At 40.9% G+C, this 144,179-nt stretch overlaps 3 protein-coding genes across 5 annotated transcripts; 1 reads left to right on the forward strand and 2 right to left on the reverse strand.

Moving 5' to 3' along the window:
- Positions 1 to 29,955: 29,955 nt before the first annotated feature.
- Positions 29,956 to 64,112, reverse strand: TMEM67 (transmembrane protein 67; the record flags this gene model as incomplete). The annotated part of the gene is made up of 28 exons (XM_082304039.1): positions 29,956 to 30,036; positions 30,480 to 30,622; positions 33,206 to 33,308; positions 33,664 to 33,768; positions 33,851 to 33,967; positions 35,012 to 35,128; positions 36,291 to 36,371; positions 36,828 to 36,968; positions 40,067 to 40,206; positions 40,307 to 40,406; positions 41,153 to 41,239; positions 41,607 to 41,705; positions 42,180 to 42,278; positions 42,373 to 42,429; positions 45,012 to 45,117; positions 46,292 to 46,415; positions 46,810 to 46,966; positions 49,164 to 49,229; positions 51,190 to 51,276; positions 52,899 to 53,007; positions 53,127 to 53,281; positions 55,484 to 55,546; positions 57,998 to 58,072; positions 58,189 to 58,258; positions 58,713 to 58,812; positions 60,274 to 60,367; positions 61,828 to 61,916; positions 63,929 to 64,112. 28 exons carry the CDS (start codon positions 64,110 to 64,112, stop codon positions 29,956 to 29,958), a joined length of 2,949 nt encoding a protein of 982 aa, XP_082160165.1.
- A 1,232-nt stretch (positions 64,113 to 65,344) lies between these two features.
- Positions 65,345 to 71,751, forward strand: RBM12B (RNA binding motif protein 12B). Of its 3 annotated transcripts, none has more exons than XM_082328446.1 (3): positions 65,345 to 68,416; positions 68,543 to 68,588; positions 69,264 to 71,751. In XM_082328446.1, the coding sequence occupies exon 3, from the start codon at positions 69,292 to 69,294 to the stop codon at positions 71,389 to 71,391; it is 2,100 nt and encodes a 699-aa protein (XP_082184572.1). In that variant the 5' UTR covers positions 65,345 to 68,416; positions 68,543 to 68,588; positions 69,264 to 69,291; the 3' UTR covers positions 71,392 to 71,751. The 3 variants fall into 3 exon arrangements, with proteins under 3 accessions (XP_082184572.1, XP_082184571.1, XP_082184573.1); XM_082328445.1 differs by having other exon boundaries at positions 65,347 to 65,429; XM_082328447.1 differs by lacking the exon at positions 68,543 to 68,588 and having other exon boundaries at positions 65,347 to 65,429.
- Positions 71,752 to 71,773: 22 nt separating this feature from the next.
- Positions 71,774 to 99,777, reverse strand: CIBAR1 (CBY1 interacting BAR domain containing 1). The gene is made up of 9 exons (XM_082328473.1): positions 99,699 to 99,777; positions 97,416 to 97,650; positions 94,842 to 94,910; positions 89,051 to 89,152; positions 85,242 to 85,346; positions 83,968 to 84,081; positions 82,277 to 82,396; positions 76,714 to 76,812; positions 71,774 to 71,908 (listed from the first exon to the last, which is right to left on the reverse strand). Exons 1-9 carry the CDS (start codon positions 99,728 to 99,730, stop codon positions 71,789 to 71,791), a joined length of 996 nt encoding a protein of 331 aa, XP_082184599.1. The 5' UTR covers positions 99,731 to 99,777; the 3' UTR covers positions 71,774 to 71,788.
- Between the last annotated feature and the right edge of the window lie 44,402 nt (positions 99,778 to 144,179).

Below are 144,179 nucleotides of genomic sequence, written 5' to 3' on the forward strand. Positions count from 1 at the left end.
AAGGGGGGGCGCTGCGTGCGCGCGCATTGCGCAGGGGCGGGAAGGCGGGAAGGCGGTGGCGGGCGGGCGGGCGCTGCCGCCCCCCTCCGCCCCCCGCCGTCCCCGGGCTGCGTGAGGGGACCCCCGCCGCCGCGTCGCCGCGGGAGCGGGCCGCAGCTGCCCCTCCGTCAGGGAACCGCCGGCTGGGAGGGCGAGCCCCGCCGCGCTCCTGAGGGAGGGAGGGAGGGAGGGTGAGGCGCGGCGAGAGCGGCTGCTCTGCGGCACCATGCGCCGGGCCGCCCGCCCGGCCCTCGCCGCCGCCGCCGCCTCCTCACCCCGGGGACTGAGGCAGAGGTGAGGCTGCCGTGTCCGCGGCTGGCAGCTCCTCCCGGAACGCTGCGCCGATATTGCAGGTGATGACCCGTGATCTGCAGGTAAAACCGGAGAAGCGCTGTCCCCGGCCTCCTGCTGGCGCCTGGCACGAAGTCCAGGAACTGAGGGGGAAGCCTGGTGGCTCGTCCCGTTGTCCAGCGAGAGCAGCCGCGCTGCGTAGTCACGGTTGGAGCAACCTGATCCCCACGGTCCTTAGTTCAGGAGTCAGAGTCATTTAACTTCTGCCTGTTCAGGAAACTGAAAATGGGAAAATGTCTAAAAACTTCTGTAGGGCGTATTGACTTTTAGTCTGAATTAAAGAGTGGGAAATGTGGGGGTTTTTTCCCTTGAAATGCTCGTGAAGTGCCTTTAACAGTCACGAAGCACGTTAACTCTGCAACTCTGCAAGAGACCACTGAAGCCTATACTGCAACACTTGGTTTTTCTGTTTTTCATTTGCTCCCTGGTGTTTTGTCTTCACCAGAATCACTCTGGGCAAAGCAGGCTGCCACGGAGTGCAAACAACCAGGGACCTCTCTGCCCTGTGCTTCTGAGAAAGCCGCATTTGCTGCTGCCGCTGCCAGCAAAGGATGGTTTGAGGGCAATGGCTACCAAGAAGGAACAGTCCTTCCCCAGAAGAGCAGCACCTGTCGCTCCTACCAGTGCAGCAGGAGCGGCAGCCTCCCCTCCGTCCTTTCTCTCCCGTCTGTTAGATACGATCCTGTTCTGCATCTCTTGAGTGAGGGCGACACTCAATTTTGCGTACGCTTTGGAGATGCTTTAATCCAGCCTTATTCTTCATGTAAATTTTTGAATACGGAAAGTATATAAATTCAACAAGGTTTCGATTTCCATCTCTTTCTCTGTAGATGCACGTGCTCTCATGCCTTTCTGTTTTCAGGGTGGCCGGGATGCCCGCTTTGCTGCATATTGTTGGCAGCAGATGTTCGGCTAGCCTGTTTAGTGTTGCAGTTAGCATTCCTTTAGCAGCTGCGAGAAAACATAGATTTTGACTATATCTTTATCACCTTTATTGTTTTTACAGCTGTATACTGAAACCAGTAGAGGAAAAGGAAAATCTGCACTTAGTGCCCAGAAGACTCGGGAGGTCTGCTTGGGATATAAGGGAGTGGAAAGTACTGCCCTGTGACCCTCCATGTGAAAACCACCTAGAAAGATAAAATGGTGCCATCCTGAAAAATGCAAGTCTTCCACAGTAGTAGTTGAAAGCACGGAGTATTAAAATGTTCATTTATTGGTGTTCTGGGTGACTTTTGTGACATTTATTTGTTTATCCAGGATGGTACACCATCATCTTCTCTTTGAGGCTTATTTTAGAATAAAATAAAAGGCTTCAATAAGTGGCATGGAAGATAAATAATTTACATTCCTTTCTAACGGTAGCACATGGATAGAAGTAGCTTGGCAGAGTGTGCTGTAGCAACAACCATTTACATATTTTTCTACTTGCAGCAAGAGTGACTGTAAAGCACCCAAGTTTAGAATTCTTCTTGGAGACAACATAAGATGACACAATTGAGGCATCTTCTTACCCCATCAGAAGGGAAAAGGCTGTGGGAAGACAGAGCTGTGCCTGGGTGTATTTGAGTGGTAGTTGTATGAGTAGATATACAGAAATGGGTTGGGATGAAGTCACCGCTGTTCACCTCCTATTTCTGATTGGAAGTACGGGGTTTGTAGAGCGGATTCATGTTTGACTTCTGAAGAGAATGTTGCTGTCTAGGGTTGCCTACTGAGAAAAATAATCCGGAAAATAATTAGCATTTAGCACTTTTGGTCTTCAGAATATCTTGTGCCCACTAGTTCAATTCCCCATAACATGCTGTGAAATTGAAAGGTTAGTGTCATAGCTCCCTGCTTATTTATTTTATTCATCCCGTTTATTTCCTGATTTAAGGCCAGGAGAGGAGCTACTTTTGGAGCTGGTATTGGAAGCCGTGGCTCCCTGTATCACGGTATCTGTTGATACCACGTATCTCTTTGAACAAAAGACAGAATTTGAGTTTTAAAATACTGAGTGAGAAGAGAATTTGGCCGTAGCAGCCCTACGTAAATCCCACAAATGAAAGACAAAATACTAAGGCTTGGCTGACGTTTTGGTCCTCAAGCTGATGTGAGTTTGCTGGTGTGCCAGAAGTTGGACGTTGCAATCTGACTGGAAAGTTAGGTTTTCCTTTTCTTCGTCTTGCTGCTGCCCAGACCCTTTTGTGCACTTTGAGCAACAGTCCATTTTTGCTGATTTTAAAGAATAAAAATTACTTCAATGAATAAAAACGTGTTGTTCCATGTTTAACATTTTACATCAAGGATTGATGGAAAAGCAGTTACTTGTAACTGCTTCAAGGTATGCGTAGTCTCACTGTTTCCTGGGGTGGAAGAATTATCATCTGAGTGCAACAAAAGACATCAGTTCTTGTCTACTGTGCCTGTTGCCGACAGTGGGTAATTCTGCATTGCAGAACCGATAGGCAGCTATGCATTATCACTGCAGTTAAAGCACTGCAGTAGTTACCCTAAAGCTTTCTACACACATTTCCAGAGAAACTCCATTACAGGTCATCAAAATCCATTTTCATTTTAAATCAGGTGTTCGTAATAACCTTCTAGTTTAAGTAAGTTCTTGTGCTTAACATAGAAATATTTTATTGGTTCAGTTTTACCGAAAACCGGTTCAGGAATAGAGGGTAATACTTCAGTTGATTGTGTATCCCCTGACTGCTTAAAATTTTTACGATACCTTTGCACACAGTGTTTCAGAAATGCCGTTTTGCTCCTGTGCCTGCTGGAAAGAGCAGTCACTCATAAAACCCGTCTCAAAACTGTGTGCACAGATCAAACACTTCCACCTGGCGTGCTGCCATACCAACCTGGAGCAGGAAAAAAAAAAGATAGCAGAGTCGTACAAGTTCTGAAAGCGGAAAGAAAAGCCTAACAAAGGGGAAAATCAGGGAGAAAAACATGCCATGTGCTGAATAAACAGGAAGACTAGGACAAGACTAAACTATCTCCTGAAAGCGTAATAGAAGCAATGACGGCAAGGCAAGTGTGCTGATCCACAGAGCAGTGATTTATTTTTAGCAGAAATCAGGAGCATTACATGGCGAAAATAAATGTGTCAGTAGAGCTCAGAGCAGACGGAGTACCTGCAACCAGCGACGGCCTGTGATCTTCAGTCTGCTTCAAAGGAAGGTTCTGGTTGTCCGCTCACGTGTTCTGCTGCCCCCTCGGGGAGCGTTCGCGGTGGGTGGTGTATTCGTCCTCCTTTAACACAGATGGGTTCCTGGGTATGGTGAATACTTCTGGAGTTTTACAATGAGCCCTGCAGAAGGTCGTTTTTCAAAAACATCTCTTAACGCTGTCAACCTGAGAGTAAGCCAGCAGTGCTGAGCCACACGACTCGTCTTTCCCCGGGCCTTTTTAAAGGGGAGGCCGATGGGGGATTGCAGAGACAATTGCTTTCAGTGGGTATTTTGCCACCACTGTGGAACCCAGGGACAGTTTGATGTGCTTTGTCCCCCCTGGAGGCCCTTCCTATCTTCACTCTCGGTTCCTTTCTGAAATGAAGCACTGGGTCTGGCTTCATTCCGCAGCTGGGATCCAGCTTCCTAGAATCAAAGGGTAACGGAGGTCGGATGGGACCTCTGGAGGTCGTACAGCCCAACTCCCTGCCCAAAGCAGGGCCAACTTCACAGCTAGGTCAGGTTGTTCAGGGACTTGGCCGGCCCCGTTTTGGACATCTGTGAGGACTGAGGTGCCCTGGCCTGCCTGAGCCCCAGTTACAGTGCTTCACCACTTGCATTGTGAAGATTTTTTCCTTGTAGTTAATCAGAATTTTCCTTGCTCAGCTTGTATCTTGCTGCCTCTTGCCCCTCAGGACTTCTTTGCACCATCCTGTTATATTCCTCAAATCTCATTAGCAGAGAACTAAGTGCATTTTTTGCATTTGGTAGGAGTTGTGCACTAGCTTGCACCCTTCACCTGGGTTGGTCTTTCAGGGTTTGCTATCCAGTTTGAGGAACACAGCACTCTGACAACTCGATGAAGTAAAGGAAATTCTGTAGTAAAATGCTACTGGAAAAAGACATTTTGGCAAGCTTCAGGAATGATGCTTAGGACATTATCAGTGTCTGTGCTATGAAGAAGCAGTTTCAGGATATTGAGAGGCTGGCTCCAAAAATTATCTTGGCTCTGAAGGGGCTGATCCCTTTTCCAGCTGTAGTTCATCATGTGCATTTTTCAAATTTATTCATTACAGTCATTTTACAAAGTAACTCCATTTGCAGTTATGGTGGCTGCCACGCAAAAGATTCAGTAGGCTCCAGGGGAAGTGGTGGAGATTAAAGTTGGGAGGAGAGAGGAATCTGCCTGCATTTTTCCAGAAAGAGAATAGCTTCACAACAGACAAAATATTATTTACCTAATGCTCCTGGAACGATGATATCCCGGTTTCATTTTATCATATAAGATACTTCTGAAATTAAAGATTGTTCAGAGATCGGTAATTGGATACAGCCTTTTGTCTTTACTTGCGATCACTGGAGTCAAGCGTTGGAAAGCCAGCGGCTGGGCTGTAGAAACAGCTGGCTGATTTGAGATCGTGCTAGGCAAATGTGAGTGTTAAAGGATAATAATTTCTCCAGCAATGAGGAAGAGCAATGAGCGCTGATGACTAGAAGTACTGGTGTTATCTTCTTAGCATGAGGGTGTACTTTGAAGTGGAAGGTAGTTATGGAAGATAAAATTAGAAATTTAGATTTAGAACCAGGAGCAGACTCTGAACCAGTCTCTTAGCTGTCTCGGGGCCTGGGGTTAGATCAGGTCCCATTTGCACTTGTAACAAGGAAGTTTAGGAAGAATACTAGACAAAAGTGACCTCCTTCTCACTCCTGTTTACTTTCCTGCAGTTTACCCTTGCCTAAATGCTGGAAAAATAAGACCCAGCTGTATCCTTTGGGGTTTGAAATTTGTATTTGATGAAAAAATATAAGCATTTGGTTTTTTTTTCTGTAGAAGAAAGATGAGTTAGGTTACTGTTTTCCTTGGTTAATAAATAGAGTTATTCTCTCAAGCGAACCCACCTACATAAATATTTACTGTTTGCTTTATACTATATGTTTAGTTTATATTTTTAAACAACAAACCAAAAATGTATTTGTTCTGCCCTCTTAGAGGTTTGGTTTGTCTGCCCGTCCTTAGACAGTATGCTTCTCAAAACAAGGAAAATACTTTCCTGGTGGTTTGGAAAGGGGTTAGCTTGGGTCTAGCCACAGACAAATAACTGAGAATGTAGTCTAACTAATATATAACTAATATAATCATTTACAAAGATCTGAAGTCTCAGGGCTAGATCCAGTAAATTATTCTGTTCTGCCAGGTAGGTGCTCTAAGCAGAAGGCTGTGGAGTCCCAGTTGCTGCCTCCGAGTCAAGGAGCGGTGGATTCCTGTGTGAGTCGGGGGCCAGTCTTCACTGCAGGGTGAAGGATTGCCCTCACCTCAGCTGACCTACAGCCGGACAGTAACAGTACTCGCCTGGAAAAACAGGCAGCGTGGACTGAAGGTGAAAATTACACCAGTGTTTTCCAGTTACAGGGACTAAGCTTTAGCCACTAGGCTATTACATGGTAAGACAGGAACCATCAGAAGGAGCAACGCTATGTCTTGCAAGAGAAGCTGGAGCTTTGTTTATGGTGTGCAGGAACTGGGGGTAGACACCTCCCTCTGAGAGATTCTGTTGATCTCAGCAGAACAAAGCTGTGCTCCTGTGCCAAGCTTTTAATCCAAAGAGAAGGCTTGACTGTGGCCATTTCCAGCAGGCCTGCTTTAGGGGTGCCCTTCATGTCCTGGGGAGTTTTTTAGAAGGTCATTTAGGGATCTCAACTCTAGTTTTGCCCTGGATTGGCACCTGGGTGCCTTCCTTCCACCCCAGGGCTGGATCTAGCTTGCAAGCCTGAATAATCTGCGTATTCAGGTATTGCACAGATCAATGATGCCCCGGTGGCACAGGCCAGGGAGGTGGTACAAGATCACAGGTTTCCCCACAGATGGGCTGTGCCTCTGAGGAGCCTCCAGAAAGATCTGGGAGCATCAGGAACGCACTCAGTAAGTAGAAGGTGACTGCTACGCTGCTTGTCAGGAGCTCATGGCATATGTTTCTTGTCAATGATTTTGGGCTTGCAAGGTAGCAGTCCAGACACCTTACTCTTTCCCCAGAGTTAATGTACATTAACATGTAACATGTGTTAATCAATGTGTTTCAAATGTCCTGGATCACGTCCAGATTACAAGCTAAGTGTTTTAGAGTAGTATTTTGAAAGGAAGGATTATTTCTTCTACCAGCGTTGATACTGAACACTAGAGCTAAACACCGGCCACCTCAGGCTGTTTCTTTAAAACGTCTTTGAACTTGGGATGCCTCTCTGCAGCCCACAGCTTTGTATAACTGCAGAGGTTTGTTCAGTTTGGCTGGATGTTATATAATCAGTCTTTTCTTTTCCTTTTGCCTGTGATCATGTTATGTAGGCTGCCTTCTTAAATTTCAGCAACCCTAAGGCAGCCTGAGTCATGTGTATGAGGCTCCTTTTTGCAGTTGTGTAAGGTAGTGAGTTGCAAAGGTCATGGGAATGAGTTATTTAAAAACTGAAACATGCTGGGCTCTATCCAGCTTAGAATAGATGAGCTCAGAAAGGCATTTACGTTTTAAATTACAGCTTTGGTTATCAAGGACTGGTTGACTTCAAGTCAGTATTTCTGTTTCCCTAGCAAACTGCAGTAGCACACAGTATTCCTGTTTCTTTTATATGTTTTGCTGATATAATCATGCATTCAAACATGAGACAATGAATAAAATATTTACTTTCAATCCTCGGAAAACAAATGCATTCACAAATATTGCCATCATAGGCACAGTCTTCATACTCATTAGTTTTCAGCGCTCACAGCAATTAATGTCCCTTACTGTTTGTTCTCAATGGAAAACATTAGATTCGCGGTCGAAGTGCGTACTTGAGTGCTTTGTTCCACCCAGTGGACAACCGGGTTGCGATGTGTCACTATGCTCTTGTGTAATCTGGTTAGTCATACCAGTGCCATTCAGGTGAAAGGCACGAGAACAGATAACTGAAGGTCCCTAGGGCAGGTCCGTATGTTTCTATTCACTCTGTCGCGTGTCTGGTTTAAGCCATCCAGCTGCACCCTCATTTATAGGAAACTCTTTCTTCATGTCTCCTCCCAGGCCCTCCAAGCCACCACCCATGCAAGAGTGTGTCCAGCCATGCTTTAAAGTGGAAGTGCTCCGAACTATCCCAAAAGCGCTTTTAAAACTCGGATCTTTTCACAGAGCAGTTCAGGGCACGGCTCCGCAGACCGCTCAGCAGGCAGAGCAGGGCAGGCAGCCGTCTCCGGCAGAAGGGAAGGGCATTGCAATGGGGCTGGGAGAGCAGGAGGGAATAGTGTGTCACACCCTGGGGGTGATTTTTGTTCTCTCCATCAGCCTGTGCAGCTATCCCAACATCATTTTGGCCATTTGCAAAATCCCACACATGCAATGGTAATTTACTTCCATTTTCATGCAACAAAATGTAATCAGCCTGTGATCACATCAGCTCTTGTTGAAAATCGTAAGGGAAAGCTATGGGATGAGAAAAGCATACATTACATTGGTTTGGCATGAGGAAGCAGGTAAATGACTCTGATTACTGAAAACCAAAACAGTACAATCCACCTCCCAAAACATTGCACCAGTATCACAAAATTAAGTAATAGCATGTTCCCTACAGACTGATAATACACCATACTGGTAAATGATACAGACAGAAAGTGGTTCAGCCATGAGTTGTGGAGTCACACATGTGCATGTAAGAGAGGAAAAAAACCCATGAAAAATGAAGGGTAGAAATGCAAAGGGCACAGTAAAATGAGTTCAGGAAACTCAGACACTGAAAGGAAAGAGAACACTGGGGCAAAGGGCTTCCTGGAAAAGGCTTGCATGTGAGCATAGGTGGGCTCTTGCTGTTTGCCTGCCTGCTTTTTCCTGTGTTCAGAAAAACGAGAACTTTGTACATGTCCTTTTAAGTAAAGGAGTTGTATAGAGAATAATGCTTGAGTCTGTTGCGGTATTACCCAGTACTGGCATCGTGACTCGAGGTGATTGCTAGGATCAAACGGGAACGGCTATAAGAGGAGAGCTGGTATAATGGAGAGCAGGGGCTATGATGCTGTAAGGGTTTAAAGATGTTAGCAAAAAAAAATCCCAGTGATTTTCCTAGATTCAAGTCTTTCTGTTTTGTATTTGCATGTTAATAATGAAGGGATGCCTTACCCAGAGTCAAAAAGCAATGCCTTAGGTTAATCTGGAAACCACTGCTTGAATCTGCCATCACCTCGAAACTGGCAACAAGCTCGCTTTCCTCCAGAGGAGAGCTGTAAAACCAAGCAAGAGAAATCTGCAAAGAGGCAGTCTGTTCGCTTCTCTAACACTGCTCTTATCCTCTTGAACTATCTCAGGTCGAGCAACTGGAAGACGGCATGTTCTGTAGGCAGACGGCTCCTGGCAGGCAGTCAGTACAGCTGCGAATATGACACTCCGTGCCAAACATGAGTCTGTAATTTCTACTACTCCCCAATTGTCCGCTTTTTGAGGATACCATTTAGTCATTTCCTGGGAAGACAAAGGGAGCCCATCAGAGCTAATGATACTTTACTTGCACACGCGTTGCCATGTGGGAGGTTGTTATAACACGCACTTGGAAAATGAGCACGACTGATGCAAAATGACAGCAATAATATTGATGCAGGAATGTGCTGCCAGGCAGTTCTCAGAGTCCCTGCACCCTTTGTTGAACAAGGAGGTGTTTTCTTCTGACTTACTTTTCACAGCCATCTAAATAAGAGAGCAAATGTGCCTCAGGAGAAATGAGAAGTATGTTAGTTTTCATTAACTTTTAATTTGAAGTCTGCATAACTGAATGAAACCACTGTAGTAATCTGGAAAGGGTATCTGAAAGCCCTGTTGAATCAGAGATAATTCCTTCCCTCTCTCTGAAAAGTACATATAAAAAAGGTGCTTTGTTCAGAGGCACAGAATCCCCCCAGTGCTGGCAAAGCATCTTCTCCAACTTGAGCGGTGGGAGCAGCTCTAGAAGGTCATTTCAGGCTGCTGCAACATTCCCAGGGCTGTAGTAAAGGTCAGTGTGTTGTGTCCTTCAGCTGCGTGGAGTTTTGATTAGCAAATCTGCATCGTCGACAACTCTGAACCGCTTCCAGACAGCGATATATTAGGGCTCCCATGTGCAGAAGAAGTGCACTCCCCGTGCCCAGCTTGTGCTCAAAGGCATGGGACTTGCTGCACAGCATTTAGGCTGTAACGCTTACTGCAGCAAGGCTCACACCCAAACATTCCAGTCATGTCAGGAAAGAAAAGTTTAAAAATGTTGTTTTGCTGCCAGGTCTTCCTCAAAAAAAAAAGGAGGCTAGTTTCAGATACTTAAGGGTGACCTATGAGAATAGACAAACCTCTGGTTCTCAAATGCCTCCCTGCATGCTTGTAACCAGTAATGCCAGCCCCTTGTGAAAAGGGATTCGGCAGATGAAACAAGGAAAATTTGACTAAGGGAAAAGGGACTGAGTCTCTCCCCACACTGTGCCATTTTCCAGGGTCATTCCTTAAGGCCATCTTTACAGCACTCACAGTGCCAGACCCTCGTGTTTTCAGGATTTTAGGATGCCTGCAACAATCACAGTTCTGCCAGGCGCCTTGTCACCTCTACCTGGTGTTTTGTGACCGTGTCCAAGCCTGTTTGGCCTTGCTACCAAGGCCAAATCATCAGGTGTAGTGTGGTGTTGGGAAGCCACATGTCCCTGACCCCGTTAGAGCTTCAGTGATAAGAGTCCTGCCAGAAATCTGCCCATCCCTGTGAACTAGAAATTCCTTCTTTGTTGTGTCCAAGCGCCAGTAACCAATCTTGTGTGGCTAAGGATTAGGTTTGTCAAATATAGCTATGGTGCGGTTGCTTCCATATGGTGCATTGGTATAGTGAATGTCGAAGTAAATACAGGATCTGGAGCATTCTTCCACTTCTTTTGGTCACCAATAAATAGCAAGTGAAAGCTCATTCACTAGCTGCCTCAAACCAGGCATCTACATCAAATATATAAAGAGGAAGGGTTTGTTCTTGGTGTTCGAAAATCATTAATTTTTTTCCTTTTGCTTTATCCTCTGTCGGCTACAGCCACTTTCTGTGCCAGAAAAAAATAGAGAAAAATGCTGTTTGAAGCAGAGCTGAATGATAGGCCTGCGCCACGTGCCAGGGAGCAGCCGGTGGGTGAAGCACCTCCCTGGCAGCCCAGAACATCAGAGGAGCTGGATGCGGAGAGGGAATGTCACTATATTGATCCATTACTTCTGTTTTGTTTTGTTTTCTGTTAATACCACACTACTCCCTTATTCGAGCTCACGTATGGGGAGCACTGGGAACTGAGCAACACAGCAAGCCGAGACTGCTGACGCCGCCAATGAAGGTGGGAGGGAAAAACATACATTTAAGTGAGAGAAGAATTTGGCTCAGTGTCACCTTTTGCTTTTGTACAATCAAGGAAAACTAAAACAGTCTTGCTGACAGTGCCAGCTTTTAACACTAGCTGCACAATTACAGGACATTGTTTTAGAATTTATGCTTATACTTAATTTCGGATTTCACCTCTTTTTTTTTCCTTTGCCTGTCATCTTGAAATGTATGTATCTATCTCCCTTAATGCCTGGCCACTCTGGAAAGATGTGTCCCTGTAGTCAACATGACCAGGGAATGCAGAGGTAACATCAAATGATTTCTGCAAATATGAACTTCTTAGAAAGTTTAATTTTTGTAAAACTTCATGTCTTTGAAACATTCGTAAGCCAATGAGGTAGATAATTTATTCAGGCTTCCTGAGTGCACTATTTTTCTATACTCTCAGTTAAATACTGTGAATGAAGGTTGCCATAGTTACAGCTGAGTTCAGAAATTAGCTCTCTTGTATTGTAATTCTGATTTCTTATCTCACTCCTCTTGCTCTGATACAATGAAAGGCACATTTCCAACTCTGTAATTAACCATGATGCAAAAGATCTTGCTCATTCATTTAAAAATGCTTGAGCAAATGCGTGAGGAGAGACATTTTCCATTCTCTTGTTTTCACCAAAACCCGTGAGCGACATGGTACATCCTGCACCAGTCTGCACACAACTTCAACTTAGTCCTTGAAATTTAGTTTGGCATTTTAATTAGTTGCAAAAATATACACCATAAAGTAAACAGGTACGCCCACGACTTCCTTTTATAAAGGATATATTGCATGTGAAGACCTGCATCACATTGGCATTTATTTTGACAAAAAAAAAAGATCCCAGCAGGATCTGGACTCGGCAGGTCTCAACATCATTGACTTCTGTGTGGTTTGGATCGGGTCTTCAGATGGTGGCTGGTAAGCAGGAATCATCAAGGACTTCGTGTAATATCTACTGAAAAGCAAATGCCTTCTCTAGATGAGGAACGACAAGGTGTCTGTCTTACTGTCAGAACAACTTGTCTCATGAGCTGCTTGCTAGCACGTCAAAAATGAGACATGAATTATTGGTAGTGATGCGGGAGTTTTTTCGGGCTCCTGGACCATTACAAAGCAGACTGGGAGCCGAGTCGCACCGCCCTGCAGGCCAGGACTCGGCACACCTGGGTCTGCCCCGTGCTCACCACCGAGAGCGACGCCTGCTCCGGGCTGCCGCTGCTCATGCGTCTGAGCGGGACAGGGGCAGCGGCTCAGCGATGCAGCGGCAAAAATACATCCTCGCCGCGCTCCTCCCTTCTGCCACCCGCGTTTCTCACCCACAGCCCAGCCCCCTTCCCTGCGCTGGCCATTACGCTCTGCGGACCTTTTGCCAGGACAACGCAACTTCCAGAGCTGGGAATAGAGAACTATTCAATTTTTTCTCATTGCGTTAGATACTGCTGGTTCGGTGAGTTGAATCCTGCCCAGAGAGGAGCAGAGGGCTGCCGGGCTGGGGCGAGGGGAGCCGCTGGCTCCTGGGGAGAAGCAAGGGGGAATGAGGGAAGCAGGGCTGCCTCTTCTCTTGGCTCCGCTCTATCATCAAGCTGTGCCTTTTGAGCTTAAAGGTGTGTGTTGCCACTCAATTTGTTAAAGAATCAGCATCTCTTCCTTCATACAGTAGTGAGAATAAATATGCTTTATTCTCCTGAGATGGTGGGAGGGCACATCTGCAGTGCAAGAGGGGGCAGGGCCAACCTTCGTCCAGTGAACATCTTCCTGGGATTTTTTTTCCCAGACAGGAATGAGGCATGTGTGTACCTTACAGAAGGGATCCGCTGGCCATTTGGGACAAACCACCATAAACTGACATGAACAGGGCTTTGTTTTGAACATGATATTCAATGCAACACTGGTAGAACATTAAGGAAAACCAGCATTTACGATGCTTTAATATTAAAATGGAGCTCTTGGAGATTGTATGCATATCACATCTACATAGTGGACGTAATGAAATATGCATTTCGTACCTGTATTGAAATGAATCTTCAGTTTGCTTGCAGCCTGCGACCTGTGATGGCACATGCTTGACTGAGCATTGCTGCTGATGGATCGCTGTGCAAGGATGCCTTACGCTGGGGGCTGAGCCGCTTGGTGAGTCACTGGAGTAGAATGCATGGTGGAAAAGCTCATTTCCCCAGTTACTCAGAGGTAAAATATTTTTGGATCCCTGCCTGGTTTGTGCTAGGAATATTAAGGACATTTCTGTTTTTCTGATAAAGTTCAGTTAAGAGAGAGAGAGAAAGAGATCATTGCTGCAGTTAGCACTGAATTCTCCCAGCCTACAGCTGAGTTTTCCTTTCTAAATCAGTTTGCACAGCTCTGTCTGAAACACGCCTTGAAACAGTACGGTCGGCTTCTGTATTGAACACAGAGGACTGCATTTACTCTTTCATCTTTGCTTTATTTTTAATCCTCTGTAGCAAAGTAGCATTGAGCCCTCATCTGAAACATGGACCGTAGGAAATCTGTAATTTTTCAAGCCTTGATGGAGTAATTAGAAGATGAAAAGTCATATGATAAAAAAAAGATTTTAAAGGAATAAATGCATGTTTAGCTCAGTTAAAGCTATCCAAGTTCTTCAAAATAATGAGTGGAATTAAGACCATGTTTTTAATTAAAACCAAAGCAGTGGAAGGGGTGCCCAAGTTTTCCCATAGTGAAAATCTGAGGAGGCTAAGAGTGAAATAGCGCTGGAGCTGGAGGCCGGCTGGTAAAGTGGGGCACGTTCTGCGCTCAGGCATCTGTGCACGGCGCTGATCGGCTCCTGTGACATCTGGATGTGAGCAGCTGAGTGCAGAACTTGCTCTGCCAGCAGCAAACACAGCAAAAGCAGGTGACCAAAGAGGCAGAGGTGAAGGACTGATCAGTTGTGTGTCTCCGAGTTCAGTAAGTCCATGTCCACCAGGGTGGGAAAAGGATGGGTCATTCCCCAAACCAAAGTGTTTGTCTCTCCATTTATTGAATCCTAACCTCTTCTAAACATGTTGTTTCTTGTGCCCATTCTGTTTCTGAGGGGGTGGCCACCTGGTTACAGAGGGCAGCAGGGACATCTGAGCTGCGTACGGTTCTGAGGGACCAAAAAAAGGCACCACACTGAACTCGATAAGGGTTTCTGCTGTTTCTGCCGGAGGCACAATACTACAACCTTGTTGACAGATGCTTTTAATGCACTAAAGCAACAAGGTCTGGTAATCAAGTAATGGTAGGGAAAATAGGGTGATACATCAAGCCTGGGTATATTTGACATCAGAAGGCATCTCATAACCCCTGCTGTAGGCACCAGGCCTTAGCGGTGGCAAGGAGAAACCTTTTCTCCCCCTCAAGACCCTCATCTTTCCTCATGTTCTCTTGTCCGTTGTTCCCCGTGTCACTTTCTCCGTGTGCTTTCCACAAGCAAAAGAAATGAGATGTATTTGGTGCCTTTCCTCAGATCCTGCCGGAGCTATGGGGCACCTTCTCTGCTCTCAGCTCGGGGTCTGCCACCCTTTGCAGCTGGTGCTCCTTTGCTCACACCTGCATCAGACGATGCTAAACCAGACCTTTGGAGGAACGCGTGGGTACCTGATATGGTTGCTAATGAGGAATTCGAGCTGGTGCTTATAACTAAGCGGACTCTTAACCACAGGTAATCAACCAGGAACAGCAGCAGAAGCACTTTAGAGGGAGGTTATAAGTGTGCGCCTTGTCCCTTTGGGGGCTGGGAAGTGTGTTTGTCAGAGCTAGGTATCTGCAGTTCTGCAAAATGTCCCCGAATGTCACGTTTAGTGTGAGTCCTGCCGACTGGGTTTCTCTGAGCTGCGGGTGCTCTGTGCTGGTAAGGCATCTGAACAGCTCGGTGTGGGTAAGCAAATGAGGGATGTGGGCTCCTCACCTGGTACGAAAAGCCCTTGGACTGTGCAGAGTAGCCTTTGCTCCCTCCAGCAGTTTTAAAAGACCTGCCCAACTGGACATCTAATCTTACCCAGGGTGGTGGAAGGAAAGGTCTACCCAGAAGAGACTATCGTAGCTGCAGCTAAAGCAGTACATCTCTTATTCCGCCCTATCTCTGGATCTCATACAAGCAATTTCACTCTGGCATACATAAGAGAAGCAACACCTGTTATTATGCCACCTTGGAAATCATCGGCAAATAGCTCTTATAAGCATCAAACACAGGAGAGAGAAGCACCTGGGTAAAAAGACAAATTGTGTGCCCTCAATACAGTGAAGCCAGCACTGAGGGAAATATATTTTCCCATGAGAAATCCCATAAGAAAGGGATGGAGAACTACAAACCCCAAGCACTCTCCTTTCCCAGCGGCGGGAGGACAAGTGGTGGGTTTGTTCCTCACAGACCACAAAGCATATGTCCAATTTCAAAATGAAGTTTGGATAACTGTATGAGATTCAACAAGGCTGAGTGCCGGGTCCTGCACTTGGGTCACAACAACCCCATGCAACGCTACAGGCTGGGGGAGGAGTGGCTGGAGAGCTGCCTGGCTGAAAAGGACCTGGGGGTGTTGGTTGACAGCCACCTGAACATGAGCCAGCAGTGTGCTCAGGTGGCCAAGAGGGCCAATGGCATCCTGGCTTGTATCAGGAATAGTGTGGCCAGCAGGACCAGGGAGGTGATCATGCCCCTGTACTCGGCACTGGTGAGGCCGCACCTCGAGTGCTGTGTTCAGTTTTGGGCCCCTCACTACAAGAAGGACATCGAGGTGCTGGAGCGTGTCCACAGAAGGGCAACGAAGTTGGTGAAGGGTCTGGAGCACAAGTCTTATGAGGAGCGGCTGAGGGAGCTGGGGTTGTTTAGTCTGGAGAAGAGGAGGCTGAGGGGAGACCTTATTGCTCTCTACAGCTACCTGAAAGGAGGTTGTAGCAAGGTGGGGGTCGGTCTCTTCTCCCAAGTAACAAGCGATAGGACGAGACGGAATGGCCTCAAGCTGCACCAGGGGAGGTTTAGGTTGGATATTAGGAGAAACTTCTTCACCGAAAGGCCAGTCAGGCATTGGAACAGGCTGCCCAGGGAAGTGGTTGAGTCTCCATCCCTGGAGGTATTTAAAAGATGGGTAGGTTGTGGTGCTTGAGGACATGGTTTAGTGGTGGACTTGGCAGTGATAGGTTAACGGTTGGGCTCGATGATCTTAAGGGTCTTTTCCAACCTTAACAATTCTATGATTCTATGATAAACATGTGGAGATGTGTGAGACCTGAATGGAAATCCTGGGGTTTAGGCTGATTGTTTAAGGTTTGGTGTTCCTGTAAACCTCCTTTTTTTCCAGGAATTTCCTTTTGTGTTATCCAATGTGCCCAGACTCCTTGTTCCCTGAGCGTGGGCATGGGAACCCTAATGTTCTTGGTGTGAGATGGTATCCTCCAGGATGCCAGGCCCTGTCCTGTGCTGCGGGGAGCTAAGCCCTGTTTCTGCTAGGTGTTTCCAGGATTCCCAGCCTTGGAAAATAAAAAGTCTGAAATATTAGGAGCCCCCTGGAGCTGCAGATGCAGGAGTCCTGGAGGCTGTGCAGCTCAAGAAACCAGCAAGGAATGAGGCAGGTCCTGAAAAAATCTGTTTCTTTTTTTCTCAGAAGTTCATTAAAAGCTGCTCTGCTGGTTCAAAGCGTGCTGATTTTGATCAACTGGCATTTTCTGATGAAAACCTGTTGTTTTGATTGTAAAACTCCCGCCAGCTGTCAGATGTACATTACAGCCTGGTGGAGCCTCAATGGCCAGCGTCAGCCGGGCAAGCGAGCCCTGAGCCCCCGTGCCCGGGCGGCGCGGCCAGGGTCCATGAGCTGCCTTCAGACGAGGCCAGGGCCGGAGCGGAGCAGGGTTACAGGCAGGCGGCTCCTTCACATCTCCCACTGCCAGCTGCTGGAAGGGCCTGGCCCTCCCCTTCTTTGCCTGTTGACGCAATGGAGCTACCGGGGCTCGTGTATCTCCAGAGCAGTTTCTAATTTGTTTATTGACAATGACAAAAGCCCATTTTTACTTCTGTCAGCAGAGATGACGTGGCTGTAAATGAGCAGGCTGCTCTGCCTCCTGCGTTATCAGCAAAATTGCCAGCTAAGCACTCACTCCCGGACCCTTTTGTGGCTGGTGCTCGGCACTGATGTATGGGGCAGAGCAGCAAAACAAGTTGCCTATTTACATTTTGCTGTGCCGGGGGTGAGAAAAATGTGATTTTAACCACTGAATTGACTGAGTACATAAACAGGGAATGTATGTGTTTGCAGGTGGGTATATGGCCCCAGCATGCACTTTCATGGAAGTATATTTCTTATCATAATTAATCTAAAATAACTGGGGTTTTGGTAATGTCTAGCTAGTTTGCCTCAATTCATACTTTCTGAGTAAATCTCATAAGATGTAGATGGCAGTGATAAGAAGCTGATAGGCCTGGAGTGATCTGCATGTTGTTCCAATTGTTATACAATACGTATATATAACATATACATATAACAATACAATATAATGGCTTTAACTCAGACTATTGTAGGCATAACATTACAAAACCAACATTAATGTGAGATGATTATAGGGAGATTGTTTTTAATTAGCTCCAGACCATACTTTCTCCATTGGAAACACCAGTTTTGCTGTTTTGTCCCTTTAACCTCCTCAGTTGGCATGGAAAGCAGGGACAGGACGGGGTGGAGTTACAGGCGGCACAGGAGGACAGAGGAATAAGACGCGCCAAAGACACAGCATGGAGCGGGCTGAAGCAAATATACATAAACAAATTCATGATAACAAATAAAATACCAATTATTTAAGGTCACTTCCTGGCAGGGGGAAGTTTTTATAGCCAAGTATTTTGCAACGTTTAATATATTTTTTCACCTGCCATCTCTGGCCACACAGATAAATATCTGTGTAATCTTTCACATTTACCTCTCTCCCTCTGAGCGCCTATTCCATGCTTGTTGTTTTGAAGACCCTTTAAGACACATTTTCTGCTTTTGTAGGACACTTTAAAAACCCAACTTGAGTTCAACGCAGAGGCTGTCACAAGCAGAAGTAGAAGGCTCTTCCTTTGGCTTCTGCCTCGAAATCAGCAGCCAGCAGTGGCAGAGTCTGATACGCAGTCGATGGATGGGTGAGCGGAGGAGATCACGCTTTTGTTGGCTTTGAAGAAGGCTCAGCACTGAAACCCAGCCGGCAGCGCTGGGGTCGCCGCTGGAAAGGCAGCGTTTGGGCCAGAGCTTGTCCCTGTGCAAGAGCAGGCTGCACAGAGCGGGCTTGGACCAGGGGTCTCCGAGTCCTCGGCGGAGATTTGGCGGCAAAGAGGCGATATAATATTTTGCAAAGTATTTGGGGAGCTCGAGGTGTTTCAGCCGCCATTCTCAGCGGGCATCCCCAACTCTCTCTGCTGCGGTGGCATCAAGCGGGTTAAATTGCCACACCAGTGCTTTCAGCCTTCAGCCCAGGTATTTTTGCAAAACAACAGCAAACTTCATCAAGAGGCATTTCTCCTGTGTTCCCAGATGTTTTTACCCTCCTCCCCCCAGCCCCCTCTGTCCCAGGAAAGCGAACGAAATCCTGTATCAGTCCTGGATGCAGAATTTCCCCAGGCCAAAGGTGGTCCTGGAGTCGCTTTCTGTCCGAGACAGAGCCTGGCTTTGTCCGACCCGACTTCTGTCAGCAGCCGAGCGTTGGAGTAACCACACAGGCCGGTGGCAGCCAGAGCTGCCTGGCAGCACCCATGCCCGCTGGCAGCCCTGTCCCTGTGGAGAGACTGCAGGGCTGGCGTCTGTCCTGCTGTGGGACGTGCGGACAGGGGGCACTCGGTGTTTTGCGGCAGGGATGTAATGTTTGGGATAGGCAGGTGCATAAGGTGGGGAAATGAAGGAACGGACTCGTGGGCTTAGGAGGGAAGAGGGGTTTGGGGCCACAGCCAAGCAACCCCCAGCGACATGTCCAAAAGCGGTGTGACAACTCCCTATCCCTGGGGCGCTGGGCCGGCGTGGCAGAGTCTCTCCGGCTCCTCTTCCTGCGGCGGTGAGGAGGAGTTGCTGAGCTCGGCCTGGCAGCAGAGCTGCTGCTGCGCCGTGGGTTTGATCCTAACGCGCCGCCCCGATGCCCAAAGGGCCGTGTCGGAGGCGGGTGAGCGGCACAGGGCTGTGGGAGCGCTGCTGCGGCTGCGCTGGGAGCGGCAGCCGGAGAGAGGATGGGGTGCCAGAAAGCAGCCTTCCTCCCTCAGCCCCCACAGCTCATAGAAGCGTCTTTTGTTCCGCTTTTTTACACTCTTCCGAGGATGTGGGCTGCGGTGAAATCCCCCCTGCCAGCTCTCTGCTGTGTTTTGGGAGTGCAGCCCTCTGACCCAGGAGCCGGCCCAACCCCAGCAGGGCTCGGGCGCTGGCTCAGCCCAGGCACGGGCCTTCCAAAATCACTTCTCTGAAGCTGTATCTCGTTTAAACTTGCATGCTCAGGCATAGGCATAAGGGGAATCATCAGCTGTGTTGCTTCATGCTTTTCTAGAGCCCTCCTGTTTCGCCTGCGATGGGCTGGTGCAGCCTTGCAGGAGAATTACTGGGCACAGCTGCTGCCCGGGAGCGGGGCTGCGGCGAGCCCAGCACAAACTCCTGCGACTGCCAGGAAAGGGCTTCACTGAGACACCCGCCTTTTCTCTCCAGGTTATGAAAGAAATTTAAACTTTTCTAACAGGTCACCGGCAAGACAATATTCTTAAGTCAATACTGCTCCGGGACTGAGCAAACAAGGGGGAGGTTGTTTAAAACATTTCTGTTCCAGGTTTGGCTCGAGTACAGCCTTCATTACGTGTGTGCTACCCCAGAGGAAAATTACGTTTGATTAACAGCATAGTTCGTGGGGAGCATGCATACCTTCCTCTGCTCTGAAATTAACCCTGAAAATAAATATTTTGGGAGCAAACCATGCAAGAGGCTGTGCTGTGAGGCAGCGGGGGGGAATGGGCCACTGGTGGGGTTTCAGCATGTGCTTGATTGCTTTTTTTGAGAAAAGCATTTCCAGGCACCAGCGTCACTGGCCAAAGCAAACAGGGCGATTTCCCCTTTCCTTTAGCTAAAATCAGCCTTTGGCAACAGGGGAGAGAGGTGCAGCATCACCAGACTTTGCCCGGAGATGTGAGCTTTGGGGCATTTTTATGATTGTTTACAACCTTCCTTGACACTCTTAAGCAATGCCTTGGGGCCAGGAGGGTAACTGGACCCTGCTGGCTCTTGGGCTAATGGTTACAAGCACACTGGGGCCCAGGGTAGATGACTTTTATGCTTCCAGCATGGCCACCCCGCTGGGAGCCATCAGGTTTGTTTGCAGAGGTGGTTCAGGGGAGGAAAGTGCACTTTGGGGACAGCCAGACCCGCTGTCCTGAGCCCTGCAGGAAAGTGCTCTCTACTCCCCGCCTTGCTGACGGCGTAGGTGCCCCTGCAGAGGGTTTAATTTGCACATGCCAGCGACTCCCAGTGCCCTTACTGGTCCCAGCTGCCTCCCAGGAGTGACTGGCAGGGAAGCAGGGGAGGGGGCAGCTCCCAGGGAGTCTCCGGGAGGGAAAAAGAGCTTTTCTCTTGCAGCAGACAGCCTGTCTTGAGAGATCAGGCTTTGTCCCCGGCCATCCCCAGAGTTTCTGACACTTCTGGGAAAATCCCGCAAGAGCTGGCCATGTGGAGCGAGGACTTGGCCTGGCCTGAGGCTCTGAGGGCACATGTTGGGGGGCTGCCTCCGGTCCCGAGGGGGGACCTGGGCTGAAGCCATGAGCCTGGGGTGGAAGAGGCAAGTCCTTGGGATGTCTCAGGATTGGGTTTTAGGCTTGTTAGTGACAAACCTACCCAGCAGGCTGGGCAGCGTTGTGTTATTTAGATGCACGTATCCTCTGCTGGCTTCTGTTTTTAAATAAAAATGACATCTTCTCCCAATAAATACGTGTTTCCTTAAACTCTGCTCCAGCGTGCATGTAACTAAGGAAATTTGGCCTGCTAAGATGTCCCATGGAGGGGCAGCTGAGTTTCCCTGTTTCTTAGCAGGCGCTCCAGATGGTTTCGCTGTTTATCAGGAGAGACCACAGATACACCGTCTTCCCCTCAACCCGACACATGCACACGCTTTCTCTTGCTGCTTACCACATCACGGGAGGCTTTTCAATCTGTGCAATTCCTGCTGGTTTCACCCCGAGTGAAAAATTCAGCCTAAATTGTTCTGGAAGCAGATGCTCTCCAGTGTAACCAGCGTTCAGCAGAGAGCAGCTTGACAGGAGCAACTTGTTCAGAAGTGTTGTTTCTCATGCAGGGATAAAACCAGGTGCAGAGTCACGAGCCAGAATGTGAGGCACTGGAACAGGTTGCCCAGAGAAGTTGTGGATCCCCCATCATTGGAAGTGCTCAAGGCCAGGTTGGACGGGGCTTTGAGCAACCTGGTCTAGTGGAAGGTGTCCCTGCCCATGGCAGGGGGTTGGACATGATGATCTTTGAAGGTCCCTTCCAACCCAAACCATTCTATGGTTCTATTGCTTAAAAAATAGGAGGGTTGGTGGTTCACCGTGGGTCCCTCGTTCACTCTGGGGGTGGCTGCAGAGGCCCCGGGGCTCCCTGCCGGAGCACATCAGGCTGCCTTGGCTGGGCACACACAGGTAGCCAAGCACATGGCCGCACACCCAGGAGGGAGCCCAGGGATCAAACAGGAGTATCAATGGTTCTGGTCTCCAGAAACCAGACCTGCAGGTCCCAGTCACGTATGCACTGTGGGCCTCTTGAGCCTTTGTCACACAGGGAAAAGCTTGAAGGTGGCAACGTCCAGGACTATAGGCACCTGTCTCGAGAAATGCCATATTTGCTGGGACAAGGGACTCTGTCTGGTGATTCTTGGGTAAAGTCTGAATACAACACCGTGTGAGAAGGTGTCCTCACGTGGTGAGTGTCCCTGCTGCATCGGCTTTGGGTCCCTCACTCTCGTCCCAGCTCAGTGCACGTCAGGCGGGCAGACTGCAGACAGCCAGGGATCGCAGCGGGACCGTGCATTCAGCATTCACACTCGCTGCACGCTCTTCTCGCAGCAAAGGGGCTGCAGAGAAGGAGCACATGAGAACGGCCTGCCTTGTATTTCCTGCGCCGTGCAAAAAACCAGCCAAAAGCGCTGGTGGGCCTGCGCCGCTGCCGCGCTTCGCTCCCGTGCCTCCGCGCCAGGCTGGGCCCTGCTGCCGCCACTGCCCCGGGCGCCTCTTCCCAGGCCGGGCTCCTCCGCGTGTTCCTCTCCTCACCTGGTGCCACCAGCATCGTCCTGGCCCTGCAGGGCAGCAAACACTGCCAGGGCTCCTTGCTTACCAACAACCCCCCGAGCCGCTTGCCCATTTAGATCCATTTCAGTGCCGTTGCACAGACGGTGTTAGCGGCCAGGGCTCGTTCCCAGCCGTGAGCTGATTTCTAGGGATGTTCATTACGGAGCACGTGCACCCGCAGAGCTGGCTCGCTCTCCTTTGCAGACTCCTATTATACCATCCATGAACTGAGAGACTGAGAAGGGGTGTGAAAAGCAGCTAGGATTTTGCACTCCAGCATATACACAGGCACAGAATGTGAAAACATCCACCTCCTCTAATTATACACTGTTGTTTCCAGTACAGCTTTTATAACTACCGGTAGCATGACAATGACTGGGGGGGTTTACGCTTCCCGAATTCTCTAACTGCTGCTTTCACCTGCTGCACCCATTTCAAGCTCTTCCAGTTAAAGCAGCTGCAACTGAGCGGTGCTGGAGAGAAAGGGGAAGCTGAGAAAGCCAAAAACCTCAGGAAACAAAAGCCATTCCTCAGAGGGGATCAGCTCCTTTCTGTTCATCCATCTAGATACGTTTAAATGCATCTGCTGCTTAATTGCATCTTTAAGAGTCCCAGCCCTTCCCCGGTAATGGTTGCTGAGGCTGCAGCGTTGCCCTTGATGACAAATGATGGGGAATCGGGACGGATGGGTTGGAGGAGCCAAGAGCACCGGGTGGCACCAGCAAGAGAGGCTCCATTGCCTCAAGGTCTCTTCTGGCTTGACATCTGGTGAGTACAGGCAATGAATATTAGTATTTCCAAGAAGCGTGTCATCGAAACATCGTTCTGCATTTATTCACGCTGTCAGAAATAAGCCTCTAGAGAGCGGTGCCAGCTCTAGACAGCAAAAGAGATATAGGAAATTGGGGTTTCCTGGCAGTATTTGGGGTGAGGAAGCAAAACTTCCCTGCTGACAGCAGGCGACCCTCCGTTACACCAACCTGTGTAGCAGGGGTGTCGCAGCTGCACATCTGCGCCTGCAACCCAGCCAGCACGGCTGTAGGGTCCTCCGGTTTCTGTTGCCAGACCAGACGGTCCTGATCCACAGCTCTCTTCCTCTTCACCATGCTCACAAATCCCTGGGACCCATCACAGCATCTCCAGCCTTCAAAGGAATTCAGTATTTTGCCTTCCAAACAGCATATTGCTGGGCGCTCTGCAAATGCAAAGGCAGGATGTCATCTAAAAGAAACAACATGCAGTTGTCAGGAATGAGAGCTGCAGCTGTCTGTGCAAATCATGCAGCCATATCCTCTCTCTTTCCTTTTTTTTTTTTTTTTGAGAACTGTAATCATGTCCACGGGGAGGAATTTGCAGGCTTTGTCTCCATCCCTATGGAGAGGGATGTCTCCCTGTCCCTGCGGGTTTGGGATGCTGCGGGGGGAACCTGGAGTCTCAGCAAGTTCTGCACGGCGTTTGGGTGTCCCATGACACAACTCACCTCTGCACAGCAATCTCGACAGAAAATACTGTCTGCATGTCCTATCATGTGTCTGACCACGCGGTAATATTTTCCAGTGTTTGTAAAGAGAACTACTGCATACAAGGCACAGATGAGCGACTCTGCCATTCCCAATGGTGAGGCTCAGATCTTTACATCCACCAAAAAAAAAAAAAAAGAAAAAAGAAAAAAGCAAAAGTTGAAAATGAGAAATGCAGCCTTTTCCTTTCCAGGAAAAAGTGCACTTTTTCTCAGACTGTGAAACAAACAGAAACGGATTTCTGGCCGCACGCTTTTAGGAGTAATGAACACCTGAAAAGTCCCTCTCCTGGCATCATCCCTGCTCCGACCTTCCAGTATAATGCAATAAATACTGAGCTTTCAGCACAGCTGTTATTAAATGTAAAGATATCAGCATTAACTCCTGCACCCCCTTGCCAGGATTTCGGGGGGCTGGCTGTCTGCAGGCCCAGGCGAACCTGGACATGGAGAGGTGAGGGACGGGCCGGTGCCGGTGGGGCAGCAGCCGGGGGCTCTGCCCCAAAGCCAGCTCTTGGATCCGTCCTCCGAGAGGCCAAGGAGGGAGGTGCTGGCCCCCACGGTGCCCCAGCAGCTCCACGGTGTGTGGGAAGGATTCAGGGGAAACGACGGGCACGTGAAGGAGCGAAATCCGTTTGTCCCAGCTGGGCTGCCTCCGGCGGGGCACGGATGGGAAGGGATTAGGTCGGGCTCCGGGAGACACCGAGCTGTTTGCTCAGGAGGGAGGTTGGTGCAGCCCTTCTTGCGCCAGGGATCAGGCAAAGCCAAAAGCAAATATCTGTTCAGCATTTGCAGGAAGAACTGGAGACTTATGTTTTTGCATGATTTGAAGGGGATTATTTTCCTGCAGTTGTAAACCAGGGTGAAAAGGTCACGGAGACCGTGGGGTTACAGGTCAGTTTTTTCATTTCAGTTTTTTCCATACTGTGTGAGTCCTTTCCGACACCGTGACGTACAGAGCTGTAAAATGGAAATTCAATAACTGCTGTAACAGCAGGCATTTATGCAAAGAAAAAAAAAAAAAAGAAACCATCTAGATCTCTCTCTTAACTGTTGCATGTTTTCTAGGCATAACTGCTTTTGTGCTATGACAAATGTTTCCTTCTCTGTGCTTAGATATAGCCACTGCTTTTCATACCATAACCACCACAGGTTGTGAGGAGATTGTCTGGTGTGGGCTCAGCTTTCACAGATTAAAAAAGGAACAATTCTGAACATTTAAAGGGAAATCCTCAATGTCAGCTAACGCAGTGCTGCCTCCTGATGTCTGCAGAGTCTCCGAGCCTCAGAGCTATTCCACAGGCGAGTTTTGAACATTGATTATTTCCTAATTAATCCCAAGGGCTGCCTCACCTCTCCCCAGCTGCCAGGCTTACAGCTGCTCCTGCTGGGATGGAGGTCACCCGGGAAAACTAAGGGGGTGACAAGTCTCGAGTAGCACCAGTAGGTTGGTAAAGCCACCTGGATCAGGGTGGCATACAGATAGTCAGGGCTCCGCGCCATCAAGGCTTACTGAAGCTCTACCAGGATAAGATGGAAGCGTTCATCTTACAGAGAGACAAATCCATCTCCCGTGGGGTTTCCAGGGGAACGTCCCTCAGGCTCCACGATCCCCAGCCCGAGCTGTGGATCCACGTCCTCCCCACAGGCACCGGGGTGCCGAAGGGCCCGCGGGGGCTGGCAGCGGCTCGGCCCTCCTGCCCGCGGGGTGGCATCCGCAGCCCCGCTCCCTTTGGCAGCCAGTGGTGGGCCAGCGAGGGCGGTGGTTTTTCCAAGCCACCTGTGGCAGGTGGCATCTGTCTGCCGTGGCGTGGCAAGAGTCACCCGAGGAAGCTGGGAGTGCTGGGGTGGAGATGGTATGTAGCCAACAAAGGAGGCAAAGCTGAAGGAAGGCAGTGCTCAAAGAGCAGTTTGTTTGGAGGTGTCTTGGTTTCGTTTATTCTTCCTTTTAGACATACACGGAAGTCGGGACTCCACGCGTTTAAACTGATTTCTAATACTATGTTTGGATTTTCATTCCCGTCACCAAAGAACCTGCGCTGCTACCCCGAAGCACACCTTGGCACGCAATTCCTGGCTACCCAGCTCGGCAGTGCTCTCCTGCAAAGGCCACCTGCTCTCAGCTCTGGCCAGCCAGACTGCGCGTCCCTCACTGGCCCAGGGCATCGGGGACAGGCAGCAACGCCTGGGCGCACGGCCCTGCTGCTGCCCGACCCGCGGGCAGGGGCAGGACCTGCAGGTGCTGGGGCGAAGCGGGAGTCTGGGGCAGGCACCACCTGGAGGCACTGGCGTCAGGCACAGGAGCGAGGGACAGGGCATTAGTGCTTGTGGGAAAAGGTACAGAAGAAAAGGGTGTGATACCGGGATCCCGGCTAGAGAAAAGAAGAGATGTAGGGGAAAGCAGTTGTTGTTGAGGGAGACCGGTTTTGAGATGTTTGATAGCTACCTCCTTCCACCATGCCAGTTTACTCGTGATTTTCATAGGAGTGTACCACAATGCCACGCTCCCCGAGTCACCCGCTGCTCACACGCTCCCTTTCGGACTGACAACAAACAGAAAGCCCCATGAGCTTGGCTTGGATGGCATCGCCGTGCCGCTTACGCCGCAGCAATCCGATGGGTGGGATGAAATTTTGAGCCTTGTGTCAGTCGTGCTTCTCACCTCTGGTACAATTTACCTCAATCACACACCTGCCCCTACCATTAAAAAGAATGCTGTAGTAAAATACTAATCAATCAAGTGCTCAATAGCAAATTAAACCTGTGAATTTTAACCATAGTCTTGAAATTACTGTGCCTTGTCTGCATATATGAGTGATAATTTTTTACAGAATTGACTATTTTGGCATCTAGCCCCTAAGATACTCGGCAATAAGCAACCACCTCATTTCACTAATTGTGATTATCCAAAACCGTATCCCTCCATTGCCACACTGACTGCAAAATCCCTTTCTTATGCTTGTCCTGACAGAGCTTCAGTGGGCTGCAGAGCCAGCAGCAGCCTCCTGCCCTTATCTGAAACCTCTCACGTTCATGGAAGGAGTAGCGTGTTGCAGGCTTGGGTCAACTGATTTAACAAGTGCAAAAAAAAATTCTCCAGTCCTTAAAAAATTTTTTATTGCTCAGAGAGACAGATAGGAGAGTTTGAAATGCCATGTAATTAAATAAAACATTTAGAAACTTGAGAGACACTCATCACATGAAAGACACATTGTAGCTGCATGTTAATTTTAAAAAAGGAAAAACATTAAGTTGGAAATACAATCACAAGAGCTATTTCTTGAACAAATATCAAGTAATAGAGGAACAAAGAGCAGTCAACCTGTTTCAAGTGTTCACTGGACAGCGAGAACGAAGAAAAGCTTCTATGAATTCCTGGAGCTTTTGACTCCTGTAATTATTTCCTAAATCATGTAGAGTGCCTATGTTAGCTATATTAACATTTTAGATAAATGACCTGGAAAAATAAACCACAACAGAGTAGTGTGTGCACTGAGGAGAAAGAGGGGACCAAGCAACTGAACTGTTCTGACAGAACATTTTTAGATTAATTTATCATTTATCTGTAACAAGAGTTGCCGTTAGCAGTAGTTCTTGCAAATTGCAAGGTCATTAAAGCTTTCACATGCCCTTCTGAGCAGCAGATAATTAAAGGCATATCTAAAGCAAACTCAAAGCATGATTTTTGCATGGAAAGGTGTACCTGGTCAGCAAAAGCATTGAGAATAGGGTACAGAGTGAGAGTCCACATGCTGAAACGTCTCCATTTCTGCTGGTACCAGTCTAACTAAATTAAAACTACACACAGCTGTGTCTACAGATGGCACAATCATTTCGCTTGCAGATATTCTCTGGTTTAGCCAGGTCTGGTTACTACTTTTTGAGTTATTCTGACTGAAGTTGGTCATAAGCCAGACCATTCTGGAGGAGGTATGTTTGAAGTGTGGTTCTGTTCCCTAGAATAACTTCGTGACTATGGACACATCATCAGAATCTGCACAGAGAAAAAGCCTATTACCATTGACAATGATGCACACTTACATTGCTGGAAAGTGACAGTAAGAAAAGACGTGTATTAGGGCAATTCATTAGGGCCTTACTTGCTCACTGGTGGATCACAGCAACTTTCTACGCCCCTTTAGTCACATCAGTCCTCTTGAATAAATACGGTCACATGAGAGAGATTGTATTTCCTCTTGTACATTGATATTTCAGTAGGACTTGCAAGATCTGGAAAGTTCAGTTGTTTAGTTAAGCTATACTTGCATCATGCAAGCCTAACTTTGCCTTGCAAGAGTCCTACTGCAGACCATTTCTCAGAGGGCTCCTTAGCTTAGTTTGAAGGTTTGGCACTTGGTACATCACTGGCAGGCAATATGACAGAAACCTCACAACTAGTGAAGTCATACAGTCATGGTACTCAGCGGCAATAAGATTTTTGGCTGTTTTAACAGATACAGAACCTAATGGACACTTTAATTACTACATTCACTGTAAAGGTAACAACCTTAGTTTTATTTACACTGGACGCTTCACTCTGTTGGAAGTTTTGTATTCACACCTTCTTTGAGGCATAGTGTGCACCAACAAACTAAGAATTGTGCACAGAAGTAGACTGAAGTAAGGAAAGCACGACATGGAAATATCCATGCTAAACTGCATGTTAGTAAATGGATGTCCTGCTGAAAATCAACTCTTCAGTTATCTACCTTGTTATAGCCTTAGTGGCAGGCACACATTCTATCAGTTAATAGCAACTATATTGGATGAGCAAGCTACAGAGGTTTTACAACACCAAAAGCAAATGCGTTAGAACAATAGTGACCCTGAGATTTATGTCCATGTTACCGTAAGTTTAATATCATTATATGATATGATATGATATGATATGATATGATATCAACACGAGAACATGTTCCTCTTTATGAAGCCAAGAAACACCTGAAATACAATGCTGCTTCAACCCAGGTAAGCATGTCTGCATTGAAAATCTGCTAGGTCCAACTAATCACGTCCTCAGTCTCTGTTTTGGAATAAGCACGCTAACCTCGACTTATATTTTTATGGTGGTTTTGCTGGTGAAAATCCCTTGTTGAATCATCTAAAGACAAGTAACAGCTATAAAACCAGAAAACAATATTCATGTTTAATCATTTACTGAAAAATGTAGTTTTAAAAAAGTAGGGAGACTTTTCAGGGATACAAATGGGAGGTAGACACCTCACTTTAAGGTGTTTTGAAGGCCATTCATAATATCCCTTAACACTTAATAAGTGGCACTTGATTAATTATTAACTTGTCTAAATTCCAAAAATATGATGACAGTAAAATGATTATGGTCTCTGTGTTATATCTAAAGATAATAAAGCCAGAAAATTAGAGAGACAGAGGTACATGAGCATATATAGGCACCTGTAAAAACACTTCTAAAAAGATAAGAACAAGTACTTCTATTTCACTTGTGTGGAAACAGCACAGAAGAATTACTGTATTTCCCTGTGCATCTTGCATCAGATGACAGAAAATCAGGAACGAACACCAAATACCTATAACCTCTCCTCTGCCTGTTTTTCTGCATCACTGTAACACTACTGTATCTCAAACACAAGGAAACTCTGTCATGTATAGTCCACACCCAAGAAAAACAATGACAAACTTCAGGAGAAGAGACAAAAGCATACAATACTGACACAATAAAGAAAAGTTAAAATTTCAAGTTGGAGTTGCTGTAAATAAGTGATCTTTAAATAGTCCTCTTGAAATATTAATTTAATTCAGAACAAGTCCTGTGCTGCGTGAAACTGGAAATATGTTTGTTAAACATTATACCTCAAAACAAATTGCCAAAAAAAAGAGAAAAAGATTTAAGGGATTTTCAGAAAACTTAAGAGTTGACAACCTCTCCTGCCAACTGGAATGCTGAAATTTTTGCCTCAAAGCGAGTAGTCCATATCTTAGCAAAAGCTACTAAACGATTTTTATCTTTTTCTAATAATAATAACAGCAAGTTTACTTCTGTCTTATTTTCATGTACGTTTCCTTTTAAAGGCCTATGGCTTAGTGTTCACAAATTAAAAAATACTTGTAAATACACAAAAATAAAGCTTAATAGCACACAATATAGAAAATTATAAATTTCAAAACCATTACATTATTATTATTGAAAAGTGCACTACAATTAATCTGTAGGTCAGAGATGCTTTGATCACGGACATCATTTCCATGATTAACTACTCAACAAAGTTTTTCATCTTCTTAATTAAATGAGAAATCTTTCATCCACCAAGGTTTTAGATGCCAAATTCTTCTGCCCAAGTGTATTGCGAATAAACCTAAATATCTAAGAACATTTTAGAAAAAATGTGTTAACAAACAAATACTTAAAACAGTATGTTTCAGTACCTAACATAAAATAATAACTTCATATTATCTTTAAATCATAAATAACATGAGTGAATTAGGTGCTTAACTCCCTTTAGCATTTTTGAAATCTTTTCTGATATCTTTCCACCCTGAAATATGTGTGATTCATTTTAACTGATATTTGCATTTTCTATTGAAAGTTATTTGTAGCCTCTTTATTCATGACAAGCATGTGAATAAAATTAATTTCTCACAAGCCTATATGACAAAAAAATCAAAGAACTATTTTATAAGCTCTCAATATAATCTTCTACCACCACAAACTGCTAACTTACTGCTTTAATTATCTAGTTAACTATATAAACTTCCATACTGACCCACTTTTTTTAAATATTACTTTGTTCTTAAATTAAAATTTACCTCTTGTTGCAAATATGTTAGAATAGCAGCTAAAACAAAACTTTGGGAAGCCAGATCCACAATGGAGAAAAACAGGATATCAAAGATAAGCAGTGTTGTCTCATTGCCGTAATACAAAACATCACTGAAAGAGTGTCCTTCATCTACAGAAAGAAAATAATTTTTGAAAAATGATTATTTCTGTGAAGTGCAAGTTTGTGGAGTTCATCAGTCCACGCTGAGAAAGCTGATAAGAAAAAGGAAAGTCAGAGCAACAGCTAGTTACGGCATTCTATGGCATCATAAGAGCTAGTTATGTCATTCTATTTAAGCAAAATAATACAAAACTTTTCACTTATAAAATGGCTTAATACCAATGGAACACAATAGGAAAAGCCCACGTGCCACACACAACGTTATTCACTCCTGAAATCTCAACCGGATCGTTTAAAAAAGGCTGCTTTGAACAAGAAGCAGATGTAATGCCCTTGTCACTGAAATTTTTAGCAAGTGTTAACTCTGGGCCCAACTCAACAAAACAATAAAAACATATGCTTAAAGCCTTACTTAGGAGGAGGTTCAGGGCTTAACATTATCTTTGTTCATTGGTTAACAGTTTCTCAGAAAATGCGTCCTTTAAGCTTAAAATACCTTTTTCATAGCCAAAGTAGTCTAGACCACTTATCCACTTCTTTATTTTATCAAAAAGCACCACTTTCAAAAGAGAAAAGAACATTTAAAATAAACAATTACAGAAAATAGATTCTTTTCCCTCTTTCTACTTTTTCAGAAAAATGTCTAATGCAAGTTTTATTAGAAACAGCATATTTTCATTACAAATTGTATAGGTCCTACTGCCATGAAATCCTGATTTGTATCTAAACTTCTGGGAACCATGGCAGTCTAAACCATCAAACAATGTATTTATATCAATGCTTACGATTATAAACTTTGAAACAATGGCAGCCAAAAGACCAAATCTTTGTTGAATACTGAACAATTTGGAGACATCACACCATGCTTATACACTTAATTCTAACTCAGACATTCCATGCCTGACAATATTTATGGCTGACTAGACCTGGGGTTTAGAATAGGGTTTTGGAATGACTGATATTGCAAGGTGTGGAATCACAGACTGAGGCTGAAGAAAGTCCTAGTTATAGTTTTAAGGAAGATACTGGCTATCTGGCAACATTTATTACTAAAGATAGAGCTTCACCATGACAAGGGAGGAGAGCCCAAGCCTTTAATGAACTAGGTGTAGCTCAGACATCTAGACTGAGCAAAAATATCAGACTACAACCATGGCTCGTTTGAAAGCATGTGCTGCATTCCTGATTATATAGCAAGGTTTGAGATTCAAATTAGGCTTCAGCTTTTGCAGTCCTGGTGTCATAGAGCAGGAAAACTCTGCACAGCTCAGTGATGTAATCTGTGGATTGCTATTATAGAAGAATAATGACATGTTTAGAATGTGTTATGGTCATCTGGTAATATCTATGGATTGGATTATGGTTCTGATAAGGTTTAGAGTTTCTGAACAGTGAGGCTGGAGAGCCAAGTACTTGAGGGACTCAAAATGAGGGCTCGCGTCATCTTGGATCACTAGTTAATTTTTAGTTTTCAGGCAGGTGATGGCCGTATTTATGGTAAGGGGTAGAATAAGGGTCTGAACTAAGGTTTTTCATAGATAATTTTTGATGGATTCTGTACAGCTCAGGGAGTGAGGAAGCAGACTGGTATCAGGCCTAAGTTCACAGCTCATATTTCATTGCAGTGTGGATACTGGTCCCCAGACTGCATCTGATAATAGGAGGAGACCAGGACTCAGGGTTTCAGAACCTTGGAAGTGGAGGCAATGGAGGGCGTAACACTGGGTGAGGATTCCAGTGATGCAGGTACTGGTCACCTGGCAGTAATTATGAATAGGTTAAGGTTTTTAGAGCATTGGTGTTTGACAGCATCAAGCTTCCAGGGATTCCGTTTTAGGAACCTAGGCCGAAGGTTGAGATATGGTCAAGAACTTTCACTAAATCTATTTTTAACACATGTACTGGTCACTTGGAAATACTTATGGCTAGGTTTAGCATGGGCTTGGGATTCAGGATGATGCATTGGAGAACCCAAGTCTGACCAATTTTGCATAGCTCCAGGGAACAGAATCAGAACTGGTGTCATCCCTGTTTCTGCTGGAAAACTCATTTTTGCTGTAGGTATTGGCAACGCTTAAAAAGCTTCAAAATAAAATATTCAAGAACCCAAATTACTTAGTGGAGCCTGCAAAGATGAGTGGTGGATTAACATCAAGTATTCCACTAAAACGTCCTCACTGTGATCAATATCCTCTTTAAAGAAATTGTCTCTGTACTTTTAGTTGTTTCATAAGAAGTTTGGTTCTATATTGAAAAAAAAAAAAGGATGGAGCTATTTAAATATTGTGGGTCGTCTTTGCATTTACAAAGATCTATATAGCAAGTCAAAGGAGCACTTCGTAAACACATGCACGTCTCTACACAGTATCCTTTCAGTTGCCTAAAAGAAAAAAACATTGCAGTTGAGTGACAAATTATAAATAGGATTTCTGTAATCTGAAGAACATCCTTTAAATACCTCCCTCACAATCGGTCATTTAATGACCTCTCCTGCTGTAAAGTCCAGTTTAGATTGTAAATCCTGGGAAAGAAATCTACACAGAAACCTACATACTTAGAATAGTACAAGTACCAAGTCACAAATCTTTTTACCATTGTAAAAAATACTTTTCTCTATTGGTTCCATGAACTCCATGCCAAGAATCCGTTCAAGCAGCAACTTATCTTTAACAATATAATCCATTTCTTTATGAACCTATAAGAAAAGGAAAAACAATACTTCCTGTTTTATGATTTCAAAGAAGTACTTGTTACAAAGTGAAGTACAGCTACTTAGACCTTTATGAACGAAAAAAAGCACTGGTCTATTCCAAGACAAAAATAAGTACATAACAAAAAAGGATTTGTCATTTTTAAGACCAGGCTGCACTGTTGGACAGTACTCCAATTTTTTTTTTAATGAAGCACTATTCCAGTTGCCATAAAGTCTTTAACAACAAGTCTTTAAGCACATATGCTTAAAGAGAAATTACAGTCTTTCAGATTTACAATTTTAGTTTTTACTTACTATAATTATATTTTCCTTAATATAGTAATGTCAATATACATACGTGATCAATGAAAGAACTGAGAAATTTGTTCATGGCGTTGTATGCCCTTGTGCTTTGTTCAAAAGTATTTGCAGATGAGTCCAAAAGCCTAGCAGGACCACGTTTCTGAAAGATAACATGACCATGACTTCAGCAGAAAAATTACATATTTTAAATAACATTTACAGAACACAAATATCTCACTTACTCTTGTTAGAGTTTCATGAATCCTGTCATAGTGCCGTCGCATTGTTCTTGAAATGGAAATCTGAAATGTCTGGCCATCAGTGTTCGGTAACAAACCTCTCTGACTACACAGATTTTCCTATACAATTAAAGCAATTGTAAATTAACATTATTAATGCCATTCATAGACCCAAAAAAGTCAAAAGCTTTTCATTTACTCTCTTTCATGTACACATAGTACTTAATATCTGTAAATAGTTGAATCCACTGCACTCTTGGTTCTATTATAGCAAGATTTTCTTAGGACATGAAATCCTGACCCCTGCTGTCACAAAGACATACTCCTCTTTTCACCTGTGTTCAGTTCATTACCTTCTAATACATCTTTTGACATTCATTCTGAAGCCCTTTCTTTTATGTTTATCATTTATTCTATACGTGTCCTGCTTTTTCCGTGCTTTAGATTCCTGACTTTTTCCATATGTTTTTCAGGTCACATTTAATAAACCTTAAAAACCCCAAGAAAATGGAAAATTCGACATCTCCATAGGGAAAAAAAACCTGCTTTTTCCAAAATTATATTAAAATAAGCCATTAGAAAAAATTATAGGAACACACAAGTCAAAAATATTACTAAAAAGAATCCTCTACATTTCAACGTTTGAGATTTGATTTTCACATGGTTATGTTTTTTTCTGTCCACTTATCATTGAAATAGCGATATCCTTTCTCTAAGGTACTGTCTTCCTGCTTGTCCCTACAAAGGTGCAAGATGTCATGAAATTTAGTGCAAAGTGCTCCAATCTTGTATTAGAGATTTTACATTTGCCTGATCTTACAGCCAAGATACAACATACGACAAACTAGAAAAAATACTTACTCAAATTCATTTCTGTAAATAATAGGTTACATCACCAGAGAAGAAGAGATGGAATAAAAGAATTTATTGGAAGACCAGATGTCTCTTTATTAGGAGTTTTTCAGATTTGTCTCTTTATGAAAGCTTCTTGGTATGCATCTTTTTGAATGTGGCCATGAGCTTACCAACAGCTGGTATCTTTTCAGTATCATAACTTGGTGCAATGATGTAATGCACAAGTGCAGATCCATAATGCAAAGGTGTGGGGTTTTTTTAATAAAAGAAATATTTAGAGCAGGTGTAAACTTTACTGCTTTTACTTACTGCTTCTCTCTTTAGGTTCATATTCATTTCTTCCATATTGGTGTCTGCATGTCCATGCACAGAGCGACCATGGATATAATAACCAAAGCAGCTGTGCGACAAGAGAAACACTGAAATCTAAAAGAGATGGGGGAAGAGAAGAATGCTTTAATTAAACATTATAATTTTATTTTTGAACTTTTGAATTCACAGTGGAGATCAGCAAGACCAGCCCTACAAATACAAAGTAGGCAGGTACCAAAATAGATATTGCAGAAAAATATTTAATAACTCAATTACTGATTAGTTTTATTTATGTTTAACTAAATACACACACCAGCTTCAAGTTTAGTTTATCAACAGCAAGGATCACTACTTAATTCCACAGAGCCAAAAAATTAAAGGAAAGTTATTAGCTTTCATTTTGATTCAAAAGTTATTTCTGTGATATATAACATGTATGCATGATTCCAGTTGAGCTCCTAGGAGACTGTATTTAATAGAATTTCATTCAGTATGATACAATGCTTATATATCACATAAGAATCAAAATTAACTCTCTCTACAACCCAGGCACTACATGGGTTTTTCACAGAAGAGGAATAACCAAGGCTGGAAAGGCTGATAAAAGGGGTTAATCTCTATATTTTTAAAAAGTTCTGGCCAAATGAGCTAATCCAACCTGTTCTGACTGCACTCTTCTTTGGTTAAAAAGGAATTCCTGCAGTACAAAGCTTCAAGACCCATATTTAAACTAGAGAAAGGGAAGTAGTTCAGATGTAAGTGAAAAAGCATAAAAAAGGTGATGATTGTCCAGGAGGGACAACCATGAAGTTCAGCGGTTGAGGGACAACCACAAGACAGGAGCAGAAACTGAACATAAACATATTGAATAAAACCAAGACACCTGTGTCTCTAAGACAAAGGTACTAAAATGCAAACCAGTAGAAAGAATGGCAGCAAATGGTTCCACACCTAATTTCTGTCACAATTTTTTACTTTTTAATTCTGTATGAGCATGTGTAACCAATTTAACTTTAAAAAAACAACGTAAAAATCACACATCTAGAAGAACATATTGATACCTATGATTCCAGAATCTTTTTCCAATTAAAGTTTAACTGAAATCTTCTTGTAGATTGCACCAATAAAATGAGCTGAAAGAAACATTGACTTTGGCTGTTAGCTAGTAATCTCTGATTAAATTAAATGAATAAATGTAATTCAATATTCTTAAAACTATCGTATATATTATTCTATTAAAAATGCCACTGTACAAATGAGACAAAGAAATACTTACATTGCTCATGCAACACAAATCAACAAATTGGCTTATCTTATCTTCAACAAATCTTTCATAAAACACAGAAAAAAATATAATCTGAAATAAATCAACCAAATTTTCTTTATTAGTTCATCAGATTTAACTTTATTAACCAATTTACTTCACAGTCTAACACCCACAAATTACAGACTTCTGTGGTGGCCACCATTGCATTGGACTCTATGAAATGGGACTGACATCCTTCCTCTAAGAAGCAAATTGTAGCAATGACCTGCTTTTCATTTTCAACTTGGAGATGCTTCAAAGTTGTGTAAAACAAAACAAAGTAGTTGCACAAATTCACATCTTTGAGAGGATTAAAATTCTGACTACAGAGTAAGATGTCTCATAGCTCAGAAGTTTCATTTTGAGTTCTAAAGGTGTACCATCAAGCAAAACAGTTAAGAATATACCCAATGCTACGATACATAGTATGGATGGCCTAGTGATATATTCTAGCTTCCAAGAACCAGCCTGAAAATGATAATTCAGTATGTCATGTGTTTCACACACCTGTAAGAAGGCAATGGCTAGCCAGAGTGCAGCAGACACACCAAATCTTAAAATGCGGCTCCAAGGAGCTATGTAACTCTCACTGCTTCTTGTAAGACTGGAAGAAGAATCCATTAAAGCCAGGTTTGAAAATCCCACCACCTGAAGAGGTAAGAAGGTCAATATAACAACATGAGGCAATGAATAATATCAATTATGACCCTGTTTTTTCCATCATAACAGGAAGTAAGAAGAAAAAATTAGGAGAAATGGACCTGGGAATAGTAGCATGTTCACTATGATAGAGCCCAAGTGTGTGATTCAGTGTTATTACTGAGAAACATAATTAAAACCATAAACTGTACATATGTGTTGATACATAAATTCAAACACCTAAATCTCACAAGTCAACATTGATTTTTACTGAAAAACTCCAAAAGATTGTGCTGTTAGACTGCATAGGGATATTATTTCTGCCAAATTCCAGCTTTTTGGTCCTATATATTCCAGTGTTAAAACAAATTTTTTATCTGTTTTGCAACTGCAAGAAACTGTTTTTTTTTTTGTTTTTATTGAACAGAAATGTATTTCCCTCCACTGTCTTCAAGGCTGAATCTATTTTAAACAAACAACCTCGAAAAACTTCCCAAATAAAAAAGATGAGAGAAACACTATGTCTTGAAACACTTAAGACGTGAAAATTTTGTGAACATCATTCAGAACTGAAGCTGCACCAGAAACATATTTGGGGTGGGTTGATGCCCACCACAGCGGGATGGGGAACAAGAAAAACAAAAGGAAAACGACTTGTGGGTTAAGATAAAGAGAGTTTAATAAGCAAAGAAAAGGGAAAAAGAAGGTGAAAAAACCCTATGAGAAGTGATGCAGAGGCAATCACTGCCTCCCTCCCACAAGCAGACCAATGCCCAGTGTCCTGGTTTCAGCTGGGATAGAGTTAATTTTCTTCTTAGTAGCTGGTAGAGTGCTGTGTTTTGGATTTAGGATGAGAATAATGTTGATAACACACTGATGTTTTGGTTGTTGCTGAGCAGAGTTTACACTAGTCAAGGACTTTTCAGGTTCCCATGCTCTGCGAGGTGCACAAGAAGCTGGGAGGGGGCACAGTCAAGACAGCTGACCCAGACTGGCCAAAGGGCTATTCCATACCATATGACATAACGCTCAGTATATGAGCTGGGGGAAGAAGAACGAAAGGGGGGACATTCAGAGTGATGGCGTTTGTCTTCCCAAGTAACCGTTACGCGTGATGGAGCCCTGCTTTCCTGGGGATGGCTGAACACCTGCCTGCCGATGGGAAGTAGTGAATGAATTCCTAGTTTTGCTCGTGCGCACAGCTTTTGCTTTACCTATTAAACTGTCTTTATCTCAACCCATGAGTTTTCTCACTTTTACCCAGCCGATTCTCTCCCCCATCCCACTGGTGGGCAGTGAGCGAGCGGCTGTGTAGGGCTTAGTTGCTGGCTGGGGTTAAACCACGACACCCAGCCAGTCCCCAGAAAATCCCTCCCCTCCATTTTTATTGCTGAGCATGATGGTATATGGTATGGAATATCCCTTTGGTCAGCTGGGGTCAGCTGGCCTGGTTGTGTTCTCCTCCCAGCTTCTTGCTCAGCCCCAGCCTACTCGCTGGGGGCCTTGATGCTGTGCAAGCACTGTTCAGCAATGGCCAAAACATTGGTGTGTTATCATCAGCCCTGTTTTAGCCACAAATCCAAAACACAGCACCCTATGGGCTGAAGAAAATTAACTCCATCCCAGCCAGACCCAGTACAATATTGAAAAGCTCACGTTTGCTGCCAGAGCGCTATCTGCACTAGCCATGTAGTGAACACTGCCACGGCGACCAGTGCCAACCAAGCGGCTGCTTTGGTGCCATACATGAGGCCTGAGGGGAGCGAGACGCTTTCCAACTTCCTCCAACTATTACTTTTCCTGGCTTGTTTTCTACTACTGTACAGCCTCTCATCATGATTAATGAGAACTGAACAGTCACTTTATCAACATTGGTAACCCAAGAAGACAGGTTCTGAGCAATACAGAAGTTCCCCCTTGTAGTGAGCAGCTGATTGCCATATCTACCCCATGCGTTATACTTCTGGGGAAACGACATTCCAAACTCCAGCATGAGAATGAAAGTTATACAGATTATCTGAGGTTTTCACAAATACCAATTTCGGCCTATTTAGGTATCTTTCATGAGTTCCTCCACCATCAGCGGCAAGAAAGGGATTCTACAGAGGAAAATTCATAGCAGGAATTATAGAGCAAGATGTTAATCACTCTCTACTAAGAGTAGCCTCTCTCTTCTAGTAATACCTGGAGCCTATGAAGAGGAACCCAAGGAAACTAGTTAGTTTGGGGAATACATGCTCTCTTTTCTCCCACTCCTTCCTCATAACATGGCGCAGAAGTTGTTCCTGGCCAGTATTTACCAACAGCAAAAAAATGGATGAAGTGAATGAGGAAAGTTAGGGGGGTTTTACTGTATATAATTTAAAAGAAAAATATGAAATTTAAAAACAGAAATATAAAAATGAATAAAAGTATTGAAAATATGTAAAAGAACCTCATGTAAACAACTGTATGCCACACGCTTTAAGAATACTTCCCAAAATAAAAGTACTTCCCAAACTACAGAAGAAACAAACCAAAATGTTTCTGAAAAGCTAAAGCACAATTTCTCACATATCCTTAAGCTGTAACTGAAGGCATACTGCCTTGTCTTATGCCATCAGGAACAGAACCGGCACATTCCATTTCCTGCTTTCTAAAAGGTCACTGTAGCAAATTAGGAGGAAGGAAGCTCAGTTCAGACAAATATGAAATCAGAAATAAAGCTGTAGGCTATGGCAGGAGGGAGCCAGTAGGTAAATAAAGAATTGAGTGTGTACACAGATTTATCAGTCTCTTAAGCCATTTAGGGTAACTCATTACCTTAAAAAAACCAAGCAAAACTAACAAAGGTCTCTAAGGTAATTAAAGTTTGCTTTTTTTTTTTTTTTTTTTTTTTAAGTCTTCCTTAATGAAATATTGCAATGACCTATACATACATACATATAAATTAAAAAACGCATTAAAATAATTATTTTACTAAGTTACATGTTTTCAAGTGAACTCAAAGGTCATCCACTATTACCACAGAGAATGCAAGAATTAAAAACCAGACCCTTATGTTACACTCTGGATGTGAATCATAAAAAAATTAATAACAATAACAAAAATAATTGTAGTAATAATACCTCCAGAAAAAAAAGAACTGCAAGCACTTGAAAGAGGGGATTTATCTTCCTCACTGTCTGAATTTCATTCCATTCATTTGCTATAAAATATGTCCTCCATATGCTCACAGGTGCAGCAGCACTTTTAATAACACCTTCACCTAAAAAGAATACATACAATAAAGCTCTGAAATTTATACTTCAGAGTAATATCTGAATTTAACCAAAGCTCTTTATACAAACAAGCATAGTTTGTGTTACCTTCAACTGCTTTAAGAACTTTGCCCTTAGGTCTTTCCCAGTCAATAAAGAAAATATCTATAGTAAGTTGTGAAACCAGCAATTGTAAGAATTGCAAAGCCTAAGAAAGAAAAAGGAGAAATATAACAAGTAAGGACAGCAACAGCATATAGACAAAAACGAAGAAACAGTCATTGCACATGCCATTCATTAAACATAAAGTAATATACTTGACTATACTTGACAGTGCAACTTTGTTACCAACTTTCGATACATTTTTTTTTTTAAATTTAAAAGCTTGGAGTAATGGTAAGTCATGTGACGATGTCCAAAATAATGAAGAAAATACAGCAAAGTAACAAATTCCAAAAAAATTGACTAAGTATTTTCCCATAACATATTAACCTGTATTATGAATACCAATTCAATATAATACCCATAATTAATAAAATACTTGCATTTCCCATGAAGACAGAATACCGATCTCTGAATTCTACAAGTATGCTTGAACATAATTATTATTTTAATCTGTCTTCTTTTTAATCAGGAACTGACAGCACTTAGATTCTGCTTTAAAAGAAAGCACTTGCTTTCTTGATATGGTGTTATTTTATTTGGGTTTCTTTACACCTTTATTCTTGAAAGACTAATTTTCCATAGATTATCTTCCTTAGACATTTGTTTCCATATAAAGACTACAAAAAATAAATGTCTATGGAAAAATGACTTAATTCTTCGAATAAAATAATTGTGTACATGTATACACTAATAAAATGAACTGTACAAGATGTTTAAAATCAAGCCTACTGAAAATATACAGAAGCATATCTTGAAATGTCTTTAATGCCTGAGGAAAAAAACATTTACCTTTAAACTAAACGCACATGCTATGTATGTAATAAAATCTTCTTCTTGAGATGGAAGTGGTAAAAGGACAGAGACAAACTGCTGAGCCTGTAATTGAGAAGTTACATTGAAACAGCGTGGGCAGCATATGTAACAACATACTAAGTGCTTAAGAGTGAATAAGGCTTTGCAGAAAAGGTCAATATTTAATGCTCAATCATTTTGAATTTGTAAAATATTTTAAGAGACTATTAAGCAGACTGCAAGTACAATGAATCCTAAGGAAAAGAAACAGGTGAACACAAAAATTTAAGCACACAGACCAGAGTATGATATAGAACTTGCCTCAATAGTCTGACCAGAAAGGCAAAAAAAAAAAAGAAATAAAAAAGAAAGAATGAAAATGAATTTTTGTGTAAAAATATATGCAATATTAATAGGTTTTCATAACACCCAAATCTGGAAAAAAACTTACTTTGAAGAACACAAGCCAATAAATCCCTGTGCCCACTGTGATGACAAAGAAAACGTTGGCAAGGTCTCCAGCATAAAACAGTAAAAACTTCAAAACAGTCTGCAATTATAAAAACACACTGTAGAGATCTGTAAAACTAATTAAGTAATGCATATGTACACTCATACAAAATGTTATGCAGCTCACACTACAGGAAACTCTAGTACCAAAAAGTAGCCTATACTATGGTCGTATATTCATGGTATATTCAATACCTGAAACTTCTACATGCTGGTCTTTGTTCAAAGAAGAATTGATCTGAAAACTAAGACCACTCAATTGCTCAGAATAGCTCTGTAAATACCTTTATTTTTAGCAAAAATATTTCCTAAATGACAACATCAGAATCCAAAAAAAGGCAAAACCCCTACTTCCTCAAGTGAGCCTAACTCCAGGTCACAGTTCTATGCAGCTAGGCTAGAAATTATTTCAGCTACCTTAAGAAACATAATAGTTGTATCACAGGGAAAGACGGCAAAGGTCTCCTTAAAGAGAGAAAGACGTGTCCCTTTTTAGGTTACCAGCTGTTCATACCTGCAAGTCAATTATAGAGCTTCCTGTACGCCTCTTCCAGCCTGCAGTCTTGAGAAGGGACCACAACACTGCAAGCCCACCCAACACACCCAACGTGATCTGAAGAGAATGAAAAATTATTTGCAGATATTTTTAAAAACCACAAAATAGAAGTAAATCATTATATTGACAAATTAAGGGCAATACAACTTACATCAGTCTGAATCTGAGCTTCTGACTGATTCATCTCATAATTGACTGAGAAGGAAACCTGAATATTAAGATACAGAAAGTAAATTTGCATAGAAATTCTGAAATGCTACAACCATTATAGACAGTGGTAGTTTTCACACTTCTGGTTGGTGGGAATTCCCATCTAAGGCTATTATACAACATATACCTTCTTTTACTGCATACATTTGACCTGGTGTGCCACAGTGCTAGGCTTAGTGCTAGCATGTGCTCTGCTACACTTACTTACTGCAGATTTTACCAATAGTAATGCTGGGGATGGATGCCTGCTATCTGCACGTTACTGCCTGTACCTAATTATAATCCCTTCAAATGTGCATAATTTTTTTTCCTTCTGAAAGGAGACATCAAAGGTTTGATACTTGCCATTTTGATTAAAAAGTGTTGATTAAAAGTAACTAATGTAATTACACCAATAGCAAAATCATAAAGTGAGCTCTCACATAGCTCAGACATCAATTTCTTTTTTCAGCTTGAATGAAATAAAAATTGTCATGAAGCATCAAAATTGCTCCCTCAAGCTTAAATATCTATCTAACCTAAGACCTATTTGACTTTGGTCTAAAAGATTTGTACAAGGAAGAGAAAACATTTGTCTTGGTTTTATAGCATTCTGGCCTGAATCTTTGTCACTGCAAGACTAAAGTTAACGCAAGTATGATAATGAATAGTATTTTAATTCAGTTTAAAAAAAAAGGACAAAACTGCCCCAAACCAATCCCTCCCCCTCCTCTGCCCTTGGCTTCCCAAAACATTTGTTCCTGTCAGAGCTCATTCTATCACCTCACTTGGATTTAAGTCTAAATATGCTCAGTTACTAGAAGCTCAGTGTTTATAGAACTTGGAATGAAATTCATTGCATCTTTTTAGTTGCATAAAATTTGTCAAATGCAACAAGACATCCAAAATTGACAAAACCTAAGTAGAACAAGTATAGATGTGAATAAGTGAAATAGAAATCATAGAATCATAGAATGCTTTGGGATGGAAGGGACCTCTAAAGGTCATCTAGTCCAACCCCCCTGCAATAGGCAGGGACATCTTCAACTAGATCAGGTTGCTCAGAGCCCCGTCCAGCCTGGCCTTGAATGTTTCCAAGGATGGGGCATCTACCACCTCTCTGGGCAACCTGTTCCGGTGTTTCACCACCCTCATCATGAAAAATTTTTTCCTTATATCTAGTCTAAATCTACCCTCCTTTAATTTAAACCCATTACCCCTTTTCCTGTCGCAGCAGACCTTGCTAAAAAGCCTGTCCCCATCTTTCTTGTAGGCCCCCTTTAAGTATTGAAAGGCTGCAATAAGGTCTCCCCGCAGCCTTCTCTTCTCCAGGCTGAACAACCCCAGCTCTTTCTGCCTTTCCTCATAGCAGAGGTGTTCCAGCCCTCTGATCATCTGGACCCTCTCCAACAGGTCCATGTCCTTCCTGAGCTGAGGACCCCAGAGCTGGATGCAGTGCTCCAGGTGGGGTCTCACCAGAGCAGAGTAGAGGGGCAGAATCACCTCCCTCGACCTGCTGGCCACGCTTCTTTTGATGCAGCCCAGGATACGTATAGTATACAGTATAACATAAACTAGAGAAACTGAAAACAATTGCTCCCACCACTGCCATTTGAATGAATTATTTTCTAAAAACAGTGCTGTTTCTGTGGTTAAATAAAGACATCATTTAGGCAGGGAAGAAGTGTCTGACTAATTTTTCTATCTTTCTAATTCCCTGTCTCTTCTTTCCTTTCATGCAGCTAATATGGAATGCAAGGAATGGCTCTAGCACCCGAAATTTCTAGCTAGACGTCTATCCGTACTGGAAGCCTGAACTGTTGAAGGCTGACAAGCAGAAACTGTTAATACTATAATTTTTTTAATAGCAGAATGATTATTCCACTATATTAAGCTCAACATTTCCACTTTTTAAAGCAGTGTGATCTAACAAGCAAACAAGGCACAGGAATAGGACATCTGAGCTGCTGCCCGTCGTGGCAGGCAAAAGGGCAAGCAGGAAACGCCCCTTCTGCATCTGCTGCAGCAGAACGTGGTGTCTTTCACTTGAGGAAGATCCCCCACACTGGTCTCCAGCCCCTTTGGCTACAGATTTTTGGATTATTTTACTTTAATTCTTAGAGACGTGCTGTAAAATAATACACAGCAGACAAAACACTAAAGGGTGTTTTAGATATATTACCAATATTTTAACTTAAACTACAGGTGACCTGAAATGTCTGTGTCATAACAACCTCCTCTTAATTTCCTGCATAAGTTGCTGCTTTCAGTGCATTGCGTAGAGTACTTTTCCTGTTATTTTCTGTGCATATAATTTTATTTGAACTGTAGCCTAATTTAGGATTATACAACCAATTGTAAAATTCTAAGTATTTTAAGTTAAAAAAGACTCAAGATAAATTAGAAAGAAAATACTTGTAACTGCTTTGTTTTAAAAGCTTTACGTTTTAGCGAAAACATGCAACTTCAAAACTGAGCAGAACTAGAAACTGCTTATTAGATTTTTACAACCCCCTCAAAATGTTCACTCAGCTGGAATCCCAACAGAACTAAAAGTATGATTAACAAATCAGTTCAATTAAGACAGCACAAAGATCTCACCATCACACTCTGGGTTTCAGGGTTTTGGATAAGCACATCTGTGTAAGCAATAGTAAGTAGAGGAGGGTAGATAGTTCCTCTCTGAGTATGGGATACCAGACGAATACTGCAGAAATACAAACAGAGTATTATTTTTAATACAGAAAATGGATGAGTTGCTTGGAAAGTATTGATTGAAACTTGTACTAATAAGAAAATACTAAATGAACAGAACAACCTGATCAATAAAATGTGAGTTTCAAACCCAATGACACGGCAATTCACATTTTAAAAGTGACCAATGTGCAAAGGCATGTACACAAATATATAAAAAGAAAAAGCTGGGAAGGATTGCTTATTTGTAAGAAAATGCCTGAATCAATCTTTACCTACTGCTCACATTATGATAGCTGCAATTGAAGTCAATTCCAAAAGGTAACTTTTCTCAAAACATTACAGAATGACCTTTTCTATATTTATTTTGAATTTCTGGCATTATCCTGATTTCCAAGGGGGGTGGGGGGGAGTTCTTCTAACATACATAAGGTAATCCTTATTGTTTGAAATAATCTAATATGTAATTCTCAGCAAATGGAGTTAGTACATTAACTTAATCTTCAAGAAGACTTGTATGGATCAGTACTCAGTGCTACTCAGCGATCTTTTTAACTAGTAAGTTGTGAAGAAGAGCTGAAGGAAAAGGGAGATGTCAAATTTTAGACAGTCATTTCAGAGGAAGAATTTACATAAAGAAGGAGAAAAAAAAGGCATTTCCAAAACATATTCCAGTTGAGATGAACTATCAGTAACGACCCTAACAGGTAGTCTCACAATTTCAGTCAAATTACTACAAGCCTATTCTGGATTGTAAAACAGAATAGGCAACAGTCTGTAAAGATACTGCAAAAAAGAATATGGAGTATGAAATAGCATCCTTGTATAGTCAGTAACATACACATTGAAAAAGAATTAACAGAGGAGTTTTTAGGTCTTTCCAGATGACACCTTTTTCTAAGAGGTGGCTGAATGCCTGCTAACTTGCATTATGCATACATAGTCTGATCCATCTTACCTGGAAAGTAATCACAGTAATTTTAACCCCCACAAGTCAATGTTATGTTTTCTTGCTCACTGATCAGAACAACCTATGGAAACTCTTGCTATTTCCAAGTCTGCTATGGAAAAAGCAGCACAGGACATAACAGCATAATAAAACAACTTTCTTTTAAGACAACAAAATGCAGACTGCACAAAACTGGCTTTATTTTCTATGGACTGATATATTATATGCAATTAATCACCTTATTGTTATTTTGCTAGCAATTCGAATTACTCTTGGTAGTTTTCCCAAGTCATTCTCTTTTCCACTTAGCGTATCCACCAAAAAGAATCGGCGAGTCAAAAGCCAGTTGTTCATATTACTGCCTTTGAAAAAACATGAGAATCACATAATATTTAAAAAACTAATTCAATACACAAAAAGAATGAAATCTAGTAGAAAGGATACATGTAACTATGTGATACATATAACTGTATTCAGAATGTAAAATTGTTTATTTTCAACTTAAACAAATACATAATTAAATTAGAGTACTGTACTTGTGCATATTATTGATTGGGCCGGTGTATGCAACCAAAGCTTGCATTTAACACTATCAGAACTTGCCCACAAAATATTAAATTCTTAAAACAGAAACAAGTTACGGTGGGTTGTGGCATCTTTAAAAACAACTCAGTAACAGTATTTAATACAAATTCTTTCGATTTGAAGTTATTCAGGTTATTTAAATTCACAGAAATGTTACTACGACAGTCTTACCTTGATTAACAAACATTTCACTGTATTGAAGATTCAAGTTTAAAACTGGCACAGCCCAAAGATATTGTTGTCCATTGTCACCATTATACTCAAGGAACAGGTCATAAAAGATTGGATTAGCAAAATCCAATAAAAGCTTGGAAACTGAAATTTTGCACTACAAGAAAAACATGTTAAAATAAAGAGATCACTTTAGCCATTCAATGATTTTATCAAGTTGTGGATTCTTCCCCTACAAAATTATTGTGGAATCTATCCCATTTCTTCGCAAAAGACAAGGCATTCCAGCTATTTGCAAGCAATTACAAAGTACTAATGATTTTATACAAACCTCTTGGAAATTACTGCAATTGACTAGAATGACTAATGTGGAGAATGAAGCTCTGGTAACATTTTTCAACAGATTAGGAAAAAAAAATCTCAGCAAATTTCACAGACATATAATTTAAGAAAGCATAAACACTAAAGTCAAGAAACATAAACGCTGAAGTTGTGGAGTACTGCGTCTGGTTCTGGGCTCGCCATACAAGAGAGCTACTTGATATGGTCCAGCGCAGGCCACTGAGATGATGAAGGTACTAGAGCATCTCTCCTATGAGGAAAGTCTGAGAGAGCTAGGACTGTTCAGCCTGGCAATGAGAAGGCTCAGGGGCGATCTTATAAATGTGTAGAAATATCTGAAGGGAAAGTGTACAAGACAGAGCCAGGCTCTTTTCAGTGGTGCCCAGTGACAGGACCAGAGGCAATGAGCACAAACCGAAATAGGAGGTTCCCTCTGAGCATCAGGAAACACTTTTTCACTGTGAGGGTGACCAAGCACTGGCACAGGTTGCCCAGAGAGGTTGTGGAGTCTCATTTCTTGGAGATATTCAAAAGCTGTCTGGACACGGTCCTGGGCAACCTGCTCTAGGTGGCCCTGCTTGAGTAGGGGATTGGACAAGATGACCTCCAGAGGAACCTGCCTACCTCAATCACTCTGTGATTGTGTGAAGAAATTAAATGTGAAAGTAGGTAGTTTTTTGCATATGTGAACAACCATGAGGTCTTTAAATACTCATATAACATGTCCACCATGTTTTCTCCAAAGCTGTAGGAAAAAAAGAAGTGATGCATACAATCCATGAAAATAATTACATTAAAAAATACTTGGTAAGTTAATATTTATTGGTATTTGTATTTAAACCCAGTAATATTAACTGTTGTTAATACTTAACAACAGGTTCTACAGACTCAATATATCAAATACATAAGATTTTTAAAAGTACAAAAAAAAAGAATAACCATACTCGACCACTTCAATGATCCTAAATAGGAATTAAGTTTCCGTTCTACTGACATATGGATTAAACAACATTAAACAATATGGAAGAGTAAAAATATTTAACAAAGATTTTTCAAAATTCTTTGGGAAACTCTTTAGTTTTCAAGGACTAAAGCTTTGACAGCTATTACACTACAAGACTTTCATATCACCCAAACAGCAGCCAGAGTTTATATATTTTTACACTGCAACACATAATGTGGGGAATGGTTTTGAATGTACACGAGTTAATAAATAATATTAATGGATATATAGGTATTAGATGCTGCGCACACATATGGAGTTCTATAAAAATAAAGATGTTACATCTCCACCTCCTCACCAAAGAGACTACCACCTCCCCATTTAACACATAAGTGACAAAAAATAATGAAGCTTTTTTGCTGGCAGAACCATGTCTGTGGCTGGCTGAATTTAGCATCTAAGTATACACAAGCTCAAGTGCTCTATCCCCTCTCCCTTTCCTGATGTTGAGTAAGGTGTGAAAAGTCCAATATTTTTTCCCATAGTTAAGAGAGCTAAAGAATCTCTTCCTCTGATGAGTCATCTGTTTGATTAAAACTTGCCTTCAATCTCTGTATTGAATTCACTGAAATCAGGGAATACATTAAAGAGTTAATGGGGACAACATACAGGCATGGCATGATTGCATATGCCTTCTTTCCGTATGAAACCTGTCCAAAAATGGAGGCAGGAAAATTAGAAGTTACAATGCAAAGTATATGACTGTCAGAATCCAGGCATTATGTTCTCCCACTGATAAGTCAGCAGCCTCACTAATACAAATGCCAGTTCAATTTATTTTGATTATCCTATGTAGTAAACAAGTTTTGTGATGTATAGTTAAATAATTTTAAAAAATACATTTATTTAGCTCAATAATAAATTAAAATAAGCAACAGTTTCACAAAAGAGAAGTCCGTGTTGCAGCTTATGGCTAAACTCCAGAGGTCCTTCAATATGCGCTGAATTATTGATGACGTATAAAGCAACGTAATTCAAAATTCAGAATAACACTTTTTCTTTTACTTACACTTTGTTGGTAAGTTGTTCCAAATATATAGGCTGCATTCAATTTAGTTTGGGTATCAGGACAAAGCTGAACAAAACATAATTATAATTAGGTTAATTCAAAGGTATCATTTTCTCACATGAAATATTCACAGGTACTCCAAGCAGTTTATGTATTCAGTTCTCACAAAAGATATTTTGTTCTATTTTTTAAGAAGAGAGGGATTGATTTTGAAGAGTAAACAGGATTATTTATTGTATTAATATTGGTGTTCTTAAAACGCTGTTTTAGCTTATTCATACTTGCATAGTATTTTTCAGTTCCATCACTGAAGTTGAAATCTGTGGACAGCAGCATCCAAACAGGTAAGAATAATCTTTCTCAGGATTCAATGCACTGTGCTGCCTCAAGCTTTATTAGTGGCTTCTGCTAATTCCGAGAATCCCATGAGAACAGAACTCCACATTCATATTGCTCCCTTTCTCTTAAGCTAGCATTCTCAGAGGATCAAAGTTATCATGGCAAGTAACAGATTTTTTTTTTCCTTTTTCAATGTAACTTTTACATTTAAGAACAAGTCATTCAAAGCAGAACCCAGAAAAATGGGCCAAATTCTAACTAAATGAGCATGGCACTTAGTGGAGGGCACAGCCATTTTCCCAAAATGAAAATCAAGTCTAAATTTACATAAAACACAATTCTATTAGTGTGCAACTGAAATTCTGGGAATTGCTAAAATTACGCATTGAGGTTGCTTTAGCACTGCGATGTATTATCATCATACACAATCTATGACATTAAAAGAGGCTTTGAATGGAAAAACTATTCCTTTCCCATTGATTTTTAATAGCTACTAAAAGCTCTGCATTTAGGAAATTAATGTGTCCCAATAAACCTCAAAATCTATGTCAGAATATCTCATTTTCTATGCACAGTAATTGGCTTGGTAACCTGTTTTCTCAGACACTAGTTTTCCTTAAAATTTGAGAGGCAGATGCAAGACAGTTTATCCTGAGACAATAACAAAAGAAATAGCCGTCACTATTTAAATTCTGAATGTCAGCTGCTCTTCTGTAGATACTGGAGCATTTGAAGTGATGTGCTCCAAGAGTGACATGAAAAGCCTAGAAAAGGGGACAGACAATTCCCAATTGTTCTTGCTATTGTTGCCAGCCTAGGGAATTGCTGAGAGTGCCTAGATCACCACCGGACTGCTAAACAAATTCTACTCAGTTTCGCAGCTGCCAGTTTCTGCTGTTAGGCTAATTACTCAATTATGCTTTCCATTGCTTCTTCCTTGCGTTTTTCACACCCTATACAGCATGGTACTGCTGAAGTAGAATGTGCACATGCCACTGAAATCTGAGGGTCCCAGGGTACTCTAGCCAGTGTTCCCCAATTCTGTGTAAAGTCTCCCAGCAAGTTTTTATAACTTTCTGTTACGAAAAAGCCAGGCAGTTGCTGGCCAGAGTGTATATTTTATATTAAAACCAGAAGAAATAAACAAAAAATCCCAAGAAAACTGAAAGAAAATGCAGTGGTAGATCAGTTTTCCTACCTCTCTTGATAGTGACATAATCACCGATTTGCTTGGCATCCCCATAATGTGTGAAAACAGGTGACAACATCCAATAGGGACATACTCCCAGAATTTTCTATAAATGTATGTGGACTGAGAGCTAAAGAATATACTTTTCTCACCAAGAAAAAGAGGGCTAATTGATTATGTACATGGGTAACTGTATGCTGAATGGAAAAAAGAGATAGTTGGTTCTAAAAGACTAGTGCTGTTTTTCAGAGCTTTCCAATATTCCAAATCTATATTGGTCCAATGGATGAGGGCAATGTTGCTGAATTTATACTTTTGATTTTGTAGAGATCGTCGTGACCAAGAATCAAGGGCTATTTGCCCTAATCTAGCTCTATGGTTATCTATCTTATGAACTGTCACTACCGTAGTAACCAAACTCTTGGCTTTTGTCTTAATTTGGCTAAAGGCAATCAGAACGTTATGGTATCAACAAAAGATAATTAAAATTGAATGTACCTGTAAGATGCCTCCTTCCAAATTTTGCCACTTAAGAAAGTTTCCTGCTGCATCAAATGAGGCTGCAATAAATTGCAGCTTTACATCCTGATGATGAAAAAAGATAAAGAAACAATGAAACTGCCATAAAGTGGACATACACATTTCAGGGACTGCTGTCTCATCGTATGATGCTTCCCTAAAACTTTCAGCTAAATGCTTCATTTTTTCCCTTTGATTTTATGTTTTCAATCTTGGTTTTGGTAGTTTACTTTTTTTAAAAAACATACTTTACAATTCTACAGCTTCATTGGTGACATAGAAAAAGTTCCAAAGGAACTTCTATACAGGTAGACATGCCCTAAATTAATCAGAAATCTATGCAGATTTCTACTGTATTCCAGGTTGGGATCTTGAGGCCTTCCAGGACCTTCAGTGTTGGGAAGAATAACGAGTATTTTAGTTGTTAAAACAGAAGCTGCATTGCAACATTGTTTAATTTAAAACACAACCTTTTAGAATATGGCTGAAAAAAACTATTATTTCAGAGTCAATAAGAAAACTTAAGATAAGTTTGGCAGTATAACTGACAAACAGGTAATCACTAGCATTACTTACTTCCTGTGATAAGCTTAACCTGAATAAACTAGTCCAGTTATTCTAATTTTACAATGAATCCGTAAAATTAAATGCTTTACTCTTTGATTTACTGTTTGATTCCTTCTTAGAACTGTGGCAGTTAACAAGCTACTTAAGGAGTCTATCCCTCCCAGGGATGGATCCCTGGCTTTGTTAACATTGAAATGATTGTTTTTCCTCACCTCTTTTTTTTTTTTTCTAATTCACTGTAGGAACAGGAAAAGGCTGGAGTAATAGACTGAATCCATTGCTGATTGATACAACTCAACTTGAAGAGATTTGTAACAGAGATATTAAGGTTGGTATAAATGAAGTATGGATAGAAATGTGTGTGTAAGCACCAGAAGCAACAGAAGGAAAGGGTTAAACACTGCATAGCAATAATGAAGAACACTGTTCCCAGCAATAAAGCTGAGAAATGGGTTCTGATAAAACCACTGCACAGACAACTTGTCAGCAAAGGATCCTGCATCTTGGCACCAGGAGAATGGCAACAAAGTTACAATACATGACATATACTCCTCTTTTCCAATTAGCTCACCAGGAAAACTGACAAAAGGATGTATGTATTTCAAACAAGGGAAAAAGCTAAAGACCAGCTTTGCTTCAGATTTATGGAGACTGAAAGAAAAAAGACTCTGAAGCAAAGGACAATGCCAAAACACCTATTAACTCATATGGGGTATAAAAGATTTGTCTAATTACTAGTTCATCACTGCCAATCCAGAATAACCTTGGGGACATAATGAGAATTTAATAGCTGGCATCCGTTGTTCCTTGTGTCACACACAATTGATCCTGGTCAAACCACTCAGGCAAGCAATCTTGGCCTTATGAGAATGTGGGTGTGAGAGCGTGAGCAAATTAAATGTGTAAGCAAGTGAGTGTAAGTCAGTAAAATCATCTTACCTAGAGATTTTTTACATAAATATCACCTTCCTCTTCCGTAAGATCTCACACCGAGTTTTGTTACACTAACTGCCCAAAAATTATCTTTAGGGGAGCCACATCTGCAATGAATCTAAACCTCTTTATGTGATTATGTCCTCTTCCAAATGCCTGTTTCCCCATGTCTACTACCCAACACCTACCTTATCTGTTCCTTTAAAACTGAAGATTGCAGGGAAATGATTTGCCTCAAGCACTTGGGATGCTAATCCTGGTTGATCACCGTAATATAGCCATGGAAGATTATGCCTCCTGAAAACAATTACAATGTTTTCTCTAAAGAAACATAACGTTTTGCATCAAAGAACATTTAGAATAATAATTTCCATAAAACACTATTAAAGACTGAAGTTATAGAACAGGCAACTTACCAGAAGGCTACTGAATGAACAATGCCTAGCCTTGCTGTATTGACATAAATATACTGAAATAAACCACAGGCATCAGTACTTGAAGAACTCAATGAATTCATGTTCATTACACACATATTTCCAAGAGCTTGGCATGCTGTTAGATTGGAGTACAACTGCAGTGGAGAAACACAAGAACACAGAAAAGTATTTCTTTACCCTTCCTTTTGGTGAGGCAGTCATAAAATTAATGTTATCTTTAATAAGACAGTCCTAAACCCTCATTTTTATTTCAAAGTGATTTCACTTTGTCAACACCTAATATTTTCTTCCAGCTCTTCAGGTACCAGATTTTTATAGGTCTGCAGATGGCAGCACGAAATCAATGCTCTCGCTTTTTCAGTTGTGACAGAAATGTCAAAATCTGCATTTAGAAAACCAAGTAAGAATCAAAATGTTTAACATCACTTAGGCTGTATGACAAAGATGACTCCATCAAAGACCTAAGACTGACAGCTATAGTTGCATGTATCGTAAATATCTTCTTTTCAGTTTTAGTACTTTTTTTATTCTGCTGTTCCTCAACTATGTTATATTTATACCATTGTTCAATTTTGGTAAACAAACCACTGCCATGCGATAGACAGAAGCGATGCCTGGCATCTGTGTGCAGTGATCACTGCACTAGTATTAACTTGCCAACACCTATTGCCTTTGTGTGGGTCAGATCAGGAGTTGCAGGTTACACTCAGGCAGCACCTCCGAAGAGCTGAGCAGGCTGAGGCAGACAAACAGGATAAACTTAGGTAAGTGATGAGGATAGTCTCAGTTTGTGAAAAAGAATGGGATAAGTAGGAGAATACATCTCAGAGCTGTGTGTATGAGATGGTGATGGGAGCAGCCAAAAGGTGATCTGGGAAAATACTGAACAGAAGTCTGCTGAAATACTGACAGAGAGAATGCCTGCCAGCGTGGGAACTAGGCCTGGGAATCAGAAACATCCTTGAGAAGGGCAGCTGGGTACCTAAACACCAGAGACATCCTGAGATACCATTGATAAGCACAAAACCAAGGAGCTGTGGTGCTGTCCTACACCCCCTTATGTCTCTGCGATATAAAAATGACTTTTTTTTTTACCCAAAATGGAGAATGAATCTGTCCCTGTCTGTCTGTCACTCAGTCTGTCTCTCTCTCTCTCTCTCTCACACACACAGAGAACTCCCCCTGCACAAACTTGTCTATGAGCTCTCCTAGGCAAGTTATCAGACCATTGCTGGGGACGTCTGGCTGACTCCAGACTCCGCAACATGGATCATCTTCGAAGCGGGACTTTGTTTGTTGTCAATTTCGAGGCCCCACTTCTGGAAGCGGTTTGGTGAGCACTGTATTGGTACTGTTTTGAATAATATATCTACATAGGCATGCATATAGGTAATTGATCATAAGTGTACTTGCTGCTTTATTAGTGACAATTTTGTAGTAACTTGTAATATTGAAATATATGCTTGCTGCTACTATTTATTGCTGCTACCATTGTAATACATATATACGTGCTTTATTAATTGTAAGTATACTCACTTTCCTAGTAGTAATTTGTAGTAATCGGTAATAAAGAAATGTAGGAAATAAAGACTCCATGTGCCTGTGTATTACAGAATTCTGCAAACCCACTGTTGTGATCTTTCTATACCTGTTAAGCCAGGTAACCCTTTGGGTCGTGACAGATTGGGAGACAAGGTAGGGCCTGAGAAGTTAAAATCTGATTTTGAGGAGAGGAATACGGAAGGCAAATGAGGATGTGTGATAACAGAGTTGGGAAAAAGGAGGCAGAGGCACATCCCCTTCACAAGTGTGTATGATTCTGTTGCCGCAGCCACTCTTCCACCCATGGCTGCTGCCACCCAGACCAATACAATGGTAAATAGCACTTGCATACATAAATCAAAGAAAAGCTAAAAAGGATGGTTCTATGGTTACCCTTCTCCATCACAAAACAGAATGATTACCTGAAAGCCAAATAAGAGGTAAAGACCAGCTGCCAATCAATACCGAGGATGTAAGAAGTTAATTTTCTGAGTGATCACTTGCTGGATATACTCAATAACAGTTCACATACCTACCGACTATTGCAGGATTTTTTGTTTACCACCATTCACCTTGTGAAGATTCCAACCCTGGACACTTGCATTAACATTGACTAGCACTCAATATTCTTTCTAAACATTCTGTACATATATTTCTTTCTTAATTACTGTAATCTCAAAATAAGATTCTTTAAAAATAAGCAAGCTAACTTCCAAAAACTAAAGTCCCATGCTTTTATACAGAGTATCGCTTCTGTATAAAAAAAGCAAACCGCAAGCATTAGTGAAACTCACCCAGCAGGCAGAGGCTGAGGATTGCAGGTTTTTCAGAAACCATGCCGATGTCAGTGTTATACCCTGTAAATAAGAAACTGCTTCACTATCTTTGTTCAGAACAATTTAACCACAATGTAACCATCTGGAAAACTTTGTCAGCTAAAAGATGCTACTTATTTTGTTTCAAGAGCTTTCTGTCCTTTGTAAATGTCTAAATCAAACCAGCTCAGTTGAAAACACAACCATAATGCAATAATTTGTTTCACTTCACTAAATTAGACAAAATGTACAGAACAAGAGCAGAAGTATTTAACTTTTGAATATGGATTCTGTGACAAAGGAGTTTACCGCACAAGGGAAGTACTAATGATTTCAAGGGTAAGGTGTTGACTGCGTGGTAAATTTAGCTCAGGATCATATTTGCCAAATTAATTATTTCACAACCTGCTTTCTATAACTACTCATATTTGGACTAAACATAGCTTTCGTACATACTGTAAGCAACTGAAAAGACATGTTTTCAATAAAATACTATTTAGTAGGCTGCATTTTCAGAAATCAAGACCAATATTTGCTGTCAGGAAAACTGAATACTGCTTTTTGCTTGCTTTCAAGCAATAGCCTTTAACTTTAATTCATGGGACAAGGTGAGCCGCCTAGTGGATGAGGGAAAGGCTGTGGATGTTGTCTACCTGGACTTTAGTAAAGCCTTTGACACGGTTTCCCTCAGCATTTTCCTGGAGAAACTGACTGCTCGTGGCTTGGACGAGTATACTCTTCACTGGGTAAAAAACTGGCTGGATGGCCGGGCCCAAAGAGTGGTGGTGAATGGAGTCAAATCCAGTTGGCGGCCGGTCATAAGTGGTGTTCCCCAGGGCTCAGTATTGGGGCCAGTTCTGTTTAATATCGTTATCAACGATCTGGATGAGGGGATCGAGTGCACCCTCAGTCAGTTTGCAGATGACACCAAGTTGGGTGGAAGTGTCGATCTGCTGGAGGGTAGGAAGGCCCTACAGAGGGACCTGGACAGGCTGGATCGATGGGCTGGGGCCAGCTATATGAGATTCAACAAGGCTCAGTGCCAGGTCCTGCACTTGGGTCACAACAACCCCAGGCAACGCTACAGGCTGGGGGAGGAGTGGCTGGAGAGCTGCCTGCTGGAAAAGGACCTGGGGGTGTTGTTTGACAGCCACCTGAACATGAGCCAGCAGTGTGCTCAGGTGGCCAACAAGGCCAATGGCATCCTGGCTTGTATCAGGAATAGTGTGGCCAGCAGGACCGGGGAGGTGATCGTGCCCCTGTACTTGGCACTGGTGAGGCCGCACCTCGAGTACTGTGTTCAGTTTTGGGCCCCTCACTCCAAGAAGGACATCGAGGTGCTGGAGCGTGTCCAGAGAAGGGCAAAGAAGCTGGTGAAGGGTCTAGAGAACAGGTCACACAAGGAGCAGCTGAGGGAGCTGAGGTTGTTTAGTCTGGAGAAGAGGAGGCTGAGGGGAGACATTATCACTCTCTACAACTACCTGAAAGGAGGTTGTAGTGAGGTGGGGGTCAGTCTCTTCTCCCAAGTAACAAGTGATAGGACAAGAGGAAACAGCCTCAAGTTGCGCCAGGGCAGGTTTAGGTTGGATATTAGGAGAAATTTCTTCACTGAAAGGGTAGTCAGGCACTGGAACAGGCTGCCCAGGGAAGTGGTTGAGTCCCCATCCTTGGAGGTATTTAAAAGACGTGTGGATGTGTTGCTTAGGGACATGGTTTAGTGGTGGACTTGGCAGTGCTAGGTTAACAGTTGGACTTGATCTTAAAGGTCTTTTCCAACCTAAATGATTCTATGATTCTATGATTTAAGAACAAGCTACATTTATTGGCCACACAGCATTTCCTGAATTCAGAACTACATGGGAAATGGTCCTAACTTCAAGCAGATTTCACAACTAATACAAGTTCATTAGCTAAAACAATGAAAAGACCTTCATTCTTCTCAATAGAACACATTTTCAGTCATTAGCCAATTCAAGGAGTTCAATAATTTCATACACAATCTCAAATTGTATAGGTGTCCGTTTTCTTCTATCAGCTCTAAGCATGTGACAACTAGAAGTGTCCTTTCAATCTTTACATCTTCTTTCAAATATTTTATATGAATACCAGTTTTACACAGTAAAAAGAAAACTAAATTTTCAAAGCCCAGAGTCTCTCATAAACCCTTCAGCATGTTTTTGTGATACACGAGTGTGTTTTAAATACATACAATTAATACAACAGACCACATACTACTTGTTTTGATACTAAATTCATGTAAATTACTTTCCTTTTTTCAGTTTCCAAGAGGGCATGAATTTTCTTAAACATATTCCATTAGAACAATGCTTGCCTGGTCTACATGTCTACACTCTATCTTGATGCCAATTACCTTGCAATCACCGTGATCACACAACAAACCAGCACCTTTGTTTCTCAGGAATGGAATTTAAAAGACTTACTGAAAGTAAATAATGAGATAGCTTGAAAATGTTTTAGAATAAACACACTTACTAGCTGTCCAAAACGAACAGTTGCAACTCCCTTTGGGGGTAAGTTGTCACTAGCACTGAAACACAATCCCCCAGTCTGAAAACAAAAAACAACAAAAAAACCCCATGAAATAAAAAAATGGAAATTTATACATTTGTCAACATAACTTTTCTTCTGCTGAGCTTCAATACAATAAGCATTCTTCTACTTACTAAAACGTTCGGGCTGTTGCAGTCACAAGACTTGCTTACATTGATGAATGTTTGCTCACATCTCACACACCTGGATCACAAACATGAAGAATGCACTTAAAATGTAGTTAAGTATGAGATTTAGTACTTATTCAAAGCTGATTACAAAGTATGCCTGATAACACTGTCAGCATCTTCACCAGTTTGAACTGAAATCCAATCCATTCCTGGTTTGTTTCTATTGTCAGTGAAGTAGAAAAGAAATTAAATAGTTAATTATCAAAATAAGAATTCCATTTCTGCTTCCAATCCAAAGCCCACTTGTAGTCACAGTAAAGCAAAACAAACAATCAAACCAAGCTGCTGGTCATATAGGGACTTCAGTGAACACAAAACATATTGAGCTGGATATGGGGTTGAGGATTTCCAGTTCACTGCTTTTAGAACTGTCATCCCAAAGATACAGACTGTTCCCCAAGAATATTCCATTTAAACAGAACATGACACGTTCAAATTTATCATCACAAAAGGAAAAGAATACTCACCTATTTCCTGACGCATCTGAAGCAGAGAATGATTGCTCACTTCCATTACAATGTATGCACAATGCTTCATTAAGCAAAATGCCATTCATACTTCTTTCCACTAAGTGGAAAAGAAAAGCAACTGTTATAAAACTGCATGATGCACAGTATGTCACACAGGTTAAGAAAAGTGTGAAAAAATAAAGTGACTACGCAGATCTAAAAAAAATGCAAAGATTTTATTAAAAAAAAAATCAAGACCACAACTTGCAAATAACATCCGCTATAAATGCACATTCATATATGTATATGTGCATTGTTTATAGGTATGCACGAGTCTCGTTTTAATGAGAAATGCAATATTTCATGGCCAGTTTTGCTGTTCCTTTGTTATTTCTTCTGAACCAAATTTCAAACGAAGACTTCACTGCAAAGCTAAAACTCAAAATATCAAGTTTACAAACTACTAGAAAATTATTTTTCATTTTCATCTGAAATGATACATGTGAATGTTACAAATTCACATTTTCAAAACTACACCTTCCAGCAATGAAATAATTTGGCAAGAGATTTCAAGTCTAATTGTAAAAAAAAAAAAGAGATACAAAGAGAATCAAAAGAATTACAACACTAATGTTCTTTCTGCATGTTAAATTACAGAATCAGCTTTGCTCTCAATATTTTACAATAAAGGCTCGCAGTGTGTTTTGTAACTCTCATAAAGTTTAAAGGAGATGATTTGGTATTCACCTTTTTACAGATTCCTTTTTAAATTAATGATCTGGAAAACAGTGATTCTCCAGTATACTCTGTTAGAAATGTAACCAAAGTGGACATTAGTAATACTAATTCAAAGAATTACAGGCACACGGAAAGTCTTTTACATCTTGTGTCTTTGAAAATAAGGAAAACTAGAGCTCCCAAGAGCTTTTTTGTTTTACACCCTTGATGAAATTTATACTTTGCTCTTAGTTTTTTACTGTGCAAGATAAGCAAAAATATAGTTAACACAGACACTAAAGTTAATATTAAAATTAATTTTCTGTGTCTACTGAAATTCATCTGCAACTATTAGAGAGCATCAAGTAAGAGGCACAGATATAGGGAAGCATGTCACAAGAAATCACAGATATAGGCGTGTGTCTCAGGGAGGTATGAAATCCACTGATATTAACACATAGTAGTTTCCTTGGCTTGCTCAGGCTATTCTGTTCCACCTACTTATAGAAGTATAATGCCTGTACTGTGAAGTACCTACACATTATATCCTTCAAAACATTTTAATGTTTTTTCTTAGTCTATATTGACATTGGTTTTATCCCAATTTTAATGCCTTCACTCAGTGTCAACCAGCTTAAAGGAAGTGATACACCAGTATTCATTTTCTGAATGCTTGCATAATAGTTCTTATTGCAATGAACAATGGTACAGACTTATCTGCTGTCTTTCAGGAACGAGGTTTAAGATCAAGAGGAATGTTGAATTTTTACATTAGATATGTAAACATATGTTAAATTTAATTTCTCAAACTCAAATATCTCAAATAAGCACTAATATCTCATAACTTGCATATATTTCTTACCTAATATTTCATTATTGAGGCATTTACATTTTCCTTCTGAAGTTAGGCCTTTAGGACAAGTAATACAATTCCACCCATCCTGAGTAACTCCGCTCTAAAATAAAATGTAAAACTATTATAATTTTCAAAAATATAGACATCACCAGATATTTGTGAAGAATGCCTGATCCAGATGTTATTTACTAGAAAATGTGTTCAGATACAACAACGATAACATTCATGAAGCTTTTAAAGATAAAAAAAGTCTAAACAATCTGGCAAAAGTAATTTCTATGCAGACATAGACTGAAAAAAGTGTTCTTAAGTTTTTCTGAACCCATTAGCTAACACACTTTAGTGAAGATAAGAGCTCATTAAAAATGGAAGGTGTAAAAAAAGATATAGAGGTTCTACACAGAAAAAAAATGGATAAACATAACTGCATAAATAGACATATGTGCATATAAATATGTAGAAGTTATGGAAATGGAAGAGTCTTAAGTCAAGCAGCTTATATAACCACATGGAATTTTGCACGTACCCAAACAGTTCACATCCACACTTATGTTATGCCCCAAAGTAGCTGTGCTACTAATCAAAACCAATGAGGAAAATGAAGATAACTGCTCATCCTCAGGTGATACAGATGTTATTCCCTTCTCCACTATCATCGTTTTATCTTTGCATAATCCTTGCCATAGGATCAAAGATGTATACCACCATTACAGGAAAGAGAAAGAAACAGCAGAAGGATCAAAACGCCAATGGATATTTGTCAATGTCTTTGTCTAACGCAGCAAGAAGATGGAAAGAAGAGAGAAATTACTTATATTACCCATTAGCCATTAAACACCTAACTCATGCAACTAAGCTGGTCTCCTGAGAGTTCTTCTACAGTTATTGGAGAGAAAGAAGTATTCAGGAAGGCTCTCACCCGGAAAAGTTGTTTTTGCTGGAGAAAAATTATTTCTCTATTTACTATAGTGGGAAAAAGCTGGTTAAGCTTGGTGCCTCTGGCTCAATGGTGCGAATATGACACAAATTTATAGCTTACTTTGTCAAGAAAGGTAGAAAGAACTGACCAAACTACAAAGATATATATAATTAAAGTAACATAACAGCAGCAGCTCATTTTGAAGTAAAAAGGTAAAGTACCAGGGACTACGAAGATACAGCCTAAATATTATAATAATAGGATTTATATAAATAATCAAATAAGATACCTCTGAGCTGAAACACATCTTTGGCATTCTATAAAACAGTGGTCTCCAGGCAAGGATAACATAACATGAAGCAGAAAAGAAAAGCAGTGGAAGGAAATGAAACATTTAAAATACTCTTACTTTGTCTGTGAGGTGAAATTTGTAATGAAAAAAATGCTTGCAAAACAACAGTAATAAACACTTCTAAAGAGAAAAAAATTACTACCTATAAGTATGGTCTTAAAAATTCCCAAGCAAAGACTATTATGCAAAATAATTTTAAATTAATGAAAAATAACTTGCAGTCAGCAGAAAATTTAAAATTTAAAAAAGCATTATTATTATGGCAAAGTATGAAAAGTTCAACACTTACCATATTTTCTGGGCATTTTTCACAAATAATGGAGGACCCACCATTACTAGAAACCATCCTGTATCCTGACTGACATACACATGAAGTACCTGAAAAAAAAAATGCACTTTTAGTCTATATAAAACTGTTTTGCTTTTTTTCACAGAATACTAAGAACAACTGCTATTGTTCTTAAGAGATCAATTTTTTTAGACAGACAAATAAAACATCTGAGTAAGATGTGCATGAAAACCACCTTGCTTTCTGAAAAAAAAAGTTCAGGTTACAGTTTGTACAAAGATGTTTTAGGGAAATGTTACTAGGCTGACTAATATACCAGGGGTGAACAGGAACCCAGACCTTGTGGGTTTTTTTAAACTATATCAGTTGGTCTAATAACAAATATAATCTCTCCCTCTAAACCTTGCCACACTGCCATTCTTAGCCCATCCTCTCTACACCACCAGCATTATATGTTTGTATACAGTTTTTGTCCTTTGAATAGGAAGTCAGTCCTAAAAACAAAATATGTTTATATGCAAAGGTTTTTCAAACTACAACTGTAGTTTGCAAAGCTATCTTAAACTTACAAGCTTTTAAAATTGTGCATGGGGATCAAGATTTATATTGAATGGTTTCCAGTGAATAACAGAACATACTTAACATTTAGTATGAAATTAAAGTAAACACTACTTTCATGGCACATCATAGTGCACATCTGCTAGGGCTCGACAACTGTTTTTTCAGAAACTTTTTCAGTCTCACTATCATGGACCTCTCTCTGTATTTTTAATCACATACTACAAACCAGAATTGATTCTATGTACTAATAAACTGTATTTATTATTATTTAAGCTTATTGAACTGTGCATGCAAAAATCATATAAAATTCTGTGAAAAGTTTTATAACCTTAAAGTACATCCTCATGAGACCAGTTTGACAGAAACAACATTAGTCAAAATGATCAACCGTTCATAAAGAAGAAAAAGCCCAATAGGATTAGATCAATGAAGAGATTTGAGTCGTGACATTCACTGTGACGATACCTAAATTCTTGGACGTGTTGCCTGAAAGCAGAATCCACAGTGATGAGCTAGCCATGGAGTGCATGGGCAGACTTGTGCAATCCCAAGCGGAATTCAGACAAGATGCAAACAGCAGACTGAGTGGCAGCTACCTACGCTGCTCCAGTCAGATGCTGCAGAAAAAATTAAATCCTTGACCTCCCCCTGGAATTTATCTCTCCTTGAAGCCCTTGAGTTAGAGGAAGATTGAAGCCTAAAAGGGAGTTATGGATCTAGACACCCACATTATCAGCGGGTCTGAAAACTATTACAGTGCATTTTGTCTGCAAGTAAACTTTTACTCTTCTAAGATACCGTGATGGTGGAGGAAGAGGCGACCAGCTTTTACACAGCAGCTGTGAACACAGACATCCGGATCACTGCATCTGACTGAGGTACCAGCTCTGAAGAGAGATGCTGTTGGGTCTTAGTCTCAAATTTGTTTCTGTACACACAATACTGAACTCCCACTTCTCTTGGACTGTGTATTTATAAAAGATGGACACTATCACACCATCTTATCTCCTAAAAAAAGTGAACTACCATCTGTATTTTTCATTTAGTGCTGCCAAGGCGTGTTGTGTATGCTCCAAGTTCCCGCCTGGGCCTTGGATTAGCATGCGCACAGCCTGAAGATCTCAAGTACTGAACGTCTCAGGCATCCAAGTTTTGACGAGGAGTTTCAAGTTACGGAAGTGTTTGAGAAGAGGAATTCAGGGCCCTACGGAACTTGACTGATGAAAATGTGAATACCGATAACCATCCACATGCCCGAGAAAAGAACGATTGTAAGAAAAGGCCCACAGACGTGTCCCTGGGATGCACCTCTGAACACAGGCATCGAAGCGGTGCTGGGGCCACTTATGTCTTGGCGGGATCCCGGCCCTTTTTGCTGCCTTTCCAGCCGTTTTACCGCCAAAACCCGAGCCCAGCTTTTGCGTCTCCCGATGCTGGGGACGGAATTCAGCGCGGAGCTGCCTGAACTCCGCCGGCCCCGCGCGGCCCCCGGGCCCGGGCATCCCCGCCTCCCCCCGCGCCGCAGGGCCGGGTGGCTCACCGCCGGCGCTCCGTCGCTGGTGGGCCCCGCAGGGCCCGCAGGCCAGCCGGGAGATGTCGAAGTGGCGGCCGTCGCCGCAGTCGGCGGGCCGCTGCAGCGGGAGGGAGAAGCCGCGGGCGGGCGGCAGCACCGCCACCACCGCCAGGAGCAGCGCGGCGGCGGCCCGGCGCCGCGCCGTCGCCATGGCTACCCGCGGCCCCCGACGGCGCGCCCTGATTGGCCAATCGCCTCTCCTACGGCAAGCGCCGGGGGCCGCCCCGGGAGGCGAAGCGTTCGCGCGGCGGCGGCTGCGGAGCGGCGGGGAGCCGGGCGGGGCGGGCGGGAGCCGAGGCGCGAAGCGGGGGGGGTTTGGTCTGGCGTGTTTGAGAACGGGGAGCTGGGCGAGGTCAGCGGGAAGAACAGTCAAGAGAAGGCAGAGGCCTGGTCTGCGCTGTCTGCCACCTCCTCTCCCAAACTGTTACGCAAGGCGCAATACAAACGTAATACGCGTGTGTTATTTCACCCCGGGGGGGGAGCGGCAACAGGGCAAACACAATGCCTAGAGGAATGGATGGATGCCCAGCCGAACTCACCGCTCTTGCCTTCTCACCTGCCGGGATGCTCTTGTTCGCGTTCCCTCAAACGTTACCGAAGCTTTGCAGGGCACTTATGCTCTGGATATTAATTATTCCTTACTGCCTCTTTCCTGCGTGCCAACTGCTTAACTAGTACGATTCTCTGAATTAGCATTGCTTGGGAGCCTATATGCTTATCGCACCAAATGCTTCATTACGCTTCGGATTTCTTCTGGGTTCGACAAGTTTTTAAAGGCCGAGTTACTAGGTGAATCTACCATAAATAACCCAGATTTTTGTCTATCAAAACCGGAGCAGGCAAGTACAGAATAAGCCTAGAAATACAGGGGAGAACACGTAAAAGACAGGGAAGGGCAGGCGGGATGAACGCTAGGCTAAAACCACCACCTGCCCCCCTGCCTGCACAGCGCCTTACACCTCCCCTCCTCCTCCGCTCCCCGCTCCGTCCCTGCCCGCCTCTGCTCCCACAACCCGGGCTTGCGCCCGCAGCCGCGGGCAGAGCAGCGGCGGGTGCCGGCCCCTCCCGGCCGCCGGGCAGCCACAGGCGCCGGGCCCCCCGGCGCCGCCTTCCTCCCTGCCCCTCCGCCCGGCTGGGCAAGCACGGCCACGAACGGAAACGAGGGTGACGACAAGGCTGAACGCGCCGCAGTGACGCTGCCCCCCACGCAAACCCCGGTTGCGCGCGGACGGCGAGGATCCCCGCGGGGCGCACGCGCAGCGCGGGCGCCCCTCACCCCGCGCGCGCCCGTCAGGCGCGGGGGGGCCGGAAGGGCTCGTGCGGGCTCGGCCCCGGGGTCGCGCAGGCGCGGTTCAGCCTCGCCTCGCAGCGTGGGGGGGGGGGCGGCGGGGGACGCCATCTTGGTGGTGCCGTGCCGGAGCTGCGGGGAGCGGGGCTCGGCGCCGAGCCTGTCCTAGTGGCGTGTCCGGTGGGTGGATGGCGTGAGGGAGGGCGCCCGGCTTCCCGGGGCGCTGCGTGTGACCAAGGGCGCGGGGCTGGCGCCGTGGAGCCGGTTCTCGGCAGCCCAGCCCTGGCGGAACCGCTGCGCGGCCGTTCCCCGGGCCGCGGCCTCCTCATGCCGCCTGGCTCCCCGTCACCCTTCCCTCCCCGGTGCTTCCCTTCAGCCCTGTCCCGGTACCGCGGGGAGGCCGGGCTTCTCCGCGGGGCCGGATCACAAGCGGCCTCTGGCGGGCCGGAGCGCGTTCGGCGCGGGGCGGCCTCCCCCTCACCCCGCTCCCCGCTCCCCGTCCCGCCGCCGCTGGCGGCCCTGGGCTTCGGCCCGCTCGCCCCTGCCGGGCTTTTGTGCTGCGCCGTCTGCGGCCGGAGCGGTGCAGGGGCCGGAGCGGTGCAGGGCCGAGGCGGTGCAGGGGCCGGCTCTCCGGCGGCGCTGCTGGCGGCGGGCCGCCTCGCTGCCTTCTCCAGCCCGCGGCGCTGGGAAGCGGCCCCGTGCTCAAGCCGGCCGCGCAGCGGGCCCAGCGGCAGAGCTCGCTGGCATCTTCCTGCAGCGGTGTGAAACCTGTCATTAGCAACAGCTTCCTTCGACTGTTAAGGCTTATTTTGAAGATTAGAGTAAGAAATCGTTCTCTGATCCACCAGTTACTCTCATATTGGTCCAGTTTTATAGTTGGGGTATTTCCCTGGGTGTTCTTTCCAGCTTACATGCTCACTGCATGCAGACTATGTAATCTCTCAACCGTGTGGTAAAAATACTAGTCTAGTGCAGGCTTAGTTTCCTACAATGTTTGCAAGGTTTGTTTTTTTTTTTTTTAAGTGAAGTTTTAATGGTATTTGGAATTTTTTGAGGCTGTGGAAATACAGGTGTAGTACCGTTTTCTAGTTAACTCAGTTCAAATATGAAATTTCTTAAAACGGTATGCACGCCTCTCTGCTTTTGAATTGGTGGCATGAAGTTGTCAATCTATATTTATTATCTAAATCCTTGTTCTCTGAAGTCCTTGCTCAGTTAATGAATTGCTCTTAGTTTTGTGTGGCACTTTCATCCCAAAGTCAGTCTTTTGGTCATTCACTTTAAATTGTTGGATGGCTTGTCTGCACTTTCTGCCAATGCTCAATTGTCAGTAAAAGTTTATGATTTGAACTTGAATTTCTGTTTGTGGACTTCTTAAATATCACATTATGATCTGGAATCATTGTGTCTAGTTTTCACCACTGAAAGTTGTATGTTGTATCCATGATACATCGTGGAGAACTTGCCGTTTATCACCGAAGAAATACTGAGGAGATGTGTTCTGAATGCTGTTTAAAAATTGGGATAAGAATGCAGTTGTGAAATTCAGAAATACTACTGATTAAATACATCATGAAGTAGCAGGGCAGCGGATTTGATTTTTCAAGACACGAAGGTCCTATAAGAAAATTCTGCCCTTGAATTCTCCTTGCTTTTTGGCATTGCCGTCACATCTGTTGAGAAGATACATTAAAGTGTACTGGGTCTGGCTGGGATGGAGCTGGATGGTTCTTCATAGCAGCCCATACGGTTCTGTGTTTTGGATTTGTGGCTAAGAGGGTTGACAACACATCAGTGTTTTGGCTATGGCTGAACAGCGCTTGCACGGTGTCAAGGCTTTCTCTTTTCCCCCCACTCTGCCACCTCAGCGAATACACTGGGAGTAGGCAAGAAGCTGGGAGGGGACACAGCCGGGACAGCTGACCCAAACTGACCAAAGGGATATTCCATGCCATGTAACATCATGCTCAGCAACAAAACCTGAGGCAGAGGAAGAAGAAGGTCTTTGTTTGATCATTTTGGTCTTGGGGGGGGGGGGGGATTTTTTTTTTATTGGCTTCCAAGGTGGTGGTTGTTCGGAGGCAGGCTGGGCATCAGTCAGCCTGTGGGAGGTGGTGAGTGATTTCCTTTTTTCACTTTTTTCTCTTTCCTTCACTGATTACATTGTCTTTATCTTGACCCACAAGTTTTCTTGACTTTGCTCTTCCTGTTTTCTTCCCCATCCTGCTGGAGGGGATGTGGAGTGAACAATCAGCTGTGTGGGTGCTTGGCTGCTGGCCAGGGTCAACCCACCACAGAGAGCAGATGGTCTTCAGTGCAGTTAGTAAATAGGCAGTTGTTTTCGGTTTGTTGTGTTTACAAAGTGCTGATGTAGAAGTGATGTAGAATCTGTTACAAGAATTTGGGCTTTGTTCTTGTTTGGCTGTGCTCAGGTGGAGTGATAGTTATCGTGATCAATAGGTAACTTGGCATCAGGATCTATGCTTTATATTTGTTATTGAGCAAGAGGTTTGCACAAGGGATATTCTCAAACACTTGTCATTGGAGCAATGGGCTCTTGGTTTTTTTTAAAGGGATGTAGTCATTTGCTACGGAAGCTTGTGTTTGTTCTGAGAGTACTGTGTAATGTATTGTGTGATGTTAGATAATGTTGAAAATCAGGATACATTCAGGTCAGTGTATTAAAGTGATTCTTGTTATGTTTGAAAGGCATTAAGCATATAGGGAAAATACTGAAGTTTGGTTTGTAAATTGAAGTACTCGGTGAAGTTTCTCCTTGTTGGATATTTTTGCTCTTTCATTTGATTGTCTTCACTGTGTACACTAAGCGCAGTGCTGGACTGGTGAGTAGCATACTCTTGTTGTGAACTTTGAAAGCAGGTGGATTTCAGAAGAATGGACACATACTGTAATCTTGAGATGGACTTACACATCTTTCAAGGACTCAAAGAATTGAATTGAGAGTTTTTCCTTCGATTTACTGTCAGTCTGTTTCATTTCAACAGTTCAGTGTGGCACAACTGATGACCAAGTAATCTCATCGTGTTTTCATCATTTGCAGAAGTCAACTTAAATTCTGAATTTCTTTTGCTTCTAAAATGGAAACACAAAGATGCAGTGCATAGCGTCGTGGAACATGGAAGGAGTTCTTCGTAGTATCCCGAATTGTGGGTTCATTTTATGCTTGGCTCTAGTATTAGCCACTGCTATGGATGAGCTGCAGCAGTGTAGCACAGTATGTAAAGCAAAGTACAGGTATCAGCCATTAATTATGTTTCATTTTCTTTCCACAGTTAAGTTGATTTTACAGAATTTATCAGGTCTTCAAAGCAGAAACAGGTAAGCTGCCAAAAGCTTAACACTTCTCACTGAGTATTGTCACAAGTGGCTGCTGCTGTTAATACTCTGACTACGTGAAAGAGACAACGTTTTTGAATGCTGAGAAAACATACGTTATTGATCAGAGCTGATCACTGGGTAGAGCAACTTGTCAAAGCAGTGAAGTCATCACTGTTGGTGAATTACTTCATTTTCCAGTGACATAGTTATCCTTTTTCTTTTCTCCTTTTATCATCTAGTATTTTCTGTGTTACGATCACAAGTGTCCTGTTCAAAAGTAAACAGGATTTTTTTTTGTTTGGTTTTTTTTTTTTTTGTTCCTTAGGACTGGGCAGAGATCTCTGGCATACAGTAACTATGCCGTGAAAGACTTTAGGTGTTCTTTAGGTATCATGGATGGTGAGGAGTGACTTAGGTGGATTTTGTTGCCCTTAGGATAGGGAGTACTGATAGACTTGTGCACATGTGCCGGTGGAGTAGCTAACTGTTCTGACTAATCAACTTTCAGGGAATCTTGTTTTAATCTTGTTCTTGTGAACTTGTGGGTTTTTTGATACCTTCTCTCTTGATTGAGACAAGGACATTCATTAAAAAGGCTCTAGCTTCTTAAGTGTTAAGATACTGTAATAGCTGAGTACTAAAGACGTGCTATCATGTGTACCTTTTTGTCTGCAGGTGATTTTTGCTGTGGGTTGAGCTCAGCATGGCTGTAGTCATCCGTTTACAGGGGCTTCCTGTTGTTGCGGGTCCTGCAGATATTCGTCGTTTCTTCTTGGGATTGAATATTCCTGATGGAGGTGTGCATATTATTGGAGGAGAGATTGGGGAGGCTTTTATTATATTTGCAACAGATGAAGATGCACGGCGTGCCATGAGCTGTTCAGGAGGGTTTATCAAGGACTCGCGCATAGAGCTCTTTCTCAGCAGCAAGGCAGAAATGCAGAATACCATAGAAATGAGCCGGAAACGATTTGATCGTGGGGGACGAGAAACTATGTCTGGCTCTAGAAGAACAGGTACTAATGGTTCTGGTGCATCAGGTGTTGGAGACATTCCACATTTAGTCACGGCTTTTCCAAAAGGAATAAGTAAACCTGGTTATGGTCCACCAAATCATCCGGAGCCTGGTTTCCATACCAATGGCACAAGACGTGGTGATATAGGTATGCCTAAATCAAGCTATCAGTCAAGAAAGGATTCTCATCCATTTAACCCAGATGATCTTTACTTATTTCTACGTGGTATACCTTACTCTGCAACAGAAGATGAAGTACGTGCTTTCCTTTCTGGGATACATGTGGATGGAGTGATTCTGATAAAGCATCGCAATGGTTTAAACAATGGTGATTGCTTGGTAAAATTTGCTACGCCTGGTGATGCCTTAGAAGGACTTAAACGTCATAGACAATACATGGGTCAGAGGTTTATAGAAATAAGCCCATCTACAGAGGAGCGGTGGATTGAATATGGTGGGAGGGTAGACATGCCAAATGAAATGGATCGCTTTTTGTGCGAAGACCGTTCTCCAAGAAGTTCAGGCTACATGCATTCAAGGAAACATTCTCATTCAAGATCACCAAGGAGGCAAAGAACACGTTCTCGTTCACCTCCCAGCCAGGAATATTACATACACTTAAGAAATCTATCTACTAATCTGGAGAAGAGAGATTTGAGAGCTTTTTTCCCTGATCTGGATATATGCAGCAAACAAATCAAGCTTCTAACGGATAAGCATCAGAGGAGGACTAGAGATGCCTTTGTAATGTTAAGGAGTGAGAGAGATTATCAGGCTGCTTTGGAATGTCATAGAAAGGTTCTTCTCAATCGTCCCGTTTACATTTTTCCAATTTCAAGGAAGTCAATGTTGAAAATAATTGATTCTTGTGAGAGGAAAAGATCACAGGACAGAGATCATCCTGGACAGGCCATACCAGAAAAAAGTTATCGGGAAGGTCATTCTGGCCCTAAGATGTGTGTTTACGTAAGGAATTTTCCATTTGATGTGTCAAAAATTGAAGTGCAAAAGTTCTTTGCGAGATTTGATATTGATGAAGATGATATTTACTTGCTCTATGATGAGAAAGGAGTTGGGCTGGGAGAAGCATTAGTGAAGTTTAAATCTGAAGAACAAGCCATGAAAGCAGAAAACTTAAATCGTCGAAGATTCTTGGGAACGGAGGTATTAATAAGACTTATATCTGAAGAGCAGATGCAGAAGTTTGGTGTAACTGTACCATTGTCTGCACCAAATGAAATGCAGAGTCATTCACATCCATATGACAGAGGTGAGCTTTCCCGTCCAGTTGGTTCACCATCTGGGCCACTGCAAGGGCCACCCATGCATTCATTTGGTCCCCCTGGGAACTTTAGGCATCCTTCTGAATTTAGGCACCCCCCTGAGGACTTCATGTGCCCTCCTAAGGATTTTAGAGGTCCGCCGCCCCTCATGGATTTTGGTGGTGACAGTGAACCTTTTGGCAGAATGGAGTTTGGGAATAATAAAATGGGAAGTTTTCCTGAAGGAAGATTTATGCCGGATCCAAATTTCAGTGGTGGTTCTGAACGTGTTGTTCCTATTCGATTGAAAAATTTACCTTTTAAAGCTACTCCTAATGAGATTCTGGATTTTTTCTATGGTTACAGAGTCATACCAGAGTCAGTTTCTGTACAGTATAACGAACAAGGATTACCTTCGGGTGATGCCATCGTTGCTATGACAAACTATGAGGAAGCTATGGCTGCTATTAATGAACTGAATGATAGGCCAATTGGTCCACGGAAAGTTAAGTTGAGCTTGCTGTAAAGGAGGAAAAGATGCTCTAGAATAAAACATTCTAGGTTTGACAGTATTGACAGTTATTTTCACTTTTTTAATTACTGGAAGATGCAGAAGAAACTGTTTCTATCAACGGTTGTAAATAATATCTAGTTCAGTTGTTTAGCTCTTGGTTGAAATACCTGTATGGTTAAGATATGAGAACTGTATTGTGCCTACTTCTTGTGGCAGAGAAGAGCCCAGAAATTCTGGAGGACTTTGAATGTCTTACATCAAGGTATAAAGGCATGGAGTTGTAATGCTTTGGGGTTTTTTTTAGTTTGCTTTAATTCCATGTCTCATGACTTTGCATCAAATAAAAATATAAGTGCTGACGGATTGACCACACAAACGGTTCAAATAGAAGAACTTCGGTGCTACTGCATTAGTAGATAATGCTTCTTACTGAGGTTAGCTTAATAAAATTAAGAAATGACTGATTTTTTTTTTTTTTTTTGTGTAAACTGTTCAGGTTTTGTTCGGTTTCATGTGGTTGCAGGCATTCCTATTAAAAGAAGAAAAAAGAGCTTCCTGTTCACATTAGCTGGCTTTGCAACTTTTTTTTTAAATAAAAAAGAAATTGCCATTAAATGTCTGTCTTATATTTAAAACTTCTATAGTTAATGATCTCAACTATTATGTTCAGCATACATGGGTCTTGGTGAGAATGATGCTGGCTGCTTCCTCTGGAAAGAGTGAACTTATTACAGTTTGTCAACACAGCAATGAATACATAGTTTACAAGGACTGCAAAATCTGTATTAATCAGTTGGATAGGCTTTCTTGTTCTCCTCCCTCACTGTAGTACCTTGAGGCAGAAAACGAACCTCGGAATTAGATCAAGAATTCTAACTTCAGCGTGAGCTTTCGGAGTGGTCTTTGTTTTATCTCCACATGCTTGTACTATGAATATTAACTTGCTAATGATGTCTGGATGCGTTCCAGGTCAATCTCTGATTAGTTTTAACTAACATCTGTCACTGGCAACCAAGCTGACAACCAACTACGTTATTTTCTTCTGTAAGAAAATAAATGCTTATGTCAGTATTTAGAATGCCTTGATTGGTTTGGTACCAGCATATTTAAATTTTAGGAAGAAATAAAAGCTAGACTGTTTGAGGAAAAACTGCATCTTCAACATTCAGGCTTAGTAGGAAACTTCGGTTGTGTGGATAAGGACTTTGTACCATTGTTGACATTGCAACTGTACAAGATAGGACTTGGAGTACTAAAGAATTTTATGAAGTTTTAGACCCCTCTCAAACTAAGACAACAAAGTTGCAACTTGATGATGAAAACTTGTTTTAACCTTTCCTTGGGCCATACCAAAAAAATCATAGATTCATAGAGTAGTTGAGGTTGGAAGGGACCCGAAGCTCTCTAGTCCAACCCCCTTCTCAAACCAGCGTCAACTAGAACAGGTTATTCAAGGCCTTGTCTGTTGGATTTTGAGTATCTCTAAGGATAGCGACTTGACAGCCTTTCTGGACAGCCTGCTCCAGTGACTCATCACCCTCACTGGTGGTCAAACCTTAATTACTTTGTTTATGTAAAGTCATTACCATTACTAAACTTCCACGTAAACTCTTTTTAAGTAGAAGCAAACAAAATCAAGAGAATTTTTTTTTTGTTCTGTAATTTTTACAAGGCCAGTGTAGCTTCATTTCTTCTGCATATTATTTGTCCTCTCTTTTAAGTGCTAAGAAAAAAGCATTTTGAATGAGAATGATAATGCCAAGTCTGTATATGTAGATTCCTCTGAGCAAAGAAACTTAAGTGTGGACAAATTTTCAAATTCTGAACACTTACATACATTTTTTTGCTGTCTGATAGGAATTAGTTTCAGAAGCGTACTGTTCTGAATCCTCTGAATTTAAATGGAATTAAAATTAAAAAAATCCACAACAAATTGGTGCTTTTATTTCATAGTTACTATAAAAGAGATCAAGGAGCCAGAAGACTTGCAGGGAAAATAAAGATGTATTATAAGAATCCCCAAAATAAACTTGTCTGACCTAATCATGCTGTTGAAAACTTCACTGTGATTATTTTTGTAAGCTAACATAATCTTTACTACTAAATCTTGCCTCTCTATTATCAGCTGTTTTGTAAATGTGAATGCAAGTAACTTTTCTAGTTAATCAGCTTTATATGATTTGCTAAAGTTCTTCTAGCTACTACACAACAGGAGATTTCAGACACTGAAAATAAATTGGTAAATTTTTTACCATGCTTCTTGAGTAGTAGTGGTACACACACGTGAATTCTTGTAATTAAAAAAAGGATTTGGAGGCAGGGAGGATAGGGGAATTTAGTAGGTATTTTGCTGGTTAAGTGTGAGATTATCTTTCAGAAAAAGCATTATCTGTTCTCAAGAAAGTCTGAGTAATTGCTGATAAGGTACCATTCATTTTTGGGATGGTATACTTCCCCCCCCCCCCCCCAGTAAATGCATAAAAAGAGTCACAAAGCTTATAATGGCAGAGGTCATAATTAAGGCATTTCAAAATGTGGTGTTTTTTTTTTTTTTTTTTTTTTTGCCCTGTAGCTACTTTGTCTTTAATTTAAAGCCAGATTAGAGTTTATGACTACTCTAGGTTACTCTATGAAATGTTTGATTGATAGGCCAAAAAAGTGGTTTTTTTAAAGGTCTATAAAGACAAAAGCTGTACTTCAAAGTATGCATAGATGATCTGAAGCAGAGGAAAATTAGGAAAGGATGCCAGTACATCAGTTAAATAATGAGAAGGTTAACGGGACAGTTTTCTCAGTTTATAGCTGTTATCTTGCTAGTACATTTTGGTTGGTGTTTTGGGTTCCTCCCCCCCCCAACTGGGATGTGTATGTGTATATATAGGCATGATATTCGGATTCTGCCTGAAGAGGTGGTACAGGTGCGTGGCGTGGTGACAGGGTTTTATAACTTTAGATATTTAATGGTTTGGTGGCATTGTACTTCCAGTCTAAAGGATGCATCAGAGACAGTCTGTAATTACATGGCTTGAATTACTGCTCTACCTTTTTAAGTACCATCCATATAGTAAAAGAATAACAAAGGAAATGCGCAGTTTGTGGTGTTGACATAGAATATAGCTAGTGTCCTTAGTTATGCTTCCTCTGAGGTAGCTTTTGCTACCATTGTCCAAAAATTATGATTTAAAGGAGAACAGTCTCTGTTATCAAAATCGAGTAATAGTCACCACGTACAGAAGCAGCTTGAGGCATTCAGGAAAGCCATAACATATGACAATATCTGATGAGTACAAGAAGATAATCCTTAGTCCCAAAGGGGTGGGCCAGCATGTTCAATAGAGTGGCAAAATACTCTTAGCAGGAATGGATACAAGCCTGTATCATCTACATGTCAGTAGTCCAAAACAGATATGAACAAGTGGAGTACTGTCAGTCTTGCAGTCAGCATTTAATGCCATGAGAAAAATCTGCAAAAGTATCTCTAGGTAATATTTAATTCTGTAATTACATTTTAAATTCTTCTTCTGGCTTTAAAATACATTAATCGGTGACTTTGTAATCTACAGTTTCCATGTCACACAATTTCTGTCCAATATGCAAACTTAAGACATCATATATGCAGGACAAACTTGCCCAACACCGTATTTCTCCCTTTCTATATGTTTTTCAGTAATTTCTAAAGGCGACTTTTTTGTGAACTAGGGGAAGAGAAGGAATTTGAAGCTGCTGAGGATAAAAAAATTCTCTTTCTGTACCCTAGCTACTAATTTTTTAGTGGGAATTAAGCACTGATTGCTTTTTTATTCAGAATTTCTTTTTCAAGGCATAGTACGGAAATAATTGCAATTTGCATATCTTTATTATATGAAAACCTGGTATAGTCATGAGGTTAACCATCTGGTTTGGATTACATGACTTCACTGAATATGAAATGGTAAAGTGGTGATCATCATAATTCTGATGTTGTGATACAAATATTGAAGTGCCCTACTCGCTGAAATAGATGGGAATTAGTTACCTAGGTACTTTTTAAGTTTTGGTTATTAGTATTCTACTCCTTGTCAACAGTAGTTCGATGTCAATAGTATGTAATTCTGGTGTAAAACTATTTTCTAGGTTTAAAACAGAACCCTATATTGTGACATTTTCACTGATATTTTCATCACATTAATTTCTGGCAAAACCTGTTTTTTCACCTGTCAAAACAAGTACGCGTTGCATACTTTGCATCCGTGGACAAAGGAGGCATCAATATTAAAAATACACTTCCTGGTTTATTTCCTTAACTGAAAGACTATTTGGTTGTAACTTAAGATTGTTTTCCCAGTTACAAGTTTAAATTCTAGATCTATACATGTGTTCTTTCTACATTTAGCAGATACTAAAGCTGGAGATAAACAGTATATGATAGCAGCTTTCTGGCAGACGGTTGTATGCTATTCAAGAATGAACATGCATAACCATCTCCAAACAGGATAAGAAATTACACTCAAAATGTGTAATTTCTTGTACGTTTGATGGAATTGGTAACTGAATCAACCAGTTAAACACATGAAACTTGAACTATATATATCATGTCAACTAATATAATAAATATCAACTATATAAAATTATCAACTAGTTTTATTATGAAGGCACTTTTATTTAAAAGCAAAGCAGCATTAAAAGTAGATACTGGGCTAGGTCCTTATTTGTTAATGTTCGTTCTGCATGTGCAAAGGAATCGAGTCATCTTAGTCAAGCCTGAGGAAAATGAGAATGAGAAAACAACACACCTCACCCTGCCTCCTGCCATCCAAGGTGGGTAACAAAATGAAATATAACAGGATTGTTGCTGTCATCAGTTTCTTGAGTACTGCAGTTAATTTAGGATGTATAAAACCAATTATGACAGGTACAGCTAGAGGACTTACTAAATCCAAGAGGTGTGTAGCTAGAGAATAAGGTAACGTATTGGCAAAGTAACAAGCAAACCTGTATGTTCATAACGGTTTGTCAGCTTAGTGCAGTTTTTGGACACTGTTCATCATGTAAGTTTAAGCAAATGTGACTGCACGATAACATCTATGCAAATATAATACAGGATTCTATTTAAATATTTCATTTTCTAGCTACTGAAATTGTCCATTTTCAGCAGATTGTGTTCCATTCTTTGAAACTGATCATTTGTTTCTGGCCCTCTGCTATTAGTGCCAATTCTTGCTCCTGTTGGAATTTTAAAAATACAGCCTCGGTGAAGTTTTTGATTAACACACAAAAACCTTTATGTAAAGGGCAATCTTTCTTCCCTCAGTCAAAAAAAAAAAAAAGACTCTTAGAACAGTTTTGTTATCTCACTTCCTTAGTAGCATCAAATTCCTCCTCCTCCTCCTCTTCCTCATCTTCATCTTCCTCCTCCTCTTCTTCTTCATCTTTTCTTAGCATAGTGCTGGAAATCTGCTAAAACAAAAACCCAACAAAAGTAAGTCAAGTGTTTGCACTCCTGAAAGAAAAAGAACTCTCTGTTGGCATTTCCAGTCTAAGTACTTGTAGCTTTTTCGTTCAGGGGGAGGGGAGTTGTTGTTTATCCCTTAACCCTTCAACTTCTAGTAGCATGCACAATGCCAACAGAAAGATACATGGCACAGAATATAAATGCAGTAATGATTTTTGAAAGCTAAAAAAGTCCTCGTAGTCCTGAGAACTATTACAGGGTAGGGAAAACTATGCATCGATCGAATTAATGTTAAAAATCAACAGGATGCAAGTAATTTTTTTTCTGGGTTGGCTGTTGAGACAGCAGGCTGAAGATGAGTATTAAGGCATAATCTTATCTTGACGACATCAAACCTCTTCAGTTAAATGAAAAACTCGACACTATTCTGCTGTAAGCTGTGTTTGAGAATAAATTAGACAAACTTTACTAGATGAGTCTTCATTCATATATGATCTTCTTTCCCTACCCATCAGCGCTTGCCCTTCAGAATGATACTGTAGTCCTTTCTTGGTTCATCAAATGTTAAAAACAAGTGCCGGCTGCCAAGCTTTCATCTGATCTGACAGATTCTGCCATCTATACTTTTTTCTAATGAGGGCTCAATCTAATTCCTATTGAAGATAGATTCTTCACAGAAGATGCAACATTTACAATTTAAAGTAGAATATGTTTTTTTTCTTTCCCCATGAGAAAAGGAACATTAAACTCAAAGATAGTTATCCAAGTCATCTGGAATGCTTTTGAAAAATGGTTTTATGTGCAGCAGTTCTCTAGGGGCATCTGCAGCTCTAATTTTGGTTTTATTTTCTGAGTTTTCTCACATACAGTGATATAATAGAAGCCCAGTATTGAAGACAAAACTTGCTTTTTTTTAAAAAAAAAAACCAACAAACCTATTTTAAAAACCCTTAAATGCTGGTTATTAAATTGACTTCTGAGATTTCATAATTCATACAGCTATGTATGTAACAGAAGTTTTTTGTGTGTGCATAAAGCAAAGTGCAGTCATTGAACTAATGAAAGCACGTGCTGGTTTTGGCTGGGATAGAGTTGATTTTCTTCATAGAAGCTAGTATGAGGCTATGTTTTAGATTTGTGCTGAAAACAGTGATGATAACACAGGGATGTTTTTCTTACTGCTGAGCAGCGCTTACACAGAGTCAAGGCCTTTTCTGCTTCTCACACCGCCCCACCAGCGAGTAGGCTGGGGGTGCACAAGAAGGTGGGAGGGGACACAGCTGGGACAGCTGACCCCCACTGACCAAAGGGATATCCCATAGCATATGGCGTCATGCTCAGCATATAAAGCTGGGGGAAGAAGAAGGAAGGGGGGCGCGTTTGGAGCAATGGCGTTTGTCTTCCCAAGTAACTGTTACGCATGATGGAGCCCTGCTTTCCTGGAGATGCCTGAACACCTGCTTGCGATGGGAACCAGGGATTGAATTCCTTGTTTTGCTTTGCTTGCGTGCGCAGCTTTTGCTTTACCTATTAAACTGTCTTTATCTCAACCCATGAGTTTTCTCACTTTTATCCTTCTGATTCTCTCCCCCATCCCACTGGGCGGGAGGAGTGAGTGAGTGGCTGTATGGGGCTTACTTGCTGGTTGGGGTTAAACCATGACAATGCAGAAAAATCCTTTCTCTTGTTGATATTCACAAAGTACATAATTTAGCTTGAAGCAAATGCTTGCTTACTGATCTCTGAACATAACAGAAAATGGAGTTAATCATTGGATGAAACTAGGTTAACTTGAGTCTAAATGCCTAAAACAGCAATCTTTCATTCTGTGAAAAAAGAAAAAGACAATGAATGACACTGATTCGTAATTGGAGATTAAGGAGTGCTGCAGATTGAGCCTGTTAAGGTAGCTTCATTTCAATGGATAGACTAATTTTCCAAGTTTTTTTCTAGTTAAGAGCATCTGAAATTCTTAAGCAGAACTGCAATCATAGTACTGAATAAAAGCTCCTCCTTCCCCTTTCCTGAAATAAGAGCCGCTATTTTGGCTTTAAGGCTTTTTTCTGGTCACTACTCAAGTACCTCTGACCATGCTGTAATTAACTAAATAGTAAATTAAATATCACTGGTGGCAGTGGGGTGGTGGTAAGATGGCTAACCTAAGAACCAAACTGCATCAGAGTAAGGAAAGTGAGAAAGGAAATTAGGCAGTTTAAATCTGTGTTATTTTGCCATAAAGCTAGAACATGCCAGTACTTGAAAATTTAATTTTTGATTCTATAATGCTGAAGAAATAATTTAATTTAAAAATTTAATGGAATCTGATAAATTGTTGTTCATCATAAACAATTTTATGTGAAAATGAATTCTCCAAGTTTGCACATAGGTGATGAGTGTCCATGCTTAAGCTGTTATGCTGCATGTTCACTGCATGTGCTACTATAGAAAGCATGGCAGTTGTCTCCTTGTGTCTTACACAGCTGGCAGCGATGGAACACCTGGATGCAGACATTTTCAGCCATAGTTAAAATGATACTTTGCTGTCTTAGAGGGCAGGTGCAAAACAGTTGGCTACATTAAATGCACATGGATAAAACCTGTGTAAAGTTGGATTTAAAATATCTGGAAAAGGTCTCTTCTGCTATAGTTCTGTCTAAAATATAGCATACCAACCTGAATCAGTAAAGCGAAATGCTGAAGATAAATTGCCAAGTAAAGTGCAAAATGAAGGGATTTACAAAGGATTGTCATGAAAACTTCAACAGCCTTTTCAGAACTTGTATAAAACTAAGTATCTACAATAGTCATGTTTAAAAGAAGCCCTGAACCCCTGAAGGGGTTTTCTCATAATCAGGAGCCATCCTATGAAAAACAGCTTTCCTGGTGCATAGAAATTTTCTCTCCTGATCATATTAATTGCATAGAAATGAAAAAATGCAAGTCATCTTGTACTGTCAGTGCAGCTTTGGACATTAATTCTTTCTAACAAGACTGCCCATTGCTCCTTTCCTTGTGGTTTTATAGTACTGTCTGCTAAATGAAGTCTGGCAGGTAGGATGGAGAAACTAGCCTCTCAATTGCTTCAGCTAGTCCGAGCGCAAGTTGAAAACAACTACGAAAGTCAAGGGGGGAAAGAGTTGAGGGACAAAAGCATTCAGATGGACACAAAAACATCAGTGGTCTTTGCAAGTTCCTGCTTTTGATAATTTATCATACAGTACTCCTTCCAGAATACTCACTCCAGGAGTAAGTGACAGGACACGCTTAGATTCTCATGAGACATCACATTAAGGCACCAGAACTTTAAAAGGAGGTAGCTCTTTGTGAAAAAATGAATCAAGCTCAAGGAGTACTTTAGATTTTTAATATGGAAATAATACAGAAAGGTAGTCCACAGAACCAGAAATAAATTCAAGGATGATATGTGCTAAATCCTCTGAAAGACAAGTATTGTGTCACTGGTAGTTTATCCCATCTGGAATGCAGTGACTTCCCGCCCCCCCCGCCTACAGGTGTGTGGGGGTGTGTGGGGGTGTGTGTCCCCGATAGCGTTAGTCTGTGTGATTCTGCGAACTGCTTACCATATTATTTATACTGCTTTAAACTGAAAATGCCAAAGTACTGCATTATGGTCACTGAATGATTATTATGTAGCATGGAACCAGACTTGTGAAACCTTTGGGAGTGAGAGATCCACAGAAAGGTAAATCAAGTCACCTGAAGGTTTTTCTGAACACAGCATTTTTTGCTAGTGAGATGTTCGGTGGGTTCCAGAGATGGGAGCCCTTAGTGTAATTCAAGGTCCTGATCCTGATGCAACATACTATTTGCAGAATCAGAAAGGGCAGCGTGGGGGGTGTACGGAACAGGATGCCAGCCTCTTCTTTACTGCCCTATAGTAGCTGCATTAGTAGCGTGTTCCACCCCTTTTTTCTGCCATGTGATCCTCCTCTGCAGATACCCTGCATAGCCCAGTAAGATGACATTATTTTGAAATGTACTGCAGTTTCCCTCTAGGTCTAGATGACTTCCCATTCTTTTCAGACATTCCAGTGAGAGGTTATGAGAACATTAACATCTGAAGTTACAGCTAAAAGAGAGGTCTAGAAGAGTAAGGTAAACCTGCAAGTTAGTAAAAATGGAGTTCCACTCCGTCTGAGAGAAATCACAGTGTACATACATTCAGTTTTCTGTTGGTTTGCGTTTTTCTGTTTGGTGGGGTTTTTTTTGTTTTGTTTTTGTTTTTTGTTTGTTCGGGTGTTTTGTTTTTTTTTTTTTTGTTTGTTTGTTTTGTTTTGTTTGTTTGTTTTTTAAAGAGAGTCCAAAACATAGCTAGCTGTGGCACCTCAAAGTAATTACAGATACTTCTACCCTTGGTACAGTTTCACAGCACTGCAGGAAGTTCTCAAGGAAGATGGCAAAAAATTTTTGACAGCTTCCCCTGGTCTTCAAGAAATGAATGGGTGAACATTTTCTGAAGTAGCTTGAACATGAAATTTGCTCGTTTGATTGAGGACAGGCAACTTATTCAAAGTCAAGGTTGGTCTTCATGCAGTGAATCACTGGGTTCTTTTATCTTTTCAGATGGCACGACTCATACATTCAACAACAGAATAACTCAACTGTAATAATTGATCCTTTCTGTGTTGACAGCAGAGAAGGGGTAATGGTGTGTATGAAGTCAAGAAAACTTTTAGTATTACAATATCAATGCATGATTCTATCCAAAGAAGAAAAGTAGGATGCATACATTTTAAATTTGGCCATCTTTGTCTTTAACTGAAACATGGGTAAGAATCATCTTAGTTACATAATTAAGGCTTCAATAAAGAAAAAATAATTTAGCCATTTTGCAATGTCTGCAAGTTTACTGCTGCAAACAAGTGTCACAGATTTTTGCAAGGCAGCTCGCCCAAAAGCAGTGGCACTTTCTCCATCTGTTTCACTTATTTTTATCACCCTCTTTTTCCTCACCTGCTCTGAATTTTCAGAGTATAAAAGGAAAGGTCTGTTGGTCCTGGGTTTGCTCTGCTGCTAGGAGGCATCACTAGTCTGAGTTAGGATCAGGTAGAGAATCTACACTCTAGGATCTGGATACTGAGACTAAGAATATGCAAGTATTATTTGAAGAATGTCACTTCTGTTTCCTTTCTGCTCCTAGATCTTTTCTCTGCAAGATGCCCCAGTTTGTTGATGAAAGAAATAGTATTGCTGGAAATGGCATTTTTCAAAAGTAAACAGTGCAGCTTGAAAAGCTGATTTTGTTTTTTCCTCAAATAAAAATGATAGTTAGAAGCTGCATTATTGAAAGCTTAATATGATCTTTATGCCCTTGGAAGTCTCTTTACCTTTGTAACTGTCCTGAACTGGGTAGATAGTGGATCCGTGTACATGTACATTAGCTAAGGCTCTTCTTAAGGCATTCTTGTAGTACAGTGATCTTAGCATTTCATTTTTCTTTCTTACCTGTACTGTCCTCAATGAAGATTTTAAGGAGCCAGTTCTTTGCAGGGGAGACTTTGAATTTGCACGAACTATGTCTAAGCGAGATTGATAGTCTGGTGGATAAAGTGAGCTCCGAAAAACCTGTTCAAATGAAGAAAGCTGTGATTTGGGTGCCATGATACAGCTCGCAAGCTAACAGTCACCAACGCTGAAGCTAACAAAAATGCAGCATTGGACAATTAAACCTGCTCTAGAGATGTGCACCAACTGTGGTTTGGATTGATCACTTTTAGCTGAAACAACATCCTTGCTCAACCTGAGACATATCAACACACTTATGTGGTCAAAGTAAACATTCTTCAGAGATCTGAGGGTATTTACAAATGGAAAACTGCAATGTTTTCCCACCAACATATGTAGCTGAGTTTCAGGCTAACCTGAATAATACCTGCCAGGTATGAACCCCAGCAACTCCCTTCAGGCTCTCCATTTCTTGGAGAGATGAACTCTTAGCCCCTTCACAAACAAATCCTTGCTGCATCAGAGAAATTTTTCCTGAAATGTTCAGGAGACGTGGAGCTCAAGAAAAATTTGGGAAAACCCTTAGAATATAGGGGAGACTGTAATATCCATTATATTTACAAGTTCTTTCCAATAGCCAAAAAGAGTAAATTATAAGACTAACAGCCTGATACTAAAAATAATAAAGCTATTTGTGCAAGACTTTAAAGTCAAGGAGATGGTAGAATTATGGTCAGTCAATATTTTTATGGAAAGTAAATATTGTTCAATTAACAGGAAACTTAAAATGAGATTAGAAATTTGGTTGTGAAAGATAATTCGAATTGGTGCCACATGACGTTTTAATTGTGAAACTAGATTGGTACAAAACTGCCATGGCATAGTTTAAATGAAGTAAAAATACCAAGTAGTCTCAAACGTGACTGTAACTGAAGAATCATGATTTTGTATGTCTTGTGCTAACTGAATACTGCTATCCTTGGTCCTGAGCTATGTCATGGAAAAAATAAAATTAGGACTGATAAGATTTACAAAAAGACTGAATATGATCCAGTTTAAAGGCCCAACATCCAGAAGAACTACAAGAATGAATAAAGGACTGAAAAACTGTCTTGGGAAAGAGAGACTGTAATTCAGAGAACAGAAAGGGTGACTTGAAAGGAAGCTATAACTGCCACAAGGCAAAAAAAGCAATTTGGTAACAAATGCCTCTTAATTCTAGAACAGCATAATAAAAAACAATGACCGAAAGATGAAAACAAGGAAACAAAACTCAGAATAGAAAGGAGAGAGAGATTTTTAATGAAGTAATTAGTCTTTAGAACATCTTATCAGAGCAGTGTAAGATTTTCTCTTACTGTGCATCTTTACAGCGAGATTCACTGCAGAGGACTATGATTAGCTGAGCTTGGAGTAGCAGTTAATTTAGGAAAAGTCTCTTATCTGTATTTTGTGGGAAAGATTAGATTGCCACTGCAGCAGTTCTTCTCTGTTTTGAAAAATCTCTCAGTTTATAAACCTGTATGCTCTAGCTGGAGAAGTGCAAAAAAGGGCTCGGTACACGTAAGAAGTTTGTTCTGGGAACCTGAAACATATGTTGCATTTCCTACCTGGGACATGTATAGCCCCAAAGCGTGAAAGCTGTTTTTATGTAGTAAGTAAATTGAAAAGCAAATCTTAATCACTCTTACCTCTAAATCTTCGTTTTCATCAATATTTTGGATATTTTGGTAGGCAGCAGTATATATCTCTAAAGCTTTCCCATGGAATAACATTTCAATAGTTATAAATTCAGAAAATATGTTCTAAAAGCAAATGAAAACAAAGGTTTTCTTAACACAGTAAAGTACATTTCCACTTCAAATACAAGAAATTACTGAATTCTGTACTTGGTATTTATATGATACAAATAACTGCATGATATCTAGTACATCAGCTCTAGCAGTCAGACCTGAATTTTAGCAATTAAACATAAATGCTGGCTAAGCTGTCACTTATGCAGTTGTCATTTCATACTAAATTCTAAGTAAACACTTGAAAAGCAAAGAGGAGACTCATTAGGAATAAATAAAATGTCACGCTGAAAACTCACTTGATATTCCCTCATATGTATTCGCAAGATATAGTTGGTGGATTTTTGCTTTATTGATGGCAATCTTTTTTAACAGGTTGGGGATAAATGATTTGTAAATTCTATATATATCTATAATTTACAGATAATTATTTTATATAATAAAATATTCTTTATACATAAAACACTTAATGATGACATTTTCAGAACTCAGAATTTTTTTCACATTACTCGTAACATCAAGGACTGGTTGGTTGGTTGGGTTTTTCAACCATCTTTCATTCTTTCTTATTTAGTCTTTTTTTTTTTAAATAAAAAAGTATCTCACTTCAGCAATTTTATAATTAAATTCAACATCACATAATGCAAGTGCTTTTCAGTCACTATAGTCTTTGGGACTTAAGCCACTTAAATGTTTGACATTGAGAGAGACATGAAAGCTTTGATGACTTGCAGTCACAGAGTATTTTGTGCTTTCTACATCAGTAAAACTTTTAACTGCAGTAACCTACACAAATTTCAGCATGGATAAATATATTATTTACTTATCACTATTTCTGTTAATTTTGCTGATATTAATCCACATAGATCGTTCCCCTAACAAACGCAGCTACCAGTGAAGTAGAATACAGCAACTGTTGGAAGGTGCAGATGCTAAACAATTGGATATAGGAAAATTCTGAATTCAAGAAACTATAAGAATAATGAACTGATTTTTTAATTGCAAAGTTAATGATATTTGGATTATGAAATATTCATGAGTGCCACAAGATTTGTACTTATGTAGGCTTAAGTTAATACTAAATGTTGCTAATCTTGCCAAAGAGTAACTATAGTAATTTTATTATGCAAGATGAAATGTGATATCATATACTGAAATGTGAGCACACGTACTTTTATGTCCTTTATTTTCTGTTTCTCAAAATTATCAATGGTTTCCTCTAACTGGCGAGTTGTTCGAGTTGCATCCAATGAAGCTCTCTGCAATTCACTTTCAGCCTGGTAAAGTAACACAAAGGTGAAATTAGTCCTGTATTTCATACAAAGATATTTGCTCTAATTGCCATGAAAACATTTAAGCCCGCGTTTTCAAAATACTACACATCTGTGTTACTGTATTTGTAAATTTGTTTGTAGCTTAATGGACAAATAAAGATGCCTTCTACACCATTGTGACTTTGATCTGAAACATGAAAAATGACTAGCTGCAGCCAGTCAGGAAAGTCTCGCTGCCCTAATCCATTTTTTGTAATAATCATCTAATTCCACTGAGCCAGCGCTGATGACACAGTGACTGGGTTCAGGGAATTAACCCAGTACAAGGGTTTACCCTTCAGAAAAGTTGTGTTTTTTTTTTTTTTTTTTTTTTTTTTTTTTTTTTAAAAGCTGGTGTAAAGGAGAGGGCAGGAGTGCACAAACCAGAGTGCTGGATGAGCGGAAAAGATCACCCTTTATTTTCAAGTGCAGATCAACCTGCTGGGTCTAGAACAAATCTTTTCCAGTGTCATGTGCTGAACCTCATCTTACTAAGTTTTTATAAATTATTTAAATAGACAATAAAGCAGCAGCTGGAACTAATGCACTTCTCCCATAAGTACCTCAATCAGCACACTAGAGTTAATACCATTTTTAGATCCAAAAGCATTTCAGGTATTTTATATTTTTAGTATTTTTATACTTTTAAAATATTTTATAAAAAGCATCTTCAACAGGGCACTGGAAAGGGGACACACCAACCGATCCCTAATGCATAAATACAGTTTTTCTTATTTTGTTATTACAGAAACCATTTTAGATATGTATTTTAATTAGCTGTAAGTATGAACTGTATAAAAATGCACACTACCGCTTAAAGATATTGAAGCTATTCTGCTTAAGTAAAGTCTGAGAACTGTGTACTATTACAAAATAATGATGTAAAGATGTAAGAGCTTGCTCCTGAAGACTGCAAAATTTGGGTCTAAACTTGTTTTATTTTCCACACATTACTGGTCAAACATCATAGACTAGTCAAGACAGTACTTACTCACAGGCTCTGTCAGTGAGTATCATCAGGCAATCTATCCTGTCCTGTGATTTGGAAATAGCGTATGGGTCAAGTAATTGCATACTACGATCAAGTCGTAGGATTCTTCCCATTTCTACACCACTGCAACTTGAGAGGAACTTTTTTTTAAAAAAAATGAAAATAGGCACCACAGGCCCAGTTTCCATGATGTAGTTTTTAGTGTTATATGTATATGGAAACCTAAGGCATAAGGCATGCTCTGTCACTTCTTCTTGATTAAAATCTGGTAACCTTATATTACAGGATTATCAATTTGAAACAATCGCCTTACAAAAATGGTTTAAAGTCATAGACACAATTCTGCCATTACTGGGCAAACAAAATTGGTAATGATCTTTAGTAGTACGGAAGGTCACATGTTCATCTCCCTTTCTTGATTTTGCCCAAAACACAGGCGGGAAACAGAGTAAGAAAAGACATTCTGTGTATTCTCAATTATTAGATTCAGTCACTCTCTGTAAATGCAGGCAGCTGTTATGCATAAGCAGCCATTACACTACAAATACAGTATGTTAGTTCTATGATAATCAAATATATCTTCTCAATCCCTTAAACAGACTGGCGAGATTTTGTGCACAGATGCATTGGGAAAGGAATTTTGTTTGTTGCAGAGTGAAATGTCTGAACTTGCAGAACCTGTGTAGTTTGCACAACAGCAGTTTGATATTTTCTCTTCTGAAACACTCACTTGTGACTGGAAATATTAGTTATGGAAAAAATGGCAAAATAACAATATTCATAAAAGTATCTGTTTTCACTTCTACTTTTAATATTTTGTGAAGTATTTACCTCAGATATTTCAAAACTTCTGTATACTTGGAGGGTACTATTATTATGTTGCCTGAAGCTTACTGCTATAAGACATTACTTACAGTTTATTATAGCTTTGCTACAATTCAAGTATCCAGGCCAGAATATTTCAGTACAGCTGTTTGTCTTGGACTGAGGGTTTGGTTATTTATTTATTTATTTATTAAAAAAAAAAAAAAAAAAAAAAATCAGACAACCTAGGTAGGCCATTTCAGAAAAAGAAAAATCTATTTTTTTAAAAAAAAATCTGGTAAGGTTTTCTTTTCAAAACTGTACCACCCCCACATTTTATAAGATGGACTTGAAATCTGCGAGTGCATATAGATCCTTTGCTATCTGTGGCCAAAGTCATTAGCTGCTGAAACATCACAGTTGCTCAAGAATGAAAGAACCACTGCTGGAGCCTAATAGCTATGCTAACGAACATGGCCAAGCCTCTCTCAGACCTAAAAGCTGACCTGCATACCTCCTCAAAAGCAAATGAGCATATTCCTGCTCCCAATACTTTTTATGCATTTTATGTTGATCACTTTAAAATGCAAATGTGTAGCATTTGGTGCCTTTGGCCATATGCAAAACCAGACTGTACTGAGATTTAATAACTCTTCAGGCAAAGTCTTAACTACAGAAAACACAGGTGTTACAAGAAGCTAAGCCACAGAAGGGTATTTGGGAGTAGCTTAGTAAAGAGACAAGAAGAAACAAGCTAGGTGCCAGCCATATACGCATGAAATCAACTGGGAATTAGCGTAAGAGGGAGAAAAATGGGACCAGTCTCCTTTTAGGGAGAATAGCTTACTGTTATCATTTACTCCCTTAATTCTAACGGAAGAGAACTCTGCATCACAGCTCAAGTTCTAACCCTATGGCTGACATCCGTGTGTCTTTATTACATGAGGAACTCTAATTAGTCATCACTTGATTTAACTGATTTGATTAATATTAAATGGGAATTCTTTGGCAGAGACAAAAGTAAAATGTAATTCTCCTGGGTGGCATTTGACCATCACAATTATTTTCGCTCTTTCTGCAGTCCCATGCCCCAGTCACTGGAAAGATCCTAATTTCTGAAATTAAGTTGATGAAATCCTACAAAGAATAGGACTGCTTCACTCCTGAGTCCAATGCTAGAGCGCAAGAAAAAACAAACAGAACATCATCATGAATTTAAATGCTGTATCATAATACATAGGCATAAAGGGACTCAAGTAGGATTGCCTTGATCCCCTTTATTTTGGCATTTCCTAGATTCTGATTGCTTCAGAATTTGAAACTTCAATGAGATTTTAATGGAAATTCGGTGGAGGCTTCATTCTTCCCTCTGTGATACAGAATAATATACTGGGGAGGGTCACTGGTCTTTTGAAAGGAAGAGCAGTCTGGTTGAGTATTCTACTAACAGAATAACAACTTTTCCTTTCACGCTTCATCTCACAGCTGGAGGAAACTATTACCCCATCTAGGTACGAGAAAGCACAACAACTACCAAAATGAGAGGGAGAAAAACAATAAAACAAAAAATCCACAGAAGTAAAAAAGGAGCTGTCTGATGACACTTCTTTTCAAAAACCTCCAATCTACGCCTACCTCTCTTGCATAAACACATCAAATACTTCGTAGTTTCTTTTCAATCAAAAAGGGAGCGAGTAACAAATATACAGCATATAACATGAGCTGTAACTCCTCATAAAGTTTGAGATTCAGCATCAACATAGGAAAAAGTCCCTCTAAAGAGCATTCTTCTCTTACTATTTTCTAAACACAACAGTTTAATTCCCAAGAAATTCTAAAAATATTTCTTATAGCCACTAGAAATACAGGATACAATAATGTGTCGATCTGATGGATTCCGCTGACGTGTCTTTTCCAGTTGAGATAATTGCTTGGCTTCTCGGTTCTTTGCCGTTAAAGTTGCTTTAAGATCATCCTGGAAATAGAATGTTTTAGACATGTATGAAATAGATCTAGGATAATACAAAATGCACTTTTCTTCATACATGCATTGCTTAGAAAACATGAACAAAACTTCTGCTTTAAACAAAACCAGATTTTACTGATCTTACCCTGTTAAATGATCCCCTGAAACAGAAGTCAGTGGGGACCAAGAGTTTAGCACCTTGCACAACTCTCTGTAGCACACGCTATAATTTAAAATGTGGGGAAAAAAAAAGATATTTACAGCTTTTCATGAAAAGTACAGTAGATCACCAAATGCTGAGACCCCCAAAGCAGTAAGAACACAGGCCCATTCCAGGCTTAGCAATGGAATAAAGGTGGCACTTAGAAATAAAAAGTGGCATCGAATAAATCAGTAAGAAAAAAACAAAACAGGCAGCAGTCAGTGCCAATCAGAAGTTATGAAGAACACAGAACTGCTACACAGAACTTAAGGTGCCATAGGAAATCCATGGCTGAAAGGGTTAAACAGCATATTTATATATGCCTTTAGTAAGGTGTTTAAATACATTTGGAACAAAATACATCCTAGTAGCAATGTAGCTGGAGAAGATGAAACTTGCTGATCTAGAAAAGGCAGAAACTGTTGATAAATATTTTTGCTCCTCATTTCCAAAGGAGAAGTAGGATGTACTTCTAGGAAGATCTGCAACAATTTAAGAATGTTTACATAGCATTCTCGAATTCTTGTTCATGCTATAAAACTGTGTTTTACAAATAGTTTGGCATACATGGAATCTAAAATTGCCAGTCAGATATGTTATCACTCCATTGACCCTGGTATGAAAAATTACATTAATTTTGATGGCTCTAGTTTAAAGGAGCAGTACCTTAGAACAAGCAGAAATACAGCCCAAAGGAATTAAGTCTAAAAATCTGAGGCAGGAGTTGGGCATGCATTTCAAACCATCATTTCCTCTAAAAAGACCAGTTCCCACTTATCTACCACTTCAGAACAGAGTGGATTAAAGCTATGAAAAACTGTAATCTCAAGAAGCTGTCTGTGCTCCTTCCCTGGATTTCAGAATTTTAACATGGCTGTATGTCTCCTTCACCCAGAAAGACATGCAACCAAGAATGCCTCTCTTACAAAAAGTTCTGCGATCCTGTGACAAGATCAGTAGTCAATGACAAGCTCAAGTGTGCCAAGTTTCAGAGTGCTGTGTTTCTCCAATAATGAGTCAGTACATGAGGTCAGGATCAAAACACGCAGTTTCTTCCTTGTTTCTATCCTCACTGTCAGTTTGTATGTCCTTGTGTTTACAACTGTCATTTTGCTTCATCTTTAGGGATGTAGAGCTGGTTTCTGATAATAAAAACAACTGCATCTTTAGCCCATCAAACTTGATTTTGCTGCTGTTCTTTCAAATGGGCATTTACAGCACCTTTAAGGCCACCTGAAAGACTTCTGGAAAGGGCTTTCTCCTTTATGAAAACCATGTGGCTGCAAGAAAAGCAATAACAGAAAAAAAAAAAAAATCTTTTATTGCTTTACACTTTAAATTTTAAAGGCAGAGAAAGAGAAGAGAAAAAGCTATTTATTTTTGCCATAGAACAAAGCAGTTTTGTATCTAATGGTCACAGCTGCATGCTTAGTGTTATTTAATGACTGGGCCCTGTTAACAGCACTGACTTTCTAGGCCCATTTAAAACAGTCAATCAGATTTAACACTGGGGCTGAAAGGGTTCTGACTTTCATGCAAAGTATACTTGAGAATGCTAAAGAAACCACTAGAGTTACCATTATAAAATTCAGTATTTTCTTTCTAGGACATAGTGACTCTGGAAGTCCCTACAAGGGACTGCACTGTTCCCTTCTCTACCTCTGCTCTCTGTAGCAACAACAGCCATCAAACATACTTCTCTGCTAGCCAAAGCCTGACAAAGATTTGGTGTTACTGTGGCTATAGTAGTGGGGCTATATACCAGTTTTGGATGTACAAAGATAGGGCACAGTTACATACACATTTTGTCTAGGATGTTGAAAAACTGAAAAGGGTGCAGAAAGAAACATAAAAAAAACCTCAAAAGCTGGGGAAATGCCATTATGGTGAAAGAATTAAGGTCTACATTATTAGCTAACTGAAAAGAATGAAAAATGCATTTTATTAGCATCTAAATACCTTCATCCAGAAAAAAAGAGAGCATCACAGAGCTCTTTAGTCTTGGTGGAACATGTAATAAGAACCAAAGATTAGGGGAAGTCTTTCATTTAAAACAAAACACCATCATCAGCTAACCACTAACTACCACAAACAGTCCTACATTCTCCTCCAGTGTCTTCAGATCAAGATTTGATATGTTTTTGGAAAATATGTTTTAATTACACCCAAGGAGAAATGGAATGGAATGCAATAGCCAGTGAGATAAAGGACAGGTACAGAGAACATAAAATTATTCATAGTCCCTCTGGCTTTAAACTATGAATTCAAGTCACACATAAGAACTCTGGTCAGCCAACTAAGTTCAAACCATACAGAAGTACAGCTACAGTCCATCCACCAGACAATGAGCTGGCAGATCCTCGTCACTGTACTGTTACCTGCTGTGGTCACTGAAGTTATTAAAGCAAACCAATCCTTTCTTCTGCAGGTGGATCACCTTGGTTTTATGATGTCCTGTTTCATATGAAGAAAAGGAACCAGGAACAGAGTTGCCAAAAAGCAGAAAAGTGAAGATTGAGATATAGAGCAATGAAACAAAAAGAAATCCTAAAATCCTACATTTAAGCTGCATTACAGGACAAGAATATTATGCCAGCTTCCACTGAAGTTGCCGAATCCTGCCCCAGAGAGCTACTCTGCATAGTAAACCAGGACACGTGAATGAAACAATTTTATTGCATTAGCAGTTAAAGGACAACACTAGTCTGATTGACCTGGGCCTCTTCAAAACATTTAGTATCACAGGACATTGATATCTACCCCGTGGAAACAGCAACAGTTCTTTTTGGATATAGCACAAAAATAGTTTGTGCACGCCCTTGAACAGATCCAGTAAGTAGCAGTGAGAACATCACCTTTTATAAAAAGGTAAATATTTATTTATTTATATATTTATAAATAATGACATATTCTGCCTGGTTTTACTTAATCATCTAATGTAGTTACAGGTAAAGAGGTCCTACAACTAGCACCCCATGCTAGCTGTACGCGAGTGACGAAACTTCCTTTTTCACTAAAAATGTCCCAATGCTTAAAGATGGTAACTGAAGACCAGACAGCTGAAGTTTTAACCAAGGCTTATGGTAACGGGCAGGGGAAAAAAAAAATAAAAATTAAATAGCCTACATCTTTACTGAAGTCTCTCTTAGTTCAAAGGTACATTGATTAAATAGTTAATCCCATCTAGAGTTTAAGAATGCTCTTGTACTCCTCACTATAGCCAAGATAAACATTATGTAATGCTTTCTGGCATTCTGAAAGGCAAAGAAAGACAACAGGAAATGCCATTCACTGTTGCAAGGGATGACCCGGTTTCTTCACTTGCTTCTGTCCTCAGCATTTACTGGCTATCAGTGGCCATGCACCTCAAAACAGTATCTTCAATGCTTCAGAAGCCCCAAGCACTGCTGTAGTGCTGTGTTGTCTCCTCAGCAACGCTACTGCCACAAACACGTGAACCTTGTCTTCCACCCTCAACATTTATAACCTATAGAATACTCAGTCAATTCTAGGTCTCACAAACTGGGTTTCAGAGTGACTATTAAGATACCGAATTCTAGGATACAGGCTCTATAGTCTACAACTTTGCTAAGGACTACCAGACATAGTACCACTCAAGTGCAGGATGCACTTCCTTCATAATAGTTTCTCTAACAACCAAGTCAGGTAGCTGTGCAGTTAAGTTCCAAACACTGCACTTGGTTCTTCACCGTATTGAAGATACAAAACCAAAAACATATGAAAAAATGCTAGTTTGAGATGCAATGCCACAATGTACTCAAATTAACCATGATGAACAAGCTGTAAGATTTTTGTACGTAAAATACCATCAGATAATGATCATTTTACCTTTTGATTTATACAGCTAATGATACAGATATATAAATCAATTATAGATTTGAGTTTACGGGATGAAGGTATCATCTATGTAATATAGAATTATTATGAGGAACTACTGTCATCCTATAAACTAGTATCTGCTTCTTAAAATTTACTTGCTCGAGCTTATCCCTCCTGGAGGAAAGAAATTTACAGATACTTTGTGGGAATATTTCAAACCCCTATATACACTGTTTCCAGAATATAGTGAATGAAGAAACCTCAGTTTTTCGTGTATCTTCAGGACATCCTGATGACTTTGCAGGACAGAGAGGGATTCAGGCCATTACCTATTACCTATCAGTTTCGAAAAGTGTCTTCTGTGTTACAAACTTCCAATGTAGAACGCAATCGTAAGTTAGAAAAGCTGTTAAAGGCAGCATATAGATGACTAAGAGCCAAAAGCATTACATGTTGTGGTGGGTTGACCCTGGTACCCACCAAAGCCGCTTGATCACTCCCCTTCTCAGCTGGACAGCAGAGAGAAAATATAACAAAAGGCTCATGGGTCGAGATAAGGACAGGGAGAGATCACTCAGCAACTTATTGTCATGGGCAAAACAGACTTGACTTGAGGAAATCAGTTTAATTTATTGCCAATCAAATCAGAGTAGGATGAGAAATAAAACCAAATCTTAAAAACACCTTCCCCCCACTGCTCCCTTCTTCCTGGGCTCAACTTCACTCCTGTTTTTCTCTACCTCCTCCCCCAAGCGGCGCAGGGAGACAGGGAATGGGGGCTGCGGTCAGGTCAGTTCATCACACGTCGCCTCTGCTGCTCCTTCCTCCTCAGGGGGAGGACTCCTCACACTCTTCCCCTGTTCCAGCGTGGGGTCCCTCCCACAGGAGGCCAGGAGCCTGCTCCAGCACAGGCTTCCCACAGGTTCACAGCCTCCTTCAGGCATCCACACGCAGCCCGCCCCACCATGGTCTTCTCCACTGGCTGCAGGGGAATCTCTGCTCTGGCGCCTGGAACACCTCCTCCCTCTCCCTCTTCACTGACCTTGCTGTCTGCAGAGTTGTTCCTCTCACATATTCTCACTCCTCTCTCCGGTTGCATTTGCACAGGTTCCCGCCCCCCCCTTCTTAAATACGTTATCCCAGAGGCGCTACCACCGTCACCGACTGGCTTGGCCTGGGCCAGCAGCAGGTCCATCTTGAGGCCGGCTGGCATTGGCTCCATTAGACACAGGGGAAGCTACTAGCAGCTTCTCGCAGAAGCCACCCCCATAGGCCCCCACTACCAAAACCTTGCCACAGAAACCCAATACACATGTAATTCACCTTTTGGAACTCTGCATAATAATGATAAAAAGAATGCCATTATTTATAAAGAAAAACGTCCTGGATTTGCACTATCTAGGAATTTTCACACTATCCACAATGCCTTTTTTTAGCATTTGCTTGTGCTCCAAGAGTCTGAATATCCTTGTCTTCACATCAAAGCTTTTTTCTCCAACATATATATAGCTTCAATTCAGATGTATTACTATATAATTTAGTTAGACTGATTACTGCAATATGAAAAAGAACCACTCCCCCTGTAAAGTAGAAGTTTTCAACCGAGTGGCGAGAACACTAAAATGTACACTGTGAGAAAACTGACGTTTAACCTACCCTTTTAAGTTTCACTATGGTCCCATAACTTTTCAGAGGTTCAACAACCTTGGCTTCAAGCCTGTCAACCTACAAAAGAAACCACAAGGTCATTAAAATCATCCATGTCTATGGTGTGCAGAAACAGGAAACCATTCACTAGTAACTCATATTACTAGGAATTTAGTCCATATATGCTGAAAATATAGTGTGATGAACATTTTAAAAATATTTCAAAAAACAGAGTCAATTAAATTAACCAGTAAATCATTTGTATTTTGAGGACCGCAAGCTGATTTCTAGTGGAATTCCTTTTTCTTCACTGGCAATACATCAGGATATATAAAACATGGAGATTCTAACAACTCAGTACCAAATACATCAAACACTGCCTCTTGGAGATCTGTAGCCTTCTACCTTCTAACCTAAAGATCAATGTACTTGCTCTACACTTGTTGATAAATTATCATAGAATCATAAAATGGTTTGCTTAAGGGACCTTAAAGATCATCTGGTTCCAACCCCCCTGCCATGGGGCAAGAGACACCTTCCACTACACCAGGTTGCTCAAAGCCCCATCCAACCTGGCCTTGAACACTTCCAGGGATGGGGCATCCACAGCTTCTCTGGGCAACCTGTTCCAAAGCCTCACCACCCTCATAGTGAAGAATTTCATCCTTTTATCTTATCTAAATCTACCCTCTTTCAGTTTAAAGCCATTACCCCTTGTCCTATCACTACGTGCCCTTGTAAAAAGTCCATCTCCAGCTTTCTTGCAGGCCCCCTTCAGGTACTGGAAGTCTGCTATAAGGTCTCCCCGGAGCCTTCTCTTCTCCAGGCTGAACAACCCCAACTCTCTCAGCCCGTCTTCATAGGAGAGGTGCTCCAGCCCTCTGATCATCTTTGTGGCCCTTCTCTGGACTTGCTCCAACAGGTCCGTTACGGACTAAGCAGTCTTTGCTGTCAAACATACTGTATAAAATGCAACACTTCTGTTCTTAAAAATAATGGAAACAGTATCATAGGTACTGAAAATATTAAATATACCAACAACAGGTTGTGTAAAATGCATGAATGCTCTCACAGACGAGTGCATGTGAATTTTTGTTTCAGTTCTCCTAGTCAGAAAAACAGCTACATATGGTCAGACAGGTAATAGGATAAGACCTGCCTGCTTGTCAAAATTGACAGTACTGCTCGAGCGGCCCCAGCATAAGCTGTTGATGACTTTGGACCAGTGAGTCATCTGGCTCATTGCTGTTATGTCCAAATTAGGATGAGGTGCATACCTCTACTAGGAAGGGACAGGCATTACGCTGTACTCTAAACTGGCAGTCACCAGTCAGCCAAAATCTATGCCAAAGGAGCAAACATTTCTCCTTTACTACACTCTACCAGTGCACTGTCAAACAATTTCACCTAAACTACCAATAGAATAGAATGGAATGGAATAGGGCAGTAAGGCTCTAAATGAAGCACGTGATAAGAACCTATGTGTGGCTTAGCTGGAGCCAGATGCATAAGAGCTTATGGAAAAAATTAAAAATTGCACTATCCACACCCTTGGACTTCTTACTACTTCTTAAAAATCTGCCCATAAATACATTGTTAAAGATCCACGCGTATTTCTTGTTTTTCAAACCCGCTATTTAGTAGACTAGATACCTCATGGATTAACTTCTTTTAAAAGGTTTTCTTTTTCTACTTCATTAATATAGAAAGACAACTTGCAATGCTTTTTCTATTAAAAAAAAAAAGTCCTATCTGAAAACATCAAGAATGTCAACTACTTTAGTCTCTTTTTAAAATTACAATGGTTCTTCACTTTTCAAAACTATAAATGGGAATTTTCTATGCCCTACTGAAAGAATAGAGATGTACTCCAAAAACTAGTTTGAGTACATGTGGATGAATTTATTTTTTCTTAAATCTCAGCATTTGGAATTCTGGATCATGTTACAGTTTGACTTTTGACTGGCCCTGCACACGTATGTGTAAGCAGCATAAACACCTTTCTTTACACTCTCACTTACCTAGCAGAAATGTGACTATACTGTCACAAGTGGTCCAAATCAAGTTTGTACTTTTAGTGTTGAACTGCAGACTTATGAAACCTACAGTGGTCCCCGACAGCACCTCAGAGGGGCTGCCAGTGCCCAGCGAAGGATTCCAGTTAGTATTCTCTTCCATACTGCTTCTGATAACAGAAGGCAAAAGGAAAATGCCTGATTTTACCTCAGCTGCTGCTAGACAACTCAAGTCACAAAACTAAAAGAACACTTTATTAACCATAAATCATAATGCAAAGTCTAAGACAAATGAAAGACTTGCTCTGTCTCAAATTCTGTGAGTGCTCATACAGATAGTTTCACTGACTTCAACAGGACTAATCACAGGCAGTTTTCACTAAAGTTATTAGCAGAGTAAATAACAAACGCTTTTGCAGCCTATCCTGCTCTGCCACTAATAAATTTAAAACCGTTTTCTCCTATGTTTCTCTCATGATTGCAGAGTCTATCTTTTCCCTTTTAATCACAGAGAAGTAACCAAAAAGTTCAGATGGCAAACACAACATGTAGAGCTTTAATTTTGTACCTCTGCCTGGCGATAATCCTGAAGTCTGGAAAATTCATCTGCAAAGTTTTTCAGTCCAACTTTTAAGTTTGGTGTCTCTGTGGCTGCATATGCATATACTTCATTTACTAGAAGATCTGCTTTGTCTCGTAGTCTGGCAGTTTTGCGTACATATGCAGCAAATATCTGGCACAATTCACCAAAATGTTTTTCCACATTTGAAACAGCATCTTGTATTTGTCTAGTTTGATTGTCCCTGGATACCAAAGAAAAATAAGTGAAAAACTAAGAAGGGGATAAATGTTTACAACACATACAGAAGAAAAACTATATAATTATACTATTAATAATTTATACGTGATTTGGACATCACATTTCAGTGCAAAATGGAAATCTACTCTTAAAAAGAGAATGTCATAACAGTCTGATGTAATACGTGCCTATTTATGAATGAATAACAAACAAACAAAGCAAATAGGATTTATATTTAAAAATAAAGATCTAATAGAGGAAAACCCAGATCACAAAAATCAGCTCGTAAGTTTTTCCTCCTGTGGTTAAGCAAAAGCTATTACTGTTGGTATTAATTACTAACGCAGTGGTAACACCTGCAGGTCTCAAACAAGACTAGCTCACAGAGCTTCCTGCAAGAGTCTGAAATCTAAACAGATAAGTCAATAGCTGGAGAAATGAGGCAGTATAGAGCAAATCTGTAAAGATATAAAATGTTCTTTCAATTGTGAACAGGTACCAAACTGCTCCTGGTCAGTACTACAGAGGATAAATACCCCTGAGAATTAGAGAAGACAAGTGAATGGACGCAAGTACAGAGGTGAAAACTCTAAAAAACACAGAAAGGACATTCATCACACCAACAAATTGTTTTCTTTTAAATGATATTAATTTAATTCATTTTTTATTTGAACCAAATGCCTGTATGTTTCATTATTAATGATGATCTAGATAAGTAATTCGAATTTTTAATTCATGTATTTCACTTGATATTTTGCTTTCCTATTCCCACATCATTTGATGGTCTCGCTTTAGTTATGCTTGAGTGATACTATTAAACCAAATCAGTGTCAGTGAATTCATGCCAGTTGTTGTTGATCTGACTGAATCAACTACAGGACAATTCAGCTAACAGTAACTGCCAGATACCGAATCCTAAGAAGTCTCCGTGGTCTACATGAGGTGATTCATGTGAAGCGCTGGAATTCTCAGCAAAAGAATTCACTCGTACCACTGTCTTGGTGAGGGACAGAAACAAGAACTTCCGCCATATCCTTAAGCTACCCCAGCTCCAAATGCTGACCAATATTTAAATATTGACTTAATATCACAACACGTGAAAATCAGAAAAAATGGAAGAAATTTAATACGTTAAGACCAAACAACAATGCAGTCAATTCAAATGAAGAACACCTTCCTTCAGGAACTCTTCAGGAAAAATATTTCAGGCCCAAGTTCTGCTACAGGCAAAAACCCAGTTGTGTTGCTTCATGGCAAGCAGTCTAGAAGACTGTTCAAAAGAGATTTTGTTCAAAGAAAAAAAAAATTCCAAGTAAGTTGTTCAGTCCTCCAGGATATGCTTGAGCATAGAACCATTTGAATAGGAAAGGTTTCATCCAGTGAGTGAGAAAGTAAGAGTCTCATTAAGTATTAATAAAGTTGTTTTTCAAAATTAATACTATCTGATAAAATCTTCGGTAAAAGGTACATCTTTCCTATTTTATTGGCAGGTCTTCATGTCAGAAAGTGTTCTTTTCCCAGGGGGAAGCCTTAAGCACGTTTCCTCACCCGCTTTACGATTTTGATCTCGCAGTACTCCCATGCAAATAATATTTAAGTTTGGGACATGAAACACTACATTTCCTTAAATGGGGGTGTGAAAAGTCTTTTTTTTTTTACCCCGTCCTAATCATTTGTGACCGCTTAGACGCGGCCCCAAAATTATCAGCGAGAAGCCCGATTAAGTCGGCAAGTCCCCACTTCACCTCTGCATAGCACACTAAGCCTCGAAAAGTTTCGCGGCCTTTGCCTGAGGAAAACAGAGGCGGATCCGCCACCCCGAGGGAGGCTGGCTGCCCTCAGGGGGACCGGGCCCGCATCGCCTCAGACCCCCACGCCTGACTGAAACGGGGCCTCCTCCCCTGCCCGGCAAGGCCAGGCGACGCAGCCAGCGCCCCCCCCCCGCAAGCCCCCAGGAGCAGCCCTCCGGGGGACGGGCACAGACACGCACCAGGCACCGAGGCGGCGGCAGCGGCACCCCGGGGCCTACCCTGCCCCTCCCCGCCCCGTTACCTGGCGTCCAGCCCGCGGCCCAGCAGCATCATGGCGGCGGCGGCGGCGGCGGCCCGGCGGGAAGGAGGGCGGTGCTCCGCGTGCGCTCGGTTTCCATGGTCACCGCCCGCCGCCCGCCCTCCCTGGGCCCCGCCCCGCCGGCTGGGGGGGCGGCTCCGTGAAGGGAGGCCGCCATGTTCCCCTGGCAGCCGTCGGGACGGGCGGGCCGCTGGGGACCGGATCCCGGCCGGGGAACACCCCATCCCTTTCGGTGGCCGGAGGGCGGTTGGGCCCCGAGCCCGCCGGAGGGCAGGGGCTGAGGCCTCCCGTTTCCGAGCTGGCTGTCCCCGGGAGAAGTGCAGTGCCAAGGCCCGGCCCGGAGCAGGAGCAGAAAGCGGGAAGGCTCAAGCCTGTCTCATAAAAAAACAACCAAACACCCCCCCCCCCCCCCCAAAAAAAAAAAAAAACCAAAACAGAAACCTCAATTTTTTGGTAGATACTCTTTTTTTGCACATCAGGCTTGGCAAGTGAGAAGCAGTACCAGGGGAAGCAGCCCACTGGTCTGAGGGAGAGCTGCTGAGGTTGGGTAGCCATGGGGAAAAGTCCTGTGGAGCACCAGGAAAGGTCTTCAAAAAAAGGGAAAAAACACTTAAAAAAAACCCCCAAATCCCCTCTGTGTAAAGATAACGTACTGGGAGTGTGTCTTAGGGGCTGTGCGGGCATCATCCTGTCTCAGCGTCGCAGAAAAAGGCTGCTGGCAAAGTCCTGGCAGGTGTTGTGCAAGACATGCAGAAAAGGCTCTTAAAGGAGGGAAGGTAGGAATTGTGCCGTTGTCCAATACAAACCCACTCAAAATTACAGCAATGCACAAGAGCTAAGTACTTAGACAAGTGTTAGCATGCACGAGAAAATTTTATAGGCCTGCCTGAGCATGTGAATAGGAGCTGATTTAGTTAAGATTTGGTTTTCAACTTTTCATCATTTTTTTCTGTTAAAAGTACATTATTTAGATCACTTAAGCTGAAGTTTTAATTCACCTAAAGCAAACTACTCTTCAAATAATGAGGATCTATTTAGATCTATGTAGATCTATTTAGCGGTTTGCACCAACTAGGCTAAAACGAAGTGGTGCCATTTTTCCTTAAGGAAGGTTTGTAAAATCAGTGGTAAAACTCACCCCAAAGATTTGCAGCCCTTGAAGACTTGGCAGACTAATACATCTAATCCCAAAATGTCCTTCAGAGGATGCAGGAGTGAGAGGTCAGCTGTTACCTGTAGGTCCTAACTTCCTTCGACTGCAGGCTTGAGATGAGAGGCGATAATGTTTATTGTTAAATCAACCCACTATTAATAATCTAATAAATCAGTTAAACGACCTAGCTAATAATGGCATCACTATTATTAATGTGCAATTCTGTAATTCCTCACACTGTAGCAAGATCTGAGTTTATCACTCTTAAGTCTTATTCATTACACACCTGTCTCTCTACCACGTCACACTGCTTGTTATTGGGGTGCAATATGATCTGTCTGTGGATGGATTTTTTTGGGGAAATTCCCCCTCCCCCCCCCCCAATCACCCAGATTCCCCTTCAGTTATCTAGTTCATACTGTCTGCATATTGCTTACCTTGCACGCTGAGACATACCATCCCATCTTAGTCCTCATTGCTCTACCCAGCTCCAATTAAGTCTAAGCACTTTATCCTATATGCAAACAACTGACATACCAGAGCAAGGCTTATCCTGTTAAGTGGGTTTTTTTCACTGTTTTTGCGCTCAAATAACATCATGCTCTTACGTGCTTAATTACAAATCATTGCCCTTGACATGTTCTTTGGACAATCTCTTGGTCTCCTGCAGTGGTCTTGTCTCTTCATGAGGCCCTGTACTCCAGCAGGACCTCTAGCTCACAAGTTGTAGCCCATTTCTGTAGCATTAAGAGCTCTGAAAATTGAAAACATCTATTCTGCTACTTAGAGTATGTTCAGACTTGGTCACCCAGGAAAGCTCAAGCAAACCAGGTACCAGAATACCCATAAATTCTTAATAAACAGCAGAATAGTGTTGTATGAGGTGCTATATAAACATCATAAGAAGAAATACAAAGTTACTTGCTTCAAATTACAGGCCAATGAGCAACAGAGACTGACACTTAATGAGAGGGTAAAATACTTTGAAAATAAGGAAAAGTTACTTGTGATTAAATCAAAGAAGTAGTTGTCACTAGAACAAGACAGAAAAGAGGAATGACAGCTCATCTTCAGTTATTGCAAACTAAATCTACTTCAGTCCTGAAGTATAGGACTTGGCATAGATATTAAAAAACTTAATTTGTATGTGCTGATTTTGCACATGACTTGACTTAATAGTTCTTAGTATGATGCTGCAGATGATAGTCCTGGAACATATGGCCCACCAGCTCCAGTTGCATATAGAAAGTTGAAAATAGTGTCGTGAGGGCCTGTTGAAATTTTGAGTCATCAGAGAGTGCACAAGAGCACAAGCTGCATAAATCACAGAGTGGAAAAGTATTTTTGTACTATGATTTAGAAATAATTATGGAGAATGATGTTGGAAGTAATGCCAAATTTCCTGCTCATTACCTCTAAGTAAGTTTCCAGAATAACATACTAAAGATGATGACATGTTATAAATGACAAATTCTGAAGATAAGAAAGCTCTGAAATATCCAATTGGCAGTGTTTTCCAATATTCCTCCAGGGTATAAGCAACAGAGTACTCCTGACTTAAATGAACTTGAGTAAATTCTCTGTACTGTTGTATTGAACAACAGTATAAAACTCCAGCAGTTTTCAGCAGTGGTGAAGAATTGCCTGTCATTGCTGGGTAGAAAAAACAGGGTATGCATGAGTCTGTGGAAACTTCCAGAACACGAATTGGGATAGAATTTCTTTTGTAATATTTTGGGAACACTTTAGCCATTGGTAAGGTAGAGCCATTCTTCTGGGTTGGAATTTCACATTTTGTCAATGAGTTTGTCCTAGATATATGGGTAAAGTACCAACAGAATAGTCAGTCACTTTCATTTAAGTTAACTGATGTTAATTTATATGGTATAGTAATTACAAACTGATCCATACCGGTCCAGAGGTTCATCCGTGCACTACAGTTTATGTGGTTAAGTCTCTGTATGTAATTGATACCTCTTATTCCTCGCTCTGTGTTTTCTCAAGAACAAGAGGCAGCTTGTGGGAACTGTCCTTCCCTGATGCCCAAGTCTCCAATACCAATTAGAAATCAGTTAGTTTGTTAGAGAAAAAATTGACAACATAATTAGAAAAACAGTAAAACATTGTTTCCTCAGGCTAATGCCCGTTGGCCAGTATAACCTTCTGTCATACGTTTTGTCAGTATTGGTTAGAGTGTGGAGGCCTCTTGATGATTTATGCATTTGCCTGTTGTGTTCTTAGTTCTTTAAAAGAGCTTTGGCCACTGTCAGAGGTAGGATGCTGGGCTAGCGGGATCTTTGATCTTGTTCAGTACAGGCACTCATGCTTTTATGGTGTTATGTTTTTAAAAACTAAGAGGAGTTCTTTTGTTTGCTTCCTTGCTTACCTTTGGGTAAGTGTTTCTGCTCCTGTGCTTCTCTGTATGTAAACTGAGTTCAAAGGCGAAATGCAAAATATGTCTGCAACATTCTGCTATACAAGTTTTTTTGATGTCTCTTGTTTTCAGTGATCTGTCAGAAAGTAAGGTTTTGTCCCAGTCTTACTGCAGCTTTTTTATACCACATACACTTTCAGACTTGTTTCTCCCAGATTCTCATTTATGTAGTAGGACCCTATCTCCGTGAGTTGTTTCCCCAGTCTAGCTGATCCACATTTTTTCTGGTTTATCATTAAGACCTAGTCCTCAGATATCGACAAATGAAGATGTTCAGTGTTGACACTGTTTTATGATGTTTGATACTCTATTTAAGGTGATCATGTTTGTTGTGAGGCAGGCCGTGATCTCAGTTACGTGTAGTGAGTACTGATTCATATGCCAGGGAAGGTGCTGGAAAACGCCTGTTTCCTGGAGCCGCGGTCTAGGTGATGCTGAATGTTCTTATTCATTAGTGTCAACAAGTGGTGCTCCAGTTATTGTTGGTAGCACTGTGGTAGCACTCATCCTAGATGAGGCTGTCAAAGTGCTTTACTGAAGCCTGCTCAAGGTTCCTGAGCCATGTAGGCACATTGTGAATGTTGTTGAAGAGCAAGAGCCTATGCCAATCTGCTTGTGTTGCTGGAAAGGCAGGGCAGAGTGGACTCTTGGAAGGAGATTATTATTGCACCTCTCCATGGGAATCTTTATTAAGAAGCAAAAGATTTATTTGAAATTAGGGTACAGATGGTGAGGAAAAGAAGCTTTGGAAAGTGGGCCTGCTACTAGTTCTGCAGCACCGTCCCTCCTTCCTTCAGTGGCAGTAGCACTGAAGCAGCCCGCTTGGCTTTCCGCGGCTCTGAGTGATGAAGGTAGGCAGTGAAGCCAGGCTGTTTTGCCATTCCCCTCAGGCTACTGCCAGAAGCAATCTAATCTGCCTTTTGCTTTCAGATGACTGTGATAATACACATATTAATTAAATAGACACTTGTATTATTAACATAGTACGTAATTTTAATTAGTAGTTATTTTCCAGACATATTTTATTATTGAAATGAGTTAACAAGGACAAGCAAGTCAGAATTATTCTTTTTCAATTTCCTGTTTATTAAAATACAAAACTGGTGGCAAGTGACTTTGCTGCCTGAGAAGCAGATCGGAGAGTAGAGAGTTCTTCGTTGCCCTGTTCAGCAGGTAGGGAATTTCTTCTAGATCCTTCACAACTGAAGTGAGTGAGGTTGGAAGGGTGGTGAGATGGATGGAGCTCATGTGTTTGGACCAGGCGTCTGCAACACGTACCAGGTGCAATACCTTTGATGGAAGTTTCTTCATGTCTTCTATGCCAGACTCATACTGTAGTCATGGCAGGATTCCTGAAGGACACCTATACTGCTCTTCAAGAATGAGATTGTAGACAGGGCATGTTTCTAAATTGCTTCTCATATAAGTAACTGCTTCCCAGAGGTCCCAACACCAAGTGTCAGGGGTTGTCTTATGCCCTCACTGTAATTACTAGCTCAGAACTGGTAGTAGAGCAGGCTGGCTGCATCTGTACCGTATGCCTGGATTTCTCTTGTGGCGCCAGAGTGGCTGAAATAATGCAAAGGCATGAAATAGCTCTCCTGAGTGTTTTTATAGCATGGAACTGAGACTATATATGTCCTGGAACGTGGTTTATGAGATGTTTGAGGGGCAAAATTTGCTGCAATAATGCTAAAGGATGGTAGAGAATGGAGGGAGTCAATCGCAGAGCGGACGCAGCAAACGTGGTGCAGTTTCAACCAACTGACTGTTGTGATTATTCCCTGGAGTAAATTGTTCCCAACACTGCCTGTAGTTTGTCTGAGAGAGAACAATTTGGAACTGCCAAGAGTAGGGGAGTGATGAAACTATTAAGCAATACTTGGTTTTGTCTCATGGCCCTGTAACATTTAGCAGTCTAGATATACCCAAATAATCAGTTGTACTCAGAGGGTCTCTTCCAGGTGTACCCAGGGGCTCTCTTGCAGGTTTGCTGTCTACATGAACTGCAGATCTGGTCTTTTGGGCAACCTTGGATTTGCTCTCAGAAGAAAGTGTTTTATAAGACTTCAAAAGGAAGTTGATATTGGTTTCATTTAAGTCGGTGACAGTTCTGTCATTAGCAGTAGGAATCAAATTTTATCCTTAGTGAATTGTTTTCCTCTTTTTACAATAGTAGTATTCTGTTCCCAGCAAACTGCTGTACCAGGAATATTTTCTGCAGCTGAAGTGGCAGCCTAAAGTGAAGTCATGCTGAAGATACTGGTATGTGATAACAGCTACCACTTGGTGGCATCCACTCCATGCTTTATTTAGCTGAAAACTCCACAGCCAGCAAGCTGAGAAAACTTTCCGAGTTCCTGGCTCGACATTCTTTAAGGGTATTTAAAATAGTTAACCTTATGCAAGTCCTGGTTGGTATGCTCAGGGCTTGACATGTTTATGACCCACCTTCTGCTTGTGTTTTAGTGTGGGAGTATACACATTTACTGACCTTGCAGTTGACTCAAATAATCAAAGTGATTAAACTCTTGTCTTTGTCCTGTTCTTTGAAAGGCTGTGCAACTGTTTTTTATTCACGGAAAACCTGTTTAAACTCTTGGACCCTTGGTCTTGACCTTGCTGTGTACCTCAGTTTAAAACAAGCCTTGATTTTATATAAGTCAATTAAAAGCAAAAAATAACATAGATCTGGTTAGAAGGAGAGTGTACTTGAAATGAGTTCTTGAATTTTTGATTTGCACTTTTCAAAGGAAAAATATTCAGGCTCATTCTGGAAAGTGTGTAACATAAATTAAGGTTTATTAGGAGATGTAAACAGCTACGGATTCGCTCTACCTAACTTTTGACATTTAAATGAGAACTCAGAAATATATTTCACCAACAAAAATCTTAATTTGGAGGTCCCTATCTGTCTCAAAAATTATATATGGCACAACAATCTCATTCAGTTTGACTCTCATGAGTACCTAACTTCAGATTTACAGGTGCAAGCCCATCCTCCTTGTATTTGTTGTCAAAGTACTGTGAAAAGAAGCAAGACAAGATTTTTAAAAATGGGTGGTAAATATGAATACATCAGATTTTTGGTAGCTTAGTGCAGATATCCTTAAGTAGGCAGCTTTTCTGATAGTATTAGTCTGATGTAAGGAGAATCAAGAACTTTTGCGTTGGTCTGCAAGTCACTTTGGGGAACATAATGTAGTAATGAGCATGGTGTGAGATCTAAATAAATGCCATTTGGCAGTTTGTGGAATGGTATTAGAACAATATTTCTACTATTGAATATTTCACCCATAAAATCCACTTGTGATGGTAGTGAAATTAAAAAAAAAAAACAAACTAAGAAAACTGTATACTCATAATCTAATTGCATTATATGATGACAATTGAATGGTAGGTGACATTTGCATCTTATTCGTTCCTTTGACACCTAGATTCTTGGACTTCTGCTTGGAGCTGAGATTAGAAGGTTTGAGGGTTGTCTTTTTTTTTAAATTTAAAGGAAATTTCATCAGCCATTCCTAGGTCATTGGAGAGCTGGTGGAAACCAGACACTTCCCAGCACTTTTTAGACTTTTTTGTCCTACTAATAAAACCAAAATAAAATTGAACAAAAATGTCTGAAAACTTGATAAGCAAATAGTCATTATGAATAAATGAGATTGCTACTACTTTTGGAGGCAATAAAAAAATTTAACTATTAAAAAATTACACATAATTGAAACTTGCAGACTTATTTTGTGATTTTTTCAGCATAACCTGATGAATCTCCCATTCCTCTCTGTGGCCTGTATCAGTGTGGTGAGGGTTGTGCTTTAAAAAATGCAGTCATGATCCTCTTTTGCTAATGATCCTCTTTTTTGCACTTTTATTAAACAGGGTAAAGAAATAATCTGAGTTAATTTCTTCTTGGAAGTTAACTCTGATAATCCCAGGAGCAATACATGACACCATTCCACGTTCCCACCAGAATAATCAGTCATGTTATCAAATGACTGCGAATTCAGAGAACAGTTCAAAATTCTCAGTACCTCGTTGTTCATCACATCTCTCTAGTCCTTTGACATTGCTCTGCATTGTTGTTATATACATTTAAAAAATTACAACTAGGAACAGACCTGCCTTGAAGAAAACCCGAGTATATGCACCAGTCTGCTTCTAGAGGGCAGCAAATGACTGTGTTTTAACCACAAGAGAAAATACGAAATTCACATACGGTTCTGCCAGCAAACCAAAGGCACAATCCAGCATCTTGTAGTTAATGGCAAACTTCCCATTTTCTTTGATGGGAACAGAATCAGGCCCCTGTTGCTTTCCTTGCTATCTTCCCACCCCCACTTCTTTGGTGGATAAGTAGTGTGCATAAAATACATTCGACTCCTGTTATCAGTCGTCATTGTTTTAAACAGAGGATGCAAACACTATGGTTTTTATTAACATTCTGAGGCTACAATTCATCTGATATAAAAAAGTACATGACATAATTGTAATAGTGTTTATCTAAATATTCATTGGGTTTTTTAATGTGTTTTGTTTTGTGGTATTTAAAGAAATGTGAATAATTTTTTTCTCTGCACACACATGGTAGAGAATAGTGGGGGATGCCCCCTCTTTTGGAAAAAAAAACTACTGATAAATTCACAAGTGTTGCTTAATGCAATCAAAAGAAAGAAAGATGGTAAGTAAAAGTTTTATTTTAAATGTAATTCACTTTTATTTATGCAGAGGTTTTTCTATAGCCCTCCTTACCATAGCACTGGTATATTCACATGTAAACTTATACCAGCAGTGTAATATAACTGGTGATAAATTGCCTAAACATCTCATAACCATTATATTTTTCTTGGTCAGTGGTCTGTATCTATAGAAGTTATTCTAATTTTGTAGCCCCTGTGATACCTTCAGCTAGACTTCCTCTTCTTTTTCTCTCAGAAAAAATACACAATTTCTTCTCGAAATTACATTAGTTGAATTTTTACAGAGCTAGAGGAATGGGAACTGATCAGATAGCAGCTTCTTTAGAGAGTATGTCTTAACTCTTTATCTCTTTGGCCCTTTGCTTAGGAGGAACTTAAGTTTTGTGCTCCACATACCTAGGGAACAATCTGGCTGCAGATATAAGCTGATGAAATTGTAGAAGTTCTCTAATGTATGATTTATTCCTCATGGCTGCCTATGAATGTAGAAAACTGGAAACAGCCACAGCTTGGTGCATTCTGATAATGCAGGATCTGCGTTGTTGGCTGGGAACACGGCTCGTATATCCTCTGGCCTGGAGGGCATTTGTACCAAGTATCAGAGTACCAGAAATAACAGTCGGTGTAAGAGAATCAGGGCCTGAGTGTCATAATTTCAATGCTATGCAGGTCAAGAAATGGGATTGTTCAAATACAGGCTGAGGAACTCTCTTTTAGCTGAGAAGCATCCCAGAGCATTAGATCAGATGCCTCTGGTTGAGGGAGAGCCCCTGTGGATGATGTTCACAGCACCCTTGCCAGTGGTGGCCTTTCCTGAAGGAGTCCATTCCTTTGGTGGTGCTCTGAGTCCAGAGCTGCTGGGAGGAGGACGCGAGCTGTACACGATGGCTCTTCTGGAGTCTAATGAAGCCTATAGCTATTTGCTTTGTCTCAGAGATAGCCCTTACCTCTTTCACCAGTGAACAATTCCAGTGGCAACCCTGGTGCAAATCAGATCTCATTTCAATTGCATTTTTTAAAATTGTACTGGAACTAGCTTTTCCAGGTCTGCATTAGTGTTACTCTGTTTTCAGTGCTGGTCCTGGTTATCTCTGAAACCATTTACAGTTCTGATTCAATTTTCTAATACAGACAAGTCTAAAGAGCGACTCTCACCATAGTTTCAATTTTTCTTTTCAATAGTTATGAATAAAACATAATGTAAGGGTGAAAAAAAAAGCTTTTGTTGTCTACTTCTGAAGTGTACAAAGGGAACATCGAATATTCTGTGTGACTTAGTGCCTGAAAAAATCACAGCAAGGCTTCTAGAAGAGTCAAGAGGTGAAACACTTTAGCTAGATATGATATCTTTGAGATGTCAAACAGGGAAATACTGTAGAATTTTGCACCCATAAAAAGAGAATTTTTGTTCTTCTCCAAGGTTTATGTTTAGTTTTTGGTAGTCTAGAAATGATGATGTTTGCAGTGGCGTAGTTGTTTCTCGGAATAATTATTCATTACTCATTTCAGAAATACTTGCACAGACACTGGCCCACAGCATGCTGTAGTTTAGGCTACTAAGTGTATTACTTCTTGGCTGCTGACGTCTTCAGCATATGGTGCTTTATTGTGTTGGCCACAGGAATGTTCTGTAGTCTTGCAGTAGCATTGAGTGTGTGTGGTTCTACTCTGAAATGTGATGATTTTAAGATGATAGTAACTAATTCAACAAATAAGTTCCTTGTGCTACTCAAATCATAACTGACTACTAACAAAAATAAATTTCTCTCTCTATCTGCCCTTCTCTTAGCAGGGCAAAACCAGCAGACTCAGTGCCTGTGCTGGTACACGAAATGCATGTGGTGTATTCAGGGATCAATATGCTGCCCTATGGCAGCTCTTCCCTTATTAAGGAGCTGCCTCTTGGGATGTCTACCTCTACCCACCTGAGTTTTTTATACAGTTATTATTTGTTAAACTATCAATGAAGTTTTGAATAGATCTCAGTAAACAAACGTAATCTTTTATTCACATTTCAGCAATGACATCAACATGAATCAATAGGGATAATTTAAAAATCTGGGAATTGCTGTCACTTTTTTCTTTCTCATGCTATAGAGAGACAATTATGCTGAGGTAGGGTTTTTTTGTTTTGTTTTGTCTTTCTTTCATTCAGTTTACAAGATTTTATTGACAGCCCTTTTTAACTAGCCATACTTTCATTTTGATACAGGAGAAGACAAGTGAGTAAGCCAGCTTGACAGACACAAGCTCAAATGCAAAGCAATTGGGAAGTTAAGGACCGAGATAACCAAGGAAAATTTGAGACTGAATTCAGAAGTGTCGATACCTTCCCAGTTCATAGCTATATCAGGACATAACTGTGCCATGGGCACAAGAGACAGCTTTGCTGTGTGCTGCCGTTGGAGTGGGAAGTGCAGCGAGGGGTGCAGAGGTCGGCGCTGGCTCCGAGAGCCGGCCTGGTGAAATGTGTGCTGGCTGTGGCGGCTGATGGATGTGAGCTGGTGTCCCTGCACAGCAGTGCGTCGGGCATGAGGCAGCTCACCTGGAGGTCTCCGCAACAGCCTCCTTTCTTTGGACAGGAGATAGCTTCATTTTCTTACGGAGAAGTGGTTATGATCCGTTCCCAGGTTATTGCACAAAACTGAAAACAATCAGGAAGTTGGTCCTTCTACTTTAATAGAACTGGCCATCCTTACAAGTCAATAAAAAAAAAACCTCCTCAGATTGACAGGGGTGAAATAAGTGAAATTAGGCTTTATTGCGCTTTGAATTTCCTAAAAAATCCATCCAATGTCTCACTCGGAGCACATGTGAAGGCAGTCTTGCTGTACTATAACACGAACTGCGATAAACTCATCCCAGTGTGTCCATGATGTGCAAAGTATCCATGTGTATATGCTGGAGTTTCATGCACAAACACACATATAAAACTTTAAAAAGATAACTTCCAATTCAAGCAGAAACTTACTAAAAATAGATATTTTTGCTTAATTACATTGAAAATAACTTTATTTTATACAGTCTACAAGTTTTCATTTCAAATTCTCCTAGAGACACTGCTATCAGATGAAGAAATCATGCTACACTATCTTTTTCTACAGGTTCCTTACTTTAACAGACTCTGATTTGTTATGTGAGTAAGGTAAAAGTTGACTTAGTCAAACAAACCTTTAAAAAGCAGCACCAAGCAGTGGAACTGTTGCTTAAACCTTGTTTTCAGTGATGAAGGCAGCCCAAAGAAACCAAACCTTTGGCAAAAACTAAACTCAAAGCTAAGAAGAAAATTCCATACCCTAAAAATAATGTAATAAAAGATTTTCCTTGTGTCTCTAGCTAAGATTGCAGTAAAGTTGACACAAAAAAGACAAACAGTTGTTCATTTTTGCCCTTTAAAAGACTATATTAACCCTGGCCTCTCTGCTTTTTTTAACAGGTAGAGAACAGACACTCAAGAGAAATACCCCTGGAAAGGTGTGCTAATGGCTGTGTGAATAGGGAGAAGATATGTTTACTGCAGAGATTCAGCTACCGCTTGCCATAAGGTTTGGAAGTGTGGTGTCAAGGGCTGTTTTGGCTGGGCCTGGCCATCTCAAGGTGGAGCTCTTCCCGGAGAGTTTCTCATCCTGGCTGCACAGTGGCCAGCTAGGGAGCACCTGGTCGTGCCACCTTCTTGCTGTGATACCGAACACGCAACCCTTACGCTTTCTAGGGGGAAAGGAGAAATGAGCTGCTTGGTTCAGTGAAGACAGTAATGGAGCCTGTCACTTCAGCCTTGCTGTAGCTTATGCAGAAGTTTCTCAGTTAATCGTCGTGGACTGCCAGATGCGAGGCAAAATCAGGTCTTAAAAGTTTGAGCATGGCTTCAGATAACATGCATGCAACTTTTCCTTGTTAAGGGCTATAAAAATAAAATCACGAGGTTATTGCTTAAGAGTCAACAGAAAATGCACAATGGTACTTGAGGTCACCTGCAGAGCTTGATGACAAATTAATGTTGTTTTCTAAGATTATCTTAGCTAAAATGCTAAATCTTGGTACAGCAGATACTCAGTGTGTTAACAATATATTAGAACCTTTTCTCAATTGAGAAAACGAAGACTTTTGAATTGGACATGTTTTTCATTTTGGACTCAAATCATGGAAATATAAAAATGTTTCCCATAATTGTTTTTAACTACACAGTTTAAAGCAGAATCATCCACCATATGCATGATTATTTTCAAGACATTAATAATACCCTGTTAGTAGTGTCTCCAACTCTAAGAGATATACTGCAGCTTTGAACTTTGATAATGTATCATCATGATAGTGTATCATTTGTAACAGATAATGCTGAAGTAAAGTGTATACAGATTAATGGAAAATTGGAATGTTATTTGTTTTCAACTAATTGCTTAGTTCATGTACTACATAATACGTGAATACATGTGATAGCTACATTATTATTTATTCTTGAGGTTGTGTAATTTAAGTTTTTGTATACTGCACTGTGTCTGTCAAAGAGTTCAAGAGTTGTAAGGGAGATTTAACTTTGTCAGCCTTGAAGATGAGGAAATAATAAAGCATGTCCCCACAAGGTGGTTAATTCTATATTGCGCAGTTGAAAGAAACTTAAAATATTTTGTAGCTCATATAAATTACTGCTAGGTATGGACTGCACAACTGCAATTTTATATTCTTCCAGGAAAACGAAAATAAGGAAAACGCAGAGATATTTCCAGTGACAGTCTACTACTCATATTTCTTTCAAAATGTGCTAAAAGATTTCTATGGATACACTTGTAAAATTAAAACTGTTTGGTTTTGTGTGTGCTGAAGCTTAAGACATAACTCGTTAATTGAACAGTGAATTACAACAAAAAGCTTGTAACAATTTTTGGCCATAGGCATTCCTACGTAAAGCACACTTCATGGAAAAAGAGAAAAAAATGGAAAGTGATGGTGAAAAAATGCTGATATTTTAGTAAATTATAAGCATGGTTGGAAAAATAGTGGCTTCTGAGAGATTCAGTTGAGTGTGTGCGCTAGTTTTGGGAGTCGGAAAGTCCTTTCTTATCTCTAGTATGGCAACAGGAGGATATGTTCCTAGTGCAAACACACTTGGACAGTTTACAGAAATCTGCTAAAGACTGATTCTGCTGAAGCTGAGCTTCAGTTAAGTTAATTTTGATCATATACGTAAGAATTGGTTAGAAAACCAAAAGAGTGAAATACGTTACAACTGTTAAGTATCATTTAAATAATAAATTGACGCTTGTGGCAATTTAACCTTATATTTGATAGTAACAGGAATGCATACTTAACAGGAAAATGCACGATATACTAAAAATATATCCTATTTTTCTAAAATGTTCTTTAGAATGAAGCATTGTTCCTTATTTTTTAAATGACATACTACTGTTTCTTTTTTTGACCATCTCCGCTCACAAGTTCTTTATTTTCCCTTTTTAAAAATTCAAGAACTTTTATTGGGGTAACACCAAATAAAAATACAGAGGATACTTCCCAGAATAATTAAATGATAGTAAATGACACTTGATGTACTAGGTCTTTTCTTCTGCTAGAGAAAATGTAAATGGAACTAGACAGGATTTTTTCTTCTGTCAACCTTGTGCTCTCTGAGTAGGAGCTTGAAGTCCTGTTGATATTTTCACTCAGGTTTTGAATTACACTAATTGCCTGTTTCATCAATATGCTTAGTTTGTTGGGGGTGTTGTATTTTATTTTCAAATGGCAGCTATATGACCGCTTGCTGATATTTGTCTTTGTGGATGGAAAGCAACTTCCATGACCACAGGGAACGTGAAATGAGATGCTGGTGAGTTTGGCTCTACAGGAGCAAGGGGCTTGGATGGGGAAGAGAGGTTAAAAAGTCTTGGTTGGATGTAGAGGTCTGGAGAGAGCTCCAGGAGGTAGCTTGCTCCTCGGTGAGCCATGTTCTGTGCAAGGCTGGGGAGCTTCTGATGGGATCCCACCAGTTGCCCTTCTGCCAAGGAGTCACCTGATACTCCTTTTTTTCTTCTGCTCCAGACCCAAATGGTCATTAGATTTCTGAGAAGGATTGTTGAGAAGCCTCCCGTGGCTGCAGCCCCAGCTGGCAGGGGAGTGGAGCGGGAGAGCTGCCTCCAGCAGCTTGTGGGGACTCCTCTTGGTTCCTTTGAGGTCCCTAGCTAGGCCTGAGAGTTTTACACCTGCTGAGCGTTGGCTTTGTGCATACGTGTCTTTTCAGAGGAAAGGCACGCCTGTGAATATTTACCTCCCTACTTATGAGTTGTCCGGGCTGGCAAGGCAGCCCGCTAGCTCTTGAAGGCAAGACCTAGCCAGCTTTGCTTCAGCTGAGTGCAGTACAGGGAAGGCATGCAGGGTAGCAAAAGAAGGCTGATGGTTGAAACTACACCTGAAAGCAGTCAGAGAAATACATCCAACTCTTGAGAATTCTTCTGAAGGCAACAGGGCAAAGGATAACTTTGAAATTGAAAACTGAGATTTTGCTTTTTATTGAGTTTCTGGTGTATGACTAGTGTCGGTCACAGTTTTGCAGCAGTGAGAAGGTATGACTAGAGACCCCACACCTCACACGAGAGGTCGGTGATCCTACTGAGGCACCCAGACCCTGTGAGATGCAGTCTCTCTAGCAGACGTTTAAGTTTGCAGGAAACTCTCATGCCTTTTATGAGATGCAGGTAGAGCAGCAAGCCTGGTTGCTACTAGTGGCAGAATCAGGCCTTTATGTGGTTAATAATATGCTATGTGCAGCTTTAGTAATCAGTTGAGAGAAATTTTGGCGTCTTTTGAAAAATCAAAGTGATCATTAACTTACACTGAGCTGACACCAGAAATGAGTCAGAAGGGATCATGATCTGAAAGCTTCCCTGTAGGGCACGTACATGCGTCCTCAAGCTTTTCTCTTCTTTCCCTGCGAGGGCTTGCCCTCATCCAGTTCATAACACTTTGACTTTCTGCCTGATGTTGGTAACTTGAAAAGTTGCCGAGAGGCAGAATTATCTGATTCACAGGAACCTCTGCACATTCTCAAAAAAAAAAAAAATTATATTTCTCAGTAAGAAGGATTTTTGTGAAAATTTTTAGTAGAGTGATCATCATTTCCTGCTGAAGCCATGGGGAAAGTTAATTTAAGCAGTTTGCTGATGTATAATCATGATTTGTTGTCCTATCTGGAATCTTTTATCGAAGTGGATGAATGGAGCAATACCAAATAAACAAAAATTTGAAGATGGGCATTTCCAAAGTGGATTGATCTTGTTATGTTCCCACTTTACAACCTTTAACTGATATGCTAGGCCAATATTTGCCTTCCCACGTTTTCCTTAGGACTGCTGTATGTACTAAAAAACCCAGGCAGAGGGCTGAAAAAATTATGAAGCAGTTTTGCAGTGGAAATAATTTTGCTGCAGTGACTTCTAACAAGAAGGAAAGGCACTGAAATAGGAGAGCAAAATGAATCAAATAAACTGCTGGTTTCTCCCAGAAGCTCCAGAGTGTTACTTCTTGTAACATCATCAGGAGCTGTAAGGAAGAAAATTTACATTTAAAGGCCCTCCTTGGTTTCCAGAATAAGTGCTGTGGCATGAGGAGAGGGGTAGTGCAAACTTTATGCTCCTCTCCATACTTGACCTGTGAAATATTTGAGTGAAAAATGAGCTTTGCAGACAATATGAAAATAATTAAAGGGAAAGCAGGACTTCACCTTTATTTTTGGCACGTATCAAGTCTCTAGTTTGATAACTGCTAGAACCAGGTCCTTGCTTCTTCCTCTGTAAATGGCCTCTCATCTTCCTGAGAAATCACATTCTGCAGTTCACCATCTCATTTTCCGCTTGGAGGGAAGAATTTAAGTCATCTCACTGTGTGAGAGCCTTTCTCTTCATGATGTCCTGGTCGTCAGTATGTGTGAGCAGATGTCAGATTCTCTCCCCAGGGTGGGCAGGCTTACCGCCCCTGTCCTTTCACAAGAGGATACTTTGCAAAACTGGTTTTCTGCATGTGTGCGCGTGTGCCTTCTCTCTGAACTCTCTCAACAGCTATTTGAAAGCAGTTAAACAAAGTTCTCCAGCTGAGACCGAACAGGTCTGTTGCTGAACAGAATTCCTCTACCACAGCATCGCTTTTAGAGAGAGAGAGAGAGGAGCAAGTTCAGGGCAGATACAGACAGCAGCAACCTGGCAGATTGACAAAATCCATAGTCCTTAAGCTAAAAATATCCATCTTGTTTTGAATCTTTTGTACCTTCTTGTAATCTCTCAAGAGATATTTTTTTTCCTCACTATCTAATTTCTGGAATTTTAGAGACATTTTTTTTTTTTCTTAATGTTTGCTGAGGCCTCTTTATGAGACCAGTACCCACAGCAGAAACTTCTGTTTGGTTATTAAACTTGTTATGACAGAGAAATCGGTCAAGGTGCTAGGCTGTCCCTGGCTGAGGAAGGTGGTTGCTCTCAGGAACTATTCAAGTAAAACTGCACGATCTTGAAGAGAGAGGGCAATTTTTAATAAGTCACTGCACATTAAATCCTCCTGTAGCAACACACTACCCCCTTCCTTCTGGTTCTGGTCTTCAATTTCTGATGTAAATTTATTCATGGCCATTTGTGTTGGTGTTTTGCTTTGATTTATATAGCTCTTCCCAGCGCTGATGTTACCCCTTTTATATCCCTAGAGAGTAATCGTATCTCAGCTGAGACTTGGTTTTGCTGGGTTAATAATCGGAGCTTTTTGACTCTTTTTATTTTCTTTCCCAATTGTTCTTTTAGACTATACCAGCATCTTTTCCATTTTTCATGAAAATGGGTGCCAAGCTGATGCATAGCATTCCAAATCAGGATTTACCATTGGCAGTAGTGCCAATGGCAGTAGTGCCAATCCTCTTTTTGCATTATCTGATTAATCCTAAATTGCATGATTTGTCATACCAAAATCACGTCCGGGGTTGACACCTTTGATTAGGATCAACCATACAATCAGTTAAAAAACCCTCATTTTTTTCTCTCCTTCTGATATTAGTAAACTAAGTGGTAACAAAAATTCTTGTTATTAGCCCCAAAGTGCAGTAATTCACACTTCATACTATGCCTGCTATTCTCATTCCTGCTATATCAGGCCTGAAGGACGCTCAAGATTATCATGGGCAATTCACAATAAAAAAGAAGACATGTTCATTGTCATGAGGAACTTGTAAACTTATTCAAAACATGACACTATTTGATGGTATCAAGGCTGAGGTAGATCAATAAACTCACAGTATAGCTGAGAAAGTCTAATAGATAGCATAATGGGATTAATAAGTTTTTGTTTAATCACTAAAACAAATAATTTTATTTATTTATTGGATTGATGTGCAGCAGCAAAAATAGCTGACAATGTTGGAAATCATCAGAAAGGGTATTCGGAATAAGGCAGGGAATGTTATTTTATCACTATGTAATACCTTGTAGCATCCACATCTTGGATTCTGAATGCCATTCTGGTGTCTGCATATCAAAGACAGAGTGGAGAAGGTACAAAGACGACAGCTAAGATGATTAAGAGGATGGAGTAGTAGCCTTATGAGGAGAAACTATAAAGGCCGAGACTCTTCAAACAGGAGACAAGAAAGCTGTGGCGGTATGATTAAGCTTTAGGAAACTGTGGAAATGTTGGATAAGATGAATGCGGAACTGCTTTTTAACAAATTCCTCAGTATTAGAAATACAGGGAGCTTGGTGAAGCCAATAGGAGGCTGGTTTAAAACAGATGAAACAATACTTTTTTTACTTCAAAGACAGGAAACTGCTGGATTTACCTGCTACAGAGGTCTGCGAAGACAGTATCAGCAGGTTCAAAATAGATTAGACAAATTTGTGGACATCAGGTCCAATTAGATTGGAGCCTACTCAGAGCCACATCCAGTTGAATTTTGAACAACTGCAAAGATGGAAGACCATAACCTCTCAGGGCAACCTGGTCCAGTGTTTGACTGCCCTTGTAGTGAAAGAGGCTTTCCTAATCTTTAATGGGAATATTGTATATTCCAGCTTGTGTCTGTTGCCTCTGGTCACATCGCCATTCACCTCTGAGAAGAGAGTGGCTCCATCTTCTCTGTACTGTTCTATCAGGTAGCTGATGATAGCAGTAAGATGCCCCACTGAGCCACCTTTTCTCCAGGTAGAACAAAGCCAGGTTTCTGTCCTCTCCTCATACATCTTATTCTCCAGCCCCTGACCATACTGATGGCCCTTCACTGGCCTTTCTGCAGTATGTCCATGTTTTCCATTGTTTATTGCAATGAAATATGTTAATTTGAAGCTATAGTATTTTGAACTGATGTCTTCCTTTTCATATTTGTCGTCTCAATGAGTTTTTAAATCTAGAGAGACAGTAATATCATACTTATTCCCATCACTGAACTATATGACATCTGGTCACTGATATTGCTGATTCTACAATTTGGGTTTTCAACTTGAGAGCGCTGTAACTCCCCAAATATTCAAAGTGACAATTGCAAAAATATTCTTCTTCCACCTTCTAGAAATAATGTCATAAACATGGTCAAAATTCATTAAGTTTAAAGGGCAGCAAGGTCTAATCTCTGCATAAGGGATGGGATGAAAGCCACATGCTCCAGAATTTTAATGAGAATTCCACGGTTGACTTAAGATGGCTGTTCCAGTGACGCAAAAGTTCCAGGTATTATCTGCATCCCCTGTACAGACTTTTCTATTTTTGCCTCTCAGGCAGAAATCCCTTGTGTAGCTTGAACAATGAAGCTGCTGATACTTCTGGGATTAAGGCTGTTATAATGATGGTCCAGTTAGTCCACTGAAGTCAGCAGAGAAAAAACATTTAATTGTCCCATGAAATCTAAGAGCAAAATGTTGTTCCCAAGGTGCATGTCTGTATTGTACATACCTAAAAGAATGTAGCAACTTGCAGGTTTTCCTCCCCCCAAAACCAGCAAAAAAAGTCAGATATCTGCTATGTATTGATTTACTCCACTGCTCCTAGACTGAATTGGGTAATAGCTTGCCATTAGCTTGCAGTTCATCATCTGGTGGCATCTAATCAATAGATCAAGTGGTAGTTGCAGTTAATCTTATTTCTACATATCAATGTACAGATCTGCACAGAGTTTCGTTTGTTTCTCTTCAGCCTCTTCAAGAATGATCCAAGAATTCCCATTCTTGATGACAGGATGGATCCAAAAACCTGCTGCGTACCCTCCCTCCGCTTCTGTGATTTCCCCATAACCACATCCAGACTTGGGCAGTTCACATTCAGTTCAAATTTAATCTTAATTCAAACTCAATCTTCTCTTTCTTCTACCCCTTCCTTTTTTTTTCACATTTCAGACATACCATCAGCTTTTTCTGTACCTGACTGGCACATTAGGGAATTTCTGCACCTGCTTCTCATCAGCTGCCACCTGGGTTCCTCTGCCCAGCTCTTTTGTGGATCCCCCTTTCCAGTCCTCTCTCTGATGGTTTCCCACAAACCTCTACTTGAGCAGTTTTTTTGTCCCTCCTTTCATGAAAACAGCAGGCTTTCTCATATAAGCATTTTTGTTCTGGACTGCTATTTGGCATTCCTGACTTTCTCATTGAGCTACCTGTACGAGACTTAATCCATCTCATATGGTTCAATAATTTGGTTTATTTTTCTAATGCTATGTATAAACTAATTGGTGCATGTGGTACAGCAGTACCCCTGCAGTCATGGTCCCCTGAAGGTTCAGGTCACGGGTAGATCTGACTCACGGATTGTGGCTTTCACTCCAGGGGAAACGGGATGTCAGGGTGAAGGAGCTTGCTCTTTGCCCAAGTCCAAATTTCTGGAGTGCGCATTCCAGCCCGAGGAGGCTGGAAGCACCTCAAGGTGCCCCAGCTTGGACACAGCCTAAAAGACCAGAACACCCATGAATTTTGTGGTTTTTTTTTTGGTTGTTTTTTTTTTTTGTTACTTATCTGTATTTGGACCCAAGTCAGACAAAATAGAAGGAAAACACAAGGCTGCATTTGTGTTACCTGCTTTGCAAGTCACTGCTTTTAGTAACGATACATTCAGATGTATTACACAAAGCAAAGAAATAATGTTCCTAGAAGTAACTGTCTGGACTCTCATTGAGAATACCAATAAAAATAGAAAAAATCAAAATCAAAACAAAGACATATCTGATCTAAATTTGACATTTACAAATCATGAACTTCAGATTTGTGTTTGACAGGTCTGTATTGATCCAGCAGCAAAAAAAAGCCTTTCACTGTGGAGCAACTGAGATAAAAAGTATTAGAAGAAAACATGTGAGTCACAGAAAATGACATTTGGACCCATAAATGAGTAGTGTGGGCAAATTAACTGAGGACACACAGCACAAGTTTTGAAATGACAGCAACAAAAAAAGATGAGATGAGAGGGATGCAGTGAAAAGAAGGAACTGAACGGCAATGATTGTGCTTGCTTTGGAAGGGGCTGCTAGCTAGTGGGAAAAATAATGGATGCAGCTGGATAAATTACTGAGTTTTGGATGAATTTTGCAGCTGGGATGGTGACATAAACCACTTGATACCAGGACTCTTTTCCTTGATTTATAACCTGGTCACCCATCCATCTCCAAACATCACTTTCTCTATAGCGTACGCTTCTGGAATTTTGCCCCTCAAAACTGGGGAAGTCATTGGAACAATAAAGAAAAATATAGAGTTCTTTCAAGAACTAATAGTTTTGTTATCTTGTGTGAGTCAGCTTGTGTGGGAGTTGAGCTTTGTAGCACATTTGTTAACTCTGTGCAGCTAGTGAAGTTCAGTGTTTAAATGAATGCCTGTGAAAGTTGTCTCATCCAACTAAATCAATTTATTTTAAGTCTTTGCAACAAATCTGTTCTTACAATCTCTTTGGTATTGGGTTAAATTCCTCAGTGTAAAATGAATTGCTTATCAGATTTTGCACATTATGAAAGCTGTATCCACAATGTTTCCAGGCTTGAATCTATTAATTGGTGGAATTTAAAGATGAATACAGATGGTAAGCCTATTAATAAATGATGGGTAGGGAAGTACACACCGATTCTTAGAAAAATATTATATGTGGAGTGTACTGTGTAGTTTAAGATAAGACTGATTTTCATCCCCAAGGAATTTTTATATATACTTGCAAATTAGACCTAATATATGTATATAAAAGAAAAGGACAACTCTGCAGCAGGATGAAATTGCTCACTTTTAGTGTAAAATAGAAATGGTCTCATTAAGACAGAATATTAAACAAAAGCGAGAGTAAGCATCTCTTGGCTGAGGATAAGGAGAAAATATTTAAATCAAATGGAATGTCTCTCTATGCAGTGTGACACGCGTACTTTCAGAGCTTGGCACAGATGTGCACGTGCTTTGTGAGGGTTTACAGGCTGGGGCAGAGACAGTACAACATTTTATGAGAATACCACGAGTGCCAGGACCACTGACCAACTGTGTGATGCTGCCGCAGTCCTTGCTGGTTGTGACCTTGTCCCAGCTGGGGTGCGTGTGGCTGTCAGAAGCTGATGGCAAAATGGTGCTTCAAGAAGCCTACTTTGGAGTAGGGTATGTATGTGTAGGCCAGGGAAAGTAAAAAGCCACTGTGTTACCGAGGTGGTGCAGAGAAGATGACATCACATGCTGAACTCTGAACATCTTTTGGAGGTCTGTGTTACAAAGAAAGAAGGACGGGCTCAGATCAGTTGCTTTTCAGTTGGTGGGGATGTAGGAGTGTGGAGATCTTGCAGGACAATCCTGTAACAGAGTTTAAACAGAAGGCTTAATCACCCAATTCTCACCTTCTTATTTCAGCAAGCTTGACTTCCAATATATGCAGAGCCTCCTGGCTCCTGGCGTCTACACCACAGCCTCAAGGGAAGAGTACCTTGTGGATAACCTCGGGTAGGATCTGACCCATGTTGATCTCCATGCAGTACTGGGGACTCTAAGAGACACGCAGTGACTTTTACTTCTGTGATGCAGACAATAACAAGGACTTGAGTTCAGCTGCTTAAAAAGAAGCCTTTCCTTACTGAAATGTCCTGCAGAAGTTAATCTGGGAGTTGAAATGGATAAATTCAAGCTAGTCAAATAGGAGTTTTATAAAAGTGATTCTAAAACCCACAAAATGTAATAGGCAGTGATATTACCAGTGAAAAAATCTACAAGATTGGCTAAACTGTCTATAGACCATGCTCTATTTAACTGCACCACTGTTATTCTAGTAGGAAAAAAACTGCAGATGGAAATAAACACTAATCTGTTATGATTAATAGATGGTTGTATCCTAGCCTGTCCCAAGTATATTTCTAGTATTTCATTTAGGCTGGGAAGTGATATCTGCTCCTTTAATTGCAGTCTCTCTTCTGGAACTGCTGTTGTCTGAACTAACTTCAGCAGGCTTTGTCTTAACCTGGTGGTCAAAGATGTTTTTAGCTGAGCACAGAGTGAAGTTACAGCTTTGTAAACAGCTTAACTAGTGACTATACTTACTTCAGTTGGCTGGCAGACAAAGTGTTATGTTGTGTGTCAGTCTAATTCATTTCTGAGAAACTAGTGGAAGTTGCTATTTTAATTATCAATCCTTTTACTCACTAAGCACCCTGCTAACTTCCCAGGCTTACGCTGTTGCCCTTAGGTGATAAGGATGTAAGATAAAGTGGCCAGATATGGCTGTACAATGTTATCATTCACATTTTTAAGAAGCATTTAGAATATGGTAGGCACCTTACAAAACAAGAACGTGTCCTTGTCCTAAGAGCTGCATTCGGGATGACACGGATGTCCATCATATGCTAGAAAGCTAGATAACAGGGAGTGCATGAGAAGAAAGAGAAGGATAATAACATGGCGACATGGGTATGCACCAAGGTACAGACAGCAATGTGGCTTCTTTTCATTACCTCTCTTGCCCTAGACTTCTCAAAGGAAAAATAATGGAATTGAACTTTTGGTGTTGACTTGAGTAGGAGGGAGCTGATGGATTGAGAGAATGTTGGAGGAAGAACACCCTTCATGCTATGAAATTACAGAAAAGCAGATAAATATAAGTTAAAGTTGCATATGTACTGCTTTCAATCCTGAATGCCAATGTGCAAATTTCACTCTATATTATAAATGTAGAACAAAGTTCTTACAACACTTAAGTTACCAAGCTCCCATTGGCATAACTGCAGTCTAAATTTTACTCATTTTCTTCACTGGTTTAAAACCTCTTGATCAAATCCAAATCACCTTTTTAAGGCTCTGGGATAATCCTTCAGGAATACCTTCAGTAGTTCAGGGCTTTAGTTTGTGCTGCTTTATGATCAGTCTTTCGTATTTCCTGTACCTAATTATGCATTTTAATGAAGCTTGCCTCTATAACTTTCATCTCCCAAAGAGATGATAATTTTCACTTAGAATAATTTTAGAATTCTTTTAGATGATTAGTATTCTTTAGAATATATAATTTTTCTACTCTGGCAGTTGGAAAGATCATACTAGCAATTTATGCCTGTTCTAGCCTCAAAACCTACATGAGTTTAACCAAGCCGGTTTTAAGTCACACTGTTAGATAATCTATTTGCAAATATCCTTTTATATTGACTAAATTTGGGGTTGGATTGATAGATACCGGTACAAACAAAGAAGATGCAAGCTAGGTTTAAATGGATATGACAGTGTTCGCAATACACATTTGCAGTGATTCCCCTGTATCAGTTTCTACACCAGTTTAAGTTTTACTGCTGAAATGTGCTTCAAGACCTTCAGGTTTTTTTTTTTTTTTATGCACAGAAGCTAACCTTTTAGCCCCGTGCCAGCAGTAGATCTGGTTCGTATGGATGTAACCACCCGTGGTCTCCATTGACTGAGGTGGATGGTCCCAAGGTACCAGTGGCAAAAAGGTCAGGGCAGCGAGCAGGCGGTGGGGAAGATGTGGCGGTGGCTGGGCGTGATGGGCTGCTTATTTGTACAGACACAGAAAAGGCTGGAAATTACTGAGTGAAAACACAGCCAAGCAAGCTTAAAGAGCCTCCCATGAATTTTTGACTTAGAGCTGTCAATGTTGCCAACTATTTTTAATGCTTGCCTCACGGGCACAGCTAGAAGTATGAGTTTGATAGCAGGCACAGGTGGTGCCGTGGCCTATCCCATATTGTCCTAGGTGATGGGGGCAGAGGAGGCTATTACCGCCTGGAGTCCTCTCCAGCTAGGTAGGGAGCTGGAAGTGGGGGTGATTGCAACGAGAGCTGCGACTGCGTTTGTTTGTTGGGTAGGGCTGGAACAGCTGGAAGTGCTGACACAGACCCTTTGTAATCCTGCTGGGATCATCATCCCTTAAATGGATTTTCATAATTGGGAGAGTATGAATAACATAAATAAAAGGTGGTGATTTACCTTGCTTTTCTTCTTGTTGTTTCCTGGAGTTTTATAGCATAGTTGTGTGCAGTCTCTGTTGGTAGGTGGTGGGTAGTCTGCTTGTATGAAATATTAATAATTGGTCCTAAATTATTGTTTTGTTGAAAATAATCTTCTCTAATGAAAGTGCAGAGGATGAGTGTTATTCATTGGACTTTTTTTGTGTGTTTCTATGAAGGTATTTTTATTTTGTTTGCTTAAGGAAATGAGACTTATGTAGTAACAGGCATATAGGTGTGTGTGCACCTCTGTATGTATTATGTTTGTGAAGGCATATGAATACATGTGCCTTAGTGCTTTAATGCTTGTCTGCCCAATTAATTTTTCAGTTTAGTGACTGATTTCTACCAAATTTAATAAAGGGATAGAAGTCTTACAGTCACTATGTTCTTACACCTTCTGTAAAAAAAATAGAAACCCTTCTAGAGGAAAGAAACCCTCTTAGGGACCTCACCAAAGGGGAGGCTACTGTCCTTAAAAGACATGAAAAAATCCCCAGGGAAAGTTTCCCCCTTGAGATATATAAATCAGTAGGGGGTCATTAGCTCCACTGCAGAGAGAACTACTTGTTTACTCTATTTGGATAACTTCTGTCCCTTCTTCAAGTCAGGAGATAATTTATTTGCTAATTGTAATGCCAACTTTAAAGGGACCATTGAGGAAGTGGAGATATATTTTTTTTGCTTGTGGACAATGTATAAATGTGAGTATAAATGGGAAATCTACTTTTTTCCCTTCAGAATTGTAGCTGAATTAACAGGATTTGTATTAATATAATTTATTATAAGGGGGGATAAAACAACTTGTGTAAATATTAGGAGCTAGCTGGTGTCTCTGTCTCCTCTCAAAAGTGAACATAAAAATAGAGGGCGAATGGATACAAGATGAGAGTCAGTGTTGTTCTCAATTGCCAAAGAGGAAATTCAGAGTAACTCAGGAACCATGCTGGGGTGCCTGAGAGGAAAATTTCAGAAGACCAGAGGAGATCTGAACAAGATCTGAACTGTGGAAAGGAGAACTCCTAAAACTATATCACTGTCCCACTACCCTCCTGCTACTGATCACTGGTAATGGGAGAGGATGCAGGCTAAGCGTAAATATCAGCTAGGAAATATGATTGCTTTGGAGAAGACATACCTGAGCCATCTTTAGTTGTACTTAACTTTAGTTAGATATAATATATATAGGGACTATATATAACAAACATCTGCTGAGAAGCACTCAGCTTCTGACTCAGAGAAGTCATCTGCTTCACCAGAAGCTACTGAATCTTATTAATGGGGTGCAGCATCTCAGCCTTTCCAGTTCCTTTCTAGCACAGCTGCCATTGCAAAAGATTTCATGTTACAGGAATGGGAGTCATTTGGGAGCTTTGAACTGCAAAGGAAGATCTCAGAGAAAGTGGAAACAATCTGGGACTTACTAGGGTGGATGTATAATATTTACAGATGGAGGATGGCATGAAGGCTTGAAGGAGGTCCAATATTAGCTCAAGTTACTCAGGACCACATCCGGTCAAGTTTTGAACAACTCCAAAGATGGAGGATCCATAACCTCTTGGGACAACCTGGTCCAGTATTTAACCGCCCTTGTAGTGGAAAATGTTTTCTTAATCTGTAATGGGAATTTTGTGTGTTCCAGCTTGTGTCTGTTACCTCTAGTTGCATCACTGTTCACCTCTGTATCCTCCCATCAGGTAGCTGAAAATAGCAGTAAGATGCCCCACTGAGCCTTCTTTTCTTTAGGTATCCTCTCCTCGTACGTCTTGTGCTCCAGCCATGACCATATCGATGCTCCTTCACTGGCCTTACTGCAGTAAGTCCATGTTTTTCTTTTACTGGGAACCCCTACTGCACTCGGTCCTTCAGATGTGATCTCACTAGTGCCAAACAGAGGAAGAATCACTTGACTCAACCTCCTGGCTACACTCCTGCTAAAACAGACTAGCATGTGTTGGCCGCCTTTGCTGCAAGGCCATGCTGCTGATGGTGTTCAATGTACTGCTCACCAGGACACCTAGGTCCTTTTTGGCAAAGCTGCTTTTTTCCAGTTTTTTCTCAGCTTGTACTGTTGCATGGGATTGTTTCATCTCCTTTGGAAGATTTGGCATTTGGCTTCTTTGAACTTCATAAGATTCCTGCCAGCTCTTTTCTCAAACCTGTCCAAGCCTCTCTGCATGGCAGCTCTACTTGCAGCACATCAACCACTCCACTCAGTTTGATCTCATCAGTGAATTTACTGAGAGTGTCTTCTAGGTCTTTAATAAATACACCAAACGATATTGGCCCCGGTATCAAGTAACCAGCTGCTGGTTAGGCTTTGTGCCACTGATCACAACCCTTCGAGCCTGGCAGTCCAGACGATTTTCTGTCCATCATACACTTATCCAGCCAATATGTCACCGACTTAGCCGTAGAAGACCATGACAAAGGCCTTGCTAAAGTCAACATATAGATTATCCTACTGCTTTCTCCTTGCCCAGTGTGCCAATCATTTCATCATACAAAGCTATCACATTAGTCAGGCAGAATTTTCCTGTGGTAAATCCATGCCGGCTGTTCCTAGTCGTGTTCTTGTTCTGCATGTTTTTGAACATGTGTTTACATATTTGAATTGTTTTCTTGTGTTGTCTGGAGTACATACTAATTAAAGTCTTTTTTTCCATAATTAAACGGGATATGGTGAATCATTCTACAGACATATTAGCACAAACAACAAGAAACCTTTAAGTATATTAGGAACAGCAAACCTATAAAGGAAGTGATGGCTTTTACCAGCTTTCGAAGAATTAAACAAATGGTTATGACAGATGAACAGGCTGCCAAAAACCTGAATAATTTCTTTGTATAGGTCCTCCCTTCAGAAGATGTCAGGGAGTTAGTTCACTACATTGATCTTACTCGTGTCAAATAAAGATGGAATACTCTCAGGGAACAATTTTTCAAAGGAAGAGGTAAAAAAACTCCAGGACTGTGTGAGAGAACACCCAGGAATTGCAAAGACGCCCAGTAATGAGGATATCGGTTAAAGCTTCCAGCACTGACACATGACTGGGATTGAAACTACCAGTGGTTAAAATCGCCACACAAAGGAAGAGAATAGTAGCAAATTTGGGGATGATTCTAGGAAAGTCAATAAAACTTATATTAGATGAACTGGATGAAATGCTGGCTAGAAATAGTTATAAAGCATCCAGATGACATGATGTGACAGAACATGAATGCTGCTTATGTAAAGGAAAATCTTGCATCTGTAAAGCAGGAATCCTCTAAATACTTTGACAGAAAAACAGATAAACAGAATTCATAGCCACAATTTGCCTGGATTTTAAAAGTTATTGATATCTGTTGAAGTATTGATGAAGTAAAGAATTATTATTGATGAGTGTGACTAGATTTAAACAAATAAAAGCTAAATTTAAATTAGTCTATAATTTATTTTGGGTCAGTAGGCTGTAGGCCAGGTAGCCTGTAGCCAGCGTAAACAACAGCTAACATAATTCGTGGTTGAACCTTCCTCCCTCTCTCCTAATGAAGAAGAGTAGCTATTGCCATTGTGTTATCTAAGACTCCCTAAGCAAAACAGAAGGAGATCAGGAAAACCAAAAAAAAGCCTCTTGGAAAGATAAAGAAAAGAATGCAACAGCTGAGGGAGGAAAAGTGACTGCTGAGGTAAGCGGAGGCATTACCAGCTTGAACAAAGAACTGGAAAAAAATTATAAAAGGTGACCAGAACAGAGAACTTGTGAATGCTTTGAACTTGTGAACGCTTTGAACTTAAAGGAGTTGAATCCGCATGATCTCTGCTGTAGACCATCTCCAGATTCTCAAGACTCACAGGGCATCTGGACAACAGACTGGTGAGATTTTGTTAACAGAGGCTACATATCACTGCTTAGCTCTGCATAGGTGTGTATGTTCCAGTAAAGCTTGTCTGTTAGAGGATGGACTTTTTTATCTCAGCTGTTGACTGCCCACTACCCACATTTATCACCTTGGCAACGGATTTGGCATTTCTGGGTGGGCTTGAAGCTTAAGTGAACTGAGAGAGATAACCTTCCAGGACTAGAAGTTTGAAGGATCGCTATTTCCTTCTCTGAATGTAAGGAAGGTGCAAGTGTTAAGATAACTTTGTTTTGAAATAGGAGCAGTTATCTCCTCATACATTGCTATACAAGAGATTGGAGATAACTGGAAGTTAGGAATTCATGCTTCAAATGTATATCCCTCCCGTCTGGTCACCCACCCATGGCATATCAGGAGGCATAGCTGTGGCATACCTGGTGATGCATCTGTTGTCAGGAAAGGCTAACGAGGGTCATGCATCAAACTCTGGGCTAACCAGTGGTCACTGTCTCTGCTGAACATAGGGGTCGCAACAGAAGGTCAGGATCTGTCTCTGTCTCTGTCTTTGATTTGGTAATGGATGAAGCAAAAGCAATGGAAGATCATGAGTGCTTCCTACCCAAACCAAAACCCCAGAAACCACTCTTTTTGGATGGGACTGTTAAAGTGACAGAGCCAAAAAAGCAGAGGGTACATTGGTTGGTTTGTAGGTGAGCCAGATTACTACAGAGGAGGAGCACCTCACATGGGGCACATGATGGTGAGTGTAAGTATTGGCAAAATGATCAAGGGAGAGTTGCTGTCACTTTATGCTGAGGCTGTCAGGTGGCAGCATTAAGGACACACTGGTGGATCAGCCACTGCCAAGACCCTGCTTCAGATTGTGTAGTGAGGAACCCGCTCTTGGTCTGGTGAAAAAGGGCAAGCAGAAAGTACACCTCCTTTAGCTTCAGCATGCAAGGCCAAAAAGTCTTTAAGGCATGGCCTGATCTGTCACCTCAAGTAAGAAGGACAGAGAGCTTAGAAAAGATAGTATTGCAAGCACAAGATCTAACTCTCTCTGATTTAGTGGAAGAAGGGGAAAGTTTGAGATGTAAAGTCATAGGGTGTCACAAGTCTATAGACTTATATAAAAGCTGGACAGTGCCTGAACATGCACAGATGAGGCTGACAGCATGAGCTCATCCTCAGGGAAATTCAGGAATAAACAAACCCTTGACAAGATTAGAGAGTGGTGCATGATGGTCTAAGATAAGAGAAGATATAGAGATGTCTGTTAGGAATAGTATAACTTACAAGACTAGCAGTCCACATACAAAAGTGATAAACTCACTAGAGGATTTCTGGACTATGGAGCAGGTTGAGAAATGGACCCTTCTTATCCCAAACTTACGATGGTTTAACCAATTGACAGAAGTATTTCCAACTTACAGCAAGAGAGCCAGCACAGCTGCTCAGGTGCTGATAGGACAGATGTTTCTCTGACAGAAACTGGCTATGACTTGGGCCTGTATGTCACACGAAAAATTATACATGATTGCATCTGGCGTTAGGGTTTGCACAAAGGCTTCACATTGCTGGACATCCCCAGGGAGGACTGCTGAACGCTGAAGAGAAGTTGTAAAGCAGCAAGGGAAAGTCTGAGATATGAATCTCCCAATAATCCTAATGCTGGAATGAAGAACTGCTGCATCTCCTGGAATAGAAGAGACTTGAGGATGCTCCATTTGTGATTAGGAGTGTGGCTGCCAAATAAATTACAACCATATGGTCCAACAGACAGATGGATTCAAGGCGCGTTAAAGACAGTGTCAGCTACACACCACCAGGTAGCCAGGCGTACATTAGAAGCAAATGTTCAAAAGATGGATAAAGTAGCATGCTTGTTGCACCTGGTAGAATGAAATATTGGAGACTAACAGAGAGCCAAAGGAAAAAAAAACACATGCTGAGACTTCAGAGGATGGGACCTCTTAGAAATATCAAGTAGGCCAGCCTGACCAGCTAAAAGTGAGAAGGGAAAGAAAGACCAGGAAAAAATGTTCAATTTTTCAAATTTAAATGCATGGAATAGATATTAAAGAAGCTGAGGATTTGACTTTTATTTTGCAGAAAAATGACAATGGAGCCTGACTGGGACTGAGAAAATTATAAACCTCACAGCATCTCTGGCCTTGTTTGAGTACAAGTACTTTCAAATTTGTGGTTTCAGGGTTTCCTTTGGTTGCTGGTAGATGTATAGCATCGAGTATAGGATGCACCTGGCTAAACTTACACACCTGTGAGAAGTTTAGAGGGAAAGGTAATAGTTCCCAGTTGAAAAGACACTCTGGCAAAGGAGTCAGTCCAGTGCATATTTAAATAAAAGACAGATAAAAGTGGCCCAGATTGGCCAAAGTATGAAACCCACATGAAAAAATATTAGAAATAGGAAAATAAAACAAAAAAAAGCTTAAACTTGTCCAATGTTCAACACTCAGGATACATGACAGATCTTTTCTGTCTAACCTAGACACAGGATAGTTGACTTGGCTTCACAACTGCTTCATATGTGAAGTCTGTCTGATCCTACTTGCTGGCCATGACATTGAGAAGAGCAGAACTGGAGAACTGAGGCAAGTCAGTAGCATGAATGCTGGAGCCCGTGCCAGTTAGCTGGAGGTTGCAGTGTTCTACAAGAGCTCTGAGTCCTCCGAACTGAACAACAGCCAAGCTATAGTACTGGAACAGTAGTTGGTAGGAGATGTGTTGCCTGTCTGGAATAAAACAAATGAAAAGATCAAGTGTTACTGAAAGTATTAGAAATTAAAAAAAAAAAAAGCTCCCTTGTTCTTGGTTGCATATGGCACTTGCAGCAGATGCACTGAGATGGAGACAGAGTCCTCCCCACTGAGATCAGAAGGATTGTGTTGGATTCAGCTATGGATAAAGAGTGGCAAGTACAGACTTGATGGAAACTATTCACTTTTATCTGGGATCAAGTCCTCAGTTAAGTGATTGCCTGGTGTGTCATTTTAAGATCACTCTGCAGAAGTATAAGAAAACAGCATTAGCTTATGTATGAAAAGGATATGTGTGTTTCAGAACAATGTGTGAATATGATTTAATTAATGACATTTCCAATCAAACTGTGTTTACTGACTCCAATGTAGCTGTTACTGGATGCTGTCTTTTTTTGTATAAACCACCTGTGTTTTCTAGTTGATTACTCATTAAATACTGTACCCGGTATCAAAATATAACCCCTAACGCAACTGGTACAAAATTGTCTCATGTAAAAGAAATATTAGAACATGCAAATTTTCAATAACTATTAGAAATGCTATGGAAGCATCCAGAATGGCCTTGATAATTGTATATCACAGTTGCAGATACTGGAATGAATTGAAAGAAGGAAGAGTGGTGGGGTTTTCTTTGGGTGGTCACGCGCAGCTGCTAGAATCTTAAATGCATCATTGTAGGATCTCATTGTGGTCCTACGAACAGTGCTAATAGTGCTAATAATGTGTGCACTGATGTAAAAATGGCTCATTACTGGTTGAGGCAAGCAAAGGACCAAAGTGACAGCCTGTTGCGTGGACCAAGACTGGTAGGTGCCTTCTGTCTTAGTCAAAGACAAGGCCTCTGTCTTGGACACTAGGAAGTGTTGGTTCCATTGCTGGCTACCACCCAGTAAGCCTTAAATGTCACAGACACGTGCCATACCAGGCCTTGATGTTGATAATCATCTCATTTATTACAAGAGGGACATCAGGGAAGGTGTGACAAACAGGTGGCAGCTGACATGGGCTATCGTTAGCATAATAACTTTTTCTTGAGCATTTTTCTCTTGCAAAGTCAAGCATAGGTGCTGGCATGTGCTGTTATGTGACACAGGGAACAGAACGGGAAATCTGGGGAAAATGTCCTTAGAAAGATAGAGAAAGTAATGGAACAGCTGAGAGAGGAAAAACAACTGCTGAAATGAGCCTCAAAGAAAGAACCGGGAAGAAAGTTAAAAGGTGTCCAGAAGAAAAAAGCAGTGAACACTTTAAACTTAAAGGAGCTGAATCCACATGGGTCCCTGCAGGTGACCATTGCCAGGCCCCCAAGACCCAGGGTGTCTGAGTAAGAGATTGATGAGATGTACTACAAAACAGTGCTTGACTTTGTATAGTTGTGGATGTCTCTTGTGAAATTAATCTGTCTCTATCTCAGCTCAGGTGTAAAGTGCCTGCTATGCAGATTTGCCACTTTAGCAACAAGGGCTAATTCTGCTCGCAAAACCACCTGAGTCTCTGGAAAAACACAAAGTCAAAACAAAGTAAGTAATATCAGCTGCATCAGCTCTGCTAACTTTTGTGAGATGAAGAGGATATTGAAAGTAGCATGATTTTTCAGCACAGACTGCGTTCATTTCAACCCACGTACTGGGAATGGACAGTTTACACTAATAAAGTACTTGTTAACTTATTGGATGCACACTTATTGCACTCTCTTGTATTTAATTGTTTTCTGTCTGCTATCAGTGTTACAGTCTCTGATTTACTCATGGGGTTATGTCCCTTCTCAAATACATTTGATATTATATGCATTACTATGTATTTTTCTTTAACTCATTAACTTTCTGTTTTGCCCTTTAGACCAATTTCTTCCTGGGATTGTTCCAGCATGGGTTTTCTGCAAGTTTCATCTTTGAAAGGTAATTTAAGGCTTTCATAGTGAAAGTTCAGTTTCATTGCTTAAAAAAGGCCTTGTTATATAAGAACAAAAAATGACTGATATGCTAACCTTTTTTTTTTTCCCCCACTTTGGTTATTAAACAAGTCTTCTGGGGGTTATATAAGTTCAGAGATTCTTGAACTTCTGCCAGAACTGTGGTACACTTCCAGTGGGTATATATAACTCTTTAATGCCTAGAATGCAGCTGGATATGTTGGGTTTACACATACCCAGAGTCTAATGCACGTTGTCTGCTCCAAAACCAATTCGCTCTTTTGCCATAACTCTTACTAGATTGTTATACAATAAAGAGCCAGGTGCCAACAATCTTAGCAACGATGCCCCAGCTAAATCTGCTTTAGATGAAAGTGCACCTGCCAGAAGTATTTCCCAGGACATGCAATCATTTAGTCTACGAATTCAAATAATTCTTATTCTCTTGGTTAAATTACACCTAGAAGTCTAGTCAGATACATAAAGAAAACTTGGTAGATGTGCCAAAAAATGAATAAATTGGAGTCTGATTACAGGTACAGATTTTACAGCCCTGGAGCTCCATGAATTCCAGTGGAGTTACTTCAAATTTATACCATTTAGGCATGAAAAGGCTTGGAATTGCTGGTAAGAATTTTGTATTGTTCTCTGGAAAAATATTTACAAAGGTGCGTTCTCCTGCAATTTTATTGAATCATGTGCAGTAGTAATGGGTATGTGGCTTCTGTGCCTGCCCTGAACCCTAGTTTTCAGATTTTGGGGCTGGATAACTTTCTAACCATGGACTGTTTCAAAGCTCACTGAGTGAAAGGCTGTGTGCACTGCAGGGGGAATTTACTGCCTTTAATGGACGCAGAATTTACCCACTGAGTTCGCTGTGTAACAACGCAGGGTACCAAGTCACCAAAGGCAGTCTACCTTTTGTTAGAGCTTTTGTTGAATAATTACAACTTAGGCCTGGAACGTAGCATTCAAAGCCTAAATGCTTCTTTCTGTAAACTGCTGTAAATCAAACGTTATTCCTCAGAAATCACCCTCTTGAAGAGCCTGTTTACTTCCACTGAATGTAATAGGAGTTAACCTGAATTTAGGTGGTGAAAGTACACATTGTGTTAAAATCGGCTGGGAGAGTAGATGCCTTACAGAATTAAGGAGTACAGAGAACTTTGTTTGCAGATCTGTTCTCATCCAGATTCTGGATGACTGAAAGTTGTTATTGTCACATAGCCATGAAACATTAGATCATCTTATGTCATTTCCTGCACGGGCTTATGCTAACCAGAGTTGTCTAATTAGGACTCCTGCTGGGATGTCCAGGAGAAGGGAAGGACTGGCTAGCAGACAGACTGGTTTAACTTCTCAAGCCTTATTTCCATCATGATGTCTGTGATTAAAAGTATATTTGTAGACTGCTATGGGGAACCCTCCTCTGCCTTTGCCCACACTGTAGAAGAAGGCTGTGCCCCTCTCACAGGGCAGTCCTTTTCTATCTGAATTTGATGGTTTTGCTTTTTGGCTGAAAGCCAGTTTTATGCTGTGTGCACAGTAGGTGATAATAGGTCTTCCTGAATAGTCTTAAGTTGTCTAATGGCATAATTAGGAATTTTAAATTCAGGGATTATCCCAGTTCAAACTTCAGATAATTTTAACATTTCATTTTTCAAACCATTACAGAGTCTTCAAAAGTCTCTGCTTGCTTTATTACAAGTAAAACTTCTGTGTCAGAGTGAAGTAACGACATATTTTCAGAAGCTGTGAGCATAGCTTTTGAATAAGGGAGAATATAGGTATAATAGTAAATGTTTCCATGATCATAAAGAACTAATTAAAACGAATGAATGGGTTTAGTCACATACTTTTAAGTAAGTGTGGTGCTGGTTGCTGTGATAGCTAGCAGTGGCTGTGCTCTAATACATGCAGACTCTTCTGCTGAGGACTCAGACCAGTCCAACTTCTAATTAGTTTTATCCCATGTTCTTCTTTGCTTCCAACATCTGCTTGAGTGAAACACAACTGTTGATTTTCATCTTCAGACAAAAGAATGAAAAGTAATTAGTCCAATAGTTCCTACCCCATGGCTCAGGGACTCCAGACCATGTTTAGTATCTCTGATACATGGAAATGAGTTGAATGGTGAAAACTGTGGACACCCTCATGGTCTGTGAAAAGCTTTGAGGGGTGACCGTGCTCTGTGGATCCCAAAACACAGAAGCTACTGCACTAGCTCGTGTCTGTACAGCATTGGTGAGTGATTTCTCCTTTCAGCTATCCTCTGTGACCCATCTGATGGACTAACTTTATGGCCAGAGGAGAGCCTGGGGTGTGTTCCTTCACCTGGGTCTGGGCACCTTGCTTTGCCCCAGCAGCACAGAAAGCCTGGCCCTCACCTGAGACGGCGTTAGTGTTAGAGGTGTAGGATCAGCATATCTGATTTTGGGCCAACCTCTCCCCCTCCCAGAGACGGGATCATGGGGGCTCTGTGAAGGAGGAGGTTCTGCTATGCTGGGGTCGCCCATGACTAGCAGATGTTCCCTTAGGTCTTAGGCCAGCATATATAAAATCTGAGTGGCCCGAAGTGTCTTTGAACAGAGCTGGAACTGAGAGTGGGGTAAAAATAGATCCAGGGTCAGGGGGTCAAACCTGATTTCTTTGCAGCAGCTTTTCCTCAGCTGTACCCATCATATCCTGGGCACAGCTGAGAATATAAAAAGCTATAAACTTGTTAATGCTGGTAATATTGCCTGTTCTTTCGGCACTTAGTTTCCCTCTTGGAGGAAAGCCAGTTCATCTTTTGATTTTTTTTTTTTTTTTTTTTTTTTTTTTGTGTTACAGATATTCCTGAGTTGCTACATACTTCAGGTCAGGCTTTGTGATTTGTGTTAAAGTGGTGTAACTGAGAGTAAATCTATTAATTTATTTCAATGTAGCAAATAAGAATCGGAACCCTTACTGCTATGGCTGAATCAGTAAACAGAGGTTAATAAATTGTGCCACTCTATAGATTTGTTCTGCAGACAGGAACCCAGGAAAAATTTAAAGGTACTTGCATGACATTAAGTACGAGTGAATTCAATGTAATTTTAAACTTGCAGTCTTTCAGGTAACAGTGTGGAAGAAAACAGATATTACAGGCTTTTTTTATTGTAATTCTGAAGCTGGGGACTTGAAACCATTTTTGAGTGACTAAGTTTTGCTGTGAAAACCAACAGGTATCAATTGCAGATTAGGGTGATTTTGAAAAAAAAGCTTAGCAACTGCACAAAGGTTATATCTGAAAGAGTTATAAAAAACACATCATTTATAGGAGACCAGAAGTGAAGCACCACAAAGGTGAGAAAGAAAATGAGTAAGCCAGGAATGAAAAAGGGTATAGTTTGTCTGGAAAGTAAGTGTTGAGTGGTCTAGGCATCTGCACGGTGCAGATGGGACTGATGTGCTTTAAGCTATAGTACATATTGAGAAATATTTAAGATTATGAAGGTTGCTGCTATATAATTTTTTTCTGGGAGTACTGTTAGAAAATGAAAATTCACAGCTGGATTGGAGAGAGAAGTAGATTTGTTCAGAGAGATAGATATCTGATGATGGTAGGCTGCAAATTGTCTTGGTAAGGGAAAAGCTGGAAGGAAAGCTTACCGAGTGGCACAGTGTTGCAGGAGAGACAAATAATTGGAAGGGTGTCAGTGACCAAGAGTTAAAGAGTGAAGCTAAAAACTGTATAACTTTTTGGCAAAAACTGTAGTGCCATCAATCCAGATCTAAGCCTGGGAGATTTCAGCACTGTAGATCAGAACAAGTAGATCCTGCCTTCCACTAATGGGAACAATGTAGAATTCACTCGTTTCTTGTTGCCTGAGCCCGAACACCAAACAGTGACTTGCAGTGATTTTTGTTACTGGCTGTTACAGTTGGTACAGGATTTAGATGGTGGTTCTGGTGCACACGATGAGTTCTGATAAGGGTCATTTGTAAAACAGAGGTGATGGGGGCAAGCAACTGGGTACTATTATACAAACAACCATTTTCCCTCATAAAATGAAGCTGATATGAGTGTGATCTATTCAACTGATGACACAATCTGAGTCTTGTTGTACAATTTGACTTAGAGAGCAGAAAAGGAAGCAGAAATCAAACAGGAAGAGAAAAAAATAAAGGGGAAGGAGCATGAACAATTCAGGATGTGGGTCTAGCATTTTTACTGCACAATGAAGCATATGAAATGTCAGTCTGGCTTTATTGAAGTGTTTCAGAGACTCCCAGAAGTTACAGAAAGGCAGGGTTTTGATTAAGGTAATGGGATTCATTATGGTGTGGTTGTTGGGAAGCATTGCTGACTTTGCTTAAGTGCAGAATAGACAGAGAGGATATATATAAGAGCTAAAAGAGATCAATACTCAAGCAGTGACATAGGAGGGGTATTTGGATCTCAAAATTTGTTAGGATTGTCCAGCTTTTCCAAATGCTATCTGTGGCAAAAAGGAAAACAAGGTGGAAAAATGTTTTATAGCCAGTTTTATACAGATACCAGACTCTTATTAGTTAAATCACTGGAACTAGAAGCATCTGTTTGGAATGTGAAATACATTTGGAATGACAGAGTTGTGTTTTATTAAGATGTCAGCTGGAAGGTAGAATTATGGCTGAGGGTTAGGAAGAGGAAAGTCAAAACAAAGGGAAGGAAAGGTGGCAATTCTGCATCAATGTGGCTGAATGAAATTGCAATAGGGCGTTATTTAAAAGAAAAACACCAAAGAACCCACAGGTCACATTCTAATCTTGGCTTACTTCAGAATTATGTTACGAAAACCAGAATTTGGTCTTGTCTTTGAGCTACCATTTTTAATTCCAGTCCATAGGCAAGCAAACAAAAGAATTTAAGTTAATGACTCACTTGTCCAAAGTAGAACACAGCTGCAACAACTAACTTAAATGCAGCCAAAAAGGGGACTTTGTTATGCAGGAACATAATTTATATTTATTTCTTTGCTACTAAACTTAAGTATATGACAAGGTGTCACTATCAAAAACTGCTAAGAGAATTAGGAGGTTATGGATCTGTTTCTGTATACAAATCTGTCTTTTTGGCTATCACCATGCTTTAGGACAGTCTAGACAAAATGGAAACCTTTTGGCTTCCAAACATTATGTGACCCAGTAGGAAACATGGGAACAGAAAAGGCAAATGCTTTTATGCAATAGTTTTACACCCTATCTCTCTGTATCGGTCTTTGGCAGTTGCAGGGATAGGATTCCTGCTGTTTGGACAGTGAAATACATTTGTAATGACAGAGACATGTTCTATTAAGGCATCAGCTAGAAGGTGGAACCTGCCTGGACTTCCATCCCTGTCTTGTCTAGGAAAGATATAGCAGGTTGGATGGAAAACACCTAGGGACTGGACCTGAGCCACAGGCTGCTAGTTGGACTTTGGGGACTGGATTATTGAGAACGACAAGTGAAGTGAAGAGCATAGATAAGTTCAGGAGATCACTTGATGGGACAGAGGAAAGTTAAATCTCATGGTGAAAGTGTGCTGATGGTGAACAAATACAGAGCGTGAGATGTTGTGAAGATGCCTGGAGTTCTTATGATTAGAAAGACAACATCTCCTGAAGCGTTCTCACTTAGATTAGGTGTGTAGTAGCTGTGGTGTGTGCAGCTTGAGAACGCACCAGAAGAATTACTTTTCTGCTTCATAAACTCGTTCCTTTATTGTTTGCTAACCTGTTGTCATCATTGCAGGCTCCAGCCCTGGCCTCTCGTTAATCACAGTCAGAGAATTTTGTAGTTCTCACACCAGGAGAGGAAGCCAGGTTTTTAGTTGCCAGTGATCTTCTCTTGTTCTTAAATATTGTTGTTAGTTTTGTGGGGAAAAACAAAATTATCTTTCTGCTCCTCTATCCTTGACCAAACATTACTTCCAATGGAGTGCAGATACCATCAGTGATAATGTTTGAATCTAAGTGGACAAAGAAATCACAACAATTGTGTTTTTCAAATTTTGTAAACGAGAGAAAAATACATGCTTGCAAAACAGACAAGTATAAAAATGCTAAAAAATCTTCAATGATGAGACAAGGTAACATAGAGAACTACGTACATTCTGCTCCCAGCAGCTCTGAAAGTCCTGGATGATGAAACTCACTTCAGGTTAGTCTAGATTTTTCACCAGTGCAAGAAATAGCAAAATCTAGAACATTTTCAAAATCCTTTGCCTGCCTTATGAGATTTGAAGAGAAAAATGCTCCATTGTCAGGTCTTAGAAAATCCTGATCATGCAGAACTCTGCAAACAGAGCTGGAGCTTAGAGCATGACAGGTGCAGATTTATGCATCGAATAATATTGAGACCTTAGATTTAGTTTTTGCTGTTGCTTGAACTAAATAATATTAAAAGATTGTATAATTATGTGTATTGTAATTTTCCTTTAAATTATTTTAAACTAAACTGAGATATACCTAGCATTTCAAAGCAACAGTATTAAGAACCTGTTTAAATAAAAACAGAAAATAAAATTTAAAAAACCCAGAAAATAAAATAAAACGTGTATTTTTCTTGAAAGGTCTGCATCTTTTAAGCTCATATCTGTAACTTTCCTAGAAAGATTTTTGCAAAACCATATTCCATCTTGTAAGAGGTCAGTTCTTTCCATTGCATGATTCTTCCTCCAAAAACTTTTAAAAGTTTCACAATAAACTCAATCAAGAGGCTTTTCTATTGAAATCTAATGCTTTCTGTCACATATTTTGCCTGAAGATGAGGACTTGGCCAGCCATACCCGGAGGCAGGGCAGCAGAAGACATGTGCAGTGACTTTAAGTGGAAGCGAGTGACCGGTGACTGCCCCAGCACGGGACGGGAAGGAGGGCTCGGCTCAGGCTGAGGCACGCTCGCAGGGTTGTCTTGTTGTTCCCTGAAGATGTCCTTTGTGACCCCCCTTCTCTCCTGTTTCCCAGGGCGAGAGGCCCCGGCAGGCAGGAGCAAGGGCAGGAGAAGATGGCAGAACCAGAGGCAGGGGCTGAAATGGGGCTGTCTGTGCTCTCCCGGCAGCAATTGGGGACGGAGCAAAAGCCTTGTCTTGCATCTGCTGTTGAAGGGGGACTGCTTTTGGGTGCACCCTTGCGCACGCCGAGGCAGAAAGAAATGCCCTCACATGCAGACAAGGATGGCAGGGAGCTCTTCTGCCGTGGTCTGGCAGTCCGCACAAACAACGGCAATTTGTCTGCTCTCCAGACATTTATGTATTGAGTGGGGAGGAGGGCTGAGCACTTGCAGGACAGCAAAGCAGAGAATTTAATAGGAGGCTCAGAGAATTAATGATGTCATGTGGAACTATTCCTTATTTAGTTACCAGATGAAAGGTGGCTCAATCAATTGAACAGCCATCAAACCGTCCAGTGGCTGACTGGCCTCAGTGAAAGCAGTTTGTGTGAAATCCAGTTTTGAGTGTACAGACATCACTTCCATTAAGATAATTTACCCAGTTCATGCAGACTGTTGTCCCTCTCAAGAATCAGACTAATAATGAAATAGCATCAATGACTTTTCTACCCAGGCATCATCTCATTAGTTCAGTTTTTGGATATAAGGTCTTTCTAAAATTTATGGGACACACCTATATTTTAATGCAATAAATTTATTCCAGAAAAGAGAGATGGGGATTTGCAGGTGCACATCATGTGTACGTGTTAGTGAGAGAACGGAGGGCGGGTCTTCATGTAGGTGTCCATGCAATGCAGCAAACCTCTCATGTTGGTGGAATCAAATGACATCTAGTGTTGTGCAGTGTAAATGAGCTTTTTTTTCGTACGTAATTATTTAAATGGGATTTTTTTGGAAGTCAAACCAACAGGCTGTGTGAGCGCAGGCTGAACAGGGGATGTGAGGTGCAGGCGGCAGCTGCAGCTGTACTGCTGTTGTGGCTAAGCCTTTCACCTTGCACGTGCTTACCGTATTGTAAAGGTAATTGTAAAATAATAACAATTTCTTCCCTCTCTCTTTCTTCCTCTGTAAAGTACTGAGTGACAAAGTAGTGCTTGAAGAACGGGCATTTTTTTGGTTGAGGAGCAAGAAAGGAAGATTGGTAAAAGTGAGAAAACTCATGGGTTGAGATAAAGACAGTTTTGATAATTAAAAAAAATGAAAGGAGGAAACAAAGAAGAGAAAGGGAAAAAAACCCAAGAAAAACAAGTGATACAAAACAAAACAATTTCTCACCAACAACCGACTGGTGCCCTGAGCAATGGCAGCCCGCACCAACCTCCACCCCCCCAGTTTTATGGCTGAGCACAATGTCATACGGTATGGGATACCCCTTTGGTCAGTCGGGGTCAGCTGTCCCAGCTGTGTCCCCTCCCAGCTTCTCGTGCACCCCCAGCCTACTCGCTGGCGGCACGGTGTGAGAAGCAGAAAAGGCCTTGACTCTGTGTAAGCACTGCTCAGCAGTAACTGAAACATCCCTGTGTTATCAACAGTCTCTTCATCACAAATCCAGAACATAGCCCCATACCAGCTACTGTGAAGAAAATTAACTCTATCCCAGCCAAAACCAGTACAAATGGTTAGGGATGCTGAACCACTGCGTTGGCTCCAATCAGTGTTCCTGTGTTCAAGGAATAGGCTTGAATCTCTGGTGCTGCTGTCGTATAGGAGAAAGAATGACTCGGTGCTTGCTCTGACACGTGTCTTGATCCTTCAGCCAGGGCTTCCATAAATCTTCCCCCACCCAAGCCGGGGAAATTTTTTGATGTATACAGGCAGGGGGAGGGGAGCAAGTGTAATTAGAAGGAAAAAAAAAAAAAAGCTGAAGGAGAACTAATTACTGCAGTCATTTTTTTTCTGGCTTTGTTAATGAGGAAATGGAATTGGGAAACAGATACAGTATATGAAACACTTTGACAGTTTAAAAACTGTTAGCCGCATCTAGTGAGACTGCTTAATTTTTAGTACTAATAGCAGAGCCATTCCCAGAACAACAGTTCTCTGAGCTGCAGTGGTACTCTGGGGATGACGCTGCTATTTGTAACAATATTACTCCTCCTCTTCTTTTCTTTTTTTTTTTAAAGCCTCATCTCTCCCCACTTATTGTGGTACTTGTTGTGTGTGATGAGAACAAGGGAGGTTTGCACATTTGGAGCGGCTCCTGCGTGTCTCAACACATCTTATCTGGCTCTGCCGAGGATCAGAGGAACAGGCAGCTGCCTTCCTCATCCCCCCTTGTGCGGATACTTCAGCAGTTGCCAACTTTCACCCAGCTTCAAAGGCAGGTGAGGGGCAGAGCACTGGTGACTCTTCATGCAATGAAAAACACCTAATAAAGAAATGTGTATAAATGACTATCCTTTCCCAGGATTTTACGCAATGTTCAGTACAATAGTTGATAAGATCAGGTGAAAGTCACACACTTGTAAAGGGAAACACATTGCTCTGTAGCATTGACCTTTTTGCTGCAATACAGGTTTTCTTAGCAACTTGGTTGGAGAAAACCATGTATCTGCTTCTTACCCTGAAACAAACAAAAATTAAGAGACACAAGAGTTGGTACATTATTTTCCTTTTATCGTTATACTTTCTTATCAAAAGTAATCCCAGCGTTTCTATCGTATAGTACGGTATCTATTTCCATTTTTTCATACAGGCATCTTGGCATGGATCCATTTGTAAATACTGCTTGGGAATGCCAAGCTCACATTGAAGGCAATGGGGTTTGAGATGTGTAGGATCAAGCCCACTCAACTGTTTTGTAGATTTGCTGATTTACATGAAAACTCATATGCATTTGTTCATGTGTTCAGACACTCCCTTTTTTTGTACAAAAATAAATTGTTTCTTAGGCACATATTTTATCTTTTCTCATAAATCTACAGCTGTTGAAATCCAGGCTGCATCCTAAGGCGGTCCTTACTACCTCATTTTTCCTCTGGAATGGAGGTTGTGTTGTATAGACTAATATGTATGTAAGTATCCAGAGCAGAAGAAAGCCCAGAATTTTCCATTCTCTCACATTTACTTGCTACAATTGAGTATTTACCCCAAAGGGTGTTGTACTGGCCAGCTTCCATTATAAATGTGAACACTTGACTCTGCTCCACAATGGGCCAAGCTCAGAACGGGTATTAACTCCAGTTTGTCTGTAAGGGTTGGGAAGAAGGTGATTTCTTGCTTTACTAGAGATAAGTGGATTTGCTTTCAGTGTAAAAATATGCAGTGGCACAAATATCTCTTGAGCTGTGCTTTCTGCAAGAGATCAGAATTTGACCTAGTGTGCAAACACAATTTTCACAAATTTGAGACTGAAGGGGAAATCCTGGACTACTGTGTGCAGTCCCCTCTTCTCAGATGAAAACAGGTTATAGAATTTCTTTATCAAGCTCCAGTTTACCCCAATGATGTATTTTTTTGCCACACTGTAATATTAGCGGGCTGTTCGAAAACCTACTCCTCCAAAGGCTCAAAACCATCTTCTAAATACAGTCTTGCATATTCAGGAACAATTTATACCCATTTCTTCTCCTACCAGCATTTTCCTTTAGCTTTAATAGCTCTTTCTTCTCCGTGTGTTTACCTCCCCCCAACGTATTTACAGGCAGCAATCATAACCCCCATTGTTTATCATATCTCTATTTACTATTTTAATTAGAAATAGCAGCCCTGATTTCTTCTTTTTTCTTTTCTTTATAAAATAAAAGATTGATTATCAGATATTTGATGCCGCCAATTTTCTTTCATTTTTTTGTGTTAATTTTAAATGGCATCAATTTATTTAACTTGCTGCTCATACTGAAAAAGAATGTTATGCCTAATTGGCTGCATTTTCATAGCTACACAAAGGGGACATTGCATAAAGGCAAAGCAATTGGATTCTCTGTCAAAACAAATTAGAAAGTATATTTTTGGTTCTTATTAGGGTAACAAAAATACTTGGTTCCTCTGCAAGCTGCATAATCATTTGACCTATTTATGACCTCAGGTGCACTTGGTTCACCTCCAAAGACCAAATGAAGTGATAACTGTAGCTAGTCAATAATCCAGGATTTAGCTGGCCCAGGAGACATTAGTATTAGTGTCCTATGGGTGATGTCTAAATTAGATGGCAGTCAGGTATATGTACACTAGAGTGGTCATTAGAGTGGGCAGATGTGCTCAACTAATGGCTTACAGTGGGGATTGCTGCAGGGGGAATTCCTTGAGAAAAAAGTGAGTTAAATATGAGACAATAGGCTATACAAAAG

Source organism: Platalea leucorodia, assembly GCF_965183815.1.
Source record: "Platalea leucorodia genome assembly, chromosome: 1".
NCBI classification, from domain to species: domain Eukaryota; kingdom Metazoa; phylum Chordata; class Aves; order Pelecaniformes; family Threskiornithidae; genus Platalea; species Platalea leucorodia.

What these genes read in the sequence shown, in the direction of transcription:
- RBM12B (XM_082328446.1), top strand. Translation starts at nt 69,292, where the DNA reads ATGGCTGTAGTCATCCGTTTACAGGGGCTTCCTGTTGTTGCGGGTCCT.
- CIBAR1 (XM_082328473.1), bottom strand. Translation starts at nt 99,730, where the DNA reads ATGATGCTGCTGGGCCGCGGGCTGGACGCCAG. An exon ending in AGGATTATCGCCAGGCAGAG is followed by an intron (nt 94,911 to 97,415) that starts GTACAAAATTAA and finishes TTTCTTTTGTAG; the next exon opens with GTTGACAGGCTTGAAGCCAA. An exon ending in ATGAAAACGAAGATTTAGAG is followed by an intron (nt 82,397 to 83,967) that starts GTAAGAGTGATT and finishes TCATTTGAACAG; the next exon opens with GTTTTTCGGAGCTCACTTTA.